Here is a 144,179-nt window from a genome sequence, read left to right as displayed (position 1 = left end):
ATGAAAAGACTGCACAATAGACAATGTCAAGAAATACTTAAATGGTGTTCTTGTCCTCATCTCTGCTTATACAAACCAGATAATTCCCCTTCTCTGGAAGTGTTAAACAGGAAGTATGAGTTGCAATCATTCAATCATACAGCAATTAATAAAATATCATCAATTTGCTGTCCTCTCTCCCTTGCCTGTCTTTATATAGAAGCTTGGAAATGCAAATTCTTTCTTTCCTTATCTCCTTTCCAGTTAACTGTGGCCTAAGAAACAATTATTGTCAACAAGATATTTCAGGACATCTGAGGATCCTCAAGATGATTTCACATTCTCGTTTAAAGAAACATGCCACCACTCCATTCTTACCAATTTATTCTGATCCTTAGATGAATGTATTGTCTGAAGCTGGACAAGATCATGTTATCACAAAGGAAATTACTGATTCTAACTTTGTTGAACTAGAGAACTAATTGAAATGTTTGCTTTCTTTTGAATTTCTTGTACAAGTGGGGATGTTACTCCTATATTTTTAAGTCATTATTGGTTGTATTTTCTATCTCTTGCTGTGGAACTATGTCCTGATTTGTACAATTATAGACGTTAAATTTTGCACTTTTTTGATTATCTTTGAACTGGATAAATGGCTTAATATTTGTTCTTGACAATTTATGTTTTATCCTTTTGTCAGCTTCTTTCATGGCACACATATTTTACTGTTGGATTGTTAGGATGTCCACTAAAGTCTTTAAAATTCATTTTTGAAATTAATGTTTATGATATATGCTTATACACAGTTTAACAAACACACACACATATATATAATAAAATATGTATAAGTTTTACTCTGAAATTTAACAAAAAAACCAAATTGTCAAGTTTTAAACACTTTGACAAAAAGTAATATTAGAAAACAAAATCATTTGTATGTTAAAAGAGGTTAAGAATATAATGGAAATTACTTTGCAACTGCTAGTTAGAGCTTTTATAACAGTACCCCAATTATATGGAGCACTTATATAAGCTGTTTTTTTTTTGTAGTGGGCTTACAGAATATCTCAGGCAATTGCAAGTTTTCCAAGCAGTCTATTTTCCTCACTCTATGTATGAATTTATAAAGAATTGATATGTCAACAGTTTCATACTTTTATTGGCTTTAAAGTTCGGCTGTGCTCAGCAGCGATTGAAATAGTGCTAAATTGAGCTGTCATATGAATTGTAAGGCATTTGATATTCACACAAGAAATGTATCTTGAAAAATATAAGTATTAAGTCATGCTTTTTTTCCTATTTGTGTAGAAGCAAACAGAAACCTTATTAATGAAATTATTCAGAATGTGATATTGTACTAGTAGACTTTTTCGAGGACTAAAATCACAGTAGTCCCCAAAGACAAATTTCTGTGTGAGAAAATATAACAATAACCCAAACTCACTACTAATTTGACAAATATTTACTGAGCTCCAAATATGTATCAAGTACTGTGTCTCCCTTCAAAACCTCTATTGTCTTCTGAAGATAGGCAAAAAGAAATAAGCCATTGTATACTCTTTAGAAGTAGAGATGATGTTTTGGGAACACATAAAAGGGATACTGAATCCAGTTTTGGAAATGGAAGCTAGAAGAAGTAGGAGATAAGTGGATGAAAAGGAGAGAAAAGGACAAATAGACACTGTCGTGAGGAAACAAAAAGGTATAATACATTCTAGCAACTGTACACTATTTAATTGAATATATTACCTCACCAAAGGGAGATGGTGACAGATGAAGAAAGGGTCAGGAACAATTCATAAAAGGCTTTGTATATTATACTAAGAGATTGGGCTATGCCTATAGGGAACTAGAGGACTATAAAAATGTTTTAAGATGAAGAATGAGAGGATCCGGTTTATATTCTTAAATACCACTTTGATCACAGTATAAAGCTTAGATTTTAGGTGGTGTGGGATTAGGAGAGAGTAGACTAGTAGCACCAGTCAACAGACTGTTACATTGATTCCAGTGATAGGCAGTTGTCACCTAAATTAAATGAGTATCAACATAAAGATTTGTGAATGGATTTGCAAGCTAAAAAAGAAAGCAAAATACCTGAAGACTTTTATTTTCTTTGTTATATAAAGCACAAATTTAGTATGGTGAGAGATAATAGATTAGACAGACTGAAAAATAGAAGTATGGGAGAATGGAGAGATAATTGAGTAGTCTGGAGTGTTCTACCTCCTACCATAAAATGTGATTTTCAGATGGGATTTTCCAGTACCCTTGCCCCTAAATGCTAACTGATATTAAATAGTCATTGTTTTTATTTTTGTTTGTTTGTTTGTTTTAAACATATGTCAATTTGGAGACACATTTGGTGTCAGGCATTTAGCCTTTCATGTACATTTTCTTATTTAATGTTCTTAATAATTCTGTATTATTATTATTATATGTTTCAGGTGTACAGCATTGTAGTTCAACATCTGTGTACAGTACAGAGTGATCACTACCACAAGTCTAGTTACCATCTATAACCATACTGCTGACTCCTTTCACCCATTTCACACTCCCCCAGCCCTCTTTTCCTTCTGGTAACCACTAATATGCTCTCTGTATCTATGGATTTTTTGCTTTATTTTATTTATTTGTTAACAACTCTGTGTATTAAGAGTTATTTTTCTACTAAAGCAGAGAAGTCTTGCCCAAGTCTGTATATATAAGTGCCAGAGGAGAAACTTACATGCAATTTTCTGATTCTAAATCATTTGTGTTTATAAAAACTTTGTAGTTGTTAAAGTAAAAGTTTTCTCTTCCTTTTGAACTCTCTCTCTGTCTCTCACACACACACACACACACGCACACACACACCCACACACAAGCTAAGATCCATGACAAGATACAATAAAAATATAACAATTCTATTTACACCTGATCTGGGAGAACTCATTTTCATTCTTATCAATATATTTCATTGGATAATATGTCAAAGAATTTTTCATTAAATGAGAAATGTGTGTGTGAACCTCTAAAATGCAAACATAAAACAAAAATCTGGAAATTTCTGTAGTAAGTTAGACAGCAGTATATGGTTCATAATATTTTTAAATGAATTACAGCAAATCAATGTTGTTATAACTCCATTCAGGTATCGATGTTGGATGTTATACACTTTATTTTCAAAAATGTTACCAAAATCGTCGATTATGATTTGGAATAACAAAAAGGTGAATTATGAGACTGCTTTCTTTTCTATAAAATGATCAACAATTTACTTAACATTCATTCTTTAATTAAATGTGCACTGAATGTGGAAGACAAGTTTGTTATACAAGAGAAGGCTTCTACTTTTCTTTACAATATAGAAAGATGTATGAGCAATTTCACACATGCTGAAAGTAACTCATACTAGGTGGTGGTGTTGGGGAAGGGATTAGACAGAAGTTGAGAGGTTTCATTACCAATGCCCAGGGACTGGGTGGTTAAAAACAAGCAAAAACCAGGCAAAGGATGCCTTCCTTACTAGCATAATTTTGATCACCCAGGTTCACATGCTAATGACTAGGTCATTAGCAGTGATTAACCATCTGACTTACCCAGCACGTAAGTTCAATTTTGATTCTTGTGCTGTTAGTGTTTGAGAACATTAGAAAGGAAACAGGTGGAAAGAAACAGTCATAGAAGGTGAATCACATCTTGACAATATTGTAATTTTATAATCCTAAATTCAGGCAACAGCTCTAAGATGGCATTTAAAATCTTTCCTCTCTATATTCCTACTTGATATCATTTGTAGTTAAGATAATTAAACTTTCTAGAAAAGAAAATTCTTGAGATTTGTTTGGATTTAGAGTGGACCTGTGACCTTCAGATCTGGTGACGGCTGGTGTTAAGCAAACATGAAGTTGCTATGCTGACTCTAACATGGTGCCAAAAACACTTTATCTACTAGGTTCCAAGAGTATTTGGTATATCTGGCACTAATTTGCTAAAGCATCTATTTATGTTTCAACCAAATCACAGTTTTCCATAGTCATAGCATTAGAGGGAACTTAGAATTCATAAAATAAAACCTTATTACAGTGTAGATGGCTGATTCATAAAATTCCTTAAATATATTCACCTGGTGTCTGAACAGCTGTAGCCAAAAGGACTTTCACAAAATTATTTTCTTAATTGTGAAATATTTCTAGTGACTAGAAAAATGATCCTTGCACAGAGCCAATATTTCTCTTTCTAGTTTCCAAAAATTTATCTTGAGTCTTTTTTTATATCTACCTAAAATATTAGCATATACAGACATTAAATTTTCTCTTTTCTCTATGGAAATAGGGGAAAGGGAAAAAATATTGAATTTTAGGAGTAGAGAATACATTTGAAGTAGATATACTAATTATATCCATGAGTCCACTCTCCCTGCATAAAAAAGTGAGAAAAGTGTAACTCAAAGTACTAGAAAGTGAAAATCATTTTAAAGGGTACACTCATTTATCTATTTATTTATATTTTTGAGCACTTAATGTCTTTACAGGTGAATAAATGATGAGAATATTAATTTTTCTGCATGAAACCGATCTATATTTATTAAAATAGTTAAATATTGAAGAACCCCTAAACTCACTCTCTCCAAAGTCCTATAATCCCTTATCGATGTATGGAGGTTTTCAATTTCAAAAAAAGTACCTCTTATGAGATGCTTTTTAAAGCACAATTTAAAGAACTTTAAGAAAATTTGATATATGATCATTTGTTCAAAAATTGATTAAATGTTTGTTTCTTGCTCTATTTGGCCATGTGATACCCAGACAAAAGATAGATCTTGCCTAGAAAAGTTAAGTCTTGTGTCAAAGATTTAAGAAAAAGTAATGAACTGTCACTATATGTGTAAGTAAAGTGGTTACAATCTTACTGTCTGCTTAGGAAGTGATAGACACTCTAAATGTTTTACAAATATTTACTCAATTATTCCTCAAAACAAATTTAGGAGATAGGTAATCATAGTATCATTATTTTATAGATAGAAACTAAGAGACAGAAAAATTAAATAACTTGCTCAAGATCACACAGAAAGAACATAATAGAATGAGGCTTTGAATACCAGATGAATAATTGAAGACTCCAGGGCCTAATCTATTAACACTATGCTTGAAATGATACAGGTAAACATCAGATACCTATAAACACAAACAGAAGGATGCTTTCATAAAGGATACTTTATATACTGGAAATCAGAGATCTTTTCTTGAGGACTGTGATAAATGAGTTGTGGTTAAAAGGACAATTAAGTAAAAATGAAATGGAGAAAGACATTACAGACCAAGGGACATTGTGATGCAGGTCATCGGGTCTTGAAAGAACTTAGAATATAATATTGTTATTAATACTACAAAGCAGGGACAAATAAATGATAAGTTTCAGAAATGAATACTGTATTACATACTTGAACGTTGCTAAGAGTAGGTTATAGATATTCTCACCATACACACATATAAAAAAGTAGTTATGTGAAGTGATGAATGTGCTAAATAACATTATTGTGGTAATCATTAAGAAATATATATGTGTTTCAAATCATTAAGTTGTACACCTAAAACCTACATAATGTTATATGTCAATTGCATCTCAATAAGGCTGGAAAAAAATGGGAAAAAAGGCAAAAAGTTCTCAGTTGAATGTACTCCACTCTGCACTATGTCAATTATTTATTTATTAGCATTTATCTAACAAAAATTTATAAATAAGATTCTATACCCACTCTAATGAGTATGTTTATAAATATATCAAATTCAGAGGTCTTCTTAGTTTAATACAATAAAGAATGATGCTCATATAACAGGCATGATTCACAACCTAGAGCCTAGAGTACTTACCTCATTTTTAAAAAACATCTAGAGTATTTCGAGTTTTCCTTTCAAGAATTCAAAAATTTACATACAAATTTTGGTGTGACCCTTTGAATTTATGTCATTAAACAGAAAATATTATCAATAAAGATCAATTTATATGTTATATATTTATATTATAAATGCATATTTAAACAGAATAAAAATAATAAAATTCAATAAAACCTCCTCAGGTAAAATATGAGTTACTTTATTTCCATTATAAATGGTGTTTGGAACTGTGCAAACTACTGTAGTGAATAACCTGTCATGTAGTTATAAGAGATTTTGCATACTGAAACCTCTTTTATAAATGACTTTGCATCTAAAACTGTATAGGTACTCATCTTTTGGCTTTACATTCATTCCTATAAAATAAATATTTGAAAATATAGCTGTTCAATTCTTGAAAATTATTTTTCTTTAATTTAAAATTGCTGCAATGTCATCAACTGATTATAAAAGGGTAAATGATAAAATATATTGAATTAAGTGTAAAATTTGTGGGCTAATATTTGATTCTAGATCATTTAGTACACACACACACACACACACACACACACACACAACTTCAGTTCAAAGAGAACAGGATTTTTTTTTTTTAAATAATTTTTGTTTGTGTTCTCATTCTTTGGATTGTTGCTATAGCTTCCCTAGCTAAATAAATATTCTTTAAAACTGGATCATTGATTCCCTGAGATCAGTGCCATTTGTTTTACCTGTATCTTACTCTTTTACCAAGTAAACATACAAGTTTACTTGATTTTTTAGATCTTTCAGTTTATGGCTTGTATATGAGGCTATTTTTCTCTTGCTTAACTAATGAATGATGAACTATCTGCTGAATCAGAATCTTTTTACACTGATACATGAATGAAAAGGCATGTGCATTACCACTTATACATAAGAATATCATATGTCTGCTGAGATTTTGAGCAATATGTGACAGCTTTCTTTAAGGAAATATCTATACATAAAACTTATTTATGAATTTAGAATAATATATCTGAAAAAAGTTATTTATCTTTGAACTCTGCAAGACAGCATTTTAAGACATATACTATAAGATTTATCTTGTTGAAATAGTAATGAAGAGGGGAAAGGATCAATATAATTAGATAACTGTACCCAAAATGGAAAAATTATAAAAGAAGGTATCTTGGAACATCAAGGAAGAAAAAGGAACAATGAAAATAGAAGAAATATGAGTACATACAATGTTATCCTGTTCCTTATGAACTTATAAAACATATTTAATAATTAAAACAAAAATTATACCACCATCAAGACAATAATACTTAGAAGTGTGGAAGAAAAAAATCAAAATGAAACTGAGTTTTCCACACATCACACAAAGTGGCAAAATATTTATGTAAATTGAAATACCCAGAGCAACCACTATAGAAATATACTCAAAATCACAATAAATAAATGAAGACAGAATCCTGAAAAAAAAAAACAAGTTCAAGTGACCCTCATGAAAACAAAGCAAAAGAAACAATTATACATACCAGAGAAAACACATAGAAAACAAATAAAAATGGCAGACTTAAGCAATAACACATCAATATTTATTTTAAATGTAATTGGTCATTAAAATACACCAGTCGAGAGATAGATTAGCAGAGTGGATTAAAAAGTTCAATCCAGCTTGCTACTTATAAGAATCTATGCTTAAATTCAATGGCATACATAGCTTAAAAGTAAAAGGACAGAAAAAGATATAGCATGCAAATATTAACCATAAACAGCAAAAGTGACTATATTAATAACGAATAAAATAGACTTTATAACAAAGAAAGTTACTACAGACAAAGAGGGACATACATAATGATAAAAGAAAGGATCAATCCATCAAAAATTCAAAGCAATCCTAAATATGTACATATCAAAAAACAGGTCCCCAAAACTTTTGAAGCAAAAGTTGATAGAACTGAAAGGAGAAATAGACAAATCCATAATTACTGCAGGGGACGTCAACAACCCCCTGTTTGCAACTGATAAAGCTACTAGACAGAAAATCAGGAAACATTTGGAAGAGTTGAACAATGTAACAAACCAACAGGATCTAATTTGTTATATATAAAACACTCCACACAATAACAGCAGAACACACATTTTTTTGAAGTGCTAATGTGTTATAGATTGAGTTGTGTCCCTCCAAAAAAAGATATGTCGAAGTCTTAACCCACAGCACCTCAGAATGTGATCTTATTAAGTAATAGGGTCATTGCAGATTCAATTACTTAAGACAAAGTCAAACTGGAGTAGGATGGGCCCCTAATTCAGTATGACTGGTATCCTTATAAGAAGAGTCAAAACAGACAGAAACGCAGAGGGAACACCATGTGAAGATGGAGAAGTGGAGTGATGCATCTAGAAGCCAAACTAGGTCAAAGATTGACAGCAAACCACCAGAAACTAGAAAGATATAAGGAAGGATTTCCATACAATGTTTCAGAAGGAACATGACACTGTTAAATATGTTGTTGGAATTCTAGTCTCTAGAACTGTGAGATAATAATTCTGCTATTTTAAGCCAACCAATTTGTGGGACTTTGTTATGGCAGTCCTAGGAAGTTAATTCATCATGGAAGATTCAACAAGAAAGACCATATCCTAGAACCTAAATCAAACTTCATAAAACAAATTTAAAAGAATTTACATCAGGGCTTCCCTGGTGGCGCAGTTGTTGGGAGTCCGCCTGCCAATGCGGGGGATGTGGGTTCGTGCCCCGGTCTGGGAGGATCCCACGTGCCGCGGAGCGGCTAGGCCCATGAACCACAGCTACTGAGCCTGCGCGTCTGGAGCCTGTGCTCTGCAACGGGAGAGGCCGCGACAGTGAGAGGCTCGCGCACCGCGATGAAGAGTGGCCCCCGCTCGCCGCAGCTGGAGAGGGCCCTCGTGCAGAAACGAAGACCCAACACAGCCAAAAATAAATAAATAAATTTATAAAAAAAAAAAAGAAAGAACACCTTTAGAGGGTCAACAAAATGCAGCAATTTAAAAAAAAAAAAAGAATTTACATCATAGAGAGTGTGTTTTCTGATCATAATGTAATCAAGCCAGAAATCAACAGAAAGACAGCAGGACATTTTTAAACATAGGAATTTTAAAAACACACTTTTTAATAATCCATGGCATTTAATAATCCAAAGGCATTCATAAAGAAAATTTTAAAAATAGATCTTAATTAAAATTAAAATGAGACATATGAAAACATGTGAGAGTCATCTAAAGTAGTGCTGAGGGGAATTTGTATCACTAAAGGCTTACATTAGCAATAAGAACAGTTCTCAAATCAATAACTTAAGTTTCTACTTAAAATACTAGAAAAAGAAGAGTATAATAAACCCACAATAAGCAGAAGACAAGAAGCAATAAAGAGCAGAATTCAAGGAAACTGAAAGTAGGAAAGCAGTAGAGAAAACCAAGTAAACAAGATGTTCAAAATAAAATTTTAAATTTGATAAACTTCCAGCAAGAATGACAAACATACAAATTGAAAAGACATGAATCATCAATATTAGGATTAAGAGACATATCACAATAGATCCTGTAGCTATTAAGAGAAAGATAAGGGGATGCTATGAATGGCTTTGCACTCATAAATTTGAAAATTTGAAGAAATGGACCAATTCCTCCAAGACCATCAACAAACAAAACTCAACCAAGATAAAATAGATAATACAACTAGTCTTATAACCATTTAAAAATGTATTTGTAATTTAAAACTTCCCCTAAAAATAAACCCCCAGGCTGACATGGCTTCACTGGAGAATTCTACCAAATATTCAGGGAAAATTAAGAACAATTTTATGCAATCTCTTTGAGAAGATACAGGAGAGACCCCTTCACATCTCTTTTTATGAGGCCAGTATAACCTTCATGCCAATACTAGACAAAGAGTACAAAATACAAAATTAAGGAATAATACCTCTCATAAACTTAGACACAAAAATTCTCAACAAAATATTAGCTAACTGAATCCAATAATGTATAAAAAACATTATGCACCATGATAAATTGTGATTTATCTCAGTTATGCCAGGCTGGTTTAACATGAAAATTAATGAATATAATCCATCATATCAACCCTCTAAAAAGAAAAATATGATCATATTAATTAATTCAGGAAATCATTTGACAAAATCCAACACCCATTCATTAAAAAAACTTTCAAGAAATTAGAAATAGAGGGGGATTATCTCTTCTTGAAAAGGGAATTCTATAAAAGCCTTCAGATAAAATCATACTTAATGGTGAACAATTTTTTTCTCTCTGAGATTGAGAACAAGGCAAGGTTACCTTGTTCAACTCTCACCACTCCTTTTCAAATTATTGTTGAACATTTTAACCAATTCTATAAGGCAAAGAGGAAAAAGGCATACAGGTTTTAAAATGATGAAATAAAACTATATTTATTTGCAAATGACATGATTGTATACATAGATAACCATAAGAAATGTACAAAACTAAAATCAGTGAAATAATAAGTGACTTCAGGAATGTAACAGAATATAAGATGACACTCAAAAATCAACCCCACTACTATATTACTTTATACTAATGTTTATATGTATATATGCACACAAAAATACATAGTTATATATAACTAAATATTGCAATACTAATACTAATATATCACAATGAGCATGCTGAAACTGAAAACAAAACAGAATACCATTTACATTCACTCTAAAGAAAATGAAATACTTAGATATAACTTAACAAAAGAGGTAAAGGTCTGGTATGCTGAAAATTACAAAGTACTGATGAAATAAATAAAATAATACTTAAATATCAATAAAAGGAAAGAAATAATTTGCTCATGGAGGTTGGAAGACATAGTAAAGATGTTATTTTTCTTTATGATTTATTTACTTCACTCTGTTTGACAGACTCTAGGCCCATCCACATCTCTACAAATGACCTAATTTTGTTCCTTTTTATGGCTGAGTAATATTCCATTGTATATATGTACCACATCTTCTTTATCAACTCATCTGTCGATGGACATTTAGGTTGCTTCCATGTTCTGGCTATTGTAAATAGTGTTGCAGTGAACACTGGGGTGCATGTGTCTTTTTGAATTACAGTTTTCTCAGGGTATGTGTCCAGTAGGGAGACTGCTGGGTCATATGGTAGTTCTATTTTTAGTTTTAAAGGAACCTCCATACTGTTCTCCATAAATGCTGTATATTAACACATATATGTGGAATCTAGCAAAATGTCACAGATGAACCTATTTGCAGGGCAGGAATAGAGACTCAGACGTAGAGAATGGATGTGTGGCCAGGGAGGGGAGGGGTAGTGGGATGAATTGGGAGACTGGGATTGACATATATACACTAACATATGTAAAACAGATAGCTAGTGGGAACCTGCTGTGTAGCACAGGTAGCTTGGCTCGATGCTCTGTGGTGACCTAGATGGGTGGGATGGGTGGCGTTGGGAGGGAGGTCCAAGAGGGAGGGGATATATGTATATATATATATATATATATATATATATATAGCTGATACACTACATTGTACAGCAGAAACTAACACAACATTGCAAAGCAACTATACCCCAATTTAAAAAATAGTGAAAAAATGTTATTTTTTCACAAACTGATCTATACATTTAAGGCAGTTTTTATAAAAATCTCAGCAAGGATTTTGTAATCATTGACAAGCCTATGCCAAAATCTATATGGAAATGGGAAAGGGATAAGTCCTAGAAGAGCTCAAAAGATCTTGACAGAAAAGAACGGAATGGGAAGAATCACTCTACTTGATACACTACACTAACTGAGACAGTATGGTCTTAGCAGTGAAATAGACATATAGATCAATGAAACAGAATAGAGTACCTAGATATATCCACACACATATGTTCAACTGATATTTTGACAAAATTACAGAAGAAATTCAGTGGAGAAAGGATAGCCTTTTCAATAAATGACGTTGGAGCAACTGAGTATCCTTGGAAAAATGGAACTTGACCTAAAATTAATATCTTATACAAAAAAATTAATTCAAAATGGATTATAGACAAATATAAAATATAAAACTACAGAAATTTTAGGAAAAAGAAAAAAACACTGGGGAATATCTTCAAGATCTAGGGCTAGGCAAACTGTTCTTAGAATTGACACCAAAATATGATCCATTAAAGGAAAAGAAATTCAGTAAAGTAGACCTCATCATAACTGAAAATACTTGTTCAATGAAAGCCCAATGTGAAGAGAATGAAAAGATAAGCTACAGAGTTAGAGAAAATATTTACGAGTCACATATCTGACAAAGGGTTAGTTCTATAACATACAAAAAAGTCTCAAAACTCAATAGTAAAACAAACGAACAAAAATCCAACTAAAAATGTTCAAATGACAGAACGGATGTTTTATTTAAGATGATATACAAATGGCAAACAAGCAAATAGAAAGGTGTTAAGATTTATTAGCCATCAAGAAATGCAAAGCAAAACCAAAATGAGATATTGCTATACATCTATTAGGATGGCTAAAGTGAAAAAAAAAAAAAAATAGTGACAAGACCAAATGCTTGTGAGAATGAGGAGAAACTGGATTATCGATATATTTTTGGTGGAAATGTAAAATCATACTGCCTCTCTGGAAACAGTTTGTCAGATTCTTATAAAACTAAAAATGTAATTATCACATACCCAGCAATTGCAATCCTGGAAATTCACCCCAAAGAAATGAAAAATGTATGTATACCAAAAACCTGTATACAAATGTTCACAGTAGCTTTACTTGTAATAACCAAAAACTGGGTGGGGAGGGAATGTATGTTCTTCAACAGTGAATCATTCAACTAGTACATCCATCTCATAGAATACTGCTCAGCAACAAAATAGGACAAACCACTGATACACAAAACAACTTAGATAAATCTCCAGGGAATTATGTTGACTACAAAAGCCAGTCCCTAAAAGTTACATAATGTATAATTCCGTTTACCTAACATTTTGAACTGATGAAATTATAAAACTGGAAGACAGATTAATGGTTACCAGTGCTTTGGGACAGAGGAAAGCAAGGGGGGTGGGAATGATAAAGGTGCACTTATACAAGCATAACAGGAGGAATCCTCGCAGTGTTGGAACTGTGTTGTAGCTTGACTGTTGTGCTGGATACAGAGATCTACACAGGTAACAAATGCATGTGGAACTTAATACACACACACACACACATGCATGCATGCAAAAACACATGATAATAAGTAGAACTGAAAAGATTTGAATAAGATTAGTGAATTGCATTATTGACAATATCCTTCTTGTAATATTATAACCATAGTTTTGCTGTTACAATGGGGAATTGGAAAAAGTGTACAAGCGATCTCCCTGTATTATTTCTTGCAACTGTACATGAATCTACAATTATCACAATAACTTTTTGAAGTTTTTCAGATTATGAACCTCAGATAGGCAAAGAAATTATCAAACTGACAAAATAAGTATAAAAAATTCTATAGAATAAGATGAAATATAATATACTTCAGGCAAATTCTAATAGTTCAAATGAAAGAGAATAAATATAATTTATTGAAACAGCCACTATGGAGAACAGTATGGAGGTTCCTTAAAAAACTAAAAATAGAACTACCATATGACCCAGCAATCCCACTACTGGGCATATACCCTGAGAAAACCATAATTCAAAAGGAGTCATGTACCACAATGTTCATTGCAGCTCTATTTACAATAACCAGGACATGGAAGCAACCTAAGTGTCCATCGACAGGTGAATGGATAAAGAAGATGTGGCACATATATACAATGGAATATTACTCAGCCATAAAAAGAAACAAAATTGAGTTATTTGTAGTGACGTGGATGGACATAGAGTCTGTCATACAGAGTGAAGTAAGTCAGAAAGAGAAAAACAAATACCATATGCTAACATATATATATGGAATCTAAAAAAAAAAAAAAAGGGTTGTGAAGAACCTAGGGGCAGGACAGCAATAAAGACACAGATGTAGAGAATGGACTTGAGGACACAGGGAGGGGGAAGGGTAAGCTGGGGCGAAGTGAGAGAATGGCATGGATATATATATACTACCAAATGTAAAATAGATAGCTAGTGGGATGAAGCCTCATATTGAGGATATGGTGAGGGGGAAGGGTAAGCTGTGACAAAGTGAGAGAGTAGCATGGACATATATATACTACCAAACGCAAAATAGATAGCTAGTGGGGAGCAGCCGCATAACACAGGGAGATCAGCTCGGTGCTTTGTGACCACCTAGAGGGGTGGGATAGGGAGGGTGGGAGGGAGGGAGATACAAGAGGGAAGAGATATGGGAACATATGTATATGTATAACTGATTCACTTTGTTATAAAGCAGAAACTAACACACCATTGTAAAGCAATTATACTCCAATAAAGATTAAAAAAAAAAAAAGAAGTTTGACAGAAAAATGGGCAAAGGAGCAAATTGACATTGGAAATTGGCTATCTGAGGAAATCAGTCATTAAAACTAGGCACATGCTAATTGTACAGCTTAGTCCCCACTCATCCTCCCTCATGGCCTCTTCCCAATCCAATTTATTCTCCTAAGCACTGAGGCTACAGCCTCGCTGGCCTCTTATGTAAGTTTGAAATCAGATCTGGCGTGTGGTTTGTTTTAACCTGTCACAGACGCAGGGCACTGTGTTGCCCTGACAAGGCTGTTCAGCATAGCATATGACTGTAAATCTTCTTTTTCATGCACCGCAGTGGGGACCTTTGTCCTAGCAGTGATTTAGCGGCCTTTATTAGCCTGAGAAGCAGCCAGTAATCAGGAAACGTTTAAAGTGAGAGCTTGCTCATAGAGAAGAATCCAGAAACCAACGGCTTTTTAAAAATTACTTTTGATCGAAGAGAAATAAAACCTTAATAAATACAAGTAAAAAAAAAAAGAAACCTCATAGCACAGGGAGATCAACTCGGTGCTTTGTGACCACCTAGAGGGGTGGGATAGGGAGGATGGGGGGAGGAGATATGGGGATATATGTATACGTATAGCTGATTCACTTTGTTATAAAGCAGAAACTAACACACCATTGTAAAGAATTTATACTCCAATAAAGACGTTTAAAAAAAAAAAGAAAAAAAGAGTGGGGGAACAGAGTGGATGGGGCACAAGTAAGAATGACACTTCTCTGATTGTAGCTCTTCTTGTTGTATCATTTTATGCCAGATATTAAGGGAGTTCTTTTAACAATGTTTGGCAAATAGAAACACAGGAAACAGCTAGACAAGTCTTCCACTTGCCCAATCTGAGAAACATTTGAACATCACAATAAATTTGGACAGTAATAAACTAGAAACCATTCAAAATAAGAATTCATGACTTCAAATTAATGATAGACACACAGACAGTTGGATGGATGATAGATAGATAGATAGATAGATAGATAGATAGATAGATAGATAGATAGATAGATAGATGATAGATAGATAGATGATAGAAAGAAAGATAGATGGATCAATAAAAAAATCGAGTGTGAGCTTACAGATGTTGATTGCTGATTAGTAAATGTAGTGGAATTGTAGCAGTTGGGAAATCATGTTTTAAAATATCACAGTATAGGCTGGTATAAGCAAGAATCATCAGTGGCTGCTAAACCCAGTGGAAGGGATGAGCATCAGGATATTTGTATGATCTGAAAGTGTCTCTGTACTGAGAGCATATTACTTGTAAGGGAAAAATGTTATCCAATATATACTTGGGATAACACCTTGGTCATGCGGTCAAATAAATTTTACCATTAAGGGTCATATGGATATTGTGTGCCTTCCTTCAATTCTCTTGCTTCCTTCAATTCTCCAAACTTCAGTGAGCATGATTAATAGAAATATTATTTGACAATATCACATTCTTTTGGTGGTCTTTCATGCATTTAGAATTAAGTTCAACTTCCTTAATAGGGCTTAAAAGATATTTCAGGACCTAGAATATTTCTGGACTGCTTTAGATCAATTTTCTACTTTGGTGTAGTTTGCAATCAATATTGAACTTCTTTTAGTTTCTGGAATGTGTCACATTCTTTCTACTTTACCTTTTCTCATAGTGTTCCCTCTGCCAAGAAAAATCTTCTCTATACTCTACACTTCATACTCTATTGGGGCTCTCCTTGAATCTACAATTCATCCTTAGAATCCCAATGAGTCTCCCATTCCCCTGTTTATAGTTTCTCTGTAATGAAAAACTATGTCCTTTTCCCAGTGTATGTTATAATCACCTCCTCTTTACCCCGTTGCTGAGAGAGGGAATCCCACCCTAAGATTATGTCACTGTCTGAACACATAACATCCAACCCTGGATAGATGAAGTAGACAGAGGTTTATTAGTCATATCTCCTCACAGGTCATCGTTGGGGACATTGTACATCATGCAGAGTCACACAGGGGCTGCACTCAGGAACAGAGTGAACAACCAGGGGCTATGTGAGGCAGGCTTCGTAGTATCAAGAGGTGGAGGTGCCCCTTGATTTCCACAGGAGAATGTGATTGGTTTGAGTGAATAATTCTGCAGGATGGCAGGAAACTGAAACCTTCCACTCAGGAATAAGTAGGGACTGCACCTGGTTCATGTGATAAGGAGTGCTACTCGACCAAGGGACCTTATCTATAGGAGCAGAGTGGGGATGGGAACTTGTTGTTAGGCCATTCCAAGTCCTCCTAATTTTACCAGATGTAAAGGGAGTACAGCATGTTACTTATTCAATAAAAATGTGTAAATTTTAGTTTTCCTTTCTCCCCAAACCATGATATCCCTTTGAAAATGCCGCTTCTAATCAACTCAGCCATCCTCTGCACTCCTAAACACATGTGGCCCAAACTGTGATTTATAAAAATAATACTTTATACTTTGTGTTTCAGAAAATTTATATTGAATTTATTTATACTCTCAAATCAACTTGTAATCTATTTACCACAATGTTTTCCAATACATATTTATGACTTATTATTTAACACAGGTTGCCTATAATTTTTGATATATATGTAAGATGCAATAATATTACAACCATCTAGGGTTTAATTTGCCAAAGCTTCCTGATGATACTAACTTGGACTTTGTATTATACTTAGCAGATTGCTGTTTTTTTTTTCCCCAAGAGTCGAATGGATTTTGATTTACCATCATTTGAAATATTTAACTATACAACTACATAGAAGTTTTGAGTTTAAGTCAAAACTAGTTGCAATGTACATTTACTCTGTGTATCATTTATGGTGTTTGAAACCTCTGAAATGAAATGTACAGCTTCTTGCATTATGATCACTTTTTCATAAAGACTTGAAACACTTTTGAGTTGTGCTTTGAGGAAAAACAATTTAAATATATTTTCAAGATGAGTTTACTGATATTTCAAAGATGATATCTTAGACTTTTCTTCCAAATAATTTTTTAACTGACATTTACTTATTCCACTTGAATGTATCACTGAAACAATCACAAAATTTATTGAAATTAGGCTAAGACTGTGATCATAACCTGACCAATCAACTCCTCAAAAAATATCCAAACTCTATCTCTCAATCATTCACTAATATTTCATTAAATAATTATTAAAGTGTTTCTGATCTGGACATATATTCTGTTGAATGTTAGGAATAGAGTGGCAAATAAGTCAGATACGACTCATTTCCTAACAAACTCAAGTCAGTAGAAATATTAATTTAGAGAAAAATTTCTTAGGAAGATCTCATTCTACTTAGAGTTTTTACAAGGACAAGCCACGAAATTAAACTTTAAAAAGTATATTAGCTATAGGAATCCAACACCAGTCAGTGGAAGATGAATTGGATATATTCAAATATTCACAACATTAGGATACATAGATCCCACATAAATATCCAGTTGTATTCCTCCTACTCTTAGTATTAATTTATGTTCTTAAAAGAAAATATCATAAAATAATTTAATTTAGGGTAGGTCATTTTATGTAATTAGCATCTTGTGATATTTTATTAGAACACTTAAGAATAAGTAGAACCCACCAAATTTTGAATAATGTTTTATTTCCTTATGTTGCCATTATAATGGTGATTATGTCTTGAAATGTTGTAGAGTATTTCCAACATTAAGCTAAGATTATAGCTGCTCTGATACTCAGCATAATACAAGGCATTTCAAGGAATATGCAGTATTTTAAATTTCCCTAGTGAAGTCAGTCAGCAGAAAACATGCCAAACAAAAGAAAACAACACAAATTAAATAATAACTAATAAAACCAAAAAGTATAACCAATAAAACCAAAAAAAAAACCCACAGATGTCTTTAAAAGAGAACACATAAGAACATAAGAAGCCTGTTTTTGAAAATGCCATCATTTTCTGCTTATATTGGGCTTTTAACTGTTGTGGAAATTACTCTGAAAATGGTCGGACTAATCCTATTGGGATAACCAGGGAAATGAATAGTTGGTAGATCACAGAAAAAGAATCCAACCATCTAGCTAACTTCAGGGACTACTAAGGTGATTGTCTGAATGTAATTACACCATTACTTTTTACACAATTATATTAGCATATTTTAGTTTGGCTTAAAGTTACTATTTTGGTTTTCTTACAGTGGCCTAATTGAGAAAAAAGCTGAATTCAGAAGTCAAAGAAAGTAATTGAAAAGTGCAAAAATAATTCACAAGGTTGCAATAATATTTTGGCAGGTTAAATTTCACTCCCACAGTGATTTGAATGAAGAGTTCCAAGAGAAATTGTCTGGGTGCAAAGCAACCCTAAACAAATTTTGTGAATGCATTAGTCAAGCAACATACATGCAAAATTGACAAAAATTTCAAAAAAATGAAATTGACAAATTCCGTGCCGACCTATTCCCCAAGTCTATTGGAAACTAGAGTCTGTGAGTTAGCTTTAAGCAACTTATGAGATAGGGATTCCATCTATTTTTCCTATTTTTTCCATTCTATGAGTTACTTTAAGGTGATTCTACAAATGCTACAGATCGTGACAGGGTGAGAGAGTGGCATAAACTGCCTTTTTTTCAATACATAAATCTTACTGTTGTTTCTTCTGCTCTTAAATATGATTATGATATGATTGCTTTGGAGAAATTCACAACAGCTCTTTTACACAATAGAATTTAAATAGGTTCTAAGAGATTGATACTGTGAGGTGGTTTCACCATTAAGATGTTTTTACGGTATGTAAAATATAGGTGAAAGTGTGGTTATCAGAACCACATGGTCTCTTTTACACAGCAAATGTGGCTCTCCATTTCCACCCCCATCCTGGATATGGCTATTAGGAGTTAATAAATCCAACACCTTCCCTTTTCTGCCACATCCACCTTCCTCTATTCCTCTAGTAACTCACTGCTGTAAGGCAGTATGGTTAGGCAACTACCCCCACCTGACCAACGTGGACGATGAGACCAGGGTGCCATTTTTCTACAGTGCAGAGCCCAACCAATATCTTCCTCCTCAGGGTTTGTTAGAAATAAATGGAAAAACTAGGGTACTGCCCCCAAATAACAATATAGAAACACTGACACCAAAGAAGTGGCAACTCCTGGAATAGACCTCTACTCAACACATGCTGTGATCAGAAACACACCTGAAGGAAAATACCCTGATCCTAGAAAGTATGACTCAAATGGCCTATTACTCCTATTGTTCTAAATGGGCCCCCACCTGGGCTAGTATTTACCCACATCACACTGCTCACTTTGAAAATTACAGCGCTGAAGACATTTGGATAAGGAGAGATGTGGTAACCACCCACAGACAGAACAATTCTAATGTACAAGCTTGTCATCAGGCCCAAGATCGCTCCCAAATTACTCTTGCAGTAGTCTGAAATCAATTAGTAAGCCAAGAGCAGACCCACTCAAGAAGCTATCCAAGAATCAACGATCATGGCTGCTGCATCCTGCTCACAGTGACAATTGTTTTATAAGATTTAAGGATTCTTTTAATGATGGGACTCAACACACTGGCACTCTGGATAAATGAAAGGCAGAACTCTATGTTACTTACAACTCTAAAAGTGAGAAGGTCACCAGGCAGAGTCACACAGGGGCTGTACCATGGAGCAGAGTACAGCAAGCTGGAATTGTAGGAAGCAGTTTATGTCTGACAAGTGGGATTGGGTTAGCTAGGTTTTGCTAGCTCCCTGTAGTTTGTCTAATTTGAATAACCATACAGGCTCAGGGACAGATTGGGCTGTCCCTAGTTGTCTGGTACCTAGTCTGGGTACAGTTAGGGTGGGTGCATATTGACCGTGGTGTTTGAGCACCCTACTAGGAAAGTGGCTGGGTGTGAACTTAACAAGTTGTTGGAAAAGGGGAACTGACCAGCCTCTAGCCAGGGCCTCAAAACTTTTTTTGTTGTTGTTTATTAATTTATAATTTATTTTATTTATTTGGCTGCATTGGGTCTTCGTTGCTGCTCACAGGCTTTCTCTAGTTGTGGCAAGCGGGGCTACTCCTTGTTGCAGTGTGCGAGCTTCTCATTGAGGTGGCTTCTCTTGTTGAGAAGCACAGGCTCTAGGAGTGCTGGCTTCAGTAGTTGTGGCACATGGGCTCAGTAGTTGTGGCACACGGGCTTAGTTGCTTCACGGCATGTGGGATCTTCCTGGACCAGAGCTTGAACCCATGTCCCCTGCATTGGCAGATGGATTCTTAACCACTGTGCCACCAGGGAAGTACCAAAACATTTTTTGTTTTAATTCCAGTGAAAGCCTGATCTTAGAGACCTCAGGATTTTACAGGGGCAAGCACCGGGATGTTCTGGGATAAAAGAACACAGTTGAGTGCTCCTGATGCTGTAGGCCTCTGCTCCCACACTCCTTCCTAGAGTCTGGCTCACACCATTTATCATGCAAATCCGGGAGGCCTAGCCAGACAACCCCATTACAATCACAGTGCAGGGCGTCTTGCCCCAGAGGCTGGGCCAGGCCGGTAGGAACTGGTTCTGGACCAAAGGCTGGGCAGGGAAGAGACCACCTGAGGCTGGAATCTGTGAGAGAAGTGCGCATACTCTGGTAGCAATTTTTAAAGCCTTACAAGATCTGGAATGAGGAATGGAATATACACTTGCAGTGAGTATATAGTCTTTCCTCAAGGAACTTTAGTCTCCCTTTTAATCAATGAGTCTGGGCTTAAGAATTGGTTAAAATATGGAAAGTAAGGAGGTCTGGGGCAGAGCAAATTTGTGTGGTTTTGGAGAAGACCCTGGTATGGAATGTGCCATGACATACTCAGGTGTTACGCTCAGGTGAAAACCTGCCAGCTGTAAGGTCAATCTAACCTTTTATAGAATCACCTCCTACAGGTGTAGCTACAATCAGAGTTGAGTTGAAAACATATGGTGAGGGCACTGTAAGGCTTTGCTATAAGGGCTTTCTTAGACTCATTTTCATGTGGGACAAAAGTCACGAAGAAATTTAATTGACAGGTGAATTTCTTTGTCCTTTGTGAGATATTTGTATCATTTCACAAACATGGTTTTTAAAATACAACTTTCTCCGTTGAAAGTCTTTTCAGATCCACGCTGCCATGCATCAGGGATAATGTGATGGATGGTTTTCCTGGTAATCTTATTTGAATCTCAAAATAATTATCTTAAAACATTCTCAACACTGCTAATTCATCTCCTTAATTTATTTACAGTTTGGTGTTGTTTTTATTTCCATTATTGAGGAAGTGGTTTGGGAGGTCAGTTTTCCCTCTATTAAGTGTTACAGGTATTGGTGGGGAAGAAGCCAGGAGGATTGAGGTATTTTTACAAAGTATCTGACAACTTTCCTTCGCCCTTGAGGAGAAAATAAACTATGTTCATTTATGAAATATAAGCCAAAATAGTAAACTATGAGCTTTTAATGACAATTAAATTGCTTTAAATTTTATAGTAACCTTAGATTTTCTCACAATACCTGACATGAGAGAGGCTTAAGAAGGGCATACTGGATAAATGAATGAAAAATGTCCAGTACCCTTTACACCTTTATCTAACCTTAGGTTTCAACATTGCATTCTTCATAGCCTTGCTAACTGCACTCATTATTGAGAAGGATCTCAGTGTTCCAAACTCCATTTCCCTGTGTTCATTGTCCTTTACCATTTTCAATGTTTCCTGTTGAAAATTTCCTTAGTTTTGAAGGCTTTGCTTAATTTTTTTTCAGAGTCTCCCTTTCCATACATAAACCTCCACCATATACTATACATCTTTCATGGAACTTATGGGGGTGTTATACCTTTAAATTGTATGTATTTGTATAAGTATTGTATATTGCCTGTGTTATTCTATTGCTGTTTTATTTTTTTGATTAGACTCTTTTGAAGGATCTATAGAGTATTTATTAGAAGGATGATGGTAATAAGTTTAGGGAAATATTTTTTTTATATAAAAATGTTATTTCTTTGAATATGGTGAACAGGTTGCCATGCAACAAATCACTTGTTAAACACTGGGGATGCTAGTGAGTGAGTCATATAAAATCATTGTTCCCATAAAGCATATCTAATGAAATAACAGATAAGAAATACACAATTATACAAGCTCTAGATGGACACCACTAAATTCTATAAGTGAAAGTACAAGGTATTATGAAAATTTATAAATGGAGACAAGCACTTACCTGATGAACAGGTATTTGAATTTGTCAGAAAACTGAGTAAAAATTGTTGTCTTAATCCATCCTAGCTGCTGTAATAAAATAAAACAACTGGGTAGCTTATAAACATCAGAAATTGATTTCTCACAGTTTTGGAGTCTGGCAAGTCCAAGATCAAGGTTCTGTCAGATTCTGTGTCTGGTAAGGACTGGCTTCTTTATAAACAGCCATCTTCTTATTGTAACCTCACAGGTGAAGGGGCAAGGGAGCTGTCCAGGGCACTAATCCATCATGAGAGCTCTGCTCTCATGACTGAGTCACCTCCCAAAGACCCCAAATTCTAATACAATCACATTGGGCATTTCATTTTAACATATGAGTTTGAGGGTGACACAAACATTCAGACCACAGCAGTTGCCAAGCAAAGGATTTTGTTACTGAAGTTATTTTGTTTTGAAGGAATAGTGATGACTGAGCATGTTAATAGAACATTTGGAAAGATGAAGCTTAGCTCCTTGGAAGAAAATATGTAAGAAACTTTGGCTGAGACATTGGGATCCTAGCAGAGCTGGTGCGAAGCTAATCAGTGGCTCCACTGTGTAAGGCATTTTGGATGATGCTACAGATATTTCACATTCTAGGGTCATTCTTTGTAAATTTTATCTATAAATATGTTTATCATAACATTAGTTCTAATATAAAATTTTGAAAAACTCTAAAATTTAAAAATTATTAAATGAGCCAATGTATGTTATATAATATGATAAAATATGTTTCTGCTAATATTGTTTATAAAATATTGAATGACACAAGAAAGAACTTAAGTTCAGTTGAAAGAATTCTAGTGCACAAGTGTGTATATTATATAAACGTAACTAGATGGCAGTCCTATATGTATGGGGAAAACATGCATAGAAAAGTATGTGGAGCAGTAAACACTGAATATTTTTTAAACTCTGATTTCATTTTAAAATTTTCTTCTGTAAGCTTTTTCAAGTTATGTAATAAAAATAATATATCTTACATTTTACAGAAAAACCTTCTACATGGTTGTTAATATCATAAAAGGTATTTTTGGAATATGTTGTTCAATATATTTCCAAATTAGTTAAGATATCATGATGATAATATAGATCATATAGAGCCTTGACTGTCAAAAAGATTAACTTTATCAGAGTACATGATTAATTTACACATAATTCATAAAAAATACACAATGCATATAGTAATTTCAGGGCACTGAGAGGGAGGATAATATTGAAACTTAATAAAAGTGCATTCAGTGAATATAATATAGAGAATATTAAAGTAGCAGTGAGCCTCAGAAGTAGTCTAAAAATCTCCATATTTTAAACAAGAAACTAAGGAGTGGAATGGTTTAATTATTTGTACAAATTATAGTGTGTGTGAGGAAAAAAGTCACACCTAGAAACAGTGGGTCTTTGTTTTTATGTTTTGTTTTGTTTTGTTTTTTTTGAGAGTGCAGGTCTGTATTTTTTTTTAAACATCTTTATTGGAGTATAGTTGCTTTACAATGGTGTGTTAGTTTCTGATTTATAACAAAGTGAATCAGCTATACATATACATATATCCTCATATCTCCTCCCTCTTGTGTCTCTCTCCCACCCTCCCTATCCCACCCCTCTAGGTTGTCACAAAGCACCGAGCTGATCTCCCTGTGTTATTATTTAAGAGCCCAAATGTATTTGGTTAACACACCAGACTGGAATCAAATTGTATATGTGAAATTTGCTCTGACCAATCATCACATTTTCTGTTTCAGGTTATGCTTGGTCTAGAATTAGTAGAATATATGCATTTCTTATTTTTTCTTACATGTTTTCTTTAACTCTACTATACTTCCACAAATAAAATCATATTTTCCACAAAATAAACTTACAAAAAGCACATGCTTCTTGCCACAATAAATTCCATCATTTTAAGAGTTAAGAACACAAGTTACATATACATGTGAACTAGATTGCCGCAAAAACATCAATTCTTTTGGCTATCTTCATTATCATTACCTGTTGTTGGGACTGAATCAATCTTGAGGTGTTCTGCATCAGTCGTTAAAACAGTTTACACGAGCAGATCAGTTATGCCGTGGAACACACTTATTCTGCACATGTGACCACGGCATTAGACTAAATCTGTTAGCTTTTTAAAAGCTAATAACTATTATCTTTCCAGTGTACATGTTTCCTTTTAGAACTGCGTAATTTTTTCATTGTGCTTTTCTTGTCCTGCCTAAACATTTTCTACCTTTTGTGTAGAGGAAGAGCAAAGATTGAGATAATATATTTAAAGTAAAATATCCTTTTTTTCCCTTTACCTTTTCAAAGAATATTTAATTTCTTTAGTAGTGTTCAACAAATTTTCTTATATCTCTGCAATAAGTCAAATGAAAAATTAGTTTTACAGAGCTTATATAAGCACTTAACGATATAACTAAATTGAAATATATTACATAATTCTTATTTGAATAAATATTTCTACTATACATAGCAGAATTTTTAAGCACTAATGTTAAAATTTTCAAGTAACAGTATTGTTAGTGATCACTGCTTTAAAATACTCTTTTTTAAATATTTATGTCTTGCCAGTATAAGTTCAGATCCCTTTTCTAATAGAGATGTTCAGTTTCCTTACTTGCACCTATGTCTCCACATTATTAAACCTCTTGATCATCCCTACCTTTGAAAAACAGATTATTTTGTCCAGATGGACTGATAGTTTTTGAGTCCAGTGATATACTTGTTATAATCCATCACAAGGTGTTGAGTTTAAAGTCAAATAAAATGACGATATAATACAATGTGAAAAGTGACTTGATAGAAGTAAAATTGCAGTGCCATGGAAGAACAAAGAATACTACGTAATCTGAAAAGTAAGGGATAAATAACACCTTTCTGGAGGAAAAGACCCTCAGTACAAGTCTTACAGAATCAGTAGAAGCTAAACAGGAAGCAGCTATTCAGACAGGAAGAGTAACAGTATGTTCAAAGTTAGAGCTGTGAGACAATGTCTCTGCACTTGTGACTAGTATATTTTTCTCCTATTTATTAAGTTAAAATTCCTCTCATTTTGGCCTCTGCCAGTTGTTCTGAGCCTACTTCCCTGGGGCTTTTAAGACTTTGATTAATTTATTTTGTCAACAACCATGCTGAAATCTGGATGAAATCTGTCTACTCACATTTCCTTCATATAAGAGTACATAAATGCTGCCAATGATAAAAATGAGCCTAGTATAGTTCAAATTGGGCCTAATTATTAGGATGTACTAATGATAAAAATAGGTGAATAGTATTTATTTAGTGAATCTGAGAAATAAATATGTAATAAAATAAATGAACGTTGGAGGTTATAGTACATAATGGGGCAATAAAATGTATAGTGTGAGATTCCCATGTGAAGCACGATAGAATATTTACGTTTTTGTTAAGTTCAAGGATGCTTACAATTCTGAAGGATATGGTTTACTGAAAGAAATGGGTAAATAGATAGAAAAGAACAAATATATTTGGGTGATGGAGACACTGAGACCACAGATATGGGGTGATCTAGAACACCCACAATTTCACAAAGCCAGAGGGTGGTGGGTCTGGCTTGAAGACAGCCCCCAAAGAATTTACTTAGGGAGGTGAGAATGAGAGAAGTAGAAAGCTTAATGGATGCAAGGCTGCAGGGAGATCCCCGGAGCATGTGTGCCACAGGTATACCAGTTGAAGCACCATGGTAAGGAGTAGACAAGCAAAAATGTAGGAACCATGGAACGAGAGGTCTGAAGGAAGTGTTCTTCACTAATAAAGCAAAATTTGGAGGAAGACAAAGAGGAAGGACAAAACAAAAAAGTGGAGAGAGTTAGGGGACATGTGATTGTATAGCACATGATCTTTTTAGTATTGTCAACATAATAATAGAGCATGATAAGACAAGCTTCATCTCAAAAGGGTTAATTCTATAATATATATAGCTATTAGTGATGGATCAATTTGGTAACACTTTAATACACTATATTTAGATCAGTGTATACCTTTGAACAGAGAAGCTGAAATGTAATGTAATGAAAACCTATTTTAGGGAAAAAATTTACTTTGAGTTAATATGTACTCTCCCTGCAAAGGGCATTTTCTCCTGTGGTTTCTTGGCAGACTTGGTTTTGAGAGAATATTATCTCTTTCTACTGAGAAAAAATGGAAGGAGAGCATTATTTCTTAAAATATACAGAATTTTAAAAGAATTGAAGCAGGAAAATATATTGTGAAAAAAGCATTTAAAAAGGTATTACTAACATGATTGGGCCTTCTCTTTGTAGCTGTTATAGCAGACTTTAGCGCCCTGTGAGACAATCACATTTATATTTGATTTTTTCAACTAATATCTGAAGTCTGCATTTACCAAACCTGCCAAGAAGTTCACATTTTTCCTTCATGAGGCTCACTTATCCCCAAATCATTCTAGAAATTCAGGGTTATTTAATTCAAAAAGTAAGTCCCTCCACAAAAGCCAGGAAATGGGAACTGATAGAACCAACGCTATTGGTACTGTTATCATTGCACCATAGCATCGATATTAAAACTGCTCACAGCATTTATTGGAAGCTTATTTGACACTTGAGCCTCCACTGTGCTAGGCTTTAGAGCCTCCAGAATGGTGTTTCCTAGCTCGATTTCAAGACTATAGCTACCTAAGTTTACATATGCTCGCATGTTGTTGTCAAGACAAACATGGACCTTAAGAACTTTCAACTTCGGCAGAATGTCCCACCTCACCTCATCCCATTCTACCCCCTGCATCCAAACTAACAAACAAAAAAAACCCCGGAATTTTGAGGAGTGTAGGTTATTATTCCAGAATCCTGTTGCTATTACGTTGAATTACACTATGGATCATTTCATAACAATGGTGGGAACCGTTCTAGTCTACCTAATGATACTGACCATCAAAAGAGAAGTTTTGGTATTGGTTTATTTTCCGAAGAAGTCTTGAAACATTTTAAAAACTTTCATCACCTCTCATTAGAAGCCACTTCTGATCTGCAAGTGTTTTGGGGGAGAGATTTTTTTTCAGGTCACATCTGTTCCTGTGCTCTTTTCTCCCTACTTATGATAAATGAGTCAAATGGAACATCGAACATCATGACCGATAGGTATAATCATAAAATCAGTTTAATTTTTGGTCATAATGTGTCTCCTTTAATTCATAGATTAAAAAATTATACTAATTCTTCCTTTTCTTCTGTATGAATCTGGGGCAGGCCTTATAACTTTTCTGGGCTGTATGAGCCAAAATTACTGTGGACATTGCAAATTACAATGCACAGTCAATTGAGTAATTAAAACTGTTGTCCAATATTTTAAATCAGCACTTCATACCTAATAAATATGAAGTTTTCTTCCCTTCCCTAGTCAGGCATGTTTGTGGAAGCTACACTTTGCAGAATGTGTGCAGTTGCCTCTCCCTTTTTCACTCACTTCTTCCATTTGATAACTCTTGTCTCTGACTCTTCTGGCTGCAGTGGAGAGTAGAGAAAGGAGAAAGGTCAGGTAGTTGGGGAACTTTGTACCCAATTGTTTCTCTGGACTAGGCAAATGCTTGATACTGACTCTTGCTTGGGTGATTTTGTGGGTTGTCTGAGACATCAACCCTGTGTTCCTCTGGTTGTACATCCTTGTAGAAGGCTCCACCTCTGTTTTGGATGGTTAGTTACCCTGAGCCCCAGGTTTTTTAGTGTGTATCTTCATACAGACCTTTCTGCTGTGGTACAGTTTTTCCAGAATGAATGTATCTTGAAGCATGCAGAGGCTTCTGTGTTAAAAATCACATAATATTAACACTTTCTTACAAATACACACACACACACACACACACACATGCATCATTAATAAAAAAAAACATGACTAATAAAAAGGGTGATATTTCTCATAATGTAGAATCTGTTCTGAGATTACAGGACATCAATGAAACAAAAATGATGCCATGTTTGTGAAGTTCTGCCTCACTAGCTCCCTGGTGCTTAGGCTGTCTGCTTTAAGTCCTGCCCCTTACATTTAACTTTCTCAGTCTGTGTTTCATTCCTTGCTATACCCTCATATCTTATAAGGGCTGCAAGTTCCAATTTTTTTTCAGTTGCTTTGTCACTCTACTCCCTCTTCTCCTTACACTGTTCCTTCAGTCCAGCAGTTTTAAATTTTCACTACATGTTGGAACAGCCTGGGGAAATTTTAAAAACTTCTGTGGCTCAGGCTCTACTTCATAGATTTGTATTTAATTGTGCTGAGGTGCACTCCTGGCATAAATATATTTTTAGAAGCTCTCTATGTGATTCCAGTGTGCATCCAGGTGCTTTTCTGCTTCATAATGAGCATCACCAGCTTTTAGCAAACAAATTAACCCCAAGTTGTATTTCTCAAAAATTTCAGATAAACAATAATATTATCAGGATATCTATTAATCTATCCATCTACTGAGAGAGAGAATTGTGTGATAGCAATAACAACAATTTTGAAAAATATCCGGATTCAAATCATTACTCCATCTTCCCCTAATTTCCCCCATTCATTTAAATAGTTATTATGTTAATCCCTTTCCATATGTTATGAGCTGAATTGTGTCCCCTTCCAAAATTCGTGTTGAAGATCTAATCCCCAGTTCCTCAGAATATGACTACGTTTGGAGATAAGGTCTTTAAAGAGGTAGTTAAGGTTAAGTGAGGTCATTGCGTGGGCCGTAATTCACTGTGATTGGTGTCCTTATGAGAAGAGGTGCATAAGACATGGACACACACAGGAGAAAACTGTGTGAAGACACCAGAAAATTACCACCTACAAGCCAAGGAGAGAGGTCTCAGTGTGAAACCAATCTTGGCAACACTTGATCTTGGACTTCTAGCCTCCAGAACTGTGAAAAAAATAAATTTCCATTGTTTGAGCCACCCAGTCGGTAGTGCTTTTTTATGTAGCGCTTTGTTAAGTTGGTAGTCTTAGTCCTAACAAATTAATATACCTTACATCTCAAATATTATTGACCTAAGTCAGGCCTTGATAATTTCAAACAAAGACTATTATATTTATCTCCTAATTCTTCTAGTTGCATGCATGCTTCCAATCCACTCTCCAAAATGCAGTCAGAGTGATGTATCTAAAATACCACTATGACTATACTATTTCTACTTAAACTTCTTAAGTGACCTTTCTCCTAGTCCCTGTATTGGTGTCTTGACTTTGAGATTTTCTAGTACCAGATGTTTATATGTGATATGTTTATATGTCTAGCTTGTTGTAAGGATTATACAATTCTTAAGGGACCAGCTATTACTTATTCCACTTTGTAGTTCCCAGACCCAATGCAATATTTGGAGTAAAATCACTTGATATTTGTTGAAAAAACGTTGCACTCATTGTTGGGTCTAGGTTCAATAAATAATAGCAGATTACCTGCATCCCTGACCCTGACAGATAATGCAAACCCAAGATGACTGCTTAAAAACTCTCATTAAATTTTACTTTGAAAGCACATGCCCTTTCTGGAGGAGTGCTTCAAAGTGCAGTTTATTCCTTCTATTGCATCTTGACTTCATCAAGTGAAAGAAGATCATGGATGTATGTTGCATTGTGTGGGAACCTTCTGAAATAGTCTGAGAAGTTAGCAAGCAGTGCATTTGAGTATGTGATTTTAGTGAGGACAACACCCATAGTTTTCATCTAGAGGTCAGGTTTCTTGACTCCAAAATGTTACAAACTGTAGATTATATATTTATAGGACTTATATTTTCATCAAGCAAGACAATAGTAACTACTGATATAAACCACATTATCTTGAATTTTCCTGAAATACTTTGGTTTTTATTCTTCCACTTTCACTGAGGATTACTATCTTCAAAGAAAACAAAGAAACAAAACAAAACTACAAGAGCACAATCTTTTTGAAAGCATTTTTTCTGAGAGAGTTTTAGTTAAAATGTTGCTCATGGGCTTCCCTGGTGGCGCAGTGGTTGAGTCTGCCTGCCAGTGCAGGGGACACGGGTTCGAGCCCTGGTCTGGGAGGATCCCGCATGCCGCGGAGCAACTAGGCCTGTGAGCCACAACTGCTGAGCCTGAGCGTCTGGAGCCTGTGCTCCGCAACAAGAGAGGCCGCGATAGTGAGAGGCCCGCGCACCGCGATGAAGAGTGGCCCCCGCTTGCCACAACTAGAGAAAGCCCTCGCACAGAAACGAAGACCCAACACAGCCATAAATAAAATAAAATTAATTAAAAAAAAAATGTTGCTCATTATATCAGTGCTCCCATGATGCTTCCCATATGAAAAATGCCTTGTACAGACTCCAGTATTCGGCAAATATTTATTTCCTAGAGACCAAGACATTTTGCTTTACACCAGAAATAAACTGGTAAATAAGATAAACTGAGTTTCTGCTCTTTTGAAGCCAAAATTCTAGAGAAAGAAGGCATGCAAACTAGTGACAACACGTAAGGGGATAACATGCAAACATTTAAAGTAAGAAGAGATAGCAACTAATACCCAATAATGGGTATCAAAGACAGTATTTCTAAGTAGATGTCATTTATACTAAGACCTGAATAGTATGAAGTAGACATAAAAATCCTAGAGAAAGATCATTATAGGCAAATGGAGCTGCTAGTAAAAGTCACTAGAATGGAAAGCAATTTGGCATATCTTAGAACCATATAGAAGACCAGATGTCTGGAGCTTAGTAGGAAGAGGGAAAAGTGGCAGATGATAAAATCTTGGAGGTCGATTGAAAGAGGATCAGGTTGGACGCTATAAGCTTTGAAAACGAGTTTAGAAACTATTCTAAATGAGATGGGAAACCAACAGAGGATTTTCAGCAGGATGCATGACAAAATATGATTTTTACTTTTAATAGAACTCATTATTTTTTCTGTGAATAACAGATTTTATACAAGCAAAGGTACAAGAAAAGAGAGCACCAAGGAAGCTATTGAAGCATATTAGGATAGAGGTGATAGTGATTTGATGGCAAGGAGTAAGTCTACCACAAGTGTAGACATCCAAGTGAAAATGTAAAAGCAGCCATTTGCACATATGGGACTTGATCCTAGTGGAGTTATATAGATGGCAAGAAACCAAAAATCTTGATACTATTTGTAAGAAAAACATGTTCACAGAGAAGAAAAGAGATGCATGAAAGAGTTATGAATTACTCCAAAGTTTAGAGGTCAAGGAGACGAGAAGGAACTTACCAAGGACACTGGATGGAGCAGAGAGTGAGGTAGGAGAGTGTGGTGTCACTAAAAACAGAGGAAACAATGATCAGATTTAGAAACATAGAGGTCACGTGTCTCCTTTTCTTTTAGAAAAATATTTTTTAAAAGTGATTTTTTTTCTCAGATTTGATTAAAAGTTTAGAAAAATATTCTTGTACTGAAAGGAAACAATTTTCTTATAACTAAAATTGTTCAAGCATACAGATAGTGTGTTGTAGAATACTTTTCTTAGAGTTCATTTTTAAAAAGTAATAAAGGTAGTGCTATTGAACCAAAGAAGCAACTTGATAAGTGGATTAATCAAAAGAAAAATACTTTCAATCATAAAGGGCACATTTCTGGGACATCCCTGGTTAAGACTTTGCCTTCCAATGCAGGGGGTGTGAGTTTGAACTCTGGTCGGGGAGCTAAAATCCCATATGCTTCACTGCCAAAAAACTAAAACATAAAACATAAGTAATATTGTAACAAATTCAATAAAAACTTTAAACATGGTCCACATCAAAAAAATCTTTAAAAAAATAAATAAAGGGCACATTTCCTCTGTTTGGTCATCCTCCCATTCATTGTAAAAGACAACCTTCATGTTTCACTATTGAGACTACCTTTAAGCATTGAATACTTTTAGCTTCTAAGCTTATGTTTATTTTTTAATTAATAAATGTTATTTTTAAGTGCACTTTTACGTTCACACTAGAATTGAATGGAAAGTACAGAGAGTTTCCACATATCCCTGTCCCCACACATGCACAACCTCCTCCACTATCAATTTCCTGCACTACAGTTGTACATTTGTTACAATTGACAAGTCTACATTGATACCTCATTATCACCTATAGCCCATAATTTACATTAGTATTCACTTTTGGTGTTGTGTATTCTATGAGTGTTAACAAATATATAATGACATGCATCCACCATAGTAGTATCATATAGAATAGTTTCACTGCCCTAAAAATCTTTTGTGCCCTGTCTATTCATCTCTCCTTTGCCCCATAATCCCTGGCAACCACTAATCTTTCTACTGTCTCCATAATTTCACTTTCTCCAGACTGTCACATAATTAGAATCATACAGTATGTAGCCTTTTCAGTTTGGCTTCCTTCACTTAGTAATATGCAGTTAGGTTTCTTCCATGTCTTTTCATGGCTTGATAGTTCTTTTCTTTTTAGTGCTGATTCATATTCCATTGTCTGGATGTATCAGAATTCACTTATTCATTCCCCTACTAAAGAATATCTTCGTTGCTTCCAAGTTTGGGCAATTGTTAATAAAGCTGATATAAACGTCTGTGTGTAGGTTGTAGTACACTCCTTCAAAGTTCAAATTCCCATGGAATGGTTAGACTGAGTACTCATTCAGTGCTTGTTTTCAATTGCTATACTCCTGTTGCTTTTCCTATAATAAAGAGACTAGCAAGTCTAAGATTGTTCAGTACTATGGCATAAACTGAAGTTCATAGTGATTTCATGAAGAAATAACTAGAAAACCATTTATGTGTTGCTGGGATTCAAATATATTTAGTGATATTAAATAGTGTACCAAATTTTCTCATTGGCATATTTTTCTACCTAATAAAATATGTAAAAATATAGATTTTTTCCTTGAGGCAAAAAACTAATTTATCACAAAAATAACCTTTATAAAAAAATAACCAAACTTACAACATATTTATTTACCTTAAATTAACACTCATGAAAAAACAGTTGCCACCAAGTTTTTAGAAGTTCATTGAAATCAGCCACAGTGCAGTTTTGATGAGCAAGAATAAACATGGGTAGGAGAAAAAGTGATCAAAGAACATTTTAAGGCACATAATATTGTAGTAAGAGGATGACTGTGAACCTTCCAATTGGAAATTTTGAGAAGCCAGAGAAAGGCAAAATGTCATCAGGCCCTTAGTACCTATATCATGTATTTCAAAATGTTGTGTAAGGTCAGTTCTGCCTGCTAATCCTCCATTGCTAATATAAGAAAACCATTGAAAAGTAGAACATGAATTTACCATGTTCATAGACCCCAGTGTAAATAACTTCTACTTCTGGACCTTAGCTCAAACAACTCCAGCAATGTTGAATCATCTACTCCTGCTGAAGTAGTCCTTTACTTGTATCCAATGTGTCCACTTAAACAATAGACTAGTTTGTTGAAACATCATTCTATTTCTGCGAAAGGAAATGAAGAACAGAAATCAACATTTTATTTCTTAATATTTTAATTCAAGAAAATTTTTTCTGCTTCCTGATTTGTGAACTATTCCTGGTTAGTGAGCGTTTTAAAAAGAAAAGTCCTGTAATGGATTTCACCATTTGACCTTCAATCAGGCAGCTTTATTTTCAGATAAGTCTTCTTAAAATATCAGAATTTCTCTAAACAAGCATTTTTTTTTATTGAATATTTTATAATGTACCACCAGTTCCTATATTAGGATATAATTATAACTCCTTTTCGAACTTGTTAAGTTTCCTCATATTTGGATAGGACCTCTAGATTTTCAAATTTAAATGTCCTGTAATGAACAAGACAATAAACAAAATTTCTTTGTAATGGTATGTTATTAAAAATGTACAAATCTGCCTCAAGGCGTCATTAGGAACTGCAAGAGTCCTTCTTAATGTTATAGATAGAAGAGTTGTCAAATAGTGTTTCCAATTGCTCTCCTCCCATTTTTTCTGAAGAAACCTGAGCCAGAATTTTATCCCTACTGGGCCACTGAAATGGCTCTGTCAAGTATGCAAGTGACTTTCATATTGCAATAGCCATTAGTCATGTCTTAGTCCTAATCTTATTTGAGTGATCACTCACACTTGAACCAGAATTCTAGGCTCTAATGTCCAAATGCTTACTCTTGTTGACAATTTCCTTGGAAATCTGAAAGGAATTGTAAACTTAACCTATCTAAAATTTAAATTTTGAATTTTTCCCCAAACCTCCTTATTCTGCAGATATTCTTACAAATCAGATAATGGCAACACTATTCCTCTAATTCCTCTCGTGCAAAAATTCTTGGGAGTCAGTCTTTCTCTTTCTTGACACAGCTGTTCATCAAAAATTCTCTTGTCACTATTTTAAAACATATCCATAATTATATCACATCTTATCCCCTCCAAGGTTATTCTCTAGTGCAAACCACCTATGTCCCTCGCCTAGATTACTGTAAGTGCGTTAAAAATGGTCTCCCACTTGTGTCACTGCCAAATTCCTGCAAGATTTGCTATCTTACTTTCTTCAGTTCTTTGCTCAAAATTTATCCTGATCATGATGTCTTTCCGGGTAACTTTATTTAAAATTTCATCAAGGTACTCTATATCAGACAAATATACACAAATACACAGATAACACTTTCTTTTTTTAATTTAATTTTTATTTTATATTGGGGTATAGTTGATTTACAATGTTGTGATATTTTCAGGTGTACAGCAAAGTGGTTCAGTTATATAGCACTTTCTACCACTTTTATTGGCATTGTTTCCCATAACACTAATTAGAATCAACAGACAGAGGATGAGAGATCTGTTGCACATCTGCCTGCAAAGAAGGAGGGATGAGATCCCAAATTCTATATTAATTATAATAATAAATGTTGTCTGCTACTACATATGATATTTGGTACCAAACAAAATATCACTTTAATTTTGGGATCACTGCATACACGGAACAACCCAACAGAGCCTCATCCACATCTAATCACATTTAAATGAAAAGTACCTGGACTTTGAGACTAAACTTTGTATTGTAATGAGAAGAGACTAGTATGGTTTGGGGGAAAACTGAATGTATTTCACATGTGAGATGAACATAAATAAATAATTTGTAACATGAGAGTGGACTATGTTCCATTAGAGATGACTAGAAATTCTTTGCTTCTTCCTCATTGAAATGTGGGGCCTATTTTCCCTTCCCTTGAATCTGGCTTTGCCCACTGATTTATTTTGACAAAATAAGAAGCACAATGTTTAAATGATGAGATAAGGCCTTAAGTGTTCTGTAGGTTCTGTCTTTGCCATTTGAAACTCTTCTTTTTTAATCTCAAACACCAATGCTGCAAGGAAGTCTAAGCATCCATATGTAAAGGCTGTTGTGGAGGAGAACTGAGGCTCGTGGCCTGCAGGCCCATGTGAGGTCCTAGCTAGCAGTCTGTGAATAAAGATATTTTGGAATGTTTAGCCATGCTAGTCCTTCAACTAACACCAGATAAAGCAAAAGGACTGTCAAGTCAACCCACAGGAATACAGGCTATAATAAATTGTTCCTATTTTAAGGCACTTTTTGAAATTAATATTTTATCACACAGCAATACATGACCAAAAACAAAATGTTACTTCAGGAACCCTTGCCTCCTTCCATTTTGTTGCTCTGCTCTCTTCCAGAAACATGGTGTACTTTTAAGGATTCTCTATACCCAAGTAGGAGATGAGGAATAGAAATATGGAAAATCATAAGGGAGATATTTTAAGAACCACACACAAATGTAGCATATCTCTTTTGCCCATATATCATTGGCCAGAAATTGGTTAATAAGGCCACATTCAGCTACTAAGAATCTCAGAAATTTAGTCTAGCAGTGCACCTGAAGAAGAGAATAAACACTAGCACTTTCCACAATAAGATAGGAACACAAACGCTATATTACTTTCTTTCCATAATATAGGAAGCAAAAGGATCTGTAAAGTATGATGGTATAGATATCAAAGTAGGAGGTTTAGGAAAAGGATTATTAACTTGAAATAAATCTTTGGTATAATGAATGAGAACTAACTTTGGAGGCTTTTCTGGAATTCAGTTGTGATTGTAGATCATAATTTTATAATGGCACCAATATGAGCAGTTCTCTCAATCAATATTCTATGTAAGTCATGGGCAACTTAAGAAAAAGTAAGATTGTGTCATTGAAGTAAAGTTGAGTTTTTGGAAAATTATGTGCAATATTCAAGGAACAATGAGAGAACTGCATTGGCTAGAGAGTTGGCAGATCTTGTCTATGATAACCTGTCATAGAAAAGTTAATGAAGACAGGGACACAGAGACTAGTAACATGGAGTAACAAAGTTATAAAACTACCAGTGAGGTAAAACATCATACCCAGTGGGAGTAGTCAAGTGGAAAAAAATAAAAGAGATAAGTATTTGAGACCACAAAATTAATGATTTAGAATTATAGTTTATAATTATAGATGATGACAAGTTCTTCCAACTATCTGTATCAATAGGTGAGTGAACTGGACTTAAGTGGAGTGCAGAGAAAGATTATATACACATAAGTTTAAGACTGTATAGGTCATAGCTATACATATTGAAATAATTCAAGTTTATTTCAAAACTTGGATAAAAATTTTCATTACATAAAGCAATAGAATGTCAAATTTTAACAGAGGTAGGAAAGGGTGAGAATAAAAGTCCATCTTTTTAATGATGTGAAATAGTGATTAAGAAACAGATAATATGAGCCTCAAAAGAAGAAATTGTTTATCTTTAAGTAGTTCAGTGAGGATCTATGAATTATAGTGGAAAATCAGAGAATGGTGACCTAATAAAAAATGTCCACTTCCAAAGCCTGAAAAAAATGCAGCTGTGGAATTGTAAATTATATGTGTGTTTCTGCATTGTTAGGGATTTCTGAAAGGTACATACTGAATCTTGGGACCAGAACTAAAAGAATAAGCTTTGGAATGTACTTTATTGACTGATTAAGCAGAAAGAAAACTCTACAGAGATTTACCTCTCAGAGATATATTTTACATTTCAAAGGGAATGAGGCTTACACTCAGGACTTACCTTTACCCTGGAAATATTTATTTACATTCTAAATTAGAGCAAGAACTTCGGATTCTTCCTTTGGTTGAAAGGTTTTTCTTCTTTCTTTCAGGAGGGGAGGGAGAGGTAGGTATATAGGCAGGTAACATTCTATTCCTTTGGTCCTCATTTATACTAATATGTGTAAGATAGCATGTGGTTCTTAGCATATTGCCTCTGGAATAAGAACTGAGGTAAAGAAAGATGGCAAATTATTATGTATGCATTAATAATTCAACTGTCCAATACAGAAACTTCATGTGTGCATTCAGGATAATATTAACAAAGTAGATATTAAAAACCTATAGCACTATAGCAGGGGAATGCCAGGTTTTACTTAGGACCTGTAGGACATTGGGAGAACAATATAAAGTTAAAGATATACAAGAACTTAACTATGGAATAAGGACTCTGAAGGTCAATGTAAAATTTTTGGATAAGGATAGAGGAAACACAAAAGAGTATGGGAGTGAGACTCTAAGATGGAATAAATGATCTTGGGGGGTTTAAGTGTAGATGGTTACTAAAGTGCCCCAGATGTGAGATGTCATCAAATAAGCTATATTGAAATTTTCAACAGGAACTGATACATAAAGTTTCCATGACATAAACAATCATAGCAAACTGAATATTACTGAGAAATTACTATGCCCTTAAATATGTTTCAGACAGTTGTACAAAGAGTTTCCTTTCTGTCTGAATCCTCACCTTGTAGTGAAAACAAGCACAAATTTCTAGGGTGGACACAAGTCAGAATTGGTCTTGCCTACACTTGTCTATAATTCAAAGGAAATCCTAGCCAGAGAAAATGAGACTGATGTTCAAGATTGGATGATCAGATTTTGCCATAGTGAAGAAGGGTGAGAGCAATATTCTAGACAGGAAACCTGATGGATAAAGACATGTCCTGTTGTACTACATACATAACTCAGAGAACTTAATTTCTATTTTATACCCAGGAAAGAATTTCAGAGCCACAACCCATGAGTTATTTTCAGAAAATTATCTTTCTGAAGAGAGAGATTTCTTCATGTTATATTCACTCAACCAGAACACCAAATCCCTCTACTCAGGCAATAAAGTAAGTACATACTAACCTCAAATCAGAGAAAGCTGAAGAGAATTGTTTCTTCAACCTTGGTTCTGTCTGCATTATGATCATTGAGAAACATGAGTGGATTCTTTAAAAAATGAACAAAAACTACATTTTATTAAAAAAATATTTTCTAATTGTCTACAAAGTTGTCATAAGGATTAATGATCTAAATTGTTGACGTGCTTACAACCATGTGTGATCCAATGTCAGTGCTATTATTTATTGAGTGAATACAGTGTGAGAAGCCTTTTACATTTCATCTGAAATGCAAAGAAGCAACTATTTAGTTCACAACCCATGGTTTGGGAAGGAAGCATTCTTAAGGTTTCACGTTTAGAATTCTGAGTTTTCTATGAGAGCAATAGTATGTGTGTGTGTGTGTGTATGTGTTTGTATGTGTGTTTTTTTGTTCCTTCAGACTTGATTTTTCCACATGAATTTTTCTAGATTTTTAGTTTAATACCAAAATCTTGTCTCATTATTAAAAATAAAATATCAGAGAATGCCTTCATATTTCCGGGATTCCTACCTGAATTCAATGGTCACAAACCATTAGCATCTATGATAAATTTTATATACTATCATTTTAAAATACCTGGAATTCTATATCAATACCCTGTTATACATATTTGAGAGGTTTCTATTAAGAATTGTTTTAAATTTTCAATTGGTCATACACATACTATTAATTTTGAAGAAACAAAGGGAACCTGTTTAGGATGTTTTGCATATTTGGGGCTAATTAAATGAAGAAATCAAAATTTAAGCTAACTTTAGCTTTTTCCTGGTGAGGAGATGTTAATTTTATTAATTAAATTTAGTAAATGTTAGTTTGAGTTTTAAATATGTGTTTCAAATAAAGATAACTGATGTTTCTTAGGTGGGAAAAAAGAAGCCTTTAATAAAGTTTATATGTCCTTCAACAAAAAACATTAAGTCAGTAAGAAACCCAATGAGTCAATTTTCAGGGTAGCCCATAGTGGTTTAACTCCATAATTTTCATTATGGCTAATTGGCATCAGACAGTTAAACTTGCTATACTACAATAAAAATGAGACAAGTACTTATCAAGCTGTGCATATACTTCAAATATGTTTAATATCCTATTGCTGTACTTACATTTTACTCACCAGGACAAGCTTCACTGAAGTTCCAGTCTTCTAAACAGAAAGAAGAAAATCACTTTGAACTTTCTACTTTGAACAGTAAATATCAGCAGAGGAAAATAGGTTTTGTGGACAAATGACTTGCTGTCTTTGCTTATTAGTCACCCACACATAAATGCAGTATTATTTTTCTATTGCTGTGTAACAAATTATCATAAACTTAACAGTTTAGCAACACACAATTATCTTGTTTTCCATGGTTTAGAAGTCCAGGCATGACTTTATTAAGTCTGCCACCCAGGGTCTCACAAAGCAGAAATTAAGGTTTCAGGACCTGTAAGGGTGCAGACAACTTCCACCGCTAGGAATTCCACCAGCAGGCCACAGGGCCTGCCCACGTTTTCCCAGGAGGATGTGGAGAGCTTCCTAGACTAGGAAATCAATCAGTGGGTGCCAGTAACTGTCCTGCTGTTCTGGGACGGCTCAGAGAGCTTTCCCCACTAGGAATTCTGTTAACAGAGCACAAGACTCACCCCCACTATCCCAGGAGGGCATTGATAGCTCTCCCTACTAGGAAGTCTGCCAGTGGGTGCCAGTACCCACCCCACTGTCTCAGGAGGTGGCAGAGAGCTCTATCCATTAGGAAATCTGCCCAGAAGAGGGGATGAAACCACAGCTGACCCCCAGGGGCTGGGTGACTAAGGAATAAGAGCTGAAATCTCTCCTTGCAGCTGCACAAACTACAGAGTCACACCTCCGTTGATAGCTTCCTAAATTCAGCACCTGCAAAACATCTGAAGGGACAACAAGTACTCCTGTAGCTGGGAAGGGTCTGGCTTTAGCAGCTGTGGGATTTGTGAGCATGTACACTTGAGGATTCGGCCAGGACAAAGTCTGAGCTGCCTCCATAGCACTCACAGTGGGTCCAGGTGCATGACTACTGAAGTCCTGGGACCTGACCTCAGTGGATCTGCAATGGTGTCCTGGTGAAAACAATACTTAAAAGTCCCCAGGGCCAATTACCGGCATAGCCACAGTTAAGGTGGGAACAAGAGCAGTGCCAACAACATTGTACTTTGTGAGCCCACACAACAGGCAAAAGGGACACAACAGAGAATATTCACAGGTGAACAGCTCGAGAGGAGGAACACTCAGTGGTTTCTCTCCCAATGGGGGTCCCCAATCCTGCCTACCTTGCACCACAGATCAGAAACACAACTCAGTAACAGATCTGGGTGCCTCTACTCCAAAAACTAGGGAACAGACCCTGTCTCTGACAGGGAAGTGACAATCACAGAGCAAAGGGGAGGCCCTGCTCAATATCTAGGGCAGGCTCTGGTCACCACAACACCAATCAAACTCCCTAAGAAGGGCATAACAGCACAAGCCTCTGGACCAAACTCACCCACCAAGGGACAGATACCAGAAACAAGAAAAACTATGATCCTGTAGCCCGCAGAAAGGAGACCACAAATGCAGTAAGTCTGACAAAAATGAGGTGACACAGAAATATGTTGCAGATGAAGGAGCAAGATAAAAACCTACAGGAACAACTAAAGGAAGAGGAGATAGGCAATCTACCTGAAAAAGAATTCAGGGTAATGACAGTAAAGCTGATCCAATCTCAGAAAAAGAATGGAGGCACGGATTGAGAAGATACAAGAAAAGTTTACCAAAGAACTAGAAGACCTAAAGAACAGAGATGAACAATACAATAACTGAAATGAAAAATACACTAGAAGGAATCAATAGAAGAATAACTGAAGCAGAAGAATGAATAAGTGGCGTGGAAGACAGAATGGTGGAAATCTCTGCCACAGAACAGAATAAAGAATGAAAAGAAATGAAGACAGTCTCAGAGAACCTTGGGACAACATTAAATGCACCACATTTAAATTATAGGGGGCCCCGAAGAAGAAAGAAAGAAAGAAAGAAAGTGTCAGAAAATATTTTTAAGAGATTATATTAAAAAAAAAAAAAAACACTTCCCTAACATGGGAAAGGAAATAGTCCACCAAATCCAGGAAGTGCAGATAGTCCAAAACAGGATAAACCCAAGGAAGAACATGCTGAGACACATATTAATCAAACTAACAAAAATTAAATACAAAGAAAAATATTAAAAGAAACAAGGGAGAAGCAACAAATAACATACAAGAGAATACCCATAAAGTTACCAGTTGATTTTCCAGCAAAAACTCTGCAGGGCAGAAGGGAGTGGCATGATAAATTTAAAGTGATGAAAAGGAAAAACCTACAACCAAGAATACTCTACCCAGCAAGGTACATTAAGACTCAACAGAGAAATCAAAAGCTTTACAGAAAAGCAAAAGCTAAGAGAATTCAGCATCACCAAACCAGCTTTACAATTGCTAAAGGAAATTCTCTAGGCAGGAAACATAAGAGAACAGAATGAAAGAGGAGGGGGAAGAAAAAAAAAACTTACAGAAAAAACCCAGAAAAATTAAGAAAATGGCAATAGGAACATACATATTGATAATTACCTTAAATGTAAATAGATTAAATGCTCCAGCCAAAAGACATAGACTGGCTGAATGGATACAAAAACAAGACCTGTATATATGCTGTCTACAAGAGACCCATTTCAGACCTAGGGACACATACAGATTAAAAGTGAAGGGATGGAAAAAGATATTCCATGCAAATGGAAATCAAAAGAAAGCTGGAGTAGCAATACTCATATCAGACAAAATAGACTTTAAAATAAAGACTATCAGAAGAGACAAGGAATGACACTACATAATGATCAAGGGATCGATCCAAGAAGAAGACATAATTTTAAATATATATGCACTCAACATAGGAGAACCTGAATATATAATGCAAATGTTAACAGCCATAAAAGGGGAAATCAACAGTAACCAAATAATAGTGGGGAACTTTAACACCCACATACACCAATGGACAGATCATCCAGACAGAAAGTTAGTATGGAAACACAAGTCTTAAATGACACATTAGACCAAAGAGACTTAATTGATATTTATAGGACATTCCATCTTAAAGCAGCAGAATACACTTTCTTCTCAATTGCACATGGAACATTATCCAGGATAGAACACATCTTGGGTCACAAATCAAGGCTCAGTAACCTTAAGAAAATTGAAATCATATCAAGCGTCTTTTTCCACCACAACGCTATGAGATTAGAAATCAAACACAGGACAAACTGTAAAAGACACAAACATATGAAGGCTAAACAATATGTTATTAAATAACCAATGGATCCCTGAAGAAATCAAAGAGCAAATCAAAAAAATACCTAGAGACAACTGACAATGAAAACATGACAATCCAAAACCTATAGGCTGCAGAAAAAGCAGTTCTCAGTGGGAAGTTTACACCAAACAATCTTACCTCAAGAAACAAGAAAAATCTCAAATAAACAACCTAACCTTACACCTAAAGCAACTAGAGAAAGAAGAACAAACAAAACCTAAAGTTAGTAGTAGGAAAGAAATCATAAAGGTCAGAGCAGAAATAAATGAAATAGAAACGAAGAGAACAATAACAAAGACCAATGAAACTAAAAACATGTTCTTTGAAAAGATAAACAAAATTGATAAACCTTTAGCTGGACCCTTCAAGAAAATAAGGGAGAATACTCAAATCAATAAAATTAGAAATGAAAAAGGAGACATTACAATGGACACCATAGAAACACAAAGGATCATAAGAGACTACTACAAGCAACTATATGCCAATGAAATGGACAACCTGGAAGAAATGGACAAATTCTTAGAAAGGTACAACCTTCCAATCTGAACCAGGAAAAAATAGAAAATATGAACAGACCAATCACAAGTAATGAAATTGAAACTGTGATTAAAAATCTTGCAACAAACAAAAGTCCAGGACCAAATGACTTCACAGGTGAATTCTACCAATCATTTAGTTCCTTCTGAAACTATTCCAAACAACTGCAGAGGAAGGAACACTCCCAGCTCATTCTATGAGACCACCATCACACTGATACCAAAACCAGACAAAGATATCAGACACAAAATAATTAAAGACTAATATCACTGATGAACATAGATGCAAAAATCCTCAACAAAATACTAACAAACAGAATCCAACAATGTTAAAATGATCATATACCATGATCAAGTGGGATTTATCCCAGAGATGCAAGGATTCTTCAATATATGCAAATCAATCCATGTGATACACCGTATTAACAAATTAAAGAATAAAGTCCATATAATCATCTCAATAGATGCAGAAAAAGCTTCTGACAAAATTCAACACACATTTATGATAAAAACTCTCCAGAAGTGGGCATAGAGGGAACCTACCTCAACATAATAATGGCCGTATATGACAAACTCATAGCAAAGAACATTCTCAATGGTGAAAAACTGAAAGCACTTCCTCTAAGATCAGGAAGAAGACAAGGATGTCCACATTCACCATTATTATTCAACATAGTTTTGGAAGTCTGAGCCATGGAAATTAGAAAAAAAAAGAAATAATAGGAATCCAACTTGGAAAAGAAAAATAAAACTGTCACTGTTTGCAGATGACATGATACTCTATATAGAAAATCCTAAAGATGCCACTAGAAAATTACTAGAGCTCATCAATGAATTTGGTAAAGTTGCAGGACACAAAATTAATACACAGAAATCTGTTGCATTCCTATACACTAACAACAAAAGATCAGAAAGAGAAATTAAGGAAACAATCCCCTTTACCATCACAATAAAAAGAATAAAATACCTAGGAATAACCCTACCTAAGGAGGCAAAAGAACTGTACTCAGAAAACTATAAGATACTGATGAAAGAAGTAAAAGATGACACAAACAGATGGAGAGATATACCATGTTCTTGGATTGGAGGAATCAATATTGTGAAAATGACTATTCTACCCAAAACAATCTACAGATTCAATGCAATCCCTACCAAATTACCAATGGCATTTTCACAGAATTAAGAGAAAAATTTTTACAGTTTGTATGGAAACACAAGAGACCCCAAATAGCCAAAGCAACCTTGAGAAAAAAAACGGAGCTTGAGGAATCAGGTTCTCTGACTTCAGACTATACTACAAAGATACAGTAACCAAACAATATGGTACTGTTACAAAAGCAAAAATATAGGTCAATGAAACAGCACAGAAAGTCCAGAGATAAACCCACACACATATGGTCACCTAATCTATGACAAAGGAAGCAAGAATATACAATGGAGAAAAGACAATCTCTTCAATAAGTGGTGCCAGGAAAAATGGACAGCTACATGAAAATAGAACACTCCCTAAAAATAAGCTCAAAATGTATTAAAGACCTAAATGTAAGGCTGGACACTATAAAACTCTTAGAAGAGAACAGAAGCAGAACACTCTGACATCAATCACAGCAAGATCTTTTTTGATCCACCTCCTAGAGTAAAGAAAATAAAAACAAAAATGAACAAATGGGATATTATTAAATTTAAAAGCTTCTGCACAGCAAAGGAATCCATAAACAAAACAAAAAGACAACCCTTAGAAAGGGAGAAAATATTTGCAAACAAAGTGACCAACACTGGATGAATCTCTAAAATATACAAACAGCTCATGCAGATCAATATCAAAACAAAAACAAAAACAAGCAACCCAATCAAAAATGGGCAGACGATCTAAATACACATTTCTCCAAAGAAGACATACGGATGGCCAAGAGAGACATGAAAAGCTGCTCAGTATCACTAATTATTAGAGACATGCAAATCAAAACTACAATGAGTTATCACCTCACACCGGCAGAATGGTCATCATTAAAAAATCTACAAACAATGAATGCTGGAGAGGGTGTGGAAAAAAGGGAACCCCCTTACACTTTGGTGGCAATATAAATTGGTACAGCCACTATGGAGAACAGTATGGAGATTCCTAAAAAAAATAAAAATAGAACTACCATATAATCCAGCAATCCCATTCCTGGGCATATATCCAGAGAAAACCATACTTCAAAAAGATACATGTACCCCAATGGTCATTGCTCCACTACTTATAGTAACCAGGACATGGAAGCAACCTAAATATCCAGCAATGGAGGAACTGATAAAGAAGATGTGGTACATATATACCGTGGACTCTACTCAGTCATAAAAAAGAATGAAATAATGCTATTTGTAGTGGCATAGATGGACCTAGTGATTTTCCTACCGAGTGAGGTAAGTCAGACAAAGACAAATATCATGCGATATCACTTATATGTGGAATCTAAAAGAAATGGTACAAAGGAACCTATTTACACAACAGAAATACAGCCACAGATGTAGAAAACAAACTTATGGTTACCAAGGGGGAGAGTGGAGTGAGGGATAAACTGGGTGATTGGGATTGACATATACACACTATTATATATAGAATCCATAACCAGTAAGAACCTACTGTTTAGCACAGGGAACTCTACTTAATACTCTGTAATGACATATATGGGAATAGAATCTAAAAAAGAGTGGATTTATGTACATGTATAACTGATTCATTTTGCTGTACAGCAGAATCTAACACAACATTGTAAATCAACTATAATCAAATAAAAATTAATTAAAAAAATATATATCAGCTTCCTTCATTTTTCTTACCTATAAAATTAAGGTAAGATACTGAAATGGTTTTTCCAGATTTGTGTCCATCAACATATTAATAGATATTACCTTCACAAAGTGTTCTGTGGTCAAATAAATTTTGTGAATTATTAGTTAAATCAAGTTAAACACACTTCCTTTCAAGTTTTTTAAAATTCTAATTGCACTGTCAATAAGGTTTCCTGATTTAGCAAAATAAAAATACAGAATATTCAGTTAATTTCAAATAAACAATGAATAATTATGTGTCCTATAGTAAGTATGTCCTGTACAATATTAGGGATGTTTTTTTACTAAAATTTTCTTCTTTATCTGAAATTCAAATTTAGTTGGGCATATTTTATCTGTGAACATCCAAAGTTTAACTGGGCATATTTCATCTGGCAACCCTAATGTGAATATCCACTGCAATGATGTAATTTTCCTAATCAGAAGCTTGTTTTTGCAGAATACTTGATGAGGATGAGTTTCAGAGCACCTCTAGTTTGGAAATCGCTGTAATCATCATTAACTCTATCAGTTGAAAAAATTTTGAATGGAAGTTAATTCAAGAAAAGAAAAAATAATATTAACAGCTAATATTTATACAGTACATACTGAGGAGAAGAAACATATATAGATTTCATCATTAACTCCATGAAATAACTTATAGTTCTTAATTTTTAAATTGCCCTTTGGTGCCTCAGGATGCTGAATAAATTTCTCAAGATTTCACAGTTTGTAAGTGGTGGGGCTGAGATTTGAACATTAACTCTTTTGACAGAGTCCAGAGTCCCACCACTACCATCACTTAACAACTACCATATGCTTTCTCTTTATTGTATATTTCAATAATTATAATAAATATTTTCAAATATAACTGAGTAGACTATTTTTTATATAGAGAATTATTAGTGTTTTGATTTTAGATTTGAGAGTTTTTTTTGTTAGGTTTTCAACACTGTATTTATAAGAAACATAATTGTGTTTTGTTAGCAAATCTTGGCAGCAATCATCATGTGAATGTGCATTGATAAAGCATTAAGAAAATAACCAATTCATCTTTTCTTTAACAATGGGAAAAGAAAAATTCCAAATCATCCTAAAATTGTGTTACTTTTAAAAATTAAGCAATCTTTGTCTTTAAAGCACTTTACATGGATATTTATTTAAAGTTGTAAAATACAGAGGTAATAAAAAGGTTCATGCATGTACTTTGTGTTGCAAAATTGATGTTGAGTTGCAAAACTGGAATACATGAATTTGGGGTTGGGAGGCCTTTAATTCTAATTTCTTATTTTTTTATGGTAACAGAAATATATGGCGCTATTATTAAACATAATTTTTTTGCAAGAAGAAATTGCAAATATACCTTTTAAATTCATTGTCAATTAGTCATTTCAAACGGCTTTACAGAAAGGAAAGGACAATTGCTGACTTGCTGTATCCCTGAAGTTTGGATGCCTAGGTCTGGGTCATCACTTAGCAGATGCAATTGGACTCAGAGACATTGCTACAGACATTTTGTAGATATAGGGATATAATGGTGGATGTGACAAGCATAATAAGGAGGTCTGCAGGCTACTTCTTAAATTACAAGAAATGAGAAGCCAGGAATAGTTAGCATTACTGAAATAAGACTTTTTATAGCTGGATTGTCCTTTAGCCTGAACACACTGTGCATCTATGGTCAAATTAACATTGCTATCTAGTCATTGCAAAGAATTTGAATTGATATAAATTCAAAAACTGTGGGAAAACTAACCAGACTGAATTTTTTTCCTTAATGATATTCAGGAACTGAAGGGAGAAATAGACTATAATAATGCTGGTATTTTTTTCACACATTTCCTGTTAACAGAACTTTTACTAGAAATAAGGTTGGTATTTTAATCAAGGAAGAAAATATTTAAAAATTAAATAATTTATGCTTTTTGTATGGTATAATTTACATGATTTATTGAATGTCAGGAAGAGTTAGAATGAAATGCTCTGTTTAATAAAGAAAAAACATAAATAAATGGATGATTTTAGATTTTTTAAATGCTTTTAAACTACAGAGCACAAGTATGACTTAACGTCACCATAAAATTACACATATCAACAGTATATCAATAATCCAAATAAATATATATATATATTCACAAGTGACTTGGTAATATGATAGTAAAATTATTACATGAATACCATATAAATAATAGATCATATGCACCTAAATAAGCAGGTATATAAATTATATGTAGCAAATAGCAAGTCCTAAATAAGCCACCTATAATCCTTCCTGTAAGTCTAGATCCCATTACTAAAAATAGCATATATTACTTGAATTATTTTCCTAATTGCCTTTTCCTAAATAATATTAATAATCATGATAATAATATATAAGTAACCATATTTTGATGGTGTTTTATTTAGTTACATTCCCCCCGCCCCATGGAGTGTTTGGAAGGTAGTTTGAGAAAACTGTTAATGGTCAAAAGAAGGTACCAGCACTGTATAATTAGTAGTACAATTTCACCTAGAAGATTGACATGGCTAGATGGTTCACATATCACAAAAGAAACTTTGAAAAAGATCATATTATTGGGATGAGATTGTGTCAAATTATAAAAGAAGAAAATATGCAAAAAATAAGTGTTCCTTGATGTTTTTCCCCACAAACTGCAGAATCAAAGAAATAAATAATAGTTCAATTTGGTAATGGTCCTCCTGTTGACAAAAGATGAACTGTTTATATCATTAGGTCTTAGCTGTATTTCTGCAGTTAACATAAAATAGCTGTAATTCTGCAGTTAACATAAAACCCTTTACAATAGCATAAATAAGTTAAACATTTATTTATCTAAGGCTTGGATAAGTTTTGGGTACTAAAGCAATAGGAAATTTGGGGATATGCTGCCCAGGATTCAAGTGGATAAGCACAAGAACAACTTTTTTCATCTTCCTGGTTAACTTTTGGCTTTCAAACCATAGAGAGAAGACAACAATTGTAACTCCAACTTTGGGTCTGAGTTCAAGGCACAATAAAAGGAAAAAGGAGAAATAAAAGGGAAAAGCATTCTCTGCTAATAAAGATATACCTTTTATTATATTTTTTAAAAATTTAAGAAAGCCCTATCCAAGGACTTTATTTCACCTTTTCATCATTGGCTAGATTTGTTTTAAATGATCACCACATAAGCACGGAATGTGGAAAAGCAGCTATATTAGTTGTTCAGGCATAATGGTAAGAAAAAAAATAAAAGGAGGAAGAAACATGAATGTTTCTTTAAAGTAACAAATTCATACCATCTTCCAAACAGATACTGTCAGAATTACATTAAACTCATCCTTTTCTGTCACTACTGTTATTTAATACCATTTAAAGGTAAACATTGCCTATAGATTTGCTTTTTCTCATTTTAGACAGAATAATAGAAGATAAATGTATCAAGGATTTCTTCTTTTTTGTTTTCTACATTTTCAGAGCCATCATTATTAACCTTCTCCCTGGATGAGAAGACAGACAATAGTTCTTAGCTAAAATGTTGAAAGTGGCAGTAACTTAAGGGAGTTGTGGTATGTATGTGTGTGTGTGTGTGTGTGCATGTGTGTACATGTAGGATTTAAAATTATTGTTTTCCTGAAAAAAAGTCTGGTCAATGAACATTTGTTATGAGATAAAATGTGCTACTGACTGCTTATACAACTTGTACATCTTATTATTTGCTCCAATTAAAAGCGTATGCATATAGAATCCAGAGTTTGTATTAAAAATATTAAGGTTTCATCATTCAAGTGAGTCTACATTGAGTTATTTTAATATATATAATTTCATTATGTAAGAAATCAAATACTCTTTTTCAAGTAGTTTGAATTTCTTGAACTTGGCTTTATAATTTATAGATGAAAGAGAATTCTTTGCCTATTCCCCTATTTGATTTTTTGGGGGAAATGTGTTTGCTTACAGACTCTGGGCTATATTTCATCCTTAATGAAATCAATAGTCTTGTGCAGAGATGAAGAATGGGCTGAGCCCTACCTACATATTTAAGTTGTGAATATTTTTTTTATTTTTGCACAGACCTGTGATCACTGTAGACACCTGGTATGTAAAAGATTTCCATGCAAGTTCTTAAACATGATTCCTTTTCATTCTGCTGAGACATTTCCTGAATATTAGCAGAAATAACTCACTTGCTCATTTGTAATAGAAACGTCAAGGTAAGTACTGTCAAGAAAAAGAGTGATGTTAGCAATGTTCCAATTGCTTTGAGACTGCCTCTCAAAATATGTGCAATTGACCAAAAAGAGGCAAATATCTTCATTATTCTATACAGACTTAGAATTAATGTTAACTCAAGACTGAATTCAATTAGAAATATCTGGTATTCATCTCTTTATCATATTTATTCAAGGGGTGATTGGCCGACATTTTCTTTGGTAGGTCAAAGTAAGGTATGTTTTTAGTTACCCATATTGTGTATTTAAGAACAGAGAAAGTGCATTGGATATTTACTGAGCAAAGAAGTATTTGGCTATGGGTTCAACTTTAAAAGACAAGAACTATCCTGCCAATACCCTTTGATGATAATATTCTGGTTTTGGTTCCAGGAGCATTGTATTTGAATCTCTTTCAGGCAAAAAAATTTTACACTTGCACAACAAGAGAGTAAATAAAGATTTTCTTCTAGATTAAAAATAAATAATTGCCGGGCTTCCCTGGTGGCGCAGTGGTTGAGACTCTGCCTGCCAAGGCAGGGGACACGGGTTCGAGCCCTGGTCTGGGAAGATCCCACATGCCGCGGAGCAACTAGGCCCGTGAGCCACACTTACTGAGCTTGCGCGTCTGGAGCCTGCGCTCCGCAACAAGAGAGGCCGCGATAATGAGAGGCCCGCGCACCGCGATGAAGAGTGGCCCCCACTTGCCGCAACTAGAGAAAGCCCTCGCACAGAAACGAAGACCCAACACAGCCATAAATAAAAATAAAATAAAACCATAACTGTTTTAAAAAACAATAATTAAAAAAATAATAATTGCTCATTTATAGCTGGAAAACCAGTCACTAAAGAGTGGGTGGTTGGCTAATGTGCCTTTGATTACATTTGAGATTTATTTTATAAAAATAAAGCCCTTTTATTTTTATTTATCAGCACATAGATAGAGCTCTAGAGAAAACAAACAATAATTGACATTTTCAGGAAAAGACTATAAGGAAACTTGAAGATCTTTGTTAAAAGAGTAGTTAGATTTCTGACTGGCCAAATGTTATGCACACTTCAAAAACAATTTGAAATTTCATTTCATTTCAGATTGTAATTCAAAAGATAGCATTTGATTGCTTCAGAAATTGATCAAATAGACATTAGTTCCTGCTCTTAAAGTCTTGCTGGTAATGCTTATTTCAATCCACCAAATCTTCTTCTTGACTTAAGTAGAATATTTCAGTCTAACTGCTCCCTTTGTCATGCTGAATATCTGCATATCTTTTTAATAAAATGACCAGGACTTAAATGAATCTGGCTTTACTCTGAGAGCACTACTACCTTCTGTTGCTAGAAGCCCTGTGACTAGGTGTGGATGGGTCAGGTTGAGAGGCACGGCCTCAGGGAACCAGTTCTCTTAAATGCTCCAGTGCAAGTTCTTGCTCTGGTTTTAGCTTCTTGAAATAATACTACAGATAGATAGATAGATGATAGAAAATAGATAGATCGATAGATAGATGATCTACTTTGGGGTTTATGCCATCAGACTATATTATCATCTACTTATGATTTCATGTTTTCAATACTGTATGCTAACACATATATATGGGATCTTAAAAAAGAAAAGGTTCTGACGAACCTAGGAGCAGGACAGGAATAAAGACGCAGATGTAGAAAATGGACTTGAGGACACGGCGATGGGTAAGCTAGGACGAAGTGAGAGAGTGGCATTGACATATATACACTACTAAATGTAAAATAGATAGCTAGTGGGAAGCAGCTACATAGCACAGGGAGGTCGGCTCGGTGCTTTGTGACCACCTAGAGAGGTGGGATAGGGAGCGTGGGAGGGAGACGCGAGAGGGAGGGGATATGGGGATATATGTATACGTATAGCTGATTCACTTTGTTATACAGCAGAAACTAACACAACATTGTAAAGCAATTATACTCCAATAAAGATGTTAAAAAAAAAAATTCATGTTTTCATATACAGGTTTCTGGGCTTTTTTTTTTACATTTGTCCAAAACTTTATATACCAGGTGTGAACTAAATTCTCTTCACTCACAGTCACAAAGACAATCATCATACTCATTCTTTCTTCTTTCTGTATTTTTAGTGAGATGTAGCTCCACCTAACCAAAGCCATTTCCTACAACTTTCTCTGAAGTTCTCCTATTAATCTACCACAGACCTTCAAGGCAACTTGTGTCATCTCCCTGGTGAAGCTAATTCTTACTAAATGAGGCTTAAATTGGTGTCATTTATATTGTTTTACTTCTTTGTATTCTCACCTCTCTCTGTGTTCACCTCTATTTTCGTATTTATCACTCTACATTGTAATATATATATTTTTCCCTAGCATCATTAATATAACTTGGCCTACTTAAGAGCAGGGAATGGACCTTATTCAACCATTCTTCCTCAGATGCAGCAAAATATCTATTCAGTAAATACTTATAGAATGTTAGAGAAAAATAAGCAAATAAATGTTCCAAATGACTGATTAATGTCCTTTTTATTGATAAACTGATAATATATAAACTCTCTATGATAAAATGCAATAAATAGAATATGCACATCTAAAAAATTAAAATTATTTACTTATTTTCATTTAAAAAATTCCTATTTGTAACACAAAGTATAAGAATTTACAAAACTGTATAGAAACTCTAAAAGTTAACCAATTCGGTCAGACTACTTCTTCGTCCATACAGGAAGATCTGTAATAAGGCTGTTCACTGAAATTTTATTTCTAATTCTTGAAAATTGTCTATAACATTAGCCTCAAAATCCAAATATCCTAAAATACACCTTGTCTCCTTTATAAGAAACTGATAAATTAACAAATGAAGAATATAAACTGTATGTATCTACTGACATTTCAGCCTTATCTATTAATAGGGTTACCATTCATTGCCTAAACTTTAAATTCCTCTACTAAAAAAATCATTATATTGTTTTTTGTCACTGATTTTCCACATGCATTATGAAATTAACATGGATCTACAGAAACTCTTCTCTATGGTTTTAAAGGTTTAAATTTGTACACTTGAGTTATAAACAAGGATAAAGAGGTAGATTAGAAAAATCCTTGCAGACTGACACAAAAACTAAGTTATCAGTTTAATAGTCTGTGTGAGGGGGATGACTAGCTTTCAGTTTCCATTATAAAAATATGATTTTTAAATGATATAGTATGTGGGACATCAGCAGCTATCTGTCAGTGAGTTGGGTTACGTGGCACATAAAGGCTACATAGCAGGAAGATATAACACAATCTGGAGATTTAAATTAAGTATAAATTATAAAAGATTATTAATTATAAAAAACAAAAATTATTAATAAAATATTGGTTAGAAAGATATAAAATGTACTCTTCTTGAAATAAATTTTGGAGACCTTCTGTATCAGCTTTTTTTTTTTTTAATAGTAGAAAGAAACAACTCTTTGCCAGTGTAAAATTGGAGGTATAATGGTTTATGTAAAAAGAAAGGGAGGATACTTAATTAGGTCATATAACTAAACAGCAGGAAAGGCAATGTAGCAGCTGAGACAAAAACATATCTCAGTCCAGAACCTTAATTATTGAAAACATTTTTTTTTTCCATTTTTGACATTCACCTTCCCTTTGCTTGTTGTTCTCTTAAACTATCTTTCACCACATGAGTATAAACATATGATACCACAGCTCAGCCATATTACATCATGCAACTTCACCCTCAAAAGGTACTGGATCTTGTTCTTTCCTATTGGATTAGCTTACAAACAATGGGGTCTCTACACTGGGTTGAAAGAAGGATTCTCGAAGATTCTGATATACTGTACTTTTTCATCTCTATAGTGTTAGTAAGAATGTTTAGCCACCATCGACTCATGTGAAGAGAAGCACTAGGTTTTATGTGAATAGGGAGAATGTATAATTAGAAATCAACACTTTCATTCAGTCATTTCATCAGTTTTCTCATGTATGGTATCAGTGCAATAAAAATTTACACTACTAGGGCTAATGCCATAATAGACTTCCCTAGTGCTTTTCAGAATACTTGTGACATATTTAGAACTCTAAATATACATAATGCCATTGTTATCATTAATATTATATGACGACAAGTTAGGGGGGAAGCAATAAAGTTGAGAAGAAGCTTCATATAGGTGATAATACATGAATTGTTTTTTAAAGGGCAGGAGGGAAGAGCAGCAGTTAAAAGCTAAACCTTGATTTACATTACAAGTAGCATCACATCGTAGAACATAACTATTTTATGCTCTCTGGCTCTTAGGTTCCTCACCAGTAAATATAGATAATAAAAGCTGCCTCAATGGGTTTTTGAGCATTAAAAGCATCATATGAAAAGTACCCAGTACAACATTAGAAAACTGTATGTGGTTTAAGAGTTAGATATCTTATTAGTAGCAGTTTATTCCATGAATAAAATTTTTGAAAAATTGTTTGTCCATCATGCCTAAATGTCCTGGTTGTTGCAATGCTGAAGTGAGATAGTGCTTATGAAAGACTTTCACAAAAGACAAAATGCTTTAATTAGTAGATATAATATATAGTTATAAATGTGTATGCAAACTTGGTGGTGGTAGTTTAACTCAATTTTTGCAAGCTTTTTTCTTTTCTATGCATATTTTAATATTTGTCATACAATAAATGCTTTGTACATTTGTATGGCAAAGGTAAACTTGGCTACTTTTTATAAGATTTTGAAACATTTTGTTTTCTATGTATGATATAATATTTACCCACAGGACCAAATTAATCATCAATTATTGCTGACTTTGGGAATAAAAAAAGCTAGAACCTATTTTAAAATGAAACTATTCAATTCTGTTCTGAAGCTGCAGATTTTTCCAAGTTAACTGTTCTGTTTCATAAAACATATCCGTTAAAATATTAATGTTGAACTTCTAAGATCATTCACATTAACAAATGACAAAGCACAATTCTAATTCACCTAGGAATTTAAGTTAAACACAAGTTGATCCATTTTATGCTTCTATTACATTTCATAATCATAAAAATGTGAGAATCATTTTATGGCCAATGTTGAACGTTGCATATTAGAAAATTTGAAACTTTTTGTTCTACTTTAGAAAACTAGGTGTGTATTAAAAGCTTTTGAACAATAACCAATGATTTACATTTAAACAGTTACTAATAGTCATATATGAATAAAATGTACGGTCACAAAGGTATATTTTATAAAAAGGCAAAGCATTTACTTTGGGATCCTCATGACTTAGTGGAACTATCAGAGGACAGAAAGCTGTAGATATTTTTCTAATATTAGATTTACTCTATATTAAATATGAGACCCTAGAAGGTAATTTTCTCTCTCTATGCCTCAAATTTTTCCTCTGTAAAGAACATAAATTGGACTAAATGATGTTTATGACTTCTTCTTGTTCTAAAAATTTATGTTTATGAAATATGTGATAATCAGTTTTTTGTTATTTTGAAACAGTTTATTATCATCCTCATTATGATTTAGAAAACTCTCCCTACTTTTTTACAATCTAATATAAAAGAAATAAGACAAGAATAAAAAGGGTCATATTTTACACACCTCTGTATGAAAAACAAACAAAAAATAATTTGAAAGTCTTTTTTTAAAAGAGAATATGGTAAAGTAATTACTATATTATCAAATCTGGAATAATGTATTTATAAAATCTGAAAACAAATATACTGGAGTTTTTCAATTTTCATTAATTTTCTTTCAGTAGTGAAAAATAAATAACATCACTATATGTTTATATTCTATTGTATTTTATGATAGAAAATAAGTGATAACATATGAGTATAAACTGAATTTTCATTTTTCTAATCCATTAGTGAGATAAAGAGCAAAAATATGTCAATGTCTCATTAGGATTGGAAATACCTATCTCACCAAACAGCAGAATAAATACTTTTAATTTGTTGAGAAAAAATCTTTGAAGTGATTTATATATATATATATCAGTATACATAGAGGGAGATGTTTTTCATTCCAGAATTTCACTACATCCTCAAAGCTGAGGATAAGGCAAGATAATTATGACCAAGTTCCTAAGAATGACGCCAGACACATCTTGATGTCCAAAATCTTCATTCCTCTATTAGCTGCAATCACACATTTACTGTTCATATAAGGGGAGATCAGATATTTGAGGAGATTCTTTAAGGAAATCATACATGTAGAGAACGACCTACTAGTTTTCTCTCTTGTCATCAGGTAAGGGACTGTGTACTTCCCTTTATCCTTTTCCTGAACCTAAACTAGGCAGTGCTAGGAAGTCACTTGTAGACACTGGGGTTGCCATCTGAGAGAAGACTTCATCTCACACTGTCCCTAGAAACGTGCAGAACACTCTACATATCCATTTGCTGGGTGTGGAGATGTGAAACTGGTATTATTGCTCACTTGGAGTCGGGTGGCTGCCCATGACAAAACGGCAGCACAAGGGAGTGAGCAGTTAGCTAAGCTGCATTTTTACTATTCAGTAGGGACAAGGGTGCATTTTACTTATACAGGGGGAAAATGGACAATTGAAGAAGGTGGCCACACTGAAGTCAGCTATGGTGAGGGGCTCGTTACTGAAAGGGGCTGTGATTGAAGCTCTAGTTTTGGGGATTAAGAGGTGGGTTTTAAAAGGTCATCTGGAGATGATATAACCTATCACATCAGCCAACTAAAAAGAAAACTACATTTTTACTTTCCCTTCTTCTCCGTTCTCAGCATTTACACTGGAGTAAACACAAGTAAATACTCTGGGAGAGAAGTGCAATAAGAAAACTGAAACAACAGACCGTATCCCTGCAACCTCCTATCCCCACCCCCACAACTGCTAGTCTCTATGCTGCTGGTCAGGCCTCAGATGAGGGAATTGGAGGAGTTTGTAAATGAACAAGAATTTTCAGTTTTGTTTCAATTTGTTCTTAGAGGAGTCTATTCTTATATTTGTAAGTTACTAAGAAGCTCTAAGATTCACTTGAGATGTTAGTAAGAGGCAAAGATACAACAATTGATACAACAAAGTATGTTTAATATAGTGGTGGGAGAAAACACTGTTTCCCAATTATAATCTACCAAACGCAGCCCCTAAAAATATATTTAATAATCAAAACAAACTTGTGATAGAGGTACAGCTGTCCTCATCTTCAAATAAAGAAACTCTTAGTGAATGATGATCTGAAACCTATGTTTGCTAATCCACAAAGACTTTACCATATTCTACCACTCATGTAATAGTTCCTGTCATAATTTTATTACTCATATTTATTTATTTATTTCTGACCATATCAAGTGGAAGATCAGAGAACTAACCCTCCAAATCCTTCATTAATGTCAAATCCAAATGCATTTGAAAGTAATTTCTCACATTAATTCTTGCTTTCCAACAAGGTTAGGCTTCTGCTTTATTATTCTTGTCTCTGACTTTGCTCTGCTGTTTACTTTCCTGACAGCAATCTCATCGTTCCTGTCTGCCTATTCTAAATGTATACGATTTTAAGATCAAGACCAAGTCAAGTTTCCCAGCCCAACTGAGCTTAGTTTGAGCTGTTATTGTCCAACCTTTAGCTATGACATTAAGAAGCTAACCTTTGAAATGTTAAAGAAAAACTTAAACCATTATTAAAACATGATAACACAATCAAGCATACCCATTTACATCAATTCATTGACTAGTCAAACGTATTTTGTTATTGTTACACTCTTCTAGTACAAATTTAGGGTGCCTAAGTAGAGCAAGAAAGAGAGAAAGCTGATATTGGAAAGATCAAAATAAAGAGGAGTCTTATGATTTAAAATAAAATTTAAAGCTTTAAAATAGTAGACTATATATTAAAATTTTTATAATCTTAAAATTCTAGAAATGGATGTGAGGAATACAAATATATTATTATTATTAGTTAGAAAAAAATCAAACTCTAATTATCAGGTTGCTACAATAAATTTTATATGTTTTACTTTCCCCATATCTTTAAAAATTAAAAGTACTTTTTAAATGTACTTGTAATAAACCTACCTAAGGAGACAAAAGACCTGTATGCAGAAAATTATAGGACACTGATGAAAGAAATTAAAGATGATACAAATAGATGGAGAGATATACCATGTACTTGGATTGGAAGAATCAACATTGTGAAAATGACTCTACTACCCAAAGCAATCTACAGATTCAATGCAATCCCTATCAAACTACCACTGGCATTTTTCACAGAACTACAACAAAAAATTTCACAATTTGCATGGAAACACAAAAGACCCCGAATAGCCAAAGCAATCTTGAGAATGAAAAATAGAGCTGGAGGAATCAGGCTCCCTGACTTCAGACTATACGACAAAGCTACAGTAATCAAGACAGTATGGTACTGGCACAAAAACAGAAATATAGATGAATGGAACAGGATAGAAAACCCAGAGATAAACCCACACACATATGGTCACCTTATCTTTGATAAAGGAAGCTAACATATACAGTGGAGAAAAGACAGCCTCTTCAATAAGTGGTGCTGGGAAAACTGGACAGCTACATGTAAAAGTATGAAATTAGAACACTCCCTAACACCATACACAAAAATAAACTCAAAATGAATTAAAGACCTAAATGTAAGCCCGGATACTATCAAACTACTAGAGGAAAACATAGGCAGAACTCTCTATGACATAAATCACAGCAAGATCCTTTTTGACCCAGCTCCTAGAGAAATGGAAATAAAAACAAAAAATAAACAAATGGGACCTAATGAAACTTAAAAGCTTTTGCACAGCAAAGGAAACCATAAACAAGACCAAAAGACAACCCTCAGAATGGGAGAAAGTATTTGCAAATGAAGCAACTGACAAAAGATTAATCTCCAAAATTTAAAAGCAGCTCATGCAGCTCAATAACAAAAAAACAAACCACCCAATCCAAAAATGGGCAGAAGACCTAAATAGACATTTCTCCAAAGAAGATATACAGATTGCCAACAGACCCATGAAAGAATGCTCAACATCATTAATCATTAGAGAAATGCAAATCAAAACTACAATGAGATATCATCTCACACCGGTCAGAATGGCCATCATCAAAAAAATCTAGAAACAATAAATGCTGGAGAGGGTGTGGAGAAAACAGAACACTCTGGCACTGTTGGTGGGAATGTAAATTGATACAGCCACTATGGAGAACAATATGGAGGTTCTTTAAAAAACTAAAAGTAGAACTACCATACGACCCAGCAATCCCACTACTGTGCATATACCCTGAGAAAACCATAATTCAAAAAGTGTCATGTACCAAAATGTTCATTGCAGCTCTATTTACAATAGCCAGGACATGGAAGCAACCTAAGTGTCCATCATTGGATGAATGGATAAAGAAGATGTGGCACATATATACAATGGAATATTACTCAGCCATAAAAAGAAACGAAATGGAGTTATTTGTAGTGAGGTGGATGGAGTTAGAGTCTGTCATACAGAGTGAAGTAAGTCAGAAAGAGAAAAACAAATACAGTATGCTAACACATATATATGGAATCTAAGGGGAAAAAAAATCCTGAAGAACCTAGTGGCAAGACGGGAATAAAGACACAGACCTACTAGAGAATGGACTTGAGGATATGGGGAAGGGGAAGGGGAAGCTGTGACAAAGTGAGAGAGTGGCATGGACATATATACACTATCAAACGTAAAATAGATAGCTAGTGGGAAGCAACCGCATAGCACAGGGAGATCAGCTCGGTGCTCTGTGACCACCTAGAGGGGTGGGATAGGGAGGGTGAGAGGGAGAGAGATGCAAGAGGGAAGAGATATGGTAACATATGTACATGTATAACTGATTCACTTTGTTATAAAGCAGAAATTAACACAACATTGTAAAGCAAGTATACTTCAATAAAGATTTTTTTTTTAAAAAAAATACTTGTAAAGTGAATTCCCTAGTTGTACAGTGGTTAGGACTTTGTTCTTCCACTGCTGGGGACCGAGGTTCGATCCTTGGTCAGGGAACTAAGATCCTGCAAGCTGTTTGGTGGGGGAAAAAAAAAAAAAAACCACATAAAAATAAGAGTACTTTTAGATTATTTATATATAGCTGTTATTCAGATATAGTGATAAATGATTAATGACTACTGATTTCTGAATAAAAACTGAAATGTGTAGAGTATTGACATGAAAATCACAAAAGGTATACGCCAAAATATTTTGAGAAAAAAATTCCAATATTAATGCTGATAACACTTTAGATATTGGATTGCTTTTATCCTTAAGTATGCTAAAACTAAAATGAAAACTTTCTCAGTAGTAGATCCTTTAATATATATATATAAAACTTTTCAAAACTTCAACACAGTGAACAAAAATTGAACAAAAAATTGGATTTAATATAATAATATTAGATACAATTGTGACCACACAATGTTATAAGTAAAAGAATGTTCAAAGTAGTAGTTATAGCATCTTGGTTGTGGATTTAATTTCCATAAAAACTTTATGTAGGCTTCTTAAATTTACTTACAAATAGCACACAACCCCTGCCTTAAATCTACCATAATTTTTGGCTTGCTTGATTTTCTTTGTGCTTTTGACTTGCAGAAACTCCTGCTAAGATACTATTAAAAGTGCAAAGAGAAAAAGAGAGGGAAAGAGGGAGAGGGAGAGAGAGAGAGAGATACCAAGAGAAATTAACAGCTGTCTCATTGCTAATTAAAAGCTCTTTGTTTTCTCTCCACATGACCAGTACAGCTGCTTTATATCCTATCAATGCAAAGGAATCAAATAAATTCAAAGGCAATATTGAGCGAAGCACCTGGTTTTGGGTACACCTGCTGTGATGAAAGTATATTTCATACTGTCAGAAAGTTAACATTTTCAGGGGCCACAAAAGATTATCTTTTTTCCTCATTCAACTTCTTCCACTGTCCCCAGTGGTAAAGAATCAGTACTTTGCTTCCATTTTCAATACTAAATATATCATATCATTGTTTGCTTCACTGGTGCAGACACATGTCTCCTACTGTAAATGCTGTGTTCCAGCTCTGAAAGATTTCCCCAGGGCTTCCCATTCATGTATTGGCTTGTAACTATGGCTTAATATCATGTCAAAATCTCTTAAGGAAGATACAGCCTGTCAAGTCATTTCAAGTTTGAACCTTCATCTACTGAGATTCTGAAAATATCCGTTGAGTGTTTCAAGCATGAGCAGACAAATAAAAGGCTAACAAGTTATTTGTAAATATAATAGCTAACAGCATGCATTCTCCTTTCTCTCCCCCTCTTTCCATTAAATGTTGGTTAAAAAAAAGAGAGCAGACTGCAGGGCCCCAGTCTTGGTTATTTATAAACAGGTCAGAGGAAGATTGAAATTCTAGTGTTTTAGAAAAGGAAGGAAAAAAATATCTCCAAAATTCTGTGAGGGTGCAGGCATCACTGAAACATGGATGAGATGTCAGTTTTCTGAAGGAAATCCATCTACAGGTTCAAGACAGAGATGCTTCTGCTAAAATGCATTTATGAATTTAAAAAAAAATTTACTGTATTAACAAAAAATGTTAAAAAATGGAGAAACTGATAGTGTCTAAAGGCACTATCGGAGCTCCTAGGCCTCCTTTTTCCCACTGTTTTTAAGGTCGTTCCACCTATGAAGGTTGATAAACCCCTTATAATCCCAAAGGGAGTTAATGCATTTTTTTGCATGGGCAAATTATTCTGTATTAGAAACAATCTTTTTTTCACTCCTGTACTTTCAGGAAAAACATTTTCAATGAAAAGTTATATATAATTTACTATGGTGCCTAATTATCAGTCACTCTTGCTTTCGTAGGTAATCATCTATAGAAAATAGAAGGTTTCAAACTCAGAGTACTCATCATGTAAAGTTATAGCTATTATCAGATAGAAGATTAAATAATCTTGTATTAGCAAGAGGTCAACTTTTATAATGCCTTTATGCACAGATATCAAAAACACTTTTAAAATGTCCTACATATTAGGGATACAATATTTGTTTCCGTGCAATGATAGATAGAGATGATTAAGTTAATAGGCAGTGAATATAGCTATACTGAAAATTTTGATTCTCCAAATAAACAAGGATTAAAATTATTCACTTTCTATCTGTGTGAAATGTTTAAACTGAGATATGTTTTTTTTTTTAAAAAACATCTTTATTGGAGTATAATTGCTTTACAATGGTGTGTTAGTTTCTGCTTTATAACAAAGTGAATCAGTTTTACATATACATATGTCTCCAAATCTCTTCCCACTTGTATCTTCCTCCCTCCCTCCCACCCTCCCTATCCCACCCGTCTACGTAGTCACAAAGCACCGAGCTGATCTCCCTGTGCTATGCGGCTGCTTCCCACTAGCTATCTATTTTACATTTGGTAGTGTATATATGTCTATGCCACTCTTTCATTTGTCTGAGCTTCCCCTTCCCCTTCCCCATATCGTCAAGTCCATTCTCTAGTAGGTCTGCATCTTTATACAGGTCATGCCCTTAGGTCCTTCATGACCTTTTCTTTTTTTTTTTGGTTCCATATATATGTGTTAGCATATGGTATTTGTTTTTCTCTTTCTGACTTACTTCACTCTGTATGACAGTCTCTAGGTTTATCCACCTCACTACAAATAACTCAATTTCATTTCATTTTATGGCTGAGTAATATTCCATTGTATATATGTGCCACATCTTCTTTATCCATTCATCCAATGATGGACACTTAGGTTGCTTCCATGTCCTGGCTATTGTAATAGAGCTGCAATGAACATTGTGGTACATAAGTCTTTAGAATTATGGTTTTTCTCGGTATATGCCCTGTAGTAGGATTGTTGGGTAGTACGGTAGTTCTATTTTTAGTTTTTTAAGGAAACTCCATATTGTTCTCCATAGTGCCTGTATCAATTTACATTCCCACCAACAGTGCAAGTGGGTACCCTTTTCTCCACACCCTCTCCACCATTTATCATTTGTAGATTTTGATGATGCCCATTCTGACCAGTGTAAGGTGATACTTCATTTTAATTTTTATTTGCATTTCTCTAATGATTAGTGGTTTTGAGCAGCCTTTCATGTGTTTCTTGGAGATCTGTATATCTTCTTTGGAGAAATCTCTATTTAGGTCTTCTACCCATTTTTGGATTGGGTTGTTTATTTTTTTAAAATTGAGCTGCATGAGCTGCTTGTAAATTTTGGAGATTAATCCTTTGTCAGTTGCTTCATCGGGAAATATTTTCTCCCATTCTGAGGGTTGCCTTTTCATCTTTTATGGTTTCCTTTGCTGTGCAAAAGATTTTAAGTTTCATTAGGTCCCATTTGTTTATTTGTGTTTTTATTTCCATTTCTCTAGGAGTTGGGTCAAAAAGGAACTTGCTATGATTTATATCATAGAGCGTTCTGCCTATGTTTTCCTCTAAGTGTTTTTTGGTGTCTGCCCTTACATTTAGGTCTTTAATCCATTTTGAGTTTATTTTTGTGTATGGTGTTAGGGGGTATTCTAATTTCATTCTTTTACATCTGTCTGTCCAGTTTTCCCAGCACCACTTATTGAGGAGGCTGTCTTTTCTCCATTGTATATTATTGCCTCCTTTATCAAAGATAAGGTGACCATATGTGCATGGGTTTATCTCTGGGTGTTCTATCCTGTTCCATTGATCTATATTTCTGTTTTTGTGCCGGTACCATACTGTCTTGATTACTGTAGCTTTGTAATGTACTCTGAAGTCTGGGAATCTGATTCTTCCAGCTCCATTTTTCTTTCTGAAGATTGCTTTGGCTATTCGGGGTCTTTTGTGTTTCCAATCAAATTGTGAAATTTTTTGTTCTAGTTCTGTTAAAAGTGCCATTGGTATGTTGATAGGGATTGCATTGAATCTGTAGATTGCTTTGGGTAGTCATTTTCACAATGTTGACTCTTCCAATCCAAGAACATGATATAGCTCTTTATCTGTTTATATCATCTTTAATTTCTTTAATCAGTGTCTTATAGTTTTCTGCATACAGGTCATTGGTCTCCTTAGGTGGTTTATTACTAGGTATTTTATTGTTTTAGTTGCAGTGGTAATTGGGAGTGCTTCCTTAATTTCTCTTTCAGATTTTTCATCATTAATGTATAGGAATGCAAGAGATTTCCGTGCATTAATTTTGTATCCTGCTACTTTACCAAATTCATTGATTAGCTCTAGTAGTTTTCTGGTAGCATCTTTAGGATTCTCTATGTAGAGTATCATGTCCTCTGCTTTGACAGCTTTACTTCTTCTATTCCGATTTGGATTCCTTTTATTTCTGTTTTCTTCTCTGATGGCTGTGGCTAAAACTTCCAAAAGTATGTTGAATAATAGTGGTGAGAGTGGGCAACCTTGTCTTATCCCTGATCTTAGAGGAAATGGTTTCAGTTTTTCACCATTAAGAATGATGTTGGCTGTGGGTTTGTCATATATGCCCTTTATTATGTTCAGGTAAGCTCCCTCTATGCCTACTTTCTGGAGAGTGTTTTTCATCAATCGGTGTTGAATTTTGTCAAAAGCTTTTTCTGCATCTATTGAGATGATCAAATGGTTTCTATCCTTCAGTATGTTAATATGGTGTATCACATTGTTTGATTTGCATATATTGAAGAATCCTTGCATTCCAGGGATAAACCCCACTTGATCATGGTGGATGATCCTTTCAATGTGCTGTCGGATTCTGTTTGCTAGTATTTTGTTGAGGATTTTTGCATCTATGTCCATCAGTGATATTGGTCTGTAGTTTTCTTTCTTTGTGATGTCTTTGTCTGGTTTTGGTATCAGGGTGATGGTGGCCTCGTAGAATGAGTTTGGGAGTGTTCTTCCCTCTGCTATATTTTGGAAGAGTTTGAGAAGGATAGGTGTTAGCTCTTCACTGAATGTTTGTTAGAATTTGCCTGTGAAACCATCTGGGCTTTTGTTTGTTGGAAGATTTTTAATAACAGTCTCAATTTCAATGCTTGTGATTAGTCTGTTTATATTTTCTATTTCTTCCTAGTTCAGTCTTAGAAGGTTGTGCTTTTCTAAGAATTTGTCCATTTCTTCCAGGTTGTCCAAATTATTGGCATATAGTTGCTTGTAGTAATCTCTCATGATCCTTTGTATTTCTGCAGTGTCAGTTGTTACTTCTACTTTTTCATTTCCAATTCTATTCATTTGAGTCTTCTCCCTTTTTTCCTTGCTGAGTCTGGGTAATGGTTTATCAATTTTGTTTATCTTCTCAAATAACCAGCATTTAGTTTTATTGATCTTTGTTATCATTTCTTTCATTACTTTTTTATTTATTTCTGATCTGATCTTTATGATTTCTTTCCTTCTGCTAACTTTTGGGGTTTTTTGGTTCTTCTCTCTCTAATTGCTTTAGCTGTAAGGTTAAGTTGTTTACTTGAGATGTTTCTTGTTTCTTGAGGTATGATTGTATTGCTATAAACTTCCCTCTTAGAACTGCTTTTGCTGCATCCCATAGGTTGTGGGTCATCATGTTTTCATTGTCATTTTTTTCTAGGTGTTTTTTGATTTCCTCTTTGATTTCCTCAGTGATCTCTTGGTTATTAATAGTGTATTTTTTAGCCTCCATATGTTTGTATTTTTTACAGATTTTTCCAGTAATTGATATTGAGTCTCATAGCATTGTGGTCAGAAAAGTTACTTTGTACAATTTCAATTTTCTTAAATTTTTTTTTCTCTGATTGCCATGGTTAGGAATTCCAATACTATGTTGAATAATAGTGGTGAGAGTGGACATCCTTGTCTTGTTCCTGATCTTAGAGGAAGTGCTTTCAGTTTTTCACCACTGAGAATGATGGTTTTTTTGGGTTTGCCATATATGGCCTTTATTATGTTGAGATAGGTTCCCTCTGTACCCAATGTCTGGAGAGTTTTTATCATAAATGGCTGTTGAATTTCGTCAAAAGCTTTTCCTGCATCTATTGAGGTGATCATATGGTTTTTATTTTTCAGTTTGTTAATATGGTATCACATTGTTTCATTTGTGTATATTGAAGAATCCTTGTATCCTTGGGATAAATCCCACTTATCATAGTGTATGATACTTTTAATATGTTGTTGAATTCTGTTTTAGTACTACATTGTTGAGGATTTTTACATCTATGTTAATTACTGATATTGGTTTGTAATTTTCTTTTTTTTTTAGTATCTTTGTCTGGTTTTGGTATCAGGGTTATTGTGACCTCATAGAATGAGTTTGGGAGTGTTCCTTCCTCTGCAATTTTTTGGAAGAGTTTGAGGAGGATTGGTGTTAACTCATGTCTAAATGTTTGATAGAATTCACCTGTGAAGCCATCTTATTCTGTACTTTTGTTTGTTGGAAGCTTTTAAATCACAGTTTCAATTTCATTACCTGTGATTGGTCTGTTCATATTTTCTGTTTCTTCCTGGTTCTGCCTTGGAAGGTTATTACTTTCTAAGAATTTATTCATTTCTTCCAGGTGTCCATTTCTTTGGCATAGAGTTGCTTGTAGTCGTCTCTCAGGATGCTTTGTATTTCTGCAGTGTCTGTTATAACTTCTCCTTTTTCATTTCTAATTTTATTGATTTGAGTCCTCTCCCTCTTTTTCTTGAGGATTCTGGCTAAATGTTTATCAATTTTCTTTATCTTCACAAAGAACCAGCTTTTAGTTTTATTGATCTTTGCTATAATTTTCTTCTTTTCTATTTCATTTATTTCTGCTCTGATCTTTATGATTTCTTTCCTTCTTCTAACTTTGGGTTTGGTTTGTTCTTCTCTCTGTAGTTCCTTTGGGTGTAAGGTTAGATTGTTATTTGACTTTTCTTGTTTCTTGAGGTAGGATTGTATTGCTATAAACTTCCATCTTAGAAGTGCTTTTGCTGCATCCCATAGGCTTTGGATTTTCATGTTTTCATTGTCATTTGTCTCTAGGTTTTTTGGTTTTTTTTTTTTGATTTCCCCTTTGATTTCTTCAGTGATTTCTTGGTTATTTATTAATGTATTGCTTATCCTCCATATGTTTGTGTTTTTTACATTTTTTTCCCCTGTAATTTGTTTGTAATCTCATAGCGTTGAGGTCAGAAAAGCTGATTGATATGATTTCAATTTTCTTAAATTTACCAAGGCTTGATTTGTGACCCAAGATGATCTATCCTGGAGAGTGTTCCATGTACACTTGAGAAGAAAGTGTAATCTGATGTTTTGGATGGAATGTCCTATAAATATCAATTAAATCTATCGCCTATTGTGTCATTTAAAGCTTTTGTTTGTTATTAATTTTTTGTCTGTATAATCTCTCCATTTGTTTAATTGAGGTGTTAAAATCCCGTACTATTATTGTGTTACTGTCAAATTTTCTTTTTTTTTTTTTTTTTTTTAAATTTATTTATTTATTTATTTATGGCTGTGTTGGGTCTTCGTTTCTGTGCGAGGGCTTTCTCCAGTTGCGGCAAGTGGGGGCCACTCTTCATCACGGTGCGCGGGCCTCTCATTATCGCGGCCTCTCCTGTTGCGGAGCACATTTTTTATAGCTGTTAGCATTTGCCTTATCAAGGTAAAGGTGCCTTTTTGAGGTGCACCTTTGTTGGGTGCATATATATTTATAATTGTCATATCTTCTTCTTGGATTGATCTTTTGATCATTATGTAGTGTCCTTCATTGTCTCTTGTAACATTCTTTATTTTAAAATCTATTTTATCTGGTATGAGTATTGCTACTCCAGCTTTCTTTTGTTTTCTATTTGCATGGAATATCTTTTTCCATCCCCTCTTTTTCAGTCTGTATGTGTCTCTAGATCTGAAGTGGGTCTCTTGTAGACAGCATATATAGGGGTTTTCTTTTTGTATCCATTCATTGTGCCTGTCTCTTTTGCTTGGAGTATTTAATCCATTCACATTTAAGGTAATTATTGATAGGTATGTTCCTATTACTATTTTCTTAATTGTTTTGGGTTTGTTTTTATAGATCCTTTTCTTCTGTTGTGTTTCCCACCTAGAGAAGTTCCTTTAACATTTGTTGTAGAGCTGATTTGGTGGTGCTGAATTCTCTTAGCTTTTGCTTGTCTGTAAAGCTTTTGTTTTCTCTGTGGAATCTGAGTGAGATCCTTGTTGGGTAGAGTAATCTTGGTTGTAGTTTCTTCCCTTTCATCACTTTAAGTATATCATGCCACTCCATTCTGGTTTGTAGAGTTTCTGCTGAGAAATCAGCTGTTAACCTTATAGGAGTTCCCTTGTATGTTGTTTGTCATTTTTCCTTTGTTGCTTTTAATAATTTTTCTTTGTCTTTAATTTTTGTCACTACTATTACTAAGTGTCTTCGTGTGTCTCTCTGTGGGTTTTTCCTGCCTGGACTATCTGCAGTTCCTTGACTTGGTGGCTATTCCTTTCCCGTATTAGGGAAGTTTTTGACTATAATCTCTTCAAATAGTTTCTCAGGGCCTCTCTCGCTCTTCTCCTTCTGAGACTCCTGTAATGCAAATGTTTTTGCACTTAATGTTGTCCCATATGTCTCTTAGACTGTCTTCATTTCATTCTTTTTCCTTTATTCTGTTCTATGTCAGTGATTTCCACCCTTCTGTCTTCCAGGTCACTTATCCGTTCTTCTGCCTCAGTTATTCTGCTATTGATTCCTTCTAGTGTATTTTTCATTTCAGTTATTGTATTGTTCATGTCTGTTTGTTTGTTCTTTAATTCTTCTAAGTCTTTGTTAAACATTTCTTACATCTTCTTGATCCTTGCCTCCATTCTTTTTCCAAGGTCCTGGATCATCTTCACTATTATTCTGAATTCTTTTTCTGGAAGGTTGCCTATCTCCACTTCATTTAGTTGTTTTTCTGGGGTTTTATCTTGTTCTTTCATCTGGTATGTAATCTGCTGCTTTTTCATTTTGTCTATCTTTTTGTGAATGTGGCTTTCCTTCCACAGGCTGCAGAATTGTACTTTTTCTTGCTTCTGCTGTCTTCCCTCTGGTGGTTGAGGCTATCTAAGAGGCTTGTGTGAGCTTCCTGATGGTAGGGACTGGTGGTGGGTTGAGCTGGGTGTTCCTCTGGTGGGTAGAGCTCAGTAAAACTTTAATCTGTTTGTCTGCTGATAGGTGAGGCTGAGTTCCCTCCCTGTTGGTTTTTTGGCCTGAGGTGATGCAGCACTGGAGGCTACAGGCTCTTTTGTGGGGCTAATGGAAGACACCGGGAGGGCTCAAGCTAAGGAGTTCTCCCCAGAACTTCTGCTGCCGGTGTCCTTGTCCCCATGGTGAGCCACAGCTATCTCCCTCCTCTTCAGGAGACCCTCCAACACTAGCAGGTAGGTCTGGCTCAGTCTCCTATGGGGTCACTGCTCCTTCCCCCTTGGTCCTGATGCACACACTACTTTGTCTGTGCCCTCTAAGAGTGAAGTCTCTGTTTCCCCTGTCCTGTCTAAGTCCTGCAATCAAATCCCACTAGGCTTCAAAGTCTGATTCTCTAGGAATTCCTCCTTCCATTGCTCGTTGGGAAGCCTGAAGTGTGGCTCAGAACCTTCACTCCAGTTGATGGACTTCTGTGGTATAATTGTTCTCCAGTTTATGAGTCACCCACCCAGTGATTATGGGATTTGATTTTATTCTGATTCCGCCCCTCCTACCATCTCATTGCAACTTCTCCTTTGTCTTTTTATATGGGGTAATTTTTTGGTGAGTTCCAGTGTCTTCCTCTTGATGATTGTTCAGCAGTTAGTTGTGATTCTGGTGCTCTCCCCAGAGGGAATTAGTACACATCCTTCTACTCTGCCATCTTCAGCCAATCTCTTGTCCTTTTTGTCTATAGTCAATTACTTCCTTCATTTAGTCGACAGTTATTTTAAACAAAAAACGACAGTAATTGTGTTTATATTACTGAGCTATGTTATTTATCATTTAGGAAGAAAAGGCAAGACTAGCTTCAGGGCTCTTATAACAGCTTATCCTCAAATACCAATGATCTCTGGTTTTGGAATTTATGCTAGGCTTTAAACAGTAGACTTTAAAATAGTTGTTTATATCACTCAATGCTTATACTGTGAATGCCTCCAAACTTTCACTGTGGTGTGACTATTTCAAAATTCATGTAAATCCTTATTAGATATTAAATGTAATTGAGAGGATTAACTGAAATGATAATCTGTAACTTTGAACATTTTATGCATTTGGAATAGGAAAATCAAAATCATGTTGTTTTCTATCAGTGATTAAAGAAATTTTCAAAAGTCATTTCTCTTTTTCCAGAATAATAATTAGTCCAAAATCCTGTCACTATTCTTTCTGAGTGTGCACAGTTTCAGTTAATGCTATTCACAGAAACTGTATTGGTTTAACAACAGATTCATCATTACTAAACCTAGGTTAATCCAATGGTGTCATTACCCTGATTAGAAATCATTTTCTGAATGTTTTCCTTGTTTTTTTCAATCATTTTAACAGAGGAAATCCCTGTTGGTATGCTAAGTTAAAGACAAATCATTTGTATGTTATTGTTCATTGAACTACATGTGACATATTAAAGGTGGCCACAAATCCTTCACAATACTCTCACTAAGAGATGAGTTCTTTGTCTGCCCCTGTCCCTTGAATTTCAGCAGGCTCCATGACCTTTTTGACCAAGGGAACACATGTTTACACATCTTGTCTATTGGAACACTTGAGTTTGGCACCTTAGGCTGTCATGTAGGATGTCCAACAGCACTGTAGTGAAGATATCATGCTATGGGGAAGCCCAAGGTGACCATATATAAAGGCCATATAGAGTGTTGGAGAAAGAAAGAGATGGAGAGGGAGAGGGAGAAGAAGAGGGAGAAGGAGATGGACAAGTTGAAGGAGGAGAAGGAAAGAGAGAGAAAGAGAAAGAGAAAAGGAAAGAGAAAGGGAAAGGGAAAGAGAAAAAGAGAAAGGGAAAGGGAAAGGGTCAGGCTTGGTTAGTATTACTAAAATCTACACTATTTCTCCCAAGACACCTTTGTGCAGAAGTGATTTGGCTTAAGAAATTGAAATTCAGCCTTCCTGAAAATCAGAATATGATGTTTCTAAAAAACCTTAACTATGTTTCCAAAAGGATGTGAACAGGCCAACAGAAGACAATATCTCTAACATAACAAAAACTAGGCCAAAGCTGCAAAATAACCAGGAAATCATTCTTTTAGAAGAAGGTTGATATCAGGGAAATAGTACCTCCAGTCCTACATTTTTCCTTCCACATCTTGAACTAAGATTATCTGAGACACTCCATTGCTCAACTGCCCTTCTTTTTATGACAGCATTCAGTCTAAAGTGGGCCCTTCTTCCCTGATCATTCATTAGAATAACTCAATAGAAGCCCAAAGACATTGAGAACACCCTCCTTACTCATTTCTTCTGAAATGAAACATGCTTCCTGTGGTACGCATTTTTCCATGCTGCAGCAAACTAGTAAACCTAACTCTGAACATAAGTATGTTCCTGGTAAAATTAGTAGAGCTTTCATTATAATTTGCCTGTGACCCTTGTTGAAACAATATGAGTAAGATCCCCTTGAGTCTCTACCTGCTCAAAACCACCTTGCTTTTAATAGTGAGACAGCTTCTACACTGGCTCTCAGCTATGAATATTTTATCGAGCCTACTGTTGTTGGTTATTTTATTTGTCATAGGAATAAAGTCTCCAAGGAGTTTTTTGGTTAGTTCATCAGATTTTTGCTTGCTTCCTGTTGTGATGGTTTGGCAAACCATGGATTTGCCCCCATTCTGTCTTCCTGGTTTCTATCTGAACTACTTTTTGTGTATTACAAATAAGTTCATGGAGAGTAGGACATAGATGGGGGTTTTATAAGTCTGTATTATGAGCCAGCACTAAGGACTAATGAATTCAGAAGTTCTTATCAAACCACCATCCTCTGATTTTCACTTTAAAACTTATTAGGATTTTCTTCATTCCTGAATTTGTGAAAATTTTTTGAAAGCAGTCTCCTCTTCACTCATTGACTTGCTAGAGACAAAAATCTGACCTTGAATAAGCATATTGGATAATTTTGCTTTTGACTGACCAGCAGCAATTTCTCATAGGTTGTCCACTAATAAACTTGTGGTATCTCTTGGAAAAACTCTGGCTTCTATATTATCATTGCACTATCTTTCTAAATGGCTTAACTTTGACAATTTCAAATTGCAGTGACTAATTTGGAAATTTTTTGACCCCAACAAAATTGTTCATTTGAGAGGTAAAACAAAAAAGAAACACTCATTTAGAAGTTCTGTGTCTTATCTATGTGAAACGAGATACTTTGTTTGACATAGGACACATCCCTCTTTCCTTTCCATGTCAGGCACTAATAAAATCCAACATTTTAATAGTACACTCTTGAAGAAATTGTCAAAGACCATGCTCTCAATTATCTCTGTCTTTTGAAATTTTGAAGACCTCCAAACATAAACTCTTTCTTCCCTCATTGCTAAGGAAAGATAATTAGCCTTTTACAATGGTAATTACATGTATATTTATATTTGTATATTTGGCTTCCTCTAATTTCTCCTTTTTTCTCTTCCTCTCTCACTCTTTTCTGGAAAACTTTAATAATTATTTAAAAAAACCAAAATTCCCCCCAATATGCTATTTCAAAGTCATATATTTAAAGTGTTCAGGGGACTTTCCTGGAAGTCCAGTGGTTAAGACTCTGTGCTTCCACTGCAAGGACTGTGGGTTCGATCCTTGCTCGGGGAACTAAGATCCTGCATGCCATATGGTGCAGCCAAAACAAACAAACAAAGTGCTCAGGTATTTCAATATTGACTCATTCTAAAATTTGTTCAAGATAATTCATGGAAAGCAACAATATATAGCTACGATTAATCAACATGATAGCCTCTGAATACCATACATCTGCTTATTGAGTTTGCACATATTACCTTTTATAGTTTGTGTAATTTGCTTTGGAGGTGATTACAAAGTCGATAGCCAAGAGAAAGAAGCACTGGCATATCTCACCTTTGCTACACAGACATATGATTATTTTCCAACTTAGCTAGCCTTAGATGCATTATCTTCAGCAGAATTCTGAAAACGGTTTTAATAATATTCAGGGCTAAGCATGGTCTTTGCGTGTTCTTGAAAATAAGAATTAAATTCATGACAAAAAATTTATCAGTTACAACTGGCAAACAGAGCAGGGTTTTCTTTTCTTGGAAAAATGATTCCTGTTAGCATAGTTCCTGATAACACCCAGGCTACATTAGAGCAGTAAATTTCCTCTCTTAGGAAAGGAGATTTTTAATAACTTAATCCAAAAAAACTCTGAACCTCAATTTTAGGTTCGCTTTTTATAAAGGAAGTGTGACACACAAAAATCAATTAAATTACCCAAAATCAAAAGTCCTGCTATGTAGTAGGTACTTGACAAATGAAATGCTAATGTTCATAAATATCCTCAGTGAAGGTTCTGAAATTTAAACCCACATTTTCTAAGCTCTGCTCTGTTCCTTACCCACTGCATTATGTTCAGATTTAGTTCTTATTTTTGAAACTTACCTAAATGTTTATCGGTTGAATGGTCACTGAGCAAGAGGAGGCCAAATCCAGTTTCAAACCTTAAATCTGGTATTTTCTCATATATGCAATATAAGGTATAAACCCTGTTTCTCTAATCATTGATTCTGTAACAATTGCATTGTGTGCTGATAATTTAGATTCTATTGTTTTACTACTTTTTGCCTGAATCAGTAAGGGAAGGTAGTGTACTCTGGTCTATGTATATATATGTGTGTGCATGTATGTGTTTGTCTACTCTTTATTCACACTCACTTTTCGTCTTAAATGATTATATATATATATATATATATATACACATACACACAAAAGAAAGTAGATACTTAAACAGTGTATAATTGGGTTCAATATAATGAAAAAAATATCATATGAGGCATGAATTTTGGAATACACCAAATACTAGCAAATTATAATACAAAAAATGAAGACTTGATTTAATGTTGTAATGTCTTCTCAAGGAATGATAAAACTTTGGAAGTTAATCAGGCTCCATCTTGTTTTCAATAGTTTGGATGTAAGTTGTCATTGAGTTCAGCTTTTATCTTTTTTGTATGTGTTTCAAGAGAGGCAGAGAAAGCATCATGAGAAAAATTCTGAAAATTAAAGAAAAGGGGGTTAGAAATAAAACAAATCAAGTTTGTAAAAGACACTTATAACTTTATTGATTCCATGATTCTATTCTAGATTGGAAAATGTCACTTTATTTCCTGTAGATTGTATTTTATTTAATAAGACCCTGTTCTTTTCTTTCCTTCAAATCTTTTCTCTCAACATATTATTGACATTCATCATTTCAAAACAATCTGTCTCTTTTTTCCCCTCCTTCCAAACATTGCCCCACATTCCTGTGCTGTTCCCATAGTTTCCGTAAAAGATAAAATAAACAATTATTTTTATCAACCATCAACTTCCTTAATCAATAACAGGGAACTCATAAACCACTACAAGTTATTCATTACATATATGTGTATATGTGTGTGTTTATGCATGTGCATACACACACAAATAGTACAGTACTAATTACTGAAGTGAGTATTGAGATAGGGTTCAGTTCTTCATTTTGTAATTTATTTTACTGACAATAAGGATTTAGTTTTACTTATGACCTTCCTATTAATATAAATGAATAAATAAATAATATACTGAGATATATTCTCATACTTGATATGTCCCAAAAAACATGGTCTGCAAACCAATCTTAATACACTGCTACTAGTATCAACACTGTTCTTAATTATTTTCCCCAATGAATTCTGTCAACACAACATACTTACAGTCATCCCTCAGGATCTGTGGGGAGAGGTTCCAGGAGCCCATGCAGATACTAGAAATCTGCAGATGCTCAAGTCCTTACATAAAATGACACAGTACAGTCCATGGACTCAGATCCCACACATAAGGAGGGCAGACTGTATATTGTAGTTTTGGGTAGAAATCAAATAATAATGTACATAGCATTCAGTAGCATTGATTGTACATTTAGACTCTGTTATATTCTTTCTATGGAAATTTGTATCATATATATTATACAGATAATACATTTTAGTTAATATTATTTGTGTTGTTATGATATCTTCCCTTGATGAAAAAAATGTTTCCCACTTTTAGGACTATTGACACTACAAAGTCTTGATTATAACTGTTTTTTTGTCTCATTGACATTGTTGAAACATGTATCATTTAAAATAATTTAGTTTTCATTGAGGTACTTCTAGTAATACTCATAAGGTTATTGTAAGAAAGGTCAGGTGACTGCTGACTGCTCTAGTCTTTATTTCTGTAATTAAATATTTATTTCAATTACATCATTTCAAGAGGAATACCATTTATCAAAGTACTGTTTGTTGGGATGTAAATTAGTGTCAACAAAGAACTTAAAAACAATTTAAAGGGGTTTTCAATTGTTATACTCATACCATCTGCGTTAATCATTTAACTCCCCCAATCTACCACCAGATTAACACTATACTGTTTGGAGGAGTGGATAATATAGACCCACAACTCTGCACTACATCAAAACATCTTTTTCCTTAGGTTCCAGTGGTTGGTTGTTCTCTAATAACCTAGAGCAATAACCTTTCAGATTTTTCTTATAACTTAAAACCTTAGTTAAATACACACACATTTTTCCCTTCATAAGTGGTTTCCTATGAGTTCAATGACAGTACAATTTTACTGAGAAAATGCAATTAAGATTGCTAACAGCCACCTAAAATATTATTAATCATACATTCTTGTCTATATTTTCTGTATATTTAGAAAGGAAGAATTGGAAGCACACTGTAAAATTTAACCACAAGTTTTATAGTTTACCCAAATACTATGTTTTCTGTCAATCTGTCTTAGTATTCAAACATTAAACCAGTAACCATAATAAATGAATGTTTAAAAACGTTGTAGAATACAAGTTGGGAAATATCAGAGAAGTATGCATACATGTGTTCCACTCTTAACAAAGAAAAATAAGCACATTTACATTAGCCACCTATACTTTTATTGTAGAATAATTTTTGAGAGTTTATATTATATAGAAAATTCCTTCTTTTATTAATGTAAACAGCCTGGTTTCTATTTCAGCTTCTGCCTGCCTGTTAAAGTCAGCATGTCAGTGTCTCTGTGTCTCTGTAACTTGTGTTGTAAAACTGAGTGTTTGACCTCCATAATGACTCTGAGACCCACAACTCTGACATTCTACTATTTTGTGGTAAGATTATATAAGTTTACATTTCTGTTTGTAGTCTTTGACAACTTCATTAATGTCATGCTGTATTGTTTATGTTATGTTTGTTCTTCATGAGTGTATACATTTTGTATTTGAAAATGAATAGTAAATGTATTCAACAAATACTAGATGAGGTTAAGTTAGACATAAGGTCCATCTGTCTTTCTATCCCTCCATCTATCATATATCATAGTCAAATAATCTTTTATGTTTCTGCTGATAGCTGAATATAAGGACAAAAACATCTTCAATTGGAAAACATATTATGTAAGTTCTTGGTTCATTTTTTATTATCTTTTCACTTTATTCCTAGTCATTCTATTACCACTTTTTCTCCATAAATATTATTTTATATGTCTGTTTTGAGCATGTGTGTGGAATGTGGTGGATAAGCAGAGTAATTGACTTTCTTAAAAATAGCCACTAAAACTGAGACTTTCTAAGTAATTGCCTAATGGTGATTGTGTTGGTAAAGTTGAAAATATTATGATAACTTGAAAAGTCACATCACTTATACAAAGTCATTTAACCATTTTTGTGGCTGGTATATTTTATGGTTGAATTGCTTTATTGCAAACATCTTATAAATCCCTAAAGTAATGGCCAAATTGCCTTTACTTGACTTCAAATATCTCTGTGGCAAAAATACAATAGAATTCCTCAAAAAACAAACACAAAAGTGATTTTTAAAAATGATACCTTACAGATTGGCTCAAGATGGTGGAGTAGAAGGACATGCTCTCCCTCCCTCTTGCAAGAACACCAGAATCACAACTAACTGCTGAACAATAATCAACAGGAAGACACTTGAATTCACCAAAAATGATACCCCACATCCAAATACAAAGGAGAAACCACAATGAGATGGTAGGAGGGGCGCAATCACAATAAAATCAAATCCCATAACTGGTGGGTGGGTGACTCACAAACTGGAGAACACTTATACCACAGAAGTCCACCCACTGGAGTGAAGGTTCTGAGCCCAACGTCAGGCTTCCCAACCTGGGGGTCCAGCAATGGGAGGAGGAAGTCCTAGAGAATCAGATTTTGAAGGCTAGCAGGATTTGATTGCAGGATTTTGACAGGACTGGGGGAAAAAGAGACTCCACTCTTGGAGGGCACACACAAAGTAGTGTGCACATCGGGACCCAGGGGAAGGAGCAGTGACCCCATACGAGACTGAACCAGACCAATCTGCTAGTGTTGGAGGGTCTCCTGCAGTGGCAGGGGGTGGCGGTGTCTCACCATGAGGACAAGGACACCAGCAGCAGAAGTTCTGGGAAGTACTCCTTGGCATGAGCCCCCTCAGAGTCTGCCATTAGCCACACCAAAGAGCCCAGGTAGGCTCCAGTGTTGGGACACCTCAGGCCAAACAAAAAACAAGGAAGGGAACCCAGTCCCACCTATCAGCAGACAAGCACATTAAAGTTTTACTGAGCTCTGCCCACCAGAGCAACAGCCAGCTCTACCCACCACCAGTTCTTCCCATCAGGAAACTTGCAAAAGCCTCTTAGATAGACTCATCCACGAGAAGGCAGACAGCAGAAGCAAGAAGAACTACAATCCTGCAGCCTGTTGAACAAAAACCACATTCACAGAAAGATAGACAAGATGAAAAGGCAGAGGGCTATGTACCAGATGAAGGAACAAGATAAAACCCCAGAAAAACAACTAAATGAAGTGGAGATAGACAACCTTCCAGAAAAAGAATTCAGAATAATGATATTGAAGATGAGGCCCTCGGAAAAAGAATAGAGGTAAAGATCAAGAAGATGCAAGAAATGTTTAAAAAAGATCTGGAAGAATTAAATAACAAACAAACTGAGATGAACAATACAATAACTGAGGCAAAAAATGCACTACAAGGAATCAATAGCAGAATAACTGAGGCAGAAGAACGGATAAGTGACCTGGAAGACAGAATGGTGGAACTCACTGCTGCAGAACAGAATAAAGAAAAAAGAATGAAAAGAAATGAAGACAGCCTAAGAGACTTCTGGGACAACATTAAATGCAACAACATTCGCATTATAGGGGTTGCAGAAGGAGAAGAGAGAGAGAAAGCACCCAAGAAAATATTTGAAGAGATTATAGTCAAAAACTTCCCTAATATGGGAAAGGAAATAGGCACCCAAGTCCAGGAAGAACAGAGAGTCCCATACAGGATAAACCCAAGGAGAAACACGCCAAGACACATAGTAATCAAACTGGCAAAAATTAAAGACAAAGAAAAATTATTGAAAGCAACAAGGGAAAAAGGACAAATAACATACAAGGGAACTCCCATTAGTTTAACAGCTGATTTCTCAGCAGAAGCTCTACAAACCAGAAGGGAGTGGCATGATATACTTAAAATGATGAAAGGGAAGAACATACTACCAAGATTACTCTACCCAGCAAGGATCTCATTCAGATTCAATGGAGAAATCAACAGCTTTACTGACAAGCAAAAGCTAAGAGAATTCAGCACCACCAAACAGCCCTACAACAAATGCTAAAGGAACTTCTCTAAGTGAGAAACACAGGAAAAGAAAAGGACCTACAAAAACAAACCCAATACAGTTAAGAAAATAGTCATAGGACCATACCTATAGATAATTACCTTAAACGTGAATGGATTAAATGCTCCAACCAAAAGACACAGGTTTGCTGAATGGATAAAAAAACAAAACCCATATATATGCTGTCTACAAGAGACCCATTTCAGATCTAGGGACACACAGAGCAGAGACTGAAAGTGAGGGGATGGAAAAAGATATTCCATGCAAATGGAAATCAAAAGAAAGCTGGAGTAGCTATACTCATATCAGATAAAATAGACTTTAAAATAAAGAAGGTTATAAGAGAAAAGGAAGGACACTACATAATGATCAAGGGATCAATCCAAAAAGAAGATATAACAATTATAAATATATATACACCTAACATAGGAGCACCTCAATACATAAGGCAACTGATAACAGCTATAAAAGAAGAAATCGACAGTAACACAATCATAATGGGGGACTTTAACACCTCACTTACACCAACAGATAGATCATCCAAACAGAAACTTTATAAGGAAACACAAGTTTAAATGACACAATAGACCAGATAGATTTAATTAATATTTATAAGAAATTCCATCCAAAAACAACAGAATACACTTTCTTCTCCAGTGCCCATAGAACATTCTCCAGGATAGATCACATCTTGGGTCACAAATCAAGCCTCAGTAAAGTTAAGAAAATTGAAATTGTTTCAAGCATCTTTTCTGACCACAACACTATGAGATTAGAAATAAATTACAAGAAAAAAAAAGTAAAAAACAGAAACACATGGAAGCTAAACAATACGTTACTAAATAACCAAGAGATTACTGAAGAAATCAAAGAGGAAATCAAAAAATACCTAGAGACAAATGACAATGAAAACACGACGATCCAAATCCTATGGGATGCAGCAAAAGCAGTTCTAAGAGGGAAGTTTATAGTTATACAAGCCTACCTCAAGAAACAAGAAAAATCTCAAATAAAAAATCTAACCTTACACCTAAAGGAACTAGAGAAAGAAGAACAAACAAAACCCAAAGTTAGTAGAAGGAGAGAAATCATAAAGATCAGAGCAGAAATAAATGAAATAGAAACAAAGAAAACAATAGCAAAGATCAATAAAACTAAAAGATGGTTCTTTGAGAAGATAAACAAAATTGATAAACCATTAGCCAGACTCATCAAGAAAAAGAGGGAGAGAACTCAAATCAATAAAATTAGAAATGAAAAAGGAGAAGTTACAACAGACACCACAGAAATACAAAGCATCCTAAGAGACTACTAAAAGCAACTCTATGCCAATAGAATGGAGAACCTGGAAGAAATGTACAAGTACTTAGAGAGGTATAACCTTCCAAGACTGAACCAAGAAGGAATAGAAAATATGAACAGATTACTCACAAGCAATGAAATTGAAACTGTGATTTAAAATCTTCCAACAAACAAAAGTCCAGGACCAGATGGCTTCACAGGTGAATTCTATCAAACATTTAGAGAAGAGTTACACCTATCTTTCTCAAACTGTTCCAAAAAAATTGCAGAGGAAGAAACACTGCCAAACTCATCTATTTGGCCACCATCACCCTGATACCAAAACCAGACAAAGATACTACAAAAAAAGAAAATTACAGACCAATATCACTGATGAATATATACGCAAAAACCCTCAACAAAATACTAGCAAACAGAATCCAACAGCACATTAAAAGGATCATACACCATGATCAAGTGGGATTTATCCCAGGGATGCAAGGATTCTTCAATATATGTAAATCAATCAATGTGATACATCATATTAAAAAATTGAAGAAGAAAAACCATATGATCATCTCAATAGATGCAGAAAAAGCTTTTGACAAAATTCAACATGCATTTATGATAAAAACTCTCCAGAAAGGAGGCATAGAGGGAACCTACCTCAACATAGTACAGACCATATACAACAAACCCACAGCAAACATCATTCTCAATGAGAAAAACTGAAAGCATTTCCTCTAAGATCAGCAAGAAGACAAAGATGTCCACTCTCACTACTATTTTTCAACATAGATTTGGAAGCCCTAGCCATGGCAATCAGAGAAGACAAAGAAAAAAGGAATACATATTAGAAAAGAAGAAGTAAAACTGTCACTGTTTGCAGATGACATGATACTATACATAGAGCATCCTAAAAATGCCACCAGAAAACTACCAGAGCTGATCAATGAATTTGGTAAAGTTGTAGGATAGAAAATTAATGCATAGAAATCTGTTGCATTCCTATACATTAATGATGAAAAATCAGAAAGAGAAATTAAGGAAACACTCCCATTTACCATTGCAACAAAAAGAATAAAATACTTAGGAATAAACCTACCTAGGGAGACAAAAAAACTTTATTCAGAAAACTATAAGACACTGATGAAAGAAATTAAAGATGATACAAACAGATGGAGAGATGTACTATGTTCTTGGATTGGAAGAATCAATATTGTAAAAATGACTATACAACCCAAAGCAATCTACAGATTCAATGCAATCCCTATCAAATTACCAAAGGCATTTTTTTAAAGAACTAGAACAAAAAATCTTAAAATTTCTATGGAGACACAAAAGACCCCGAATAGCCATAGCAGTCTTGAGGGGAAAAAACGGAGCTGGAGGAATCAGACTCCCTGACTTCAAACTATACTACAAAGCTACAGTAATCAAGACAATATGGTACTGGCAAAAAAAAAGAAAAAGAAATATAGATCAATGGAACAAGATAGAAAGCCCAGAGATAAACCCATACACTTATGGTCAACTAATCCATGACAAAGGGGGCAAGAATATACAACGGATAAAAGACAGTCTCTTCAATAAGTGGTGCTGGGAAACCTGGACAGCTACAGGTAAAAGAATGAAATTAGAACACTCCCTAACACCATACACAAAGATAAACTCAAAATGGATTAGAGACCTAAATGTAACACTGGACACTATAAGACTCTTAGAGGAAAACATAGGAAGAACACTCTTTGACATAAATCACAGGAAGATCTTTTTTGATCCACATCCTAGAATAATGGAAATAAAAACAAAAATATACAAATGGGACCTAATGAAACTTAAATGCTTTTGCACAGCAACGGAAACCATAAACAAGACAAAAAGACAACCCACAGAATGGGAGAAAATATTTGCAAACTAATCAACGGACAAAGGATTAATCTCCAAAATACAGAAACAGCTCATGCAGCTCAATATTAAAAAAACAAACAATCCAATCCAAAAATGGGCAGAAGACCTAAATAGACTTTTCTCCAAAGAAGACATATGGATGGCTAAGAAGCACATGAAAAGCTGCTCAACATCACTAATTATTAGAGAAATGCAAATCAAAACTACAATGAGGTATCACCTCACTGCAGGTAGAATGGGCATCATCAGAAAATCTACAAACAACAAATGCTGGAGAGGGTGTGGAGAAAAGGGAACCCTCTCGCACTGTTGGTGGGAATGTAAATTGATACAGCCACTATGGAAAACAATATGGAGGCTCCTTAAAAAACTAAAAATAGAATTACCATATGATCCAGCAATCCCACTACTGGGCATATACCCTGAGAAAACCATAATTCAAAAAACACATGCACCCCAATATTCATTGCAGCACTATTTACAATAGCCAGGTCATGGAAGCAACCTAAATGCCCATCGACAGACGAATGGATAAAGAAGATTTGGTACATATATACAATGGAATATTACTCAGCCATAAAAAGGAACGAAATTGGGTCATTTTAGAGACGTGGATGGATGTAGAGACTGTCATACAGAGTGAAGTGAGTCAGAAAGAGAAAAACAAATATTGTATGTTAACACATATATGTGGAACCTAGAAAAATGGTACAGATGAACCGGTTTGCAGGGAAGAAATTGAGACACAGATGTAGAGAACAAACATATGGATACCAAGCGGGGAAAGTGGTGGGTGGTGGGAGTGTTGCTGGGATGAATTGGGAGACTGGGATTGACATGTATACACTGATGTGTATAAAATGTATGACTATTAAGAACCTGTTGTCTAAAAAAATAAATAAAAGAAAAAGATACCTCACAAAGGCATAGATAAATTATTCTTACTTTTTAAGTATTTTGTCATTATTACTCATGCAATTAAAATATAACACATTTATAGGTAAACAAATACCTATTACTCTACATATCATTTTAAATAGGTTTACTTGTCATGTTTAACACTAAACAACTAGATTCTACTGGCCATGTGTATTCAAGTTATGTAAATTATTCAAATAGGGGATTTTTGATTGCCAGCTTAAAGGAAAATGTAAAACATATTCCTGTTGTCTACAACATTAAACCTAAATTCTTTCATCTGATTTCCAGAAATCCAATAATCAATTTATGTTCTGTCTTTATCCTATACTCTGCCTCAATATTGTAACTTAGATCAATCTTGTGCTACAATTCCTTAAAACTAATATGTTCATTTTTATATTTTATACCTGATGATTATGTACAGACAAAGTTCCTGATGTCATGGAATTTATCATCTAAAAAGGATGTTCGGTCAATATATCAATATTTAAACACATAGGCAAGATAAGTTCAGGTAATTTACGTGAATTAAGTCAGTGATGTGATAACAAATTAGATGTGAGGGAGGAATGGTGAGGGCCATTTTTTGATTGTGGTCTAGATTATCCTTGCATAAGAGATGTTGAAATCTGAATGATTTCAAGAAGTCACTCATGTGAAGATCTGAAAGAAAAGCTTCAAGAGTAAAGGAAGAACTTAAATCTAAATTATATTAAGCTCAAAATTTACTTATTTTTTAATAAATGGGAATCTACTGTGGTTAAGCATAACAGGTCAGGGGAATCCTATATGGAATGAAGTCAGAAATGCATGTAGAGGCTGACTCATGTAAAGTCTTACAGTGCAAGGTAAGGAGTTTATTTTTACTCCAAGAATAAAGAAAAGCCCTGGAAAGTTTTCAGAAGGAGAGTGACCTAGTTTGACTCAAAGTTTTGTAAAGATTATTACAGCAGAAAAAAAAAAAAAAGGAAAGAGAGAATTTTAGCAAGTCATGAATGTAAGTAGAAAGAGCAGTAAACATCAATTATATTTTTCCAAGTGAGAAATAATAGTGCCTTGAATTAGGATTACAGTAGGGAGGAAGCCGATTATAGATATGGTTTGAAAGTAGAGTCAAAAGAAATTACTTTTGGACTGCAAGGGATGGGATACTTAAAAAGAGAAAGTAAAGAGTTTGGGCTGGAAATATTAGATCAGTGTTTATGCAATTCACTCACATTCACTAATATAACTAGCAGTGCTAAAGGTTGAGTATCAGATTTAACCAGACATTGGAGATCACTCCAGACTGTCATTTTTGAAAATGATATTTGGAAAACCACATACATGGCATTTGTAGCCTTAGTGTTTTACAACAAGTAACTTAGGAAAGGATTGCGGTTAAAGATCAGAGACCTAAAGAGCAAATTGTGGAGGCCCTTGAACACTGCTTGGTTTTGATGGAAAGGAGGAGCCAGTACGCAGTGAGTTAGGAGAGAAGCCAAAGGAAACACACAGAACACTCTATGACATAAATCACAGCAAGATCCTTTCTGACCCAGCTCCTAGAGAAATGGAAATAAAAATAAACAAATGGGACCTAATGAAACTTAAAAGCTTTTGCACAGCAAAGGAAACCATAAACAAGACCAAAGGACAACCCTCAGAATGGGAGAAAATATTTGCAAATGAAGCAACTGACAAAGGATTAATCTCAAAGATTTACAAGCAGCTAATGCAGCTCAATAACAAAAAAACAAACAACCCAATCCAAAAATGGGCAGAAGACCTAAATAGACATTTCTCCAAAGAAGATATACAGATTGCCAACAGACCCATGAAAGAATGCTCAACATCATTAATCATTAGAGAAATGCAAATCAAAACTACAATGAGATATCATCTCACACTGGTCAGAATGACCATCATCAAAAAATCTAGAAACAATAAATGCTGGAGAGGGTGTGGAGAAAAGGGAACACTCTTGCACTGTTGGTGGGAATGTAAATTGATACAGCCACTATGGAGAACAGTATGGAGGTTCCTTAAAAAACTACAAATAGAACTACCATATGACTCAGCAATCCCACTACTGGGCATATACCCTGAGAAAAGCATAATTCAAAAAGAGTCATGTACCAAAATGTTCATTGCAGCTCTATTTACAATAGCCAGCAACCTAAGTGTCCATCATTGGATGAATGGATAAAGAAGATGTGGCACATATATACAGTGGAATATTACTCAGCCATAAAAAGAAACAAAATGGAGTTATTTGTAGTGAGGTGGATGGAGTTAGAGTCTGTCATACAGAGTGAAGTAAGTCAGAAAGAGAAAAACAAATACAGTATGCTAACACATATATATGGAATCTAAGGAAAAAAAACAAAAAACAGGTCATGAAGAACCTAGTGGCAAGACGGGAATAAAGACACAGACCTACTAGAGAATGAACTTGAGGATATGGGGAGGGGGAAGGGTAAGATGTGACAAAGAGAGAGAGTGGCATGGACATATATACACTACCAAACATAAAATAGATAGCTAGTGGGAAACAACCGCATAGCACAGGGAGATCAGCTCTGTGCTTTGTGACCACCTAGAGGGGTGGGATAGGGAGGGTGGGAGGGAGGGAGATGCAAGAGGGAAGAGATATGGGAACATATGTATATGTATAACTGATTCACTTTGTTATAAAGCAGAAACTAACACACAATTGTAAAGCAATTTTACTCCAATAAAGATGTTAAAAAAATAAAAAAAGATTACATGTCATAGATGACAAAAACAAAATTTTATAGTTTAAAGGAGAAATAAAAACTTTTATTTTTAACAATATTGTATATATATTATGTTGAAAAATATTTCAATAGTCATAACAATAACAACTGCATAAAATAAATAAACGTTTTTAATGTACAGTTAAGATTGAAATAAGAATTTTTAAAAGTGCAAGGGCTAGGGAGAGAGGGAAGGAGTAGGAGAGAGAGAGGGAGAAAAATGATAAGAAGAATATTTAGATAATTCTGACATTCTGGCCCTTCTGGAAGTGTTTGTTAATTTCAATAGCCAAAAGAGAGGCCACAGTTTTATAGCCAAGTTTTATAGGGGATCAGGCCTTGTGTGAATGGAAAAGTATTAAACCTGAATCTCCTATCTAAAACAAGGAACTGGACCTCTGAAAATTGCATTTCAGAAAATTATATAGAAGAAAACATATCACTAAATGGCAAACAGAGGCAAAAATAAAGCTCTTCTGCCTTTCCCAGGGCTTTGTGTAAAGAAAAGTAAAGATTTCTATAAATATATAGATATATAAACACACACGCACAAACACACACACACTCACAGATACACAGGCCTGAGATTGACACAGGTTTATAATTTAAAGCTGATTTACCTTCATAGCCTGAAATATTCCAAGTTGAGAACTTCCATGATGTAGTTCTAGAATGGTAAACACAAAGATACTAACTAGAAATACCAATATTCTCTTAATGGGCAAGAACTCAGATTAAAACTCTAAGAATTCCTATAGGTGAAAACACTAACTCAAAATTCAGAATTACTGCACACATGAGAAAAGTGTCATCACAAAAGACAACTCACCAAAACAAAAACAGAAAAAGCAGATTCTAATTTAGATAAAAGTAACATGTTAAAATAGGATGAAATCATCAGAGTTACAGAGTTCTAGGTACATGTATTAATTAAGAAGGGATTAGAAATATTAATTAACTTTAAAGGTTAATAAGTAAACATACTAGCATTTTAAAGGAAACAACCATAATAACAGATATTGAATATATAGTTAAAGCTATAAATACTCCATACAATGGAAGGATATGAAATTATAGATTTAAAAAAATGGAACCAATCCAAAACAAGACATTAAAGATATAAATCTGAAAAATAAGTTACTAGGAAATAAAATCTTAGCATATCAGTATAATAGTATAAGAAAATGATGTAAACATGCTAAAAAACAAAATGCTAAACATTCTAAAAGAAAACATAAACTAGGGCCTATACTTTGGCCATTTTTTAGACTACAATCTCTTTTAAAATACAGTAAATTCTTCATATTTTTAATTTCCCCCAAACTAAGGGAAATCTCTGACAGTGGTTCAGAGAAAGGTTCAATGACCTAAGACCAGGACAAAAAACAATAAATAGTATATAATACAAAAGTAGGGTGGCCTGAAAGGCAAAGGATAGTATGAGCATTGACATCTCAACCCTAAAGTTTAATGTACTACAAAGTGGAAGGATGTGGACCTCAGCTCCCAAATTAAATCTTGGATGTTTAAATGGAAATAAAATGGTCCCAGGACAGCAGTAGTCCTTGGTAACTAGCAGAATCCAGTGGAAATTCACCTTGGAGGAAAGTTTCTCCAATTGAACCTTCCAAATATTAAAAGATTGTCTCATCAAAATATGATATTTCAATAAAATATTACCAGACACATAAGGAAATGTCACATGAGTTAAAATCAACAAGAACAGCAAAAACAACAACAAGTTTAGATTCCTCAATAAGTCTGATATTGGAAATAAGAAATTCAGAAAACAATTGAAAAGTTTTAAAAATAAAATGTGGAAAAAAGTGAACAAGGAAAAATAAATTTACCAAAAATTTCAAGCTGACTTGAAAAGGATCAAAATAGAAATTTTTAAAGTTAAGAATAAATTTGTTAAAATTATACTTAACAGATAGCCTAAATAGTAGATTAGACACTGTTGAAAAGATATTAGTAAAGTGGAAAGTATATTTGAGGAAATTATTTTACATGAAAATTTAATATAAATGTCAAAAACATAAAGGTGAGAATAACATAGTTCTACTAAGTCTTCCAGACTTAGAATTAAAGAAAATGTAGAAAAGTCCATATATGCAGAAAAATGAAAGTAATTTTTCGTAATTAATGAAAGACATGAATTCATAAATACAGAAGGCACAATATGTCAAACATGAAATATAAAGAAATCTGCAAATATATAATTATAGTAAAACTTGAATGCATTACAGGAAACAAAGAGTTCTCACCACTAGAAAAAGATTTTTTAAAAATCTATAAAATGTAACAATTTTGTCTATAAACAGAATTCTCAAAGGTAACAATGGAGGCTAAAAACATAGTACCCTCACATTGCTGAAAGGAAACAAGTCAATCCAGAATTCAGAATTTTCTATTTACCTAGAAAAACTAATATTTGTGTGTGAAATTAAGACATTTATGCACAGAGAAATAAATGATCATTAAGAGACATTTACTAAATCAATTTTTAAAAGATATGCTTCATTAAAGAAAAAAATAAACTGAGAAATATTTTTTTTTTATAAAAAAGAAACTATGAGCAAGGAAATGGATAATCATGTAAGCAATTCTAAATGGTTTATCTCAAAAAAATGTATATGATATTATCAATTTATTAGGTTAAAAGAGAAATGATATATAAAGTAGACAAAAACAAAATGTAAATTAACATATAAATTGAAGGGCATGCATTTTATTAGCAGTGCATTTTATTTTGAAGTCAATTTTATACTTTATTAAAAGTATTCTACTAACATATATGTCCTCATTCCTTCTACTTTCAGCAAGTTTAAAAGTAGACATATAAATTAGGATTCTGTTATTACAGTTCTCCAATCTTGTATTTTCAGAAAAACACTAAAACACTGATTTCAGACTTTGTTAACCCTACAAAGTAAAACATGTAAACCACTAAAAATAAAATGTAAGAATAATTAGAAATCAGTAGAGAAAGAGTGGACTATTAAATATTACAGTTGCTTTCTCGTACCGTAGAAACATTTGTACTCCTCTCTTTCTCTTACACCCTACATCCAATCCATTGGTTAACCATGTTGATACTGCCTTCTAAATGTAGGCAGAATCTGATACGTCTCAGGACTACCACCTCAGACCAAGCCACTATGAACTCTTGCCTGGACCATTGTGAAAACATCCTAAGTGATCTCCCTGCTTCCAGTTTTGTCTCAGACAGTCTCTTCATACACCAGCTATGAGTGAACCTTTTTTTTTTTTTTTTTTTTTAAAGAAGACATCCCCTAATACATTAGGTCAAACCCTCCAATGACTTCTTATCATGCTTAGATATCTTCTTTACTCCATCTCCTCTAGCCATTCTGGCTTTCGTGATCTTCCATGTGCAACAGATTTGATTCTACATCAATGCTTTTCATTTGCTGTTCTCTTTGCCTGAAACACTCTCCATCACACTGGTACAGGCTAAAGAGGTTCAATTTAAACTTTTGGTGAGAATTAATATTAAAAAGGATAGATTTCAAGTGGTTCAAGAGTATGAGGGATTTTAACTCCTGATTATAACAATTATTTTAAAACTATACATTGCCATGGAGGTATTCTAACAAGGAACCCTTGGTTGTGAAATTTGTGTTTTGGAAAATATGAAGCTGTGTTGGTGAAGGGGAATAAAGTAGAGGGGAATATTGCAATAATCCAGTAAAGAAGCTAGTATGACCTCAGTGAATTGATGATGGGAAGAGAAAATAAGAAATGTAAAAAGGAGACATTAAACAAGGCAAATCTCCAAGGCATGATGACTAATTTGCAACATGAACTTAAAAAGGAAGATATAGAATGACTTTCAGGTTTTTAACTTAATCAATGAGTTAGTTGGTAGAAGTCCTAAAGATAAAGAAGAAGGAGAATTAATAGGCTCTAAAAATCTGACAATTATTTCTGGAAATGGACAAGATAATTCAAAGACAACAAGAAGTTTATATGTATAGATTCATCGCTAAAAAATCATAGCTAATACTTGTATAATTCTTCCATTTCATATAGAATTTTAAAACCCAACAGTAGTTAGATGTTAATAATATGACAATTTTATAGAGAAGATTAAGATTAGATAATTATTGAAATTCCACTGCCGTATGCATTACTAAAATCTAGTAAATAGGCTCAGAAATATATAAAAAATCAAAGATGTTTTTATAAAACATGCTCTTATATTTCTACAATTTTAAAGTTTTGATACTCATACCCATAATTACTCCACTTAAGTTTTAAGATTTTAAATAGTAATAACATTTTATTGAAGTATAGTTGATTTGCAATGCTGTGTAAGTTTCAGGTATACAGCCAAGTGATTCAGTTATCTATATACATACGTATGTGTGTGTGTGTGTGTATATATATATATATATATATATATACATATGTATGTATATATATTTTTTCTTTTTCAGATTCTTTTCCATTTTAGATTATTACAAGATATTGAATATAGTTCCCTGTGCTATACAGTAGGTCCCTGCTGTTTATTTATTTTATATAAAATAGTGTGTATCTGTTAATCCCAAACTCCTAATTTATCACTTCCCTATGCCTTTCACCTTTGGTAACCATAAGTTTGTTTTCTATGTCTGTGAGAATATTTCTGTTTTTCAAATAAGTTCATTTGTATTATATTTTTTAGATTCCACATATAAGTGATATCATATGATAATTGTCTTTCTCCATCTGACTTTCTTCACTTAGTATGATAATCTCGAGGTCCATACAGGTTCTGCAAATGTCATTATCTCATTCTTTTTTATGGCTGAGTAATATTCCACGGTATACACATTCCACATCTTCTTTATACACTCACCTGTCAATGGACATTTAAGTTGCTTCTCTGTCTTGGCTATTGTAAATAGTGCTGCTATGGACATTGGGATGCATATATCTTTTCAAATTAGAGTTTTCATCTTTTCCAGATGTATGCCCTGGAGTGGGATTGCTGGATCATGTGGTAACTCTATTTTTAGTTTTATAATAAGCCTCCATACTGTTCTCCATAGTGGCTACACCAACTTACATTCCCATTAATAGTGTAGGAGGGTTCCCTTTTCTCTGCATCCTCTCCAGGAATAACTATAATCTTTTTTTATGTGTAAGATTTAAAAAGATATCTCATTATGGTTTAGCAATACGTCTAATCACTCCTTACTGAATAGTTTTAACAATTCATTTAATAATAATACCAAAGCTACATTTTCTTTCATTGGGTAATATTTGTCTGGTTTATAATTTCTATCCCCTTACTTTCCATCTTTTGGTAGCATGTGTGTGTGTGTATGTGTGTGTGTGTGTATGTGTGTGTGTGGTGTATATTCCCTTGGATGTTACATATGTCAGAAACTAGCTTTGTGGAGGTCATCCAGAGGTCGGGGGACACAGATAAATATAAATGTGGTAGCAATAAGTAATATTTTAAGTCTGGAATAAATTATAAACAAGATAAGAAGTATACTCTTTAATTTTCTCCAATAAAGCCACAGTTTCTAAGCAGGGATTATATGAAAGTTATATATGTGCCTTTCACTTTATTAATAAAGTTTGTGCATTAAATAATTATTATATAATTTTTATTAAAATGTGTAATTTTGAGTAGTACAATAGAAATGGATGATTTTTTGAATTATTTTTTCTTGGCCTGGGAATTTCCTTTCTAATGGTTGCTACTGAAATAGGGGATATATTCTGAGACATCTAGCTATTTTTCTAAAGCATTATTATTTTAAGTAAAGGTGGGTTTCGTTATTCTGACAGCAGTTAAAGAACATAATCATTGTATATTGGCATCCATCAGTCAGCAAAATGTCTGAGTATTACTCATAAAATATTGAATTTTATCAACCTGTTTAGAGTTATGACATATAAACCAGTAAAAGCTGAAATGAAACTCTATTTGGGTGATTTTCTTTTTATTTTTAAAAGTTGTATGAAATTGTTCCAGATACATTTTCTGGGAATGAGGTTTGTTTTTTTTTTCAATATCTTTATTGGAGTATAATTGCTTTACAATGGTGTGTTAGTTTCTGCTTTATAACAAAGTGAATCAGTTATACATATACATATGTTCCCATATCTCTTCCTTCTTGCATCTCCCTCCCTCCCACCCTCCCAATCCCACCCCTCTAAGTGGTCACAAAGCACCGAACTGATCTCTCTGTGCTATGCGGTTGCTTCCCAATGGCTATCTATTTTACGTTTGGTAGTGTATATATGTCCATGCCACTCTCTCACTTTGTCACAGCTTACCCTTCCCCCTCCCCATATCCTCAAGTTCATTCTCTAGTAGGTCTGTGTCTTTATTCCCATCCCGCCACTACGTTCTTCACGACTTTTTTTTTTTCACCCTTAGATTCCATATATATGTGTTAGCATACTGTATTTGTTTTTCTCTTTCTGACTTACTTCACTCTGTATGACAAAAACTAACTCCATCCACCTCACTACAAATAACTCCATTTCGTTTCTTTTTTGGCTGAGTAATATTCCATTGTATATATGGACCACATCTTCTTTATCCATTCATCTGATGATGGACACTTAGCTTCTTCCATGTCCTGGCTATTGTTAATAGAGCTGCAATGAACATTTTGGTACATGACTCTTTTTGAATTATGCTTTTCTCAGGGTATATGGCCAGTAGTGGGACTGCTGAGTCATATGGTAGTTCTATTTGTAGTTTTTTAAGGAACCTCCATACTGTTCTCCATAGTGACTGTGTCAATCCTCATTCCCACCAACAGTGCAAGAGTGTTCCCTTTTCTCCACACCCTTTCCAGCATTTATTGTTTCTAGATATTTTGATGATGATCATTCTGACTGGTGTGAGATGATATCTCATTGTAGTTTTGATTTGCATTTCTCTAATGATTAATGATGTTGAGCATTCTTTCATGTGTCTGTTGGCAATCTGCATATCTTCTTTGGAGAAATGTCTATTTAGGTCTTCTGCCCATTTTTGGATTGGGTTGTTTGTTTTTTTGTTATTGAGCTGCATGAGCTGCTTGTAAATCTTTGAGATTAATCCTTTGTCAGTTGCTTCATTTGCAAATATTTTCTCCCATTCTGAGGGTTGTCCTTTGGTCTTGGTTATGGTTTCCTTTGCTGTGCAAAAGATTTTAAGTTTCATTAGGTCCCATTTGTTTATTTGTGTTTTTATTTCCATTTCTCTAGGAGCTGGGTCAAAAAGGATCTTTCTGTGATTTATGTCATAGAGTGTGCTACCTATGTTTTCCTCTAGTAGTTTGATAGTATCTGGGCTTACATTTAGGTCTTTAATCCATTTTGAGTTTATTTTTGTGTATGGTGTTTCGGAGTGTTCTAATTTCATAGTTTTACATGTACCTGTCTGGTTTTCCCAGCACCACTTATTGAAGAGGCTGTCTTTTCTACACTGTATATGCTTGCCTCCTTTATCAAAGGTAAGTTGACGATATGTGCATGGGTTTATCTCTGGGTTTTCTATCCTGTTCCATTAATCTATGTTTCTGTTTTTGTGCCAGTACCATACTGTCTAGATTACTGTAGTTTTGTAGTATAGTCTGAAGTCAGGGAGCCTGATTCCCCCAGCTCCATTTTTCATTCTCAAGATTGCTTTGGCTATTCGGAGTCTGTTTTGCTTCCATACAAATTGTGAAATTTTTTGTTCTAGTTCTGTGAAAAATGTCAGTGGTAGTTTGATAGGGATTGCATTGAATCTGTAGATTGCTTTGGGTAGTAGAGTCATTTTCACAATGTTGATTCTTCCAATACAAGAAAATGGTATATCTCTCCATCTATTTGTATCATCTTTAATTTCTTTCATCAGTGTCTTATAATTTTCTGCATACAGGTCTTTTGCCTCCTTAGGTAGGTTTATTCCTAGATATTTTATTCCTTTTCTTGCCATGATAAGTGGGAATGTTTTCTTAATTTCACTTTCAAATTTTTCATCATTAGTGTATAGGAATGCAAGAGACTTCTGTGCATTAATTTTGTATCCTGCTACTTTACCAAATTCATTGATTAGCTCTAGTAGTTTTCTGGTAGCATCTTTAGGATTCTCTATGTATAGTATCATGTCATCTGCAAACAGTGACAGCTTTACTTCTTTTCTGATTTGGATTCCTTTTATTTCTTTTTTTTCTCTGATTGCTGTGGCTAACACTTCCAAAATCTATGTTGAATAATAGTGGTGAGAGTGGGCAACCTTGTCTTGTTCCTGATCTTAGTGGAAATGGTTTCAGGTTTTCACCATTGAGCTGGGTATTGGCTGTGGGTTTGTCATATATGACCTTTATTATGTTGAGGAAAGTTCCCTCTATGCCTGCTTTCTGCAGGGCTTTTATCATAAACGGGTGTTGAATTTTGTCAAAAGCTTTCTCTGCATCTATTGAGATGATCATATGGTTTTTCTCCTTCAATTTGTTAATATGGTGTATCACGTTGATTGATTTGCATATATTGAAGAATCCTTGCATTCCTGGAATAAACCCCACTTGATCATGGTGTATGATCCTTTTAATGTGCTGTTGGATTCTGTTTGCTAGTATTCTGTTGAGGATTTTTGCATCTATGTTCATCAGTGATATTGGCCTGTAGTTTTCTTTCTTTGTGACATCTTTGTCTGGTTTTGGTATCAGGTTGATGGTGGCCTCATAGAATAAGTTGTGGAGTGTTCCTCCCTCTGCAATATTTTGGAAGAGTTTGAGAAGGATAGGTGTTAGCGCTTCTCTAAATGTTTGATAGAATTCGCCTGTGAAGCCATCTGGTCCTGGGCTTTTTTTTTGTTGGAAGATTTTTAATCACAGTTTCAATTTCAGTGCTTGTGATTGGTCTGTTCATATTTTCTATTTCTTCCTGGTTCAGTCTCGGCTGGTTGTGCCTTTAAGAATTTGTCCGTTTCTTCCAGGTTGTCCATTTTATTGGCATGTCCATATTATTGCTTGTAGTAATCTCTCACGATCATTTGTATTTCTGCAGTGTCAGTTGTTACTTCTCCTTTTTCATTTCTAATTCTATTGATTTGAGGCTTCTCCCTTTTTTTCTTGATGAGCCTGGCTAATGGTTTATCAATTTTGTTTATCTTCTCAAAGAACCAGCTTTTAGTTTTATTGATCTTGGCTATCATTTCCTTCATTTCTTTTTCATTTATTTCTGATCTGATCTTTATGATTTCTTTCCTTCTGCTAACTTTGGGTTTTTTTTTGTTGTTGTTGTTCTTCTTTCTCTAATTGCTTCAGGTGCTAGGTCAGGTTGTTTATTTGAGATGTTTCCTATTTCTTGAGATAGGCTTGTATTGCTATAAACTTCCCTCTTAGAACTGCTTTTGCTTCATCCCATAGGTTTTGGGTCATCATGTCTCCATTGTCGTTTGTTTCTAGGTAATTTTTGATTTCCCCTTTGATTTCTTCAGTGATCACTTCGTTATTAAGTAGTGTATTGTTTAGACTCCATGTGTTTGTATTTTTTATAGATCTTTTCCTGTAATTGATATCTAGTCTCATAGCGTTGTGGTCGGAAAAGATACTTGATACAATTTCAATTTTCTTAAATTTACCAAGGCTTGATTTGTGACCCAAGATATGATCTCTTCTGGAGAATGTTCCATGAGCACTTGAGAAAAATGTGTATTCTGTTGTTTTTGGTTGGAATGTCCTAAAAATATCAATTAAGTCCATCTTATTTAATGTATCATTTAAAGCTTGTGTTTTGTTATTTATTTTCATTTTGGATGATCTGTCCATTGGTGAAAGTAGGGTGTTAAAGTCCCCTACAATGATTGTGTTATTGTTGATTTCCCGTTTTATGGCTGTTACTCTTTGCCTTATGTATTGAGGTGCTCCTATGTTGGGTGCATAAATATTTACAATTGTTATATCTTCTTCATATATCAATCCCTTGATCATTATGTAGTGTCCTTCTTTATCTCTTGTAATAGTCTTTATTTTAAAGTCTATTTTGTCTGATATGAGAATTGCTACTCCAGCTTTCTTTTGATTTCTATTTGCATGGAATATCTTTTTCCATCCCCTCACTTTCATTCTGTATGTGTCTCTAGGTCTGAAGTGGGTCTCTGGCAGACAACATATATACGGGTCTTTTTTTTGTATCCATTCAGCCAGTCTGTGTCTTTTGTTGGGAGCATTTAATAAATTTATATTTAATGTAATTATCGATATGCATGTTCCCATTCCCATTTTCTTAAATGTTTTGGGTTTGTTATTGTAGTTGTTTTCCTTTTTTTGTGTTTCTTATCTAGAGAAGTTCCTTTAGCATTTGTTGTAAAGCTGGTTTGGTAGTGCTGAATTCTCTCAGCTTTTGCTTGTCTGTAGAGCTTTTAATTTCTCCATCAAATCTGAATGAGATCCTTGCTGGGTAGAGTAATCTTGGGTGTAGGTTTTTCTCCTTCATCACTTTTAATATGTCCTGCCACTCCCTTCTGGCTTGCAGTGTTCCTGCTGAAAGGTCAGTTGATAACCTTATGGGGATTCCCTTGTGTGTTATTTGTTGTTTTTCCCTTGCTGCTTTTAATATGTTTTCTTTATATTTAATTTTTGATAGTTTGATTAATATGTGTCTTGACGTGTTTCTCCTTGGATTTATCCTGTATGGGACTCTCTGTGTTTCCAGGACTTGATTAACTACTTCCTTTCCCATAATAGGGAAGTTTTCAACTATAATCTCTTCAAATATTTTCTCAGTCCCTTTCTTTTTCTCTTCTTCTTCTGGGACCCTTATAATTCGAATGTTGGTGGGTTTAATGTTGTCCCAGAGGTCTCTGAGGCTGTCCTCAGTTCTTTTCATTCTTTTTTCTTTATTCTGCTCTTCAGTAGTTATTTCCACTACTTTATCTTCCAGGTCACTTATCCGTTCTTCTAGCTCAGTTATTCTGCTATTGATCCCTTCTAAAGTATTTTTAATTTCATTTATTGTGTTGTTCATCATTGCTTGGTTCCTCTTTAGTCTTCTACGTCCTTGTTAAATGTTTCTTGCATTTTGTCTATTTTATTTCCAAGATTTTGAATCATCTTTACTATCATTATTCTGAATTCTTTTTCAGGTAGACTTCCTATTTCCTCTTCATTTGTTAGGTCTGGTGTGTTTGTACCTTGCTCCTTCATCTGCTGTGTGTTTTTCTGTCTTCTCATTTTGCTTATCTTACTGTGTTTGGGGTCTCCTTTTCACAGGCTGCCGGTTCGTAGTTCCCGTTGTTTTTGGTGTCTGTCCCCAGTGGCTAAGGTTGGTTCAGTGGGTTGTGTAGGCTTCCTGGTGGAGGGGACTAGTGCCTGTGTTCTGGTGGATGAGGCTGGATCTTCTCTTTCTGGTGGGCAGGTCCACATCTGGTGGTGTGTTTTGGGGTTTCTGTTGCCTTATTATGATTTTTAGGCAGCCTCTTTGCTAATGGTTTCGTGTCTTGCTATTTGTTTGGCATAAGGTGTCCAGCAGTGTAGCTTGCTGGTCATTGAGTGAAGCTGGGTCTTGGTGTTGAGATGGAGATCTCTGGGAGATTTTTGCCATTTGGTATTATGTGGAGCTGGGAGGTCCCTTGTGGACTAGTGTTCTGAAATTGGCTCTCCCACCTCAGAGGCACAGCCCTGAGACCTGGCTGGAGCACCAGGAGCCTTTCATTCACATGGCTGAGAATAAAAGGGTGAAAAAATAGAAAGACAGACAGAAAGAAAGAGGACAAAATAAAATAAAATAAAGATAAAATAAAATAAAATTATTAAAAAAAAAAAAAAAAGGACGGACAGAACCCTAGGACAAATAGTGAAAGCAAAGCTATACAGACAAAATCTCACACAGAAGCATACACATACACATTCACAAAAAGAGGAAAAGGGGAAAAAATAATATATCTTGCTCCCAAAGTCCACCTCCTCAATTTGGGATGATTCATTGTCTATTCAGGTATTCCACAGATGCAGGTACATCAAGTTGTTTGTGGAACTTTAATCCGCTGCTTCTGAGGCTGCTGGGAGAAATTTCCCTTTCTCTTCTTTGTTCGCACAGCTCCCGGGGTTCAACTTTGGATTTGGACCCACCTCTGCGTGTAGGTAACCTGAGGGCATTTGTTCTTCGTTCTGATGGGATGGGGTTAAAGGAGCAGCTGCTTCGGGGGCTCTGGCTCACTCAGGCCTGGGGGAGGGAGGGTTATGGATGCGCGGGAAGTCTGCAGTGGCAGAGGCCGGTGTGACGTTGCCCCTGCCTGAGGCACGCTCTGCGTTCTCCAGGGGAAGTTGTCCCTGGATCACGGGACCCTGGCAGTGGCAGGCTGCACAGGCTCCCAGGAGGAGTGGTGTGGATAGTGACCTATGTTTGCACACAGGCTTCTTGGTGGTGGCAGCAGCAGCCTTAGCGTCTCATGCCCCTCTCTGGGGTCCACGCTGATAGCCACGGCTCACGCCCATCTCTGGAGCTCGTTTAGGCGGCCCTCTGAATCCCCTCTCCTCGCACACCAGGAAACAAAGAGGCAAGAAATAGTCTCTTGCCTATTCGGCAGCTTCAGACCTCTTCCTGGACTCCTTCCTGGCTAGCTGTGGTGCACTAACCCCTTCAGGGTGTGTTCATGCTGCCAACCCCTGTCCTCTCCCTGCAATCTGACCGAAGCCCAAGCCTCAGCTCCCAGTATCCACCCGCCCTGGTGGGTGAGCAGACAAGTCTCTCAGGCTGGTGAGTGCTGGTCGGCACCGATCCTCTGTGTGGGAATCTCTCCACTTTGCCCTCTGGACCCCTGTTGCTGCGCTCTTCTCCGTGGCTCCGAAGCTTCCCCCTCTGCCACCCACAGTATCCGCCCGCGAAGGGTCTTCCTAGTGTGTGGAAACCTTTCCTCCTTCACAGCTCCTTCCCATTGGTGCAGGTCCCGTCCCTATTCTTTTGTCTCTGTTATTTCTTTTTTCTTTTGCCCTACCCAGGTACGTGGGGAGTTTCTTGCCTTTTGGGAGGTCTGACATCTTCTGCCAGCGTTCAGTGGGTGTTCTATAGGAGCAGTTCCACGTGTAGATGTATTTCTGATGTATCTGTGAGGAGGAAGGTGATCTCCTTGTCTTACTCTTCTGCCATCTTCTCCTCTCCCACTGGGAATGAGTTTTTGTACTGTAATTTTGGGCATATTTCCCCACTCATCCTTAACATGAATTGAATTGCAGTTACTCTAAGGACCACTAAATAAATGAAGCTATTTCATAGATTATTCAGAAACCTCACAGAATCCCAAGTACATTTTTTCATTTGTTTTGTCTAAGCTTTTTAATTCTCTATTGAAATAAATAGAAAAAACAGAGACTGTTTTACCAAATAGCTCTCACCATTTGAAACTGTTTTTTGTGAACTAGAACAGCTTTTTAAAAGGAAGTGCATATTTAGATATAATTAATGAATATTATAATATTTTAAGAAATAAAGATGGAGAGAATTAACAATAAAATTGTATGTGCCAAAATACTGCACAGTAGTACCATAAATGGGATCATGTAATAGATTCAAAACTTGGGATCGTTTGGTATACTCTGAGCACTATGCCCTTAAATTTTCCACTATGCCCTTAAATTTTCCTACCAGAGCAGGAGATACAGATTTATTTATTTCAATTTTATTTAGGCATACTTGACAATTAAAAATTATATATATTTAAAATAAACAACTGTGTTTTTCTATATGCAAATTGTGAAATATTTACCACAATCAAGCCAATTAGCATATCCATCACCTCACATAGTTACAATTTTTTTTGTGTGTGGGTGGAGAGAAAACTTAACATCTACTCTCTTAGTAAATTTCAAGTATACAATATAAATTTATTAAGTATAGTCTTATTGTTGTACATTAGATATCCAGAACTTATCTTGAATAACTTGTATTTTTAAATGAACTTAAATGTACTATCTTTAAATAAGGTTTTATCAGGACATAAATATCATTGTATGTTAAATATCTAAAATAGAAGCCACCAAATGTGGACCCATTATCAAGATTCTGGCCTTCTTAGAGTTTCTTGAACATGCCAAGCCTTGTATAAATTCAGGGGATTTGCACTGGCTCTTTTCTAAGACTGGAATATTTTCGCAACAATATTTTTCAGTCTCTCATTTTTTTCAGATCTTTGCCCAAATGTTCCTTTCTTATGAAAATCTTCCCTAAACAGCCTATTTTTAAAAATCCCTGTGACTAACTCCCTGCTCTTTTTAATTTTTAGTTCATCTTGAAATTGTATTACATATGTATTAATTTTAAATTTCTTGTTTGTTTTTTTTTTTTTCTTTTTTCCCTATTAGAATATAAGCTTCATAGGAGAAGGGATTTTGTCTGTCTTATTCATGTTTGAGTCCTAAGTGCCTAAAATTGGACTGTAGATTCTCAATACTAGTTGAGCAAATGAAGAAATGAGCTCTCTCAGAAAGTCATGTTTTATCTTAATCAATTCTGTCAGGCTACTCAAAAAGTTGCCTGTTCTTAAAAAGATAAATAAAAATTAATCATATTTAATTCTAAGAGGTGGACATTAGAGGATGAATTTGATAGCCAGATTTAGACTTGACTAAATAGATAAAAACCAATATAATTTCCCACTGATTAGATATAGGAAAAAGAAACACTGAAGGGTAGATACACTTCAGTCTACACTTCAGTCTAGAAGGGCACAAGCACTTCTAGACAATTCTTTCTGAGGTCTGTCTCTCAATTTGGAAAACAAATTAGGAAAACATACATGTAGAAAAAGCTCAGGTAGATATGTAAAATTAAAAATGCTTTCTATATTTCGATTACTAACCTTAAATTCTAGTAACATTCTTGTTGGCATCCACTTGTATTAGCCTCTGTAATGTTTAACACAAATAGGAATTTTGTTGTTATTGTTAAAAAAGAGACAACAACCCCAAAATGGAGTCACTTGTCCTAAGCCCCGCATCAGCAAACCAGGACTTAATACCTAACCTAATTGCAGTTTCAGCCTCTCCCAGAAATGTAACCTCTAACCAATCAATCTGGAATTACCCAGTCTGCACTGGTGAGGTAATCCACTCAGTAGAATATTTTTGTCACTCAAAGGACGTGACCTTGCCTAAAACAATCCATTCTTTGCTAGAAACTTCTCTTTCCCACCCCTTTTTGCCCATGAAAAACCTTTTATTTTGGACAGCCGTTCTGAGTTCCTTTCGACTTGCTAGATGGGACGCTGCCTGACTCATGAATCATTGAATAAAGCCAATTAGATCTCTAAGTTTATTCAGTTGAATTTTGTTTTTACGAGATTCTGTGGCAGTGGCAGGACCAAAGGAGACTTCCAATGGCTTCGGAGACAATGAGAAACACAGGTGTTTTACCCTCAAACCCACTGCATTCTCTTTCTCACCCTTTCCAAAGTACATGGGAAAGTTCCTCTTGGTTCTGAGCTCTGTTGTCTTTGCACCAACCTGTCAAATCTAATTGGCTTTTCACTGTCCCCCATTTGGTTGCAAACCATCAGCTCTTGGTTTTGTCCCCAGATTCCATGCTGGGAACTGCTGGTGGTTTAGTCTGCAGTTTCCCATTTGTGTGGAACCTCAGTCTGCAGTCCCCATTATTTGGGGTCTGCTGGCTCAGTCCTCACTCCAGTCCCCAGATCCATGCCAACATGGAACTGCTGGTGGCTACCAGCCAGAGTTAGACTGGGTCTGAGTTAAAAACCAGTCTGGGTCTGGGGTTGTTGTGACTTAAGCTGGACTGAGTCCAGTGTGCTTTGTGTAGGTAAAGGCTATTGTTAATGGGAATCTAGGAAGCCAAAAAGCCACAGAAATTGGTGGGTATGGGTTGAGCACTTAAAAGCTGTTAGAGCACTCTAAGATTCCTGTATTAGGATAAAGTGTTCATGGAACAAGTTAGATTAACACTAGGTCACCCACCAACCTCAAGAAATCTCCGTGCAACAAGGTACACTGTAAAACACCACACAATCTTCAACCCAGCAGTACATCTCTCTTAGGTATTAGTTTGTCTGTGAGAGACCCAAAAAGACTTAGCAAAAATGAATGAGATAATTAAATTCCAAAGAGTTGAATGAACCACTTTCCAACACACCTGCTTGTTTTATGTCTAAGAACTATGGTTCTGAAAGCTATGAATATCTACAAAGATGGCAAAATCTTACTGAAAATAACCTAGAATTGCAATAGTCATTATGGGGAATGTTTCAATTAGATAAGATCATTTATTTAAGAAGTACACTTAAAAGCAAGGGTTTCCAAATTAAACAAATGGAATGGGATACTTATTTTAATTGGCATGTAGTAGCTTCCAGAAGCCTTCAAGATTTCAAAATTGTTTCATTAAAGAATTTATTGCAAAAGGCTAATAAAAATGAAAGACACCAAGAAGTACCTAGGACAAAAAACATCAAGGCTGACATGACTCCTACTGCTCCCCTCTATCCTCCTTTACCTGAGTGCTCATGTTTTACTAATTCTCTATCTGAATTGCCTTTCTACTGAAGAGACTATTAAACAGTCTTTTAAAATTAAACCTCTTGAGGTTGCAGGCAATCCTCCTCATGTATCTTTCACTCCGTGGTCAAAAGCTGACCTAAGGGTCACCGTTAAGAAATTTCCTAAACCCAGCGAGGAGTCCCGCAAAGTTTCTTGAAGAATTTAGAGTCATTATTGAAGTCTATGACCCCAGGCTACTTATGCACATGTTGGTAGGACCTGGTGAAGCCGAAAAATGGATACAGAAAGCAGAATAGGGTAACCCTAAGGATGATATCTCAGGATTCTTGATCTTCGACATGGTCCCCTTATGGATCAGAAAAAGCTTGAAAAATAGCCACCCATCTTTAAAAAGCCATTCCTAAATTCTTCCTTGCCCGCACTCGTAGGTCTATTATTCAAACACGCAAACAAAAGAAAGATAAATCTGCTACATACTTTAAGGCCATCTGCAAGTTCTCTTCCTATGGTATTCTGGGTTTCATACAATAAATGAGGTCACCCAACCTGCTCTAGTTGCCCTATTGTAAATGGATTACTGCTACAACAGCTCCAAGGCCAGAGACCTAAAATAACATCTGGGATTCCTGCATTATACCCTCCTAGGTGTCTATTATCATAACACTGGGGTATGAGACAAGGGATTGATGTCTCAGTCGTAATCAACTGGGACACTGGAAAAGAGATTGTCCTCAAAAGTCCTATGTACATTTTTCAACATTAACTCCAATGCTGTAATATCTACTCCCATTGGAGGTTCCCCATATGAGCCCTTCTCAGAACTGACAGGACACCAAGGGACCCTCTAGTAAACTGCCACCAGTAATACCCTTAAGCAGCAAAGGGGAAACAAAAATTAAAGTTAATCCAAAACCTTTCCAAATTCTGTTAGCTACTGGAGCTACACTTTCTACTTTCTACATTCTACACTTTCTATCCAGTCTCATAAGACCAAAAAATCCCTCAGAGTGAGAAAGAAGTTTCTATAGTGGGGCTGACTGATTAAATTCGGGGAGTTTCTGTCTCAACCAGTACCAATGACTCTGGGACATTTTACTGAAAAACATTTCTTTTTGCCATATGATACAGCTCCAGCCAATCAATTGGGTAGAAATATCCTTTCTAAATTAAAAGGTCTAATATGTTTTCCCTCCAATGAAGAATTTATTGCCCAACCTGAACCTGATCTTTCCATCTGTTTTTGACATAGAAAAGGAAGAATTCCAACAAAAGTTCCCTAATTTAATTGAGGTGTCCCAAAATCTATGGGCTAATTCTAATTATGACATTGGAAGAATAAAAAGTACAGAACCTATAAAAATTCAGATAGGATAACTAAACCTCTTCCTAAATTACCTCAGTAGCCATTAAAGGTTGAAGCCATACAAGGCTTCACACCCAGGGGGCTAATTACTCCCTCCACCAGCCCCTGTAACACACAGATCTTGCCAGTCTGGAAACCTAATGGTTGAGGATGGCTATTAACAAGACAGTTTTTCCGCATTTCTTGGTTGTTCCAAACACAAGCATCTTTTCTCACAATTTCCACGAGACTCAAAATGGTTCACTGTTGCAGATCCCTGTTCAGCCTTTTTCTACATTCCTGTATACCTCAACAGCCAATATCTATTTGCCTTTGCTTGGAACGATTAACAATGTACTTTGACAGTCATGCCATAAGGGTTCATTGAAGCCCCTTCTTATTTCTCCCAGATGCTTCACAAAGATTTAAACACTCTCTAGTTCCTTGGGAAATCTACCCTTTTAAAATATGTGCTATGGTTACCAAAGAGGCATCCATAAAAGATTCTGTTTATTTGCAACAGTTAGCTGAAGACTTTCCTAAAGTCTCTAGGAAAAATTACAATGATCTCTAGACACTGTTCACTATGTAGGTCATAATCTAAGTGCTGACGGAATCCAGCTATCTCCAAAAAGAATTAAGCTAATCCAAGAACTTCTTAAGCCCACAACTAAGTGACAGCTTCATGGATTCGTAGGTGTGGCTGGTTATTGGAGAGTATATGTTCCAATATTTTCTCTAAATAGCTTCCCTGCTCTATGAACTTAGAATTTCACTCTATGAAATTTCAGTCTCTGAGCCCCTTCCTTGAGGAAATAAACATGAGCAGACCTTTACAGGACTAAAACAAACCCTGCAAGAACCATCAGCCTTAGGACTACCTAACTATTCAAAACTTTTTACCTTATTTGTGCATGAAAAAGATAGCCAAGCCCTGGGAATGCTTATGTAAAAACATGGTAATAAACATCGACCTATTGCCTGTTATAGCATACAGCTTGATACATTTGCTCATGACTATTCTATTTGCCTTAGGGCTATAACTACAGCTGTAAAGTTACTAGAAACTTCAGCAGATATAACACTAGGAAATTCTACTTTTTCACAAACTCTGCATACTGTCCAAAGCCTCTTTAATTCTGAATCGCCTCAACATGTCTCTGCAAGCTGACTAACCTCCTATGAGACACTTCTGCTTTCACAAGATAATTTGCATTTTTAAAGCTGCAATATCCTTAAACCTGCTTCATTACTACCCCTGCCTGACCAAGGTGACCCCCATGGCTGTAAGGTAATAAAGTCCTATTTTGTGTCACTGTGTCCTAATTTACAAGACACCATTTAACTAATCTTGATCTTATTTTAGTTGTTGATGGGTCATATTGTAAAGACAAAAAAGGAAATTTCCAAGTTGGCTGTGCTGTTACTACCCCATATGAACTACTTGAGAGGGACAATCTCCCACAAGTTAAATCAGCTCAACAAGCAGAGTTCCATGTCCTTACAAGAGCATGCCAGTTAACAAAAGGACAAATTGTTAATGCTTATACAGAGAGGCTGTATGCCTTTGGTTCATCCATAATTTTGAGATGTCATAGAAACCAAGGGGGTTTTCTTACATTCATTGGGACCCCAATAAAAAATGAGCAAATAGACCACCCTCTTACTGCTATTCTCTTACATTCTGAAATTGCTGTCATCAAAATTGAGGAGCACTCTAAAAAGATTAAACCTAAGTATCAGGGAAATGCCCTTGCTGACTTTCTTGCAAAGACAACAGTAAGGATATCTATAAAGCCTGTGGTCCATGAAGAAGAAGTCTATTCTGCTTCTGCAAAAATGACCCCTTGTTCCAAGACTTTTGCCATCCTCATGTATTTGCAACATGGCAACAGTCTGCTCCTGAATCAGAGAAATTAAGATGGATAAACAACAGTTGTAAATTCAATGAACAGTCAAGGCTATGGTAAAACCAATTAGCTGTTTTGTTTTTCCCAACTCCCTGGCAAACATCTTTTATCAGTTTTATATTTCTTCATGAACCATAGTGCACTTAAGATGGCTCAAGCTATGAATAAACATTGGTAGGGAGACATCTATGAAATTGCAAAAAGAGTTTACCGCCAATGTCTGATTTGTCTGGTCCATGATGATCCTAGAAAAACTTTTTGTTCTCAGAGGCCTCAAACCTCTTCTCTCTGGACCTTGCCAGCACCTGCAGCTGCACTTAATTCAAATACCACCTAGTATGGGTTAACAATTTATTCTTCTTATTGTATACATGTTTTCTAGATAGGTTGAAGCCTTCCCCTGCCACAAAGCTGATGCCCTCATGGTGGCAAAGAAATCATTGGAAAATGTGTTTTCCACCTTCCACAATCACCAGTGATCAAGGCACTCACTTCACTGGGCAAATCACATAAGCCTTAACAAAAACTTTCCAAACTTCTTGGAATTATCACTGTCCCTATCACCCTCAATCATCAGGCAAGGTTAAAAGAACTAATGGGATCCTTAAACTTAAAATCTCTAAACTTGATGAAACTATTTGGCATTGTTTGTCCAAGGTATTGCCTCTGGTCTTGCTGACTGTCCACAGTACCGTCTTTGGGAAACATAAACTCACTCCCATATGAGATAGTCACCTGTAGACCAATGTCTATTGATAATCAACTTTCTGCTGATCCCTTGTTATCTCACACTAGTATGGCTAACTACTGTAATTCTTTAATGTCGTATGCCAAAGACTATCATCAACAGGTTAAAGAAACTTTCCTGAATCCCACTTCAAAGGATCCTTTTGGCCACAGTCTGGAGCCTGGTGACTGGGTATTCCGGAAATGTCATCAGAGGAAGACAGCCCATGAACCGCATTGGGATGGACCTTACAAAGTGCTCCCAACCACTGACACTGCTGCAAAACTAGAAGGCATTGAGCCTTGTGCACACATCTCACAGCTAAAGAACTCTCCAACTGACATGTAGTCCTGTAAAGATGCTGGAAACCTTCAAATAAAATTGAGGAGGAAAAGAAGTAGCTGACATTAATGTAGACTGCTTCCACCAAACACACATGATTGAGACCTCACACTTTAAACAAACGTGAAACCACTTTTTCTTTTCTTTCTTTCCTTTACTTTGGCATTGACCTGGGAAGATAATGCCAACATCCATCTCTCCCAGGCCATTTTGAATGAGGGTAAATTTTCAGACTGCTGGATTTATCATCAAAGATTCTGATCTATCCATAATGCTAGTGACTACCTGATACTCCCTTTGACCAATTTCTCTTCTATTCCCACTTTCACCACAAACTCAGTCAACCTCCTCTAGCAGTCTCTTACCAAATTCAACTTTTACAATCAGAACATCCAGTGCCTTTTTTTTTTTTTAACCTTTCTTCGATTACAGCTGTACTTGCCCAATTAGACACAAATACCTGTGTAAATCTTAGTATATTTGCACCCCTAAGATCTCACCAACAGCACCAATCTTTGCATGGTATTCTTTATTTCAGGCTAGGAGATTTACTCCCCAAATGCAATAAAAACATAAGCGACTCCTGGCTTGAATGGGAAAATGTAACAATCCCTGCAAATGAATCCACTAACAGTATCATCTTAACAGGAATGGTTTGTACCTCAGCAAGGTTTACCCTTGTCTGTGGTGGTTAACATTCTCCTTGAGCCTATGAATGCCTAGATGACTGGCACATAACCAGGCAATGCCCCTTAGGTTACCTAACTGTGTCTCTAACTATTCACAGATGAATTGAGACAACTCATTGGTCAACTCCTTTGAATTTACATTGAGTTAGAAAGGACCTACAAGAACACATTCATAGTTCAGTATTCATTTCTCTTGTCAGGACCCTACTTCCCTGGTTAGAAGTAAATGTAAACGAAGCTATGATCAGGAACCTCTCCTTAACTTTTGAAAATATTGCAGAATCTGCTACTAAAGCAATAGCTGCCCAATAAAATCCTTAGACTCTCTGGCCAAAGTTGTTCTTGATAATAGGATAGCCCTGGATTATCTTTTAGCTGAGTGAGGAAGTGTCTGTGTTGTGGCCAACATCACCTGCTACATGTGGATTAACACTTTTGGGGAAGTTGAAACTGTTACATAACATCACTGAGCAAGCCACTTGGCTTAAAAAAGTGGCTCCTTCAAAAGGGTCTTTCTTTAAGTTATTTTATTTTGATTAGTTTGGGTCTTGAGAACCATGGCTCTGAAGTGCACTCCAAACATTGGGAATTATCCTGTTTATGATAGTCATAGTAGTCTCCCTGGTGCACTGTACTCTCTCAAAAGGTTTAAATGCATGTTTGCAGCCTCTACTCATCAAGCAAATAATCTCTCTAGACTGACATGCCAGAAAAAGAGTGAATAAAATGACCAACTAAAAAATCGTGACCCTGAAGTCATGACCTGTGAAACCACAGAAATTCAGAAAAAAATAAAATCATGAGCTGTGATTATTACACAGAAGATCAGTAAAAGCTGTGAGAACTACAGAGTGGTAGCTGAGACTAGTAGTAATGCCTTAAATTTAGATCACATCTTGGGTAGGCTGAGAGTCTAATCAAAAGGGGGAAACTGTTGAAAAAGAGACAACAACCCCAAAATGAAGTCACTTGTCCTAAGCTCTGCATCAGCAAACCAAGAATACCTAACCTAATTGCATTTTCTGCCTCTCCCAGAAATGTAACCTCTACCCAAACAACCTGGAATGACCTAGTCAGCACTAGTGAGGTAATCCACCCAATAGACTCCTTCTGTCCCCCAGAGAAGGTGACCTTGCCTGAAACAATCCACTTTTTCCTAGAAACTTCCCTTTCCCACCCCTTTATGCCTGTAAAAGTTTTTCATTTTGTATAGCTCTTCTGAGCTCCTTTCTACTTGTTAGATAGGATGTTGCCCAATTCATGAATCATTGAATAAAGCCAGTTAGTTCTTTAAATTTACTCAGTTGAATTTTGTTTTTTAACAATATGTAGGAACTTGGAGGTCATTGTTGGCTGTGTCACATAGTGTCACCAGAAAGCAGCAATGAAACAGGGCCACACAGATTAAGTGGCCCTGCATTTTACCATTTTTAATATTAATTTAACTACCTTTATTAAGCCACTACACTCTTTGTAATTAATCTTAGCTCATGAATTCCTAAATATATATATAATGATAACTTCCTCATTATGAAAGTTACAGGTGCCTGGCCTAAAGATTATTTATCAGTGTAGTTAGTTCTCAAACTTCTGAAGCCTTGATTAAGAACACAAACACTCCCAAATATCTGTAAAAGTAGTTTTGTATCACAAATTCAATGTAACATACTCTGAGTGTTCTGAGCTCAACTGTTTACGAAAAATTGCCTTCTTCTGATGAAGTAATCTGCATCTAGATTTTGTCACCATGGTAAAAACAGCTTCCTGCAAATTTGTCTTACAAGGAAGTTGGTACTTCGGAAATGATGTTCACTTCTCTTTAGAGAAAAATACATCTTTGAAAAATGATTTCTTTTCTTTTAAAAAGAACCTGATGCTCAAAATTTCTTAAAATGTTTACTTTTTAAAAATTTTATTTTTTCAATTTTTGGTATGAAAAGATACTTTAGTGTCGTAAGTGATCTATAATAAGATGAACAAAATATACTGTGATCTAAGTCAGTAATAAGTTAGTTTTATATTGAAATATTTATTTTATATGTTTAAAAGTAAAATATTTCTTAAAAATGAGAACTGTTAATCTGAATAAAAATATAAAGTATAAACATTAAAAAACATAAATTTTCCTTAAAACAAATATTTACTTTATTAGCAAGTTTTAGCTTTTTTTTTTTTTTTTTTTTTGTAGCTTGAAATCATCTGCCAACTTAAGCACCCCAAGAGCTTTTAATTTGACCAAAAAGACGTAGCCACCTAGGGTCAGAATCTGTCCTCATAAGGAAAACCCTGCCTGCTGTTCCCCTGCTTCTTCCATTTCAATGAGCACTCTGAGTCATTCTGAGAGTTGAAATTGAGTGAACAATTGATCTACAACTAATGTTTAAACCTTACATTTTAGGCATTTTGCAGCTAAAATAAGGCAGTGTTGTTTAGTAAAGAATTTGGCTTTGAAATCAGGCAGACATAATATTGGCTCTGTCTCTCACTGACTTTGAGATTTTAGGATTTAATTAACTTTGGGGTTTTGTTTTCTCAGAATAGACATTCGGTGAAAGGTAGTTATCATTATCCCTGATCCAGTAAATGTATAGACCAGTTGGAAGACTGGCATGTGATTGTTTGTATATGTGAAAAAGAAACACATGTAAAATGTAAAGCACAGTGAATAGTAAGACAAAATAATACAAAGTAGCAAAGTCATGAAACGTTAGACAAACATAGAGTTTTTAAATTAGGATGTGACATTTTAGAGAGAATCATAGAGATTATAAAAGTCTTCTGGGTTAACTGACAGTTGAACTGAATCTTCAGCAAACTGAATATTGATTAACCGTATCCTGAGTACTGACTATGTGGCATGCACTGGGACATGCAGTTCAAAATTAAGCCAGATATAATTCTTGCCTTCTATGGGAGTTAGGACAAGTAAACCAACGACTACACTGTAATGAAATAAATCATACATGTAAGATATGCTAAGTGAATAGAGAGGAGGGTTGGTTAATATTGTGCCTATGCATGTGTGGGTTTGTGGCAGTGTTTGGGGAAGACAACACATACGTGTTAAAACAGCAAGAGTTAAGGACTAATGAATGATGAAGTAACAGAAGAAGAGATGCTTGAAAGATGATTTAAAATTTACCCTTAGTCTGCTACAAATTTCTTTCATAACACTTTTTTATTTGCAATTTTAAGTGTACAATTGTATATTTAATGTCTATGTTTCCCACTAAAATGTAAGCTCCAAATTAGCTCACAACTATTTCACCCACTATCATTTATACTAGCTGAAAATCACTGAGAAGTTTTAAGCCCATCCTTAACTCACCAAATACCATACCAAACTACCATTAATTTCAATATTGAACAAGCATTGGGGAGGCTAGGAAAAGTTTCCCACTCACGTAGGATTGCCTGTAGTTAAATCCTCTGCTGTAGGAATCCTTTAGTGAGCCAACAGAGAGGCACTAATATTTTTATATCCTGGTCTCATTCTGAGTTCTTTAATCTGCATTTTCCCCAAATTTTATTATCACAAATCCTTCTACTCTGATCCTTTAAAGTAGCTTACTAGCTGATGATATCGTTAACCACTTTCCATATATTAAAGTAGAATTTATCCTCATGTTGCCTCTCTTTTAATGGGGAGAATTTATCTTTTCAACAGGCTTTCAGGAACACTTCTGAGTCTGGCTCAGTAACTCCAGAGCAATCCAATTCTGATTTGTGTTAGCATATTATGCACTCATTTGCTATAAAGTTTTCCCCTGCTTGGTCATCTTCCACAAAGAACACTCCATGTTGTTGTGTGCTGCAGATGTAATGGAAATATAGCAGAAGTAAGCCAATGGAATTTTGAATTATTTGTTTATGGAACTTTTTTTATGTTTTCAGAACATGGGAAACCGTATTTGAAATCACCTATATCTATAGGTAATTGCTGATTGTGTGATAATGTAATGTTGCTGATTGTGCCAGTGGCATGGTGGAATAGTTTGTATTCATTTCATGATAGGAAGCTAGCCTTACAAAGCCATTTAGTATACCTTGAGGATCAAGTCAGGACAACTTGGAATTTTTTATTATACAGATATTAAAGACGTTACAAATCTAGTTATATGTTTTTGTCCTACTCCCTCAAAATCTGTTAGCCCCATCAAAGAATCCTGTCAAGCAAAATGTTTTCTTTACCATTCCAGCCTCTACTGGTGATCAAGGAGCCTTACCCTCTTTGTTTTGGGGAATAAAGTATTGATTCTGGACCTAAGCCGCCACAGAACCACATCCTCCTTGAAATCAGGAAGCCCACTTCGATAGCAGCGTCATCCACAGTATAATCACTGTAGCATTTATCAAATATACGGATGCTGTCCTCACAAATTCATTTATTATTGTCCTTTCATTGGAGAAGGTTAGATAATTAGAAGGTATATCCACTCCAAAATTTCTAGCTACATTATAATTTGGATTCCAGATTCTGATTCACTACTCTTCAAGTATAAGTTGCTTAGAGCATTTTTAGTTGTTCCTTGGTCTCATGGTTTTATGATTTTATAGATAAACCCTGCAATTAGAAGATGGTCACAATAAATGAATATGTGAGAATATCTTTGTTTTATTGTATTTACATTATTGACTCTGAATCTGTAAAAATATTTATATTGACAACTTATTTCTGAACTAATAAATAGTAATATAATTCACCAGTATCTCAGACTAAGAACATCAGTATCTTATATTTTTATCTTACATTCCATTTCCTCTGCAAGTCCTACTGATTCTACTTCCAAAATTTATCCTAAATCCAATCATCTCTCTGCCATTTTTGTTTTCTGAAAATGATATGCTCTGAGCAACTGTAGGAGTTATAATTTGAAACTGTAAATCAGATGGTAGGCTTTTACTACTCACTGCACTAAAATGACTTCCTATAGCTATAGAATAAAATACAAATATTTACCATAACCTACAAGGTCTTATATCAGGCCCCTGCCTATCTCTTGAACCTCATTTAGAGTGTTTTCTCACTATTGCAGTGCACTTCAGCAACACACGTTATAAAATTATTGTTCAAAATTTCAAGATTTTCCCCTTTATAATTCCTGTTAGAAAGAATATTCATACACACATATTTCCTCATCCCCTTGCTCTTTAACATCACTCAAGTCTCCATTTAAGACTTTTCTTCAGAAAAGTCTTCCCTTATTACCCATCTAAAATATCACAGTAGTTCTTGCCTTCTATGATCTCATCTATTATTTTATTTTACTTTTTTGGTAATATTTGTAGCATAATAATATATTTACTTACATACTAGGTATAATTTACAGTATTCCTCCATTAGAACGTAATTCCATGAGAGCAGGTTCCTTCGGGTCAACCAACTGCTATATATTCAGTAGCTGCATCAGAGACGGTTACATAGCAGGAGTTCAAGAAATATTTGTTGAATAAGTGAAAGAATGAATAAACATGTAATTAATTTATTATTATATAATAATATAATAATAAAATTATTATAAAAAGAATTACATAATTACAGTATTATATTAATAATAATATTATTATATCATATAATTACTAAGATAATATTATAGAATACAGTATATTGAAATATATCATATATATTATATAAGATATATACGATATATATGTGTATTATAAAAGGTATACATTGTATATATGACATATAACATATGTATATTATACACTATACATTATATATGTAATATAAGGTATAATGATTATTATATAATACAATATAATATATTGTATTATATAATATATACACATATATGTTATATATTAAATATAATACAATATAATATATAATATATAACATATTTTATACATATTATATGCATTATATATATAATATATATATTTTTGAGGTAAATAGAAATAGAAAATACTGAATTCTGGATTAACTACGTTCCATTCAGCAGTTTAAGGGTACTATTTTGTATAACAGAGTATGTAATATATAATATAATAAAATTATAATCATAATTATATTATTTCATTACTTTGATAAATTAAATGTTAAAAATTAATCATGTATATAACATATTATGATACAATTATAAGTTATACTATTACAAAAACAACAATGTAATTATATAATATAAATGTATATATGATATTAATACTATATTATATGTTGTATTAATAATATACAATATACTATATCATGATAGTATATATTATGTTATTTATATTATATTATATTATGCAATATAATATTATATATCATTTTTAATATATTATATAATATTTACTATATAATATGTTATATTTGCAATATATGATTTATATTATCATAATGTATAATAAATGAAAAATATAATATAGTATATTATATACAATATAAATAATAGAAATAATAAATATTTTATATTATATTATGTGATACATTTTTATATGATATTATATATCAACTGTATTAATAATATAATGTAAAATATAAAATTAATATTAATTATATGTTAACCATTATATATAAATAATAATATGAATAGGCTATGTTATATATAATATATCTATATAATATCATATATTTTATATATAGTGTTTTATATTATACCTACTTAAAACAATAATTAAATTATATATAATATATTATCATTATATAATTATATTATATATAATATAAAAATATATGTTATATATGAGATATACATATATCATTTATATAAGTTAATATATATACCTATATATAGAGTTTCTATATACTAGATATAGAGTAAATATAGTTTTGTAATATACATTATACATAATATGACTATTATGATTATTACTATATATGCATAGGTATATACTATATATGAATATACATATACTATATACCCATGTTTAAAATATAGTATATTATACTATATATATACTATATATACACAACACTATAATATATACAAAATATAAATAATACTGTATTATATATTATAATTATTATACCTTGTATTATATATAATATATATTATTGTATATATAATATAATAAAATTATGATATATAATATAAATTACATGTAATATTTATTGCATATATTACAATAATATTATAATATAATATTAATATAATAATATATATTATTAATACTATATATTATATAGAGTATATATATAATTTATACAATGTATAATGCATATTTAACATGTTTTTTTACAATAATTATATTGTATAAATAATATATATTGTATATTACATATTATATGATAATAAAATATGTAATATATGTTCTATATCATATGATACATAATATGATATATAATATATCTTATATAAAAATCATAAGACATATTATTTATAATATAGAGCATATTATGTAATATAATATACTGTACTATAGTTATATTATTTAATATTATTATTATATCACATATATTGTAGTATAATTTATATTTTATACTTTAATATATACATTATATATTATATATACTATAGTTATATTTAATTATATATTATAATTACATTATATCTATATATAATATAATCACATTATATACATACATAAATAATATATACTATATCTTATTTAATGTAATATAGCTTGCATTATATTACATTATTATAAGATATATAACATATAATATATGGTAATATAAGATATATGATTATATATAATATATTATATATCTTGGGGACACATAGTTATTCAGGACAGGAGCCTGTAGTGTCCCCCTTTGCCTGGCAAAGCAATAAAGCTACTCTTTTCTACTTCATCCCCCACAAAAAATATATATATATTATATATCTTGTAAATATTTTAATGATATATATAATGTATATAATATATCATAACTATATAAATATTGTGATAATATACTATATTATATACATTATATATAAGATACATGATATATCATGTGCCTATTATATATATCATATATATTATATTATTAGCATAATATATTTTTAATATATTAATTATATTAATATTGAATAATATTATATGTTAAAATATTAATATATAATATGTATAATTATATATTATATATATTCTATTGTAAAATTCTATTGTTATATTATATCATATTATATCATATTTTACATCATAATATTGCCATATTATAAACATATATTTGTATTATATATAACATACTATATATTACATTATGTATAAAATAATATACTATATATTATAATATTATGATAATGTATATAATATATATATTTATAAATATATTATATAATATATTGTACATAATTTTGTATTATAATAATATAATATAATTATATATACTATATATAATTATATTATGTAATAATATATTATTTAAACAATTATATAAAATAACTATATAACATAACATCATTAATAATATAATTAATAGTAATTGTATTATTATTTTATTATAATAATATATGTATTAATTACTTTATCATTAAATTATTAAATTATTTATTATGGTTAATATTAAATATGAAAAGTTTTTGAACTCAGGCAGTGAGAATTTGACTGGAAACAGGGAAGATAAAATATTGCACAGAAATAATTCATGACTCTGTAAATTATAAAATATGAGGACAGAAAGAGAGCAGTGGAAGATATCTCACATTTCTGTTCTGTATTCTCAAGTGGATAATGTTGGATTTATCCTGTGAATGAGATTGTCAGTTGTGAACAGATTACCAATTGTTATGTGTTAGATGAAATGGAAGCTTTCATACTGAAGAAAAATGTTACTTGGGAAAGGATGTGATTAGTTTCAATAATTTAGGTAAACTACATTAAGCTAACTCTGAAAGTTAATCATTAAAGAAAGCAGAAAATATTTAATGTGTCCTTTTTATGTAGACAATTCAAAATACATCATGTGTTCTGTGAAAACAGAGTAATTCTCCTATATGTGAATGAGTCCTTTTCCAAAAGTAGGTTCATTTAGTTCCATGTTGTTCATAAGTCCAACATAGTTAACCTAGGTACCCAAGTAACACAATCAGCTATGTAGTACTGTACTATAATAGGTTTATAATACTTTTCACACAAATAATACCTAATAGACACACAAACACAAAAATAAAGAATATATTTTTAATCTTATAGTACAGTACCTTGAAAAATACAGTACTATATTACAGCAGCTGGCATACAGGGTCTGGCATCAAGTGAACAGGCAAGAAGAGTTACTGACTGGAGAAGGGGGAGGAGATGGGAGGTGGTAGAGCTGAAGGATCATCAGCAATAGGAGACGGAGGGCAAGCTGCAATTTCACTCATGCCTGACATTGATAGAACTCGAATTCTCATCTTTGAAAGTTTGCAACTTGAAGTTTTGTATGTATGGGACTTACTCTGAAGCATCAAAAGAATGAAATTATCACTAGGCGAATAGATAACATGATACAGTAGATTTCAGAGGAGCAAAATTCTCCAGTAAGGATTTATCACTGTTCAGAAATAAGAAATAATTTGGGGGAATATGAGAAATTTAGCCCCTTGATAGTGTTCTCTGCTGTGTGAGGTAGAAATAATTTAATACAATTCTTCATGAAGTAGATAAAATATCTTCTAATAGTATTTGTTTCTCTATTCTTTCATTCCATGGTCATCAGGCAACATTATGATCAATTTTTAATTTTCTTGCTACCCTAGAAAAAGATGTGATCACTAGAGTAATTATATATATTGGAAATCTGATTTATTTTTGAATCTCTTGTGAGTTTAATTAACATAAACCCAATTTTGGCTTGAGAGCTAGAAAAATCCAAATAGTTGAAAAATCTGATTTCTGGACTTTTAATCAAAGATGAAATATTTTATCTTGGATGTTACAAGGCTCTTTACTGAATCATGAATCTAGTTATTTGAGCTACCCATACCCAACTGTTAATTGTGTTTCCTATTTCAACAAATTCTCTAACTTCCCACATATTTCAACTATGTAGTAATTGAGGATAATAATTTTTCTTACAATAATGAATGGTTTGTAGAACAATATTGGAAATTAGGATGATGGAGATTTGATAATAATTTAGAAAGAAAAAGTCATAAAATCCAAGAACTTCTTATATACAAGCAGATCTAATTTGGTAATAATAATGATAAATTATAGTCCTTTTTATATTGCCCTTTTTCTTTAGTTTTTCTCTGGAAAATAAGTGAAAAGGTAAGTTGTTAAATATAATGTTAGTATATGCCTAAATTTTAATTAAGAGCATTTTGTTCACAAACTTTCCTTAGGAACAGTGCTTTAGGAATACTGCCAATAATACCATAATTGTAGGAGATTTTAACAACCCACTTACATCAATGGACAGATCATTGAGACAGAAAATCAATAAGGCAACAGTGATCTTAAATGACACATTAGACCTGTTGGACTTAATAAATATCCACAGGACATTACATACAAAAACAGCAGAATAGACATTATTTTCAAGTGCACATGGAACATTCTCCAGGACAGAGCACATACTAGACAACAAAAGAAGCCTCAACAAATTCAGGAGGATAGAAATTACATCAAGCATTTTTTTTTTTTTTTACCAGAAAGGTGTGAAACTAGAAATCAACTTCAAAAAGAAAAATGGGAAAAGGAAAAACACATGGAGACTAAACAACAGGGTCATAAAAAATAACAGATCAATGAAGAAAAGAAGAAGGGAATCAGAAAATACTTCAAGACAAATGAAAATGGAAAAAACTTTCTCATATATATATGAACACAGTTAAAGCAGTTCTATGAGGAAAGTTGATAGCAATATAGGTCTCACTCAAGAAACAAGAAAAATCTCAAATAAACAACCTAAACTACCACCTAAAAGAACTAGAAAAAGAACAAATAAAGTCCAATGTCACCAGAAAGAAGGAAATAAGAAAGATCAGAGAGGAAATAAATAAAATAGAGATGAAAAAAATAGAAAAGGTCAGAGAAACCAAGGGCTTATTTCTTGAAACAATAAAGAAAATCAATAAACCTTTAGCCAGGTTCACCAAGATAGAAAGAGAGGTCTCAAATAAACAAGAAAAGAAATGATAGAGAAGAAATAACAAGTGGTACCACAGAGATACCAACCAAAAATCATAAGACAGTACTATGAACGAATTATGAACAAACACTATGAACAAATTATAAGAGAACACTATGAACAACATATTAATATATTATACTATGAACTGTGACAACAAATTGGACAACCTAGAAGAAATGGACAAATTTCTGGAAACATACTGATTTAAGAATAAATAGACAATTTGAACAAACTAATTACTAGAAGTGAAATTCAATTTGTAATTTAAAAAAACAAAAAAACTTCAAGCAAACAAAAGTCCAAGGCTGGACAGCTTCACAGGAGCTGCCAAACATATAAAGAAGAACTAATACCTATCCTTCTCAAAATATTCCAAATATTGAAGAGGAGGGAACACTCCCAAATTCATTCTATGAGGTCACCATTACCCTGTTACCAAATCCAGGAAAGGACACTGAAAAAAACGAAAATTACAGGCCAATCTTTGATGAATTTAGATGCAAAAATCCTCAACAATTTTAGGATTAGCAGATTAACAAACTGAATCCAACAATATCCTTTTGATAAAGATCATACACCATGATCAGGTTGGATCTATTCCAGAGTCACAAGGATGGTTCAACATTCACAAATCAATCATTATAATATACCACATTAACAAAACAAAGGATAAAAATCACATGATCATCTCATAGATGTAGAAAACCATTTGACAAAATTCAACATCCATTTATGATAAGAATTATCATCAAGGTGGTTATAGAGGGAATATATCTTAACATAATAAAGGTAATTTACAACAAATCCACAGCCAACATCATACTCAATGGTAAAACAATGAAAACCTTCCTGCTGAACTCATGAAAAAGACAAGGATGCCCACTCTCGCCACTTCTATTTAACATCATATTGGAAGTCCTAGCCACAGCAATCAGACAAGAAAAATAAATAAAATGTAACCAAATTGGAAGGAAAGGGGTAAAAGTGTCATGATATGCAGATGACATGATACTTTATATAGAGAACCTTAAAGTCTCCACCCAAAAACCATTAGAAATAATAAATGAATTCAGCAAGGTTTCAGGATACACGATTCATATACAGAAATCTCTTGTGTTTTTATTTACTAATAATGAAATATCACAAAGAGAAAATTAAAAAGAAACCAATCCTGTTTAAAATTACATCAAAAAGAATACAATACTAGGAATAAACTTTACTAAGGAGGTGAAAAACCTACACCCTAAAAATTATAAAACATTAATGAAGGAAATTAAAGAAGATCCAAAGAAATGGAAATATACTCCATGCTTTGGATTGGAAGGATTCATGTCTTTTTAAATGGCCACATTATCCAAAGCAATCTACATATTTAATGCAGTCCCTATCAAAATACCCGTGACACTTTTCACAAAACTAGAACAAATAATCCTAAAATTCAGATGGAATGACAATAGATTCCAAATTGACAAAGCAATCTTGAGAAAATAGAACAAAGCTAGAGGTATAACCCTCTAAGACTTCAGATTATGCTACAAAGCTACAGTAATCAAAACAGCATGGTCTGGCACAAAAACTGATACATAGATCAATGGAATGGAATAAAGAGCCCAGAAATAAACCCATGCACCTATGGTCAATTTATCTATGACAAAGAAGGCAAGAATATACAATGGAGACAAGAAAGTCTCTTCAACAAGTGGTGCTCAGAAAGCTGCACAACCACATGTAACACAATGAGATTAGAACATTCCCTCACATCATATACAAAAATAAACTCAAAATGGTTTAAAGACCTAAGTATAAGACATAACACCAAAAAACTCCCAGAAGACAACATAGGCAGAACATGTTTTGACATAAATCATAGCAATATTTTTTTGGATCAATCTCTTAAGACAAAAGAAATTAAAAAAATAAATAAACAAATGGAAACTAACGAAACTTAAAAGCACAGGAAAGGAAACCATTGACAAAATGAAAAGATGACCTATGGAATGGGAGAAAATATTTTCAAATGATGTGACTGACAAGAGGTCAATACCTAAAATATACAAATAGCTCATACAAATCAATATAAAAAAACCCCAATCTAATCAAAAAATGGGCAGAAGAAGTGAATAAACAGTTTTCCAAGGAAGACATAGAGATGGCTAATAGGCACATGAAAAGATACTCAACATCACTAATTATTAGAGAAATGCAAATCAAGACAACATGAGATATCACCTCACACCTTTCAGAATGGCTATCATCAAAACGTCTACAAATAACTAATTTTGTAAAGGAAGTGGAGAAAAAGGAAGACTTGTACACCATGGGTGGGAATGTAAATTGGTGCAGCCACTATGAAAAACAGTATGGAATTTCCTCAAAAAAACAAAAATCTACCTATGTTATGATCCAGCAATTGCACTCTTGGATATATATCCAGAGAAAAATGAAAACAGTAACTCAAAAAAATACATGCTCCCCAGTGTTCATAGCAGCACTATCTAAATACAGTAGCCAAGATATGGAAGCAACCCAAGTACCTCTCAACAAAGGATTGGCATAAGAAGATGTGATTATATATATATAACCATATACATATAAAGGAATATTACTCAGCCAGAAGAAAAGAATGAAATTTTGCCATTTTCAGCAACATGGATGGACCTAGAGAATATTAGGCTAAGTGAAATGTCAGACAGAGGAAGACAAATACTGTATGATGTCACTTATATATGGAATCTAAAAAAATAATACAAATGAGTGTATATGTAAACATAAACAGACTCACAGGTATATAAAACAAACTTGTTAACAAAGGGTAAAGCAAAGGAAGTGAGGCAAATTAGGGGTATAGCATTAAAAAATATGAACTACTACATAAAATATAGATAAGCAACAAGGATATAATGCATAGTACAGGGAGTTAAAAATATTATCTTGTAATAACCTATGGTGTAGTATAGTCTGCAAAAATACTGAATCACTATGTTGAACACCTGAACTAATATAACATATATCAACTATACTTCAATAAAAAGAATGTATAAAAAACAATACAATAGATATTATTTTTAAATGGTAGATTTAAAAGAGAGATTTAGCATTTGAAACATTATTATTGAAAAAGACATTTTAAACAGGCATGCTGCTATAGCGATAATTTATGTAAAAAATCAAGTGTAACAATGGCATATATCTGTGTGTATATACATATATATATATATATATATACACACACATATATATGTGTATATATGCCAAATCATATAAAAATAAAAATAAGTAAACTAACAATACGTGTGTGTGTGTGTGTGTGTGTGTGTGTATATAGTGATATTCAGCATATGGTTTCTATTGGTGTCATTTCTGGTCTCTTTTGATTTATTTTCTCCTGATTTGGGGTCACATTTTCATCCTTTGCTTGCCTGGTAATTTTTGGATGCAATGCCAGACACATTGAATTTTACCTTGTTGATCGCTAGATATTTTTACATATCTAAAAATATTCTTGTTGTTTTCAATCCAATTGGGTTAGTTGCATGTAGGTTCAACCTTACATAGAGCTAGAGCAAGTCTATAGTTTTGGACAAATTTTGTTTCACCAATTAAACAACAGCTTTCTGAGTATTCTACTCAATGCCCCATGATTTACAACATTTTTCCACCTTAGCTAGTGGAACACAAATTATTAATTGCTCTGTGGAAAAATTTTTCTTTGAACCTGTTTCAGGTGGTTCTTTTCCTGACCTCAGGTATTTTACTCAAACCCATGTGTTGATCAGTACTAAATTGCATTCAGATCTCTGAAGCTCTCTTTCTGTACAACTTACTTCTCACCTGTACTATTCCCTAAAAACTGTAGTTGTCTTGGTCTCCACAGACTCTCAGTTTCTTCATCTCAACTCAGGGTGACAGGCAGGTCTGCCTGGTTTCCACTATTACCATTGCCAGGAGTCTCTTCAGGCATTTAGTGGGGACACTTTTACAGCTCACTTTATTTCCCCTTTCTCACATTCACTGTTTTGCACGGCCTCATTTCAAACGTCTGAAACTATTGACATACACATTTTTTTTTTCCAGTTCTGTGTTGTTTCCTTGTAACTCTGTCTTGAGGTGAAGAGGAAGTCCTCTAAATAAGGAGTTTTTACATCATCCAGAAAACTGTTTCACAAACAAATACTTCCATATACTTTCAATACTTGTATTTGCATTTCTGTTTAGGGTTGCATTGGTGTCAAGTAGAATTGACCAGGAGCAGCTCTGAGCACCCTGCACCAGATCAAACACAAGTAGGATTTCCTTCCCCTCCCCTCCCCCTTCCCTTCTCCTTCCCTCCCCCTCTTTCTCTCCCTCTCCTTCTCCCTCCATACATCTACTCCCTGAATGCCTGCTGCATGGCCAACACAAGCTGGGAAGTGCTTTGGGATGTGTCCTGGCTCTACAGTCTCAGCTTGGTTCACTGTAGATGGATGAACCCAGGCTGCCAGAAGCACTTTACCAAGGGCGTCTGCTTCTATGGTACTCCCTGAACCTGGTGCCTTGGATCCAGCATGAAGAGGGAATTTCGGACATGCCACTATACTGGGAGGACTATGAGCAGTGGTGGGCTGACGCTGCACGTCCTACCCTTGCAAATCTAACAGGATTGGTGGTTGGGACTGGAGTCAGGAAAAATCGTGGCCCTGCAAGGACCCTCTGCTACCCTTTCTCACATTACTTCCCCACCCTCACTGACCTGTGTGAGATTTGGAGCAACTCCTTCAAGGCGAGCCCTGAGCATGGGAACAGTGGAAGTATCTCCAGAAGTGGTTTGAACTTGCTCAGGGCAACCCCAAAAGGCCTTGGTCTGTCACTTTACTGTTCGTGCCTCATTCCTGGAATTCTACCCTCTCATGGTCTTCTCTCTGTTCCTGTCATTTCTTTCCTGAGAGTCTCTTCTTCTCCCACTCAGTCCTGCACTCTCACTAGCTATGGGCCAGCCTGAGCCATGGCAGCTTCCTTCCACAGACCCTTCCTTAAAAGGCACAGGCTGGGGGTTTGGTGGGACATTAAGGTTACAGGAGCTGATACCAGAGCCTTGCACATTGAATTCTAGACCCCCTCCACTGCTCTGCTCTGCTTTTCCCTGTCTGGGACCAGCCCAGGCTGGAGATGCCAAGGTGATCCACCCCCTCCTGCTTTTAGGGATTTTGGGGTTATGCTATAGGGTGCCAAGCTCTTTCTCATCCAGTATACACCCACCTCTTTCCATGGCTGAGCTAATGGTGACAGTCCTGGCTTTTAGTCCCATGATGGTGCCTCCAATAAAATGGCAGTTGACCTTAAAAATAAGTAAATAAATTAATTACTTTAAAAAATGGAGGGGACTTCCCTGGTGGCGCAGTGGTTAATAATCCACCTGCCAGTGCTGGGGACACGAGTTTGAGCCCTGGTCCTGGGAAGATTCCACATGCTGTGGAGCAACTAAACCCGTCTGCCACAATTACTGAGCCTGCACTCTAGACCCCGTGAGCCACAACTGCTGAGCCTGCGTGCCACAACTACTGAAGCCCACGTGCCTAGAGCCTGTGCTCCACAACAAGAGAAGCCACCACAATGAGAAGCCTGCACACCGCAACAAAGAGTAGCCCTCCCAGGCTGCAACTAGAGAAAAGCCGGCGTGCAGCAACGAAGACCTAATGCAGCCAAAAACCAATCAATCAATCAATAAAAATAGTCATCTGGAACAGTATCAGGTATTAAAAAAGAAATGGCAAATAAATAAGTAAAGATTTATTCTGGTCAAGGAGGACCAAAAACAATAACATTGTTTTTTCCAAAAGAAAGTTTCATGATACTGGTATTTCTCACTTAAAGTATTGGGGAAGTCTTGAACCATCATAAGGCATAGCTTTAGTCACGATAAACTCAAAAGAAGCTGTGTCCCGACTGTCAATTATATCAGATTTATTTTTCATGCAGTAATTTAATGTTCTCAAACTAGACCTATTTCACTGAATTAATATTGCTAATTTTAACTTTTATTTTTTGACTTGTATAAAATTATTAAATTTTCTTTGATTGAAAGTAATAAAAAATTTAAAATAACAAAACTTTATACTTAAATTCATGTTTGGACTTAAGACAACTAGCAGACCGCTAGCATTTCTGGCCACTGATCTTTGAAGTATTAGATTTCATAAAGGGTAAAATAGTCGTTAGTTCTTTTTGGTGAGTGTCCACAACCTCTCCCAGCTTTGTTAATATGCGTGGTGTCCTATCAACTTAAAAAACATGTTCAATCCCTCGAAAATTATTTTATTTTCTTTCAATACTAACTATCAGTCAGGACTAGTCTTGGAATAGAGCTCCCAATAATGCACATATTAAGTTTAGCAAATCTTTTTCAATATGATGGTAAGCCTCCAGTTTTTTAATTGTGGTATGATTCAGAATTTCAAATTTTGTTTCTAAAGCTTCTGCTTGGCTTGTTCGAACTAGTGCTGATTAAACTGTCACATATATTTTTGTCATTGGGGGTTAAGGTAATGTGTGCAAAGCCAAAAAAACAAAAAACAAAAAACAAAAAATGCAGCCAGAATTGAGGATTGCCCTGTGAAATTTTCTATTGGGTAGTAAATTCCAACATAATCTGTTTGTCCTTGTGCATAGATCTTTGACGTCAAGGAATTCTTCTTAAGTTATATTTAGACTTTATTTTTTTCCTGATGATACTAAGTACAATCCTTTAACACAACAGAGGTTTAGTGAATGTAAAAGGAATATTTCACCATTTTCCCTCTCTTTGGATTGCTTGAACACCATTGTGTTGCCTTATTTCATTTACCGGTGTCTGGTACTAAGGATCTGCCCAAGGCATCTGTTTTAAAATCCCAACCCCTTTCTGTGCTGGCTACTAAGTCTTAATTCTTCCTCTAAATTTCCAGAAGAACTTCTGTAACTAAATACCTGATATTGGTGGTATCCAGTCATCTAGGATCAATTTGTTTGGTTGCATCTCAAAACTATTGTATTTAGTCCAAGAGTCTGTAAATATTTTAACATTTTTCTGAGGATATATCTAATTCCTCTTACACTGCTCAATACTGAACATTCATCTGTATTTATGGCATAAATTTACTCCCACCTTCCTTCACCTAGATATAACCAACTTCAGGGCTTATTTTTACTGATTCCCAAACAATAACATGACCTTCAATCCAGAGACTGTCATCAGTAAATCAGAAAGCCTGTTTTTTCCTTGGTTGCAAGTGAAATTGTGGTTCAAACGATGTGACATTATGAGCAGTGAGATCCTGGGGTCTCCAACATTGCCTCTAAAGGAATCAAAGCAAGCTTCTCATAAAGAAAATGGACTCCCTCTAACATTTCCTGTCACATGATCTTGAATCTTGAACTGCTTCTACTTCATTCAAATATTTCTCTGATGTTTAACATAACATGATAGGTTTCTCTGTTCACTGGGCATGCTGATATCATTTTATGTTGAAAGATTCTCTTTTTATGCCCAGTAACAAGCTACCAATATGCTACAGTAAACATATTTCAAATCCAAAATCCAAGCAATCTTCAATGAGGTGTAATTTTTTTTTTCTTTTTAAAGAATTTTTTTTTAATTTTTAATTTTAGCAATTTCATGTGTCTTTATTTACTTATTTTATTTATTTATGACTGTGTTGGGTCTTCGTTTCTGTGTGAGGGCTTTCTCTAGTTGCGGCAAGTGGGGGCCACTCTTCATCGCAGTGCGCAGGCCTCTCATTATCGCGGCCTCTCTTGTTGCGGAGCACAGGCTCCAGACGCGCAGGCTCAGCAATTGTGGCTCACGGGCCTAGTTGCTCCGCGGCATGTGGGATCTTCCCAGACCAGGGCTCGAACCCGAGTCCCCTGAATTGGCAGGCAGATTCTCAACCACTGCGCCACCAGGGAAGCCCGAGGTGTAATTTTTAATTCCTACTAAAGACTCCATTCTTTATTCTTTTAATTTCAGCAACCCTTAAAATTATTTGAGTGTTTGGATCACAATGTTCTACAAGCAATGTTTGAGCCACAGCCTTTTAATATCTTTTAATACTTATTTACTTTTAGGCCTCATTCAAATACAAGTCTCAGGACCTTGTGGATAGAGTCCACCATTCTCCCTAAATGAGAGATGTGATTCAGTAGAACCAAAATTTTCCTATTAGTTTCTGTACTACCTACTTTGTTGTGCGGGTCAGTAAAAAATAGGACTCTATTTCTCATTTTTGGAGAGATACTTCAGCCCATTATAATTGTCCCCAACGTTTCACAGACCCTGCTCAATTTTGAATTTTGTCTGGTTAAATCATTCAGTCTTTATTTGTTATATTGCTGACTACTGCCCTATTTTCCTGTCTCTCTAAGGAAGCAATTATCACTATACTTTCAACTTAATGCATCAATGGATTCTAATGATTTTTACAGTCTAAGTGCTGTTGTATTCTTTTATGATAGTATACCAGTGAATTAAATCTTCCATTTAGAGAATCGTGAGAAAGTACTGAAGTCCACTCCACATAAATGTGGATAATGTTTGGCTGTATTACAAAAAATAATGGGTAAGAATGGGCTAGTTAAATGTATTTTGACATATCAATAACCTTTGTCTTGTTGCATTTCTTTATCATATCTCTTCCAGAAAAATCTCTTAGTGAAATTGCCTTGTTTGCTGCCCAATAGCCTTACTGTCAATCTCTATGAACCTACTGCCAGATGGAGTTGTTAAAAAGTTAGTTATTGGAAATCAATACTCTTACTTGGATCCATTTCTTAATCAGAAGAATAATATCTTATTATATTCCCAGAATTCTGTATCTGTTAATATTTATTAGAGAAGATGGTCAGAGAAATTTCAAAGGTTTTCAAATGTCCAATTTTAATCAGGTAAAAGGTATATTCGGCTCATCTCCAATTTAAAAAATGGTAGGTTCAAATCTCTCCATTTGCACATAATACCATCTCAATTATACTTTAATGTAATGATGACCAAACACAAAACTAATTATCCTTTCATAATTTTCATTCTTTTACCAGAGCATATCTGTACCCTCCACATTTTACCTATGGGTCTTTTAGAGTGTTCTACCTCTAATGAGCATTGCATATTTACTGCCTATATCCGGTCATCTCTAAAAGTTTCTCGTATTTCTTGTAAACTTTTCTCCCATATAATTGCCTAAGACCTTGGCTCCACTTGTCAGGGATTGTGCTAGAAGATCCCTGTCTTTCAGTTAATCATTTTCAAATTATTTCCTCTTTCATCAATGGGGAAGTATTTACCTTATAAGTAAATATCATTTCTACTTAAGTAGCAACAACAGCAGAAGTGTCAGAAGGTTTTCCAGTAACTGGAAGAACCAGTACTATTTACTCTTTTCTGCTTTAGTTTCTATCTTTATTCTACCCTTACCATTTTTGTTTTTGCTTTTTATTTACCAGTGCTGTCACATAACTAGGAAATAGTCTAATTACATTTGCCTTTATTTGGTGCTCCTTGTTTCACACTTTAACCAATTCCCAGGTCTATGTCATTCAAATTTTACTTATATGTCCCAAATGATCTGCCATATTTGCCCATATAAGCTATGCAGGGATGCACAGACAGATATTCTGGAATCAAACTATCATGTTTTTTTTTCTATCCTTTTTTCTTTTGACAAAAAGTGCATTAGTAATTTTGATTGATTCATGGATCTGAAAATAAAATTCCATTCCTGTAACCAATCTATACCATTACAAATTGCTAAACTGTAAAAATAAATGAACGAATGAACTGAACAAATCAAAGAAAGCAAGAAGGAAGGAAGGAGAGAGGAAAAGAAGGAAAGAGGAAAGGAAAGAAAAAGAAAAGAAAAGAAAAGAAAGGAAAGGAAAAGAAAAGAGAAAAGAAAAGAGTTAGAGAGGAAAGTAAGGAAAGAGGGAGGGAGAGAGGAAGAGAGGGAGGGAAGAAGAGAGAGAAGGAAAAAAATCCCAAGTTTTACACAGTATTGAGCTTTCTTATTGATTATTGGAGGGTACAATCCCATCAGTTCTGGTAGAGGATAATAAGATGCAGCTCCCTAAGCTTCCCATTTGCTGCACTGGAATGCATTTTGGGTTCAGAATCTGAGACCTAAATTTGTGAGAAAGGAAAGTCACTTAGGAAAGGATACTTTTATTTATTTATTTTTGGTATCTCACTAGTCAGTAGTCACATTTATTTGCTGTTTATTCCCCATCCTAGTACCCTTGCATTTCTCCTTCATATTCAATGCATTTGATGAAAGTTCTTCTATTTGTGTACGTTCTTTATTTTTACTTTCACTGAAGTATAGTTGATTTACAATATTATGTTAGTTTCAGGTGCATAGCATAGTGATTCAGTATTTTTACAGATTATACTCCATTAAAAGTTATTACGAGATAATTGCTATAATTCCCTATGCTATATAGTATAAACTTGATACTTATCTATTTTATACATACTAGTTTGTATCTGTTAATCTCATACCCCTAATTTGCCCTCCCCATTCCCTTTGGTAAACACTAGTTTGTTTTCTATATCTGCGAATCTGTTTCTGTTTATGTGTATTTTTTAGTTTAGTTGCATTGTGCAATAGAATTCATAATTTAAATTTATTTTTTAATCAAATAATTTTCAAAAATTATCTGTATTGTTTATAAATACTAACAGTGTTCAACAGTATGCTTCATTAAATTGCCCTTCTTCATTGCTCTAGGGGTGATCAACTAGATTTTTCTCTCATACCCCATTACCACAATCTATATTAGTATATATACTCTGTATATATACTCTGTATATATGTGTAAGAATTTCTGTGGGTATGTATCAAAAAATAAGATTCCTGCATCATAGTGTTCACATTCTTAATCTGACCAAATAATGCCAGATTGCTTTCCTGAATGGCTGCATCAGCCTTTTTAATTGCCAGTATTGCATGAAGTTTCCATATTCCATATTCCTGACAACACATGGCATACATTATCCAACCTTTTATTTTGACAATCTAAAAAATATAAAGTATAGAGCAACATTGTTTTAAAATAGCAGTAATTAACGAATAGGTTTGAACATATATTGTTGTTTTGCCTTTATTCTTTTATAAATTACATTTTTTAACCTATTATTCTCCTTTGGTTCCTTCATTTCCTTATTGGTTTTTAGGCGTTTTTTTAGTATCTAGATATTCGCCTTTGTTTGCTTTAGATACTGCAAATATCTTTCTAAAAATGTCATGTCAGTTAACTTGATCTTGCTATCACTGAATGAAAATCCTTAATTTAATAATATATCATTTTATTCTTCACGGTTTGTGTCTTTGGTGAGTTAAGAAGCCACATTTTAAAAGAGTTTAACTTGGGGGGTCTGGGCAAGATGGCGGAAGAGTAAGACGTGGTGATCACCTTCCTTCACACAGATACAGTAGAAATACATCTACACGTGGAACTGCTCCTACAGAACACCCACTGAACACAAGCAGAGGACGTCAGACCTCCCAAAAGGCAAGAAACTCCCCACGTACTTGGGTAGGGCAAAAGAAAAAAGAAATAACAGAGACAAAAGAATAGGGACGGGACCTGCACCAGTGGGAGGGAGCTGTGAAAGAGGAAAGGTTTCCACACACTAGGAAGCCCCTTCGTGGGCGGAAACTGCGGGTGGCAGAGGGGGGAAGCTTCGGAGCCACAGAGGAGAGTGCAGCCACAGGGGTGCGGAGGGCAAAGTGGAGAGATTCCCGCACGGAGGATCAGTGCCGAGTAGCACTCACCAGCCTGAGAGGCTTGTCTGCTCACCCGCCGGGGCGGGCGTGGGCCGGGAGCTGAGGCTCGGGCTTCGGTTGGATCCCAGGGAGAGGACTGGGGTTGGCAGCGTGAACACAGCCTGAAGGGGTTAGCGCACCACAACTAGCCGGCAGGGAGCCCGGGAAAAAGTCTGCAACTGCTGAAGAGGCAAGATACTTTTTCTTGCCTCTTTGTTTCACAGCGCACAAGGAGAGGGGATTCAGAGCACCGCCTAAACGAGCTCAAGAGACGAGCACATGCCACGGCTATCAGCGTGGATCCCACAGCAACAGGGGCGCAGAGGGAAAAACGGAGAGATTCCCGCACAGAGGCTCAGCTCCGAGCAGCACTCAGAAGCCTGAGAGGCTTGTCTGCTCACCCGCCAGGGTGGGCGGGAGCTGGGAGCTAAGGCTCGGACTTCGGTCGGATCCCAGGGAGAGGACTGGGGTTGGCGGCGTGAACACAGCCTGAAAGGGTTAGTGCACCACAGCTAGCCAGGAGGGAGTCCGGGAAAAAGTCTGCAGCTGCCGAAGAGGCAAGAGACTTTTTCTTGCCTCTTTGTTTCGCGGCGCGCAAGGAGAGGGGATTCAGAGCGCTGCCTAAATGAGCTCCAGAGACGGGCGTGATCCGCGGCTATCAGCGAGAACCCCAGAGATGGGTGTGAGATGCTAAGGCTGCTGCTGCCGCCACCAAGAGGCCTGTGTGCAAGCAGAGGTCACTCTCCACACCGCCCCTCCTGGGAGCCGGTGCAGCCCGCCACGGCCAGGCTCCTGTGATCCGGGGACAACTTCCCCGGGAGAACGCACGGCACACCTCAGGCTGCTGCAACTTCCCGCCGGCCTCTGCCGCCGCAGACTCGCCCCACATCCGTACCCCTTCCTCCCCCTGGCCTGAGTGAGCCAGAGCCCCCTAGTCAGCTGCTCCTTTAACCCCATTCTGTCTGGGTGGGGAACAGACGCCATCAGGCGACCTACATGCAGAGGCAGGTCCAAATAAAAAGCTGAACCCCGGGAGCTGTACGAACAAAGAAGAGAAAGGGAAATCTCTCCCAGCAGCCTCAGAAGCAGCGGATTAAAGCTCCACAAACAACTTGATGTGCCTGCATCTGTTGAATACCTGAATAGACAACGAATCATTGAAAATTCCGGACGTGGACTTTGGGAGCAGGATATATTAATTTTTCCCCTTTTCCTTTTTTTGTGAGTGTATATGTGTATGCTTCTGGGTGAGATTTTCTCTCTATAGCTTTGCTTTCACCATTAGTCCTAGGGTTAGTTCCGTCCGTTTTTTTTGTTTTGTTTTTTTTTTTACTTAAAAATTTTTTTCCTAATAAATGTTTTCTTAATAATGTTTTCCTTATTTTGTATTTTTAAAAATTAAAAATTTTTCTTAATAATTTTAAAATATTTTTTATTTTAAAAAATTAAAAATTTTTTTCTTAATAAATTTTTTTCTTAATAATTTTTTTCTTATTTTTTATTATAAAAAATTAATAAATCTATTTTTAAAAATTAAAAAAGGATTTTCTTAATAAATTTATTCTTAATAATTTTTTTCATATTTTTTATTATAATAGCTTTATTTTATTTTATTTTATCCTCTTTCTTTCTTTCTTTCTTTCTTCTTTCTTTCTTTCTTTCTATTTTTTCTCCCTTTTATTTGGAGGCATGTGGATGAAAGGCTCTTGGTGCTCCAGCCAGACATCAGGGCTGTGCCTCTGAGGTGGGAGAGCCAACTTCAGAACACTGGTCCACAAGAGACCTCCCAGCTCCACGTAATACCAAACGGCATAAATATCTCAGAGATCTCCATCTCATCGAGACCCAGCTTCACTCAACGACCAGCAAGCTACAGTGATGGACATGCTATGCCAAACAACTAGCAAGACAGGAACACATCCCCATCCATTAGCAGAGAGGCTGCCTAAAATCATAATAAGGCCACAGACACCCCAAAACACACCACCACACGTGGACCTGCCCACCAGAAAGACAAGATCCAAACTCATCCACCAGAACACAGGCACTAGTCCCCTCCACCAGGAAGCCTACACAACCCACTGAACCAACCTTAGCCACTGGGGACAGATACCAAAAACACTGGGAACTATGAACCTGCAGCCTGTGAAAAGGAGACCCCAAACACAGTAAGATAAGCAAAATGAGAAGACAAAAAAACACACAGCAGATGAAGGAGCAGGGTAAAAACACACCAGACCTAACAAATGAAGGGGAAATAGGCAGTCTACCTGAAAAAGAATTCAGAATAATGATAGTAAAGATGATCCAAAATCTTTGAAATAGAATAGACAAAATGCAAGAAACATTTAACAAGGACGTAGAAGACTAAAGAGGAACCAAGCAATGATGAACAACACAATAAATGAAATTAAATATACTCTAGACAGGATCAATAGCAGAATAACTGCGGCAGAAGAACGGATAAGTGATCTGGAAGATAAAATAGTGGAAATAACTATTGCAGAGCAGAATAAAGAAAAATAATGAAAAGAACTGAGGACAGTCTCAGAGACCTCTGGGACAACATTAAACATACCAACATTCGAATTATAGGGGTCCCAGAAGAAGAAGAGAAAAAGAAAGGGACTGAGAAAATATTTGAAGAGATTATAGTTGAAAACTTCCCTAATATGGGAAAGGAAATAGTTAATCAAATCCTGGAAGCACAGACAGTCCCATACAGGATAAATCCAAGGAGAAACACGCCAAGACACATATTAAACAAACTATCAAAAATTAAATATAAAGAAAACATATTAAAAGCAGCAAGGGAAATTAACAGCTGATCTTTCAGCAGAAACTCTGCTAGCCAGAAGGGAGTGGCAGGATATACTTAAATTGATGAAGAAGAAAAACCTACAACCAAGGTTACTCTACCCAACAAGGATCTCATTCAGATTTGAAGGAGAAATTAAAACCTTTACAGACAAGGAAAAGTTGAGAGAGTTCAGCACTACCAAACCAGCTTTACAACAAATGCTAAAGGAACTTCTCTAGGCAAGAAACACAAGAGAAGGAAAACACCTACAATAACAAACTCAAAATATTTAAGAAAATGGGAATACGAACATACATATCGATAATTACATTAAATGTAAATGGGTTAAATGCTCCCACCAAAAGACATAGACTGGCTGAATGGATACAAAAACAAGACCCATATATATGCTGTCTACAAGAGACACACTTCAGACCTAGAGACACTTACAGACTGAAAGTGAAGGGATGGAAAAAGATATTCCATGCAAATGGAAATCAAAAGAAAGCTGGAGCAGCAATTCTCATATCAGACAAAATAGACTTTATTATAAAGACTATTACAAGAGAAAAAGAAGGACACTATATAATGATCAAGGGATCGATCCAAGAGGAAGATACAACAATTGTAAATATTTATGCACCCAACATAGGAGCACCTCAATACATAAGGCAAATACTAACAGCCGTAAAAGGGGAAATCGACAGTAACACAGTCATAGTAAGGGACTTTAACATCCCACTTTCACCAATGGACAGATCATCCAAAATGAAAATAAATAAGGAAACACAAGGTTTAAATGATACATTAAACAAGATGGATTTAATTGATATTTATAGGACATTCCAACCAAAAACAACAGAATGCACATTTTTCTCAAGTGCTCATGGAACATTCTCCAGGATAGATCATATCTTAGGTCACAAATCAAGCCTTGGTAAATTTAAGAAAATTGAAATCGTATCAAGTATCTTTTCTGACCACAACGCTATGAGACTAGATATCAATTACAGGAAAAGATCTATAAGAAATACAAACACATTGAGGCTAAACAATACACCTCTTAATAACGAAGTGATCACTGAAGAAATCAAAGGGGATATCAAAAAATACCTAGAAACAAATGACAATGGAGACACGACGACCCAAAACCTATGGGATGTAGCAAAAGCAGTTCTAAGAGGGAAGTTTATAGCAATACAAGCCTGCATCAAGAAACAGGAAACATCTCGAATAAACAACCTAACCTTGCACCTAAAGCAATTAGAGAAAGAAGAGCAAAAAAACCCCAAAGCCAGCAGAAGAAAAGGAATCATAAAGATCAGATCAGAAATAAATGAAAAAGAAATGAAGGAAACAATAGCAAAAATCAATGAAACTAAAAGCTGGTTCTTTGAGAAGATAAACAAAATTGATAAACCATTAGCCAGACTCATCAAGAGAAAAAGGGAGAAGACTCAAATCAATAGAATTAGAAATGAGAAAAGAGAAGTAACCACTGACACTGCAGAAATACAAAAGATAATGAGAGATTACTACAAGCAACTCTATGCCAATAAAATGGACAACCTGGAAGAAATGGACAGATTCTTAGAAATGCACAACCTGTTGAGACTGAACCAGGATGAAATAGAAAATGGGAACAGACCAATCACAAGCACTGAAATTGAAACTGTGATTTAAAATCTTCCAACAAACAAAAGCCGAGGACCAGATGGCTTCACAGGCGAATTCTATCAAACATTTAAAGAAGAGCTAACACCTATCCTTCTCAAAATCTTCCAAAATATTGCAGAGGGAGGAACACTCCCCAACTCATTCTACGAGGCCACCATCATCCTGATACCAAAACCAGACAAAGATGTCACAAAGAACGAAAACTACAGGCCAATATCACTGATGAACATAGATGCAAAAATCCTCAACAAAATACTAGCAAACAGAATCCAACAGCACATTAAAAGGATCATACACCATGATCAAGTGGGGTTTATTCCAGGAATGCAAGGATTCTTCAATATACGCAAATCAATCAACGTGATACATCATACTAGCAAATTGAAGGAGAAAAACCATATGATCATCTCAATAGATGCAGAGAAAGCTTTTGACAAAATTCAACACCCATTTATGATAAAAGCCCTGCAGAAAGTAGGCATAGAGGGAACTTTTCTCAGCAAAATAAAGGCCATATACGACAAACCCACAGCCAACATCGTCCTCAATGGTGAAAACCTACATTTCTACTAAGATCAGAAACAAGACAAGGTTGCCCATTCTCACCACTATTATTCAACATAGTTTTGGAAATTTTAGCCACAGCAATCAGAGAAGAAAAAGAAATAAAAAGAATCCAAATCGGAAAGAGGAAGTAAAATTATCATTGTTTGCAGATGATATGATACTATACATAGAGAATCCTAAAGATGCTACCAGAAAACTCCTAGAGCTAATCAATGAATTTGGTAAAGTAGCAGGACATAAAATTAATGCAAAGAAATCTCTTGCATTCCTATAAATTAATGATGAAAAAAACTGAAAGTGGAATTAAGAAAACACTCCTGTTTACCATTGCAACGAAACGAATAAAATATCTAGGAATAAACCTACTTAAGGAGACAAAAGACCTGTATGCAGAAAATTATAGGACACTGATGAAAGAAATTAAAGATGATACAAATAGATGGAGAGATATACCATGTTCTTGGATTGGAAGAATCAACATTGTGAAAATGACTCTACTACCCAAAGCAATCTGCAGATTCAATGCAATCCCTATCAAACTACCACTGACATTTTTCACAGAACTAGGACAAAAAATTTCATAATTTGTATGGAAACACAAAAGACCCCGAATAGCCAAAGCAATCTTGAGAACGAAAAATGGAGCTGGAGGCATCAGGCTCCCTGACTTCAGACTATATTACAAAGCTTCAGTAATCAAGACAGTTTGGAACTGGCACAAAAACAGAAATATAGATCAATGGAAAAGGATAGAAAGCCCAGAGATAAACCCATGCATATATGGTCACCTTATCTTTGATAAAGGAGGCAAACATATGAAGTGGAGAGAAGACAACCTCTTCAATAAGTGGTGCTGGGAAAATTGGACAGGTAAATGTAAAAGTATGAAATTAGAACACTCCCTGACACCATACACAAAAATAAACTCAAAATGGATTAAAGAACTAAGTATAAGGCCAGACACTATCAAACTCTTAGAGGAAAACATAGGCAGAACACTCTATGACATAAATCACAGAAAGATCCTTTTTGACCCAACTCCTAGAAAAATGGAAATAAAAACACAAATAAACACATGGGACCTAATGAAACTTAAAAGCTTTTGCACAGCAAAGGAAACCATAAACAAGACCAAAAGACAACCCTCAGAATGGGAGAAAATATTTGCAAATGAAGCAACTGACAAAGGATTAATCTCAAAGATTTACAAGCAGCTCATGCAGCTCAATAACAAAAAAAACAAACCACCCAATCCAAAAATGGGCAGAAGACCTAAATAGACATTTCTCCAAAGAAGATATACAGATTGTCAACAGACACATGAAAGAATGCTCAACATCATTAATCATTAGAGAAATGCAAATCAAAACTACAATGAGGTATCATCTCACACCGGTCAGAATGACCATCATCAAAAAATCTAGAAACAATAAATGCTGGAGAGGGTGTGGAGAAAAGGGAACACTCTTGCACTGTTGGTGGGAATGTAACTTGATACAGCCACTATGGAGAACCATATGGAAGTTTCTTAAAAAACTAAAAATAGAACTACCATACGACCCAGGAATCCCACTACTGGGCATATACCCTGAGAAAACCATAATTCAAAAAGAGTCATGTACCAAAATGTTCATTGCAGCTCTATTTACAATAGCCAGGACATGGAAGCAACCTAAGTGTCCATCATCAGATGAATGGATAAAGAAGATGTGGCCCATATATACAATGGAATATTACTCAGCCATAAAAAGAAATGAAATGGAGGTATTTGTAATGAGGTGGATGGAGTTAGAGTCTGTCATACAGAGTGAAGTAAGTCAGAAAGAGAAAAACAAATACAGTATGCTAACACATATATATGGAATCTAAGGAGAAAAAAAAAAAAGGTCATGAAGAATCTAGTGGCAAGACGGGAATAAAGACACAGACCTACTAGAGAATGGACTTGAGGATATGGGGAGGGGGAGGGGTGAGATGTGACAGGGTGAGAGAGTGTCATGGACATATATACACTACCAAATGTAAAATAGCTAGTGGGAAGCAGCCGCATAGCACAGGGAGATCAGCTCGGTGCTTTGTGACCACCTAGAGGGGTGGGATAGGGAGGGTGGGAGGGAGGGAGATGCAAGAGGGAAGAGATATGGGAACATATGTATATGTATAACTGATTCACTTTGTTATAAATCAGAAACTAACACACCATTGTAAAGCAATTATACTTCAATAAAGATGTTTAAAAAAAAAAAGAGTTTAACTTGGATATTTGTGAACTATCTATCATATAAATATTAAAATTATGTTATGGAGCTCTTTATTTCCAGCTGGAATTAGGATTGAGATTGCACTGAATTTATAAATTCATTTTAGAAAAATTAATATTTTTTATTACACCAGCAGAATGGCAAATATTTTCCATCTCCATTACTTTCTATATAACCCTTAATAAGGTTATAACATTTATTTCTCCTTTTAGTTCTTTTGTATTCTGTTTTAAGTTAACTCCTAGGTAATTTAGTTTTTGTTGTCAGTGTGTCATTTATATTTTTTAGTTGGATATTACTGGTTTTGACAATATAATTGGCTCCTCTAAATTGATTTTCTGTCAATCATTTTAATGGTCTTGTTTGCTTATCTCGTCAGTTTTCTTTGTCAAAAATGAGTGGCAAATAACCCCAAGGCTAGAAGCACCAGGCACTACACCATCCCTGTTTCCTGACTCTCAACTGGCAATGTCTCTGGGCAAAGTTTCACCATAAATCACTTAGAAAAAATTTAGAACTGGAAGTATTAGACCGTAATTCATCAGCTCTGAGGCAGAAGTTGGTTCTTTCCACAGCGGTCCTTTATTCAGCCCTGACATATTCATGTCAACACTAAAATGGGTGAGTATAAGAGAAAGATGTAAGAGCAGAACTTAAAGGTTATTCCCCAAACTAAACCCTCACTGCTGATCAGGGGGTGTCCTATCACCAGCTCCCGGACACTCAAAGCAGGTACTGAATAGTCCTCAATCTACCTTCTAATGTTTCATTGTTTATATTTATTATTCAGATCCATGCTTCTTTCTCACATCTCTAGTTTACTTAGGGCTACTATTGAAGAAAGTTTATGCTAATTCACCATTTTTTTGATGATCAGGAAGACCTTATGTTTGAGCTTTCAACTTATTCTGCCTACTTGTGAGAAGATTTAAAAATTCCTAAATCTAAAACTGCATTGCTAATATAATCATCAAATGGTTTAGTTTATTTAATAATCAATTAAAAGCAGGCAAATTTATTTTTAGGTATTTGAAAGTTTAACTATCAGGAAAAAGGTAATGAATGACAAGGATAATACCTACTTGTTATATTGTGTGTGTGCTAACTTATAAAAATAACTCAGTATAGATACACTTCTATAAAACAATTGGTCCGCTTTCTTCACAAATGTCAATATCACATAAAAATAAGAGCTGAAGCATTCTTCTAGATTTCAAGAGACTAAAGTCCATGAAAACTAAAAGCAATTCATGTTTATTTCTTGCATCCCAGATTTTAAAATAACTATAAAGAACATTTTGTGAACAAATGAGGAAATTTTAATATTGATTTTCTTTTAGTAAATAATTAATATTGAATGATTAATATTTTGTTAACCAAGATGATCTTAACATTTCCCTCAGTGTGACTAAGGTTTAAATAGGATTCTCCCTGCCTCTAGGCCCCTGCCCTCTCTCTTACTCCAAGTTTTTAGAGAATCCAGCTGGTCTAACAAAAAAGGTCCCTCTGCTCCTTTTTTTATAGGATATACTTCAAAAAACTTGTCATTGCAAATTCATTCTCTGCTTCTTTGAGACGTAAATCTTTTTAAAGCCTCTTATCAGTATTACAAACTAGAACTGACTGTCTCATGCACCTTTGTGTCATCTCTTTGAAATATCATCATGGAAGATAGAGCTCCTATCTTTCAGTCTCTGTGGGGAAGGTAGGAGCCAAATGTTGGTGGGTGTCTTACTTCAAGCTGTAAAACTGTGTCTTATCATGAAGATAAGATAAAGTTTCCTTTTTCTGGTAAGGTCAATTAGCAATCAGAGAAGGCCTACTCCAGGTCTTAATAAATCTGCAGTTCATTATTTCAGTAGAGTTGAATTCAGGATATGTTCTGGTCTCTCTACAGTATTGCAACAGCCTTGAATAAAGTTTTTCTTACCATATTTACTTTTGACTGGTGCAATTTTTGCTTTGGCAGTATTAATGATCAATTTTCTGAGTTTGGTAATTATATTATGATTATATAGGACAATATCATTTTTGTTAAGAGATATTTAGGTGTTTAGGGACAAAGTATCAAATAACATGCAGCTATCCAATGGTTTGGCAAAATGACAACGTGTGTGTGTGTGTGTGTGTGCGTGTGCATGTGTATGTAAGAGATCAAGAACAAGAGGCAGGGAGAGGGAGGGAAAAGAGAGAGATAGAGAGATAGTGGGAGGGGGGGCATTGCTAGTTACTGATCAGAAGGTGAAGTATAAATAGAGTAGACATGGGCTTGTTAGGTTTTGTTAGGAGTTGGCTTTTTGCATTTTTTCTGCTAGCAAAAATAAACTGTATCAAAAATATTTTTATAGAACCATTATAATATGATTATGTGACCTTAATTTATACCTTGAGGTGATTAACATTTGAAATACATTAGTGGAATCAACACAGCAGATTTGCTTTTCTGGTAACATCAAATATCATTATTAAAATCTGTACCAGAGTATATGTCAATTAACATGAGAGACATTAGAAGTAAATTTTAATTGGTGAAATGAATGGTGTTCAGGAAAAGTGGTTAGGATTCACTGTTCTTGTTTTCATGAGTCTCACAGTTTTATGGGACTCACTCTTGTTATATGAATGAGCTATAAGAAAATTGGAAAGCAGGATAGCTAATACCTTTTGAACAGGGCTCAGATCTAAATCTCATTACTCATGGCTTTTCTTCTAGTTCACAGAGGACACTGTCTCCTGACTTGATTTGTGTTTCCAAATAAAGTGTGGGCCTTTCACCAAACCTTTCAAAAACAGGCCTAATGCATTGTTGCCAAGATTTAGAATAAGACTTGCTTTTATTCTCACATACTACAAGTAAGGAAATCCTTCTGTATAGTCTACAACTAAATTTACCAAAAGAACTTGACAATTGTGAACCACCATGAGATTGACTTTAGTTAGTTTGCAACAGTAGTTCATAGGACTACTGGGAGGATTGAAAGATAAATATATGTTGCTCATAATATTACCTATTACATAGTAAACATTCAATAAACTTCAAATATGATTATTCATATTAATGTTAAAGATATCTGCTACTTAATACAAAAACCTTGATATTTATGAAAAAAATCATATCAGTCCTGTTAGCAAAACAAAAATTTCAGTAATGCAAATCATTATCAGTTAGAATTACTGCAGAAAACAGAATTCTCCCAGATGGTCCAAATGAAAGGACCACTTACAGATTTAGGCAGGATTAGGAAAAGACTACTGGGATGATAAAATATCTGGAGAAAAACACCCTTGGGATGTTATTCTAGCACCCAAATCTGTAGTATAATGTGAGAAAACAGCATTACAAGAATGTGTTAAGAAGTGGACTTGGAAGAGCTATAGTCCTGGAGGGAAATAATTATCTTCTGAGATATTGTGCAAAAACTGGGAGAGAATAAGGAAGAAATGGCTGACCTCCCTCTCCCGTGTCCTCTGCTCTCCCACTAGTAACTTTCATAGCCTCAGTACAACAGGAAGCCCTCTTATGACATAGCTCACAGAGCTCGTTATTCAAGACCTCCCAGCAAGGCAAGAAGAGATGGATAATATGTATCTAAATCAGCCCACATACTTTTATTGTCATATGCAAATTACAGTAAATGGTGTTAAAAATTCTAAACAGATGATAAACTGTATAAACTATTCTCCATTTTGTGTGTGTGTGTGTTTAATACTAACACACATAATATAAAATTAGTATGACTGACAATATTTTGTGACTCTTGGTTAGTTGAAGCCTCAACCCAAACTGTTATGTACCTCACATAACTGTAAATAATGTTTACATGCACCAAGGCTCTAAATTTCTATGACTATAGAAACATCTTCACTGAGGTGAACTTTTTTTTTTTTTTTTTTTTTTTAGTGTCTCATTTTACAATGTCTGGTATTTTTCTATCTAAAACAAATGAATTCTCATTTGATAAAAATAAATGCTTCATTTGCCACTACATTAACATAAGTTGAAAAAAGTTCTTTATGGCTATTTTCTGTTACTGTTTCTGCATCAGGCATTATTTCTTCTTTCACCCCAGTGTGATAGCAACCAATATGCTCTGGGAATGTAATATGTTTTATAGTTTTATTTTTCTAAAATTTAACTCGTGGAAGTTAATATTTTACATAGATTTGTATTGGTTACAGGGAAATAAGAGGTAGTACATTTAGGGAAGTTACATTAGCCACAGATAGATAGAGCATCCCACCAAATGTACAACTATCCTGTGCTGAATCTTGCTAACTATATTTTTAGGGTGTGTTTTAAACATTATAGTGTAATGCACCAGTTTGAGTATAATTGAATGTTGGAAAAGGCAAGAAGAAAAAAACCTTTCAACGTTAAAATGTTGTAAATACAGTTTTTCACTGGAGACAAGAAAATTAAAATGTAGACATTTAACAGATTGGTTTCTATCCCTGAAAATGATGATCCTGGGTATAAGATAGTTGATAAAGAAGCATATTATAAATGTCTGTGTGATATAAATAGGAACACTTTGATTATTTAGACTTGTTGACATAGTTGTTAATCCTCCAGATTTGTTCTTCTTTTGAAATATGGATTGGCTATTCTAGGACCTTTGCTTTTACATATGAATTTTTGAATCAGCTTTTCAATTTCTTCAAAAATTTCTACTGGAATTTTGATGGAAACGTGTGGACTATAAAGATAAATTTGAGAAGAACTGACATCTTAACAATATCATGTCTTCTGAACTAGGAACAATATATATCTGTCCAATTATTTAGGTCTTTATTTTTTTTAGTAATGTTCAGATATTTTACAATGTGAAAACTGACATAATTAGTTTAATCTATCAAATTGCTATTGTTTTCTATTTGTCTCATCTGCTGTTTGTTTCCCCTTTTCCTCTTTCTCTGCTGTTTTGGGATTGAGTGATGCTTACAATTACCTTTTGTCTTCCTGAAATCTCATTATTTATAACTCTTTGTTTTGTTATTTTAGTGATTGCTTTAGTGTTTATATTACATATCTTTAATTTATCACAGTTTTCCTTTGAAGTATGATATTATACCACATGTCTATAGTATAAGAAAAGTTCAATATTTTACTTCAGTTATTCTCATCTTGGCCTTCGTGTTATTTTTGTCATACAATTTACATTTAATTATGTTGTCTTTAATCTATACATTGATAGATTAGACTCAACATGATGGACATGCTTACATAGGCATAAATAATATCAGCTTAATATTAATGACACTATATTCTTATTGTTTTTATTTAAAGTCAATTGTTCTTTAAAGAAATTTAGATAATAAGAAAGAGTCTATATATTTAACATTGTAGTTACCATTTTCGATATTTTACTTCAGAATTTCCATCTAGCATCATTTTCCCTCTGTTGTAGTCAGTCTCCAAGTTTGCCCCCTTAATCTCCAATTTCTGGGGTTCATATCCTTCTGTGTTCCTTTCCCATCTTGTACATCAACTGTGTGAGAGAGCCTGAGCCAGTACTGTGCAGATAATCTACTCATAGCTTCCTCACCTTAGGAAACTTTGTGAATTAATTAATATATCTTGTTTTAAACTGCTAGATTTTGGCATAAATTTCTATGATGTAGTAGATAACTAATAAAGATTTTGGTGACTGTAAGTGGAGTGCTATAACTTTGAAGTGGTTTTGGAACTGGCTATTTATATCAGTGAAGGTCTAAAGTGCCTTGAAGAGAATAAGGCAAATGTTATTTAAAACTGTAGGAATTCTTGTGATGTACGAGCAGAAAGCTAAGTAACTTATATGGAAGTTAGAAAATTGTCTAACAAACTGAGTACATAAGCTAAGGAGATTTCTAGAGTATTTGAAGAGCCACCTAATTTTTATATGCTTATTGTAAGAAAATTGTGAGAGGAGAGTGAAGGAAGAATGGTTAATTTTTTTAAAGAAAGCAAAGATTTCATGATTTTGAAAATCTCCAGCCTATCTGGCTGCCAAATGGTACAAAACTAATTAATGGCTTCTGAGGAAGGATCAAAGCCAGAACACTGCAATGAGGAAATGATAATTCTGAAGGCATGACTATAAAATATTTCGTTCAAACCTCAGAACCATCAACATTGGTGCCTCAGAATGCTATAATTAGAAAAACATTCTCCAAAACTATTAAGGGTGCGTTTTACATATATTCTCAATCAAATATTAGGACTCCTAGGAAAATTGAGTGTTGTTTTTCAGCAGAGACCCATCTAAGGTTAAGCCTATCTTACCTCACAGAGATTAACTGGGGTAGCTTTTGTCGAATTGAGTGGACTTCAATAAGATTCACAGAAGACTCACAAAGAATTATACATGAAAAAGCATTGCCAGCTTGAACTGAAAGGGACACAGCCCATTCACAATGAAAAGAGGCCTTTGTACCACCCCTGCCCTCTATCTCTTCCCTCCTCCCCGTTCTACTATTGGGAAGCAGGCTGAAAAACATTACTCAGCTACAAACATGTGCTACCTTCATGTAAAAGGAAGGAATACAGAGAAGGCAGAAATAACAGCTGAGATGGCAGAGGTAAGAGCCATAGAGAATTTTTTCCAGGCCTTTAGAACTAATCAAGGTACTTCCAACATCTGCCTAACTGGATTTCAAGGTTCTACGTTGTGTCTCC

This window comes from Balaenoptera musculus, chromosome 18 (genome assembly GCF_009873245.2).
Source record: "Balaenoptera musculus isolate JJ_BM4_2016_0621 chromosome 18, mBalMus1.pri.v3, whole genome shotgun sequence".
NCBI lineage: Eukaryota > Metazoa > Chordata > Mammalia > Artiodactyla > Balaenopteridae > Balaenoptera > Balaenoptera musculus.
Note: the sequence above shows the minus strand (reverse complement) of the source record.